This window comes from Stegodyphus dumicola, chromosome 5 (genome assembly GCF_044657685.1).
Source record: "Stegodyphus dumicola isolate Sdum_Otavi_A_Nest chromosome 5, ASM4465768v1".
In the NCBI taxonomy this organism is placed as follows: Eukaryota; Metazoa; Arthropoda; class Arachnida; order Araneae; family Eresidae; genus Stegodyphus; species Stegodyphus dumicola.
In genome coordinates, this window is record NC_140772.1 from 205734391 (window position 1) to 205866508 (window position 132118).

General features: G+C 36.1%; 1 protein-coding gene across 1 annotated transcript; it reads right to left on the reverse strand.

Moving 5' to 3' along the window:
- Window positions 1-61165: 61165 nt before the first annotated feature.
- LOC118201391 (polycomb group RING finger protein 1-like) lies at window positions 61166-120279 on the reverse strand. The gene is made up of 8 exons (XM_035373496.2): window positions 120121-120279; window positions 119844-119946; window positions 99728-99880; window positions 94778-94840; window positions 83104-83206; window positions 82871-82997; window positions 69780-69860; window positions 61166-67945 (listed from the first exon to the last, which is right to left on the reverse strand). Exons 1-8 carry the CDS (start codon window positions 120127-120129, stop codon window positions 67907-67909), a joined length of 678 nt encoding a protein of 225 aa, XP_035229387.1. The 5' UTR covers window positions 120130-120279; the 3' UTR covers window positions 61166-67906.
- Between the last annotated feature and the right edge of the window lie 11839 nt (window positions 120280-132118).

A 132118-nucleotide genomic window follows, 5' to 3' on the forward strand; every position in this document is an offset into this window, starting at 1 on the left:
TCTTCAGCATGCACTGGGATCTGATGATATGCTCTGGCAAGATCGAGGGTAGAAAATATGTTTGTTCCATGAAAAAGATGGGTACAGTCTTGGATATGTGGGACTGGATATCTGTCAGCGACTGTGACGGCATTAAGTCGACGATAATCTCCACAAGGCCGCCAGTCACCATTAGACTTTTTAACCATGTGAAGTGGACTGGCCCATGGACTTTTAGATGGGCGAATAGTTCCTTGTGCTAGCATGAATTCAAATTCTTTGCGAGCAGCTTTTAGCATCTCTGGAGAAAGACGACGAGGCTTGGAAAATACAGGTGGGCCATGTGTTTCAATGTGATGATACACTTCTGGCTGATGAGTATACTGACCTGATTTGGATGGGTTTAAAATGTCATTGAATTCTGCTAATAACCGATGACACCGTGTGCTGCCCGATACAACACTTATGTTGGTAGGTACGTTCGATATGTGAGAAGCTTGGCCCTGTGATGTCAGCTGAGTTGTAGCATCAATTAAGCAATTATTCTTGACATCCACTAGAAGGTGGAAATGTGTCAAGAAGTCGACACCAATAATTTCTTGAGTTACATCCGCAATAATAAAAGGCCAGTTGAAAGTCCGGCGCAAGTTTAAATCAAGTGTCAATAGTTTGGTTCCGTAGGTTGCAATTTGGGTACCATTGGCTGCATACAGTACAAGTTTATTAAGTTGGTGAGCATTTGTTTTAGTTCTTGGGAGCACTGATATGTCAGCTCCAGCTACTAGAAAACATAACTGAGTTGAACGATCAGCCAGTACTATTCTGTCGATGTGGCGGACATTCTGTTGGCCAGCAGAAGACCGCCCATTTAGTTTCCCGCTTGTACAAAAGTGCACGGAGGGGCACACTTGCGAGCTTGAGAGCCAAAATTCGTATTATAAAAACATATGCCACTTGTGGGTTCTTTGTACTGCGTTCGAGTATTGCGACGAGATTGACTCCTGCTTCGGGCACGAAATTTATTACGTGGGCCCTGATTTGATCGATTGTATCTCCGTGAAGCATGAAGACTTGTAGAGAGTTCAGATACTTTTTTGGTCAATTCAGCCACTTGTTGTTCGAGGGATGAACTGGAAGGTGCGGCATTAGCAGCACTGACATAAGCTGGAGTAACAAGTTCATTAATTTTGTCAGCCATTGCTGCTAAACGGGTTAGATCTTCATTGGAAGCAGCAAGAATTATTTGTATGTTATTAGGGAGACGCGAAAGCCACAGTGACTTCAACAAGTCGTCACTAAAATGGCTTCCTGCCAGATCACGCATTCGTGACAGCACGTATGAAGGTCGCTGATCTCCAAGTTCAAGTCCTTGTAGTAAAGTACGTATTTTTGAAGATTCACTTTCTGAATAGATTTCAATGAGCCGCTGTTTCAGTTTGGAGTATTTATCACAATCAGGTGGTTTGAGAATTAAGTCATGCACTGAATTCAGAATATCAGACTCAGTTGCTGCAACTACATGGTTGAATTTTGTAGAATCCTCACTAATGCGAGCGATAGAAAATTGTGCTTCGATCTGAGCGAACCACAATGAAGGATTATTTTTCCAGAAAGGCGGTGGCTTCACCGCAATGCGTGTGATTTGTGGCTCTGGTGGAATATCGTCGGGCATACTGATACATAATTTTTACTTTAATTAATAAACGCTTAACAGCACAAATATTGTAGCATGAGGATACACTATTGATATTTTGCCATGATAACAATAAATATTTTAACCATGCAGAAAAATTTACGTAACGATACACACACAAATAAGACAGGGTCAGCAATTACACACACAAATAATATTTTACCGAAATGCATTTGAAAAGAAACCCCTATTTTAGAAAAAAAGGATGCGTTCGTTTTGTATTGCGCACACACAAAATCACCACTTCACACTGCTAAGGCACTTTCGAAGGAAAAAAGGAAATCACTCCTGTAGCACATGGGAAAAAAATTCACTACTTTCGAACACTGAGGAAAAATTTTGCCGTAGCACGTTGCAGAAAAATTACTGATGTAGCACATTTAGCGAAAATCACTATTGTATCACACTTGTCACAAAAGTTGAATGATCGAAGAATTATTGCACGACTGGCGAAGTCAGCGGAACGGAACAGATCACATTGATGATTTGCTGAAGCTCCTTGCGATGATATGCACGGCTTTGAAAAAACACAAGCAATATATATCAATACTTCTAGAAATAATTGAAGGGGTACGTCGTAGCATACGTTTAATGTCCATATTCGTTGTTATTTTTAGTCAGTTCTTCAGAATGCCTTGGATGCACGTGGCTTAGGGTCGTTGAAAATCCATTGTCAGTAGCGTGCTCAGTCAAAAGGTCACCACTTTTGGTGGTCGTGTGTGCTTAATGCATGATATAATTAAAGAAAATAAGAGTAGACAATCTCCTATAACAAAAGAATATATTAAGTACTAAATTACAATTTAAATTACATTGCAGAGATCAACGCAGAGCTCGGAACACAGTTCATGCTACCGTCGCGTACAGTGTTTTTGCGAGAAGTCTGAGTGAGTAAAGATGTCGCTTTGCTGCTCCGATTAAGAACTGGATTTTACACGTGGCGCCATCTCATGAGTAGAAGTTGAAGTATCTGTCGGAACGCCACAGTACTCCCCCCCAAGTACCATCGGTACGTTATAAGTACTTTGGGTTAAATTTAACCTTTCTTCCAGATCTGGTAGTTTTAGGTTGCTCTTTAATGGGATGTAAGCTTTCTTCCGGGAGTGATGTTGATGAGGAAGTTGTTGGATCTTGCATTAGAAATGCTGGTTTGAGACGATCGATTCCAATCACTGATTGTTTGCCAATGCAGATTATGGTGAAATGTTTCGATGTTCGTTTGACAACTTTGAATGGACCATCATATGAAGGTGTTAAAGTTGGCTTAATTGCATCGTTGCGCACGAATACGTGCGAAGATGTCTCAAGCGCAGGATGTACAAAATAGCTTGGCTGGTTAAGCGAAGATGCTGGGGTTGGCGAGATATTGCTCATGGTCTCACGTAAACGTTGAAGGAATGTTGGAGGGTTGATAACTGGAGTAGATTCTGGGTGAAAGAATTCACCTGGCAGACGGAGGGTTGCACCATATAACAGTTCAGCACAAGTGCTACCAATGTCTTCTTTGAATGCTGTGCGAAGACCAAGCAAGACTAGGGCTAAGGCTTCTGTCCAGTGTGTGCTACTGTGGCACTTCAGACGTTGTTTGAGAGATCGGTGAAAGCGTTCCACCATCCCATTTCCAGATGGATGGTATGGTGTTGTGCGAATATGGCGAATGCCAAGAAGAGAGGTGAGGGATGCGAACAAGTGACATTGAAATTGTCGGCCTTGGTCAGTAGTGATGGTGGTAGGCATGCCAAATCTTGAAAGCCACTGGGAGATGAATGCTCGAGCTACAGTTTCAGCGGATATATTTTCAATAGGAATGGCTTCAGGCCATCTTGTGTACCGATCAATACAAGTGAGGAGGTAAGTGTAACCATTTGAAGGAGGCAATGAGCCAACCAAGTCTAAGTGCACATGATCAAAGCGTCTTGCTGGAAGGTTAAATTGTTGAATGGGACTGTGAGTGTGACGGGATACTTTACACCGTTGACATCTAATACATGAACGAGTCCATTCTGTGGAGTCTTGATTCATCGCTGGCCAGACAAATCTGTCTTCGATGAGCTTTTTGGTGGCACGGATTCCAGGATGTGCCAAGTTGTGCAAGGCATTAAACACTTCACGTCTAAAATTGACAGGAATATAGGGACGTATTCTATTGTTCTCTATGTCACAGTAAATTTTAAGCGTTGGATCAATGTGCAGCGGTTGTAACTGAAGGGAGGTTTGTGGATTTGAGATTAAGTTCTTGAGTTCCTCATCATCCAATTGAGCTTTTGCAATTTCAGAGAAATCTGGGGTAGTGAGGTTGATATTGTTTACCCGAGACAAGGCATCAGCGACACAATTATCAGTACCAGAGACATATGTGATATCTGTACTAAACTGGGCGATGAAATCCAGATGTCGAAGCTGACGAGGAGAACATGAGTCAGAGTTTTTTCTAAAAGCGAAGGTTAATGGTCGATGATCGGTGAAAATGATGAAGTCGTGTCCTTCCAAGTTGTGCCGGAAGTATTTAACAGCACAGTACACAGCAAGTAGCTCCCTGTCATATGTGCTGTATTTCCTTTCTGCAGTAGCAAGTTTTCTGGAGAAGAATGCCATTGGGGAAAGTCCTTTAGTGGTATGGGCTTGAAGCACTGCTCCTATGGCCGTGTAAGATGCATCTACCATTATAGAGAGCTGATCACTAGGTGAGTGATAAGAAAGTGTCGCTGCATTTGCCAGATCGTATTTGCATTGCACGAATGCTGCAGATGCAGATTCAGTCCAAGGGACAGCTCGTTGATCGTTTTTTTTTTGCTATTCTTCAGAAACTCATGTAGGCAGGCTTGTGTTTTTGCGGCATGTGGCAGAAAGCGTCGGTAGAAATTTAACATTGCTAGAAAACGCTTCAGTTCAGAGATGGTTTTGGGCTGAGGTAGGTCGTTAATTGCTTTGACTCTTTCCGGTAAAGGTTTGACTCCATTCTGAGTGATAAGACATCCAAGAAAGGAAACTGAGGGTTGACCAAGTACACATTTGGATGGATTTAGTTTTAATCCATGATCTTTAAGGCGAGTGAAAATCTGACGCAGATGTTGAAAATGTTCTTCCGTATCTGTAGATGCAACCAGGATATCATCAAAATATGGGATGCAGAAATCGAGGCCATACAGTACTTGGTGTATGAAACGCTGAAATGTTTGGCCAGCATTGCGAAGGCCAAATGGCATATATAAGTACTCAAAGAGACCAAACGGTGTAGTCACTGAGGTCTTGGGCACATCTTCAGCATGCACTGGGATCTGATGATATGCTCTGGCAAGATCGAGGGTAGAAAATATGTTTGTTCCATGAAAAAGATGGGTACAGTCTTGGATATGTGGGACTGGATATCTGTCAGCGACTGTGACGGCATTAAGTCGACGATAATCTCCACAAGGCCGCCAGTCACCATTAGACTTTTTAACCATGTGAAGTGGACTGGCCCATGGACTTTTAGATGGGCGAATAGTTCCTTGTGCTAGCATGAATTCAAATTCTTTGCGAGCAGCTTTTAGCATCTCTGGAGAAAGACGACGAGGCTTGGAAAATACAGGTGGGCCATGTGTTTCAATGTGATGATACACTTCTGGCTGATGAGTATACTGACCTGATTTGGATGGGTTTAAAATGTCATTGAATTCTGCTAATAACCGATGACACCGTGTGCTGCCCGATACAACACTTATGTTGGTAGGTACGTTCGATATGTGAGAAGCTTGGCCCTGTGATGTCAGCTGAGTTGTAGCATCAATTAAGCAATTATTCTTGACATCCACTAGAAGGTGGAAATGTGTCAAGAAGTCGACACCAATAATTTCTTGAGTTACATCCGCAATAATAAAAGGCCAGTTGAAAGTCCGGCGCAAGTTTAAATCAAGTGTCAATAGTTTGGTTCCGTAGGTTGCAATTTGGGTACCATTGGCTGCATACAGTACAAGTTTATTAAGTTGGTGAGCATTTGTTTTAGTTCTTGGGAGCACTGATATGTCAGCTCCAGCTACTAGAAAACATAACTGAGTTGAACGATCAGCCAGTACTATTCTGTCGATGTGGCGGACATTCTGTTGGCCAGCAGAAGACCGCCCATTTAGTTTCCCGCTTGTACAAAAGTGCACGGAGGGGCACACTTGCGAGCTTGAGAGCCAAAATTCGTATTATAAAAACATATGCCACTTGTGGGTTCTTTGTACTGCGTTCGAGTAATGCGACGAGATTGACTCCTGCTTCGGGCACGAAATTTATTAGGTGGGCCCTGATTTGATCGATTGTATCTCCGTGAAGCATGAAGACTTGTAGAGAGTTCAGATACTTTTTTGGTCAATTCAGCCACTTGTTGTTCGAGGGATGAACTGGAAGGTGCGGCATTAGCAGCACTGACATAAGCTAGAGTAACAAGTTCATTAATTTTGTCAGCCATTGCTGCTAAACGGGTTAGATCTTCATTGGAAGCAGCAAGAATTATTTGTATGTTATTAGGGAGACGCGAAAGCCACAGTGACTTCAACAAGTCGTCACTAAAATGGCTTCCTGCCAGATCACGCATTCGTGACAGCACGTATGAAGGTCGCTGATCTCCAAGTTCAAGTCCTTGTAGTAAAGTACGTATTTTTGAAGATTCACTTTCTGAATAGATTTCAATGAGCCGCTGTTTCAGTTTGGAGTATTTATCACAATCAGGTGGTTTGAGAATTAAGTCATGCACTGAATTCAGAATATCAGACTCAGTTGCTGCAACTACATGGTTGAATTTTGTAGAATCCTCACTAATGCGAGCGATAGAAAATTGTGCTTCGATCTGAGCGAACCACAATGAAGGATTATTTTTCCAGAAAGGCGGTGGCTTCACCGCAATGCGTGTGATTTGTGGCTCTGGTGGAATATCGTCGGGCATACTGATACATAATTTTTACTTTAATTAATAAACGCTTAACAGCACAAATATTGTAGCATGAGGATACACTATTGATATTTTGCCATGATAACAATAAATATTTTAACCATGCAGAAAAATTTACGTAACGATACACACACAAATAAGACAGGGTCAGCAATTACACACACAAATAATATTTTACCGAAATGCATTTGAAAAGAAACCCCTATTTTAGAAAAAAAGGATGCGTTCGTTTTGTATTGCGCACACACAAAATCACCACTTCACACTGCTAAGGCACTTTCGAAGGAAAAAAGGAAATCACTCCTGTAGCACATGGGAAAAAAATTCACTACTTTCGAACACTGAGGAAAAATTTTGCCGTAGCACGTTGCAGAAAAATTACTGATGTAGCACATTTAGCGAAAATCACTATTGTATCACACTTGTCACAAAAGTTGAATGATCGAAGAATTATTGCACGACTGGCGAAGTCAGCGGAACGGAACAGATCACATTGATGATTTGCTGAAGCTCCTTGCGATGATATGCACGGCTTTGAAAAAACACAAGCAATATATATCAATACTTCTAGAAATAATTGAAGGGGTACGTCGTAGCATACGTTTAATGTCCATATTCGTTGTTATTTTTAGTCAGTTCTTCAGAATGCCTTGGATGCACGTGGCTTAGGGTCGTTGAAAATCCATTGTCAGTAGCGTGCTCAGTCAAAAGGTCACCACTTTTGGTGGTCGTGTGTGCTTAATGCATGATATAATTAAAGAAAATAAGAGTAGACAATCTCCTATAACAAAAGAATATATTAAGTACTAAATTACAATTTAAATTACATTGCAGAGATCAACGCAGAGCTCGGAACACAGTTCATGCTACCGTCGCGTACAGTTGTTTTGCGAGAAGTCTGAGTGTGTAAAGATGTCGCTTTGCTGCTCCGATTAAGAACTGGATTTTACACGTGGCGCCATCTCATGAGTAGAAGTTGAAGTATCTGTCGGAACGCCACAGTACTCCCCCCCCCCAAGTACCATCGGTACGTTATAAGTACTTTGGGTTAAATTTAACCTTTCTTCCAGATCTGGTAGTTTTAGGTTGCTCTTTAATGGGATGTAAGCTTTCTTCCGGGAGTGATGTTGATGAGGAAGTTGTTGGATCTTGCATTAGAAATGCTGGTTTGAGACGATCGATTCCAATCACTGATTGTTTGCCAATGCAGATTATGGTGAAATGTTTCGATGTTCGTTTGACAACTTTGAATGGACCATCATATGAAGGTGTTAAAGTTGGCTTAATTGCATCGTTGCGCACGAATACGTGCGAAGATGTCTCAAGCGCAGGATGTACAAAATAGCTTGGCTGGTTAAGCGAAGATGCTGGGGTTGGCGAGATATTGCTCATGGTCTCACGTAAACGTTGAAGGAATGTTGGAGGGTCGATAACTGGAGTAGATTCTGGGTGAAAGAATTCACCTGGCAGACGGAGGGTTGCACCATATAACAGTTCAGCACAAGTGCTACCAATGTCTTCTTTGAATGCTGTGCGAAGACCAAGCAAGACTAGGGCTAAGGCTTCTGTCCAGTGTGTGCTACTCTGGCACTTCAGACGTTGTTTGAGAGATCGGTGAAAGCGTTCCACCATCCCATTTCCAGATGGATGGTATGGTGTTGTGCGAATATGGCGAATGCCAAGAAGAGAGGTGAGGGATGCGAACAAGTGACATTGAAATTGTCGGCCTTGGTCAGTAGTGATGGTGGTAGGCATGCCAAATCTTGAAAGCCACTGGGAGATGAATGCTCGAGCTACAGTTTCAGCGGATATATTTTCAATAGGAATGGCTTCAGGCCATCTTGTGTACCGATCAATACAAGTGAGGAGGTAAGTGTAACCATTTGAAGGAGGCAATGAGCCAACCAAGTCTAAGTGCACATGATCAAAGCGTCTTGCTGGAAGGTTAAATTGTTGAATGGGACTGTGAGTGTGACGGGATACTTTACACCGTTGACATCTAATACATGAACGAGTCCATTCTGTGATGTCTTGATTCATCGCTGGCCAGACAAATCTGTCTTCGATGAGCTTTTTGGTGGCACGGATTCCAGGATGTGCCAAGTTGTGCAAGGCATTAAACACTTCACGTCTAAAATTGACAGGAATATAGGGACGTATTCTATTGTTCTCTATGTCACAGTAAATTTTAAGCGTTGGATCAATGTGCAGCGGTTGTAACTGAAGGGAGGTTTGTGGATTTGAGATTAAGTTCTTGAGTTCCTCATCATCCAATTGAGCTTTTGCAATTTCAGAGAAATCTGGGGTAGTGAGGTTGATATTGTTTACCCGAGACAAGGCATCAGCGACACAATTATCAGTACCAGAGACATATGTGATATCTGTACTAAACTGGGCGATGAAATCCAGATGTCGAAGCTGACGAGGAGAACATGAGTCAGAGTTTTTTCTAAAAGCGAAGGTTAATGGTCGATGATCGGTGAAAATGATGAAGTCGTGTCCTTCCAAGTTGTGCCGGAAGTATTTAACAGCACAGTACACAGCAAGTAGCTCCCTGTCATATGTGCTGTATTTCCTTTCTGCAGTAGCAAGTTTTCTGGAGAAGAATGCCATTGGGGAAAGTCCTTTAGTGGTATGGGCTTGAAGCACTGCTCCTATGGCCGTGTAAGATGCATCTACCATTATAGAGAGCTGATCACTAGGTGAGTGATAAGAAAGTGTGGCTGCATTTGCCAGATCGTATTTGCATTGCACGAATGCTGCAGATGCAGATTCAGTCCAAGGGACAGCTCGTTGATCGTTTTTTTTTTGCTATTCTTCAGAAACTCATGTAGGCAGGCTTGTGTTTTTGCGGCATTTGGCAGAAAGCGTCGGTAGAAATTTAACATTGCTAGAAAACGCTTCAGTTCAGAGATGGTTTTGGGCTGAGGTAGGTCGTTAATTGCTTTGACTCTTTCCGGTAAAGGTTTGACTCCATTCTGGGTGATAAGACATCCAAGAAAGGAAACTGAGGGTTGACCAAGTACACATTTGGATGGATTTAGTTTTAATCCATGATCTTTAAGGCGAGTGAAAATCTGACGCAGATGTTGAAAATGTTCTTCCGTATCTGTAGATGCAACCAGGATATCATCAAAATATGGGATGCAGAAATCGAGGCCATACAGTACTTGGTGTATGAAACGCTGAAATGTTTGGCCAGCATTGCGAAGGCCAAATGGCATATATAAGTACTCAAAGAGACCAAACGTTGTAGTCACTGAGGTCTTGGGCACATCTTCAGCATGCACTGGGATCTGATGATATGCTCTGGCAAGATCGAGGGTAGAAAATATGTTTGTTCCATGAAAAAGATGGGTACAGTCTTGGATATGTGGGACTGGATATCTGTCAGCGACTGTGACGGCATTAAGTCGACGATAATCTCCACAAGGCCGCCAGTCACCATTAGACGTTTTAACCATGTGAAGTGGACTGGCCCATGGACTTTTAGATGGGCGAATAGTTCCTTGTGCTAGCATGAATTCAAATTCTTTGCGAGCAGCTTTTAGCATCTCTGGAGAAAGACGACGAGGCTTGGAAAATACAGGTGGGCCATGTGTTTCAATGTGATGATACACTTCTGGCTGATGAGTATGCTGACCTGATTTGGATGGGTTTAAAATGTCAGGGAATTCTGCTAATAACCGATGACACCGTGTGCTGCCCGATACAACACTTATGTTGGTAGGTACGTTCGATATGTGAGAAGCTTGGCCCTGTGATGTCAGCTGAGTTGTAGGATCAATTAAGCAATTATTCTTGACATCCACTAGAAGGTGGAAATGTGTCAAGAAGTCGACACCAATAATTTCTTGAGTTACATCCGCAATAATAAAAGGCCAGTTGAAAGTCCGGCGCAAGTTTAAATCAAGTGTCAATAGTTTGGTTCCGTAGGTTGCAATTTGGGTACCATTGGCTGCATACAGTACAAGTTTATTAAGTTGGTGAGCATTTGTTTTAGTTCTTGGGAGCACTGATATGTCAGCTCCAGCTACTAGAAAACATAACTGAGTTGAACGATCAGCCAGTACTATTCTGTCGATGTGGCGGACATTCTGTTGGCCAGCAGAAGACCGCCCATTTAGTTTCCCGCTTGTACAAAAGTGCACGGAGGGGCACACTTGCGAGCTTGAGAGCCAAAATTCGTATTATAAAAACATATGCCACTTGTGGGTTCTTTGTACTGCGTTCGAGTATTGCGACGAGATTGACTCCTGCTTCGGGCACGAAATTTATTAGGTGGGCCCTGATTTGATCGATTGTATCTCCGTGAAGCATGAAGACTTGTAGAGAGTTCAGATACTTTTTTGGTCAATTCAGCCACTTGTTGTTCGAGGGATGAACTGGAAGGTGCAGCATTAGCAGCACTGACATAAGCTGGAGTAACAAGTTCATTAATTTTGTCAGCCATTGCTGCTAAACGGGTTAGATCTTCATTGGAAGCAGCAAGAATTATTTGTATGTTATTAGGGAGACGCGAAAGCCACAGTGACTTCAACAAGTCGTCACTAAAATGGCTTCCTGCCAGATCACGCATTCGTGACAGCACGTATGAAGGTCGCTGATCTCCAAGTTCATGTCCTTGTAGTAAAGTACGTATTTTTGAAGATTCACTTTCTGAATAGATTTCAATGAGCCGCTGTTTCAGTTTGGAGTATTTATCACAATCAGGTGGTTTGAGAATTAAGTCATGCACTGAATTCAGAATATCAGACTCAGTTGCTGCAACTACATGGTTGAATTTTGTAGAATCCTCACTAATGCGAGCGATAGAAAATTGTGCTTCGATCTGAGCGAACCACAATGAAGGATTATTTTTCCAGAAAGGCGGTGGCTTCACCGCAATGCGTGTGATTTGTGGCTCTGGTGGAATATCGTCGGGCATACTGATACATAATTTTTACTTTAATTAATAAACGCTTAACAGCACAAATATTGTAGCATGAGGATACACTATTGATATTTTGCCATGATAACAATAAATATTTTAACCATGCAGAAAAATTTACGTAACGATACACACACAAATAAGACAGGGTCAGCAATTACACACACAAATAATATTTTACCGAAATGCATTTGAAAAGAAACCCCTATTTTAGAAAAAAATGATGCGTTCATTTTGTATTGCGCACACACAAAATCACCACTTCACACTGCTAAGGCACTTTCGAAGGAAAAAAGGAAATCACTCCTGTAGCACATGGGAAAAAAATTCACTACTTTCGAACACTGAGGGAAGAATTTTGCCGTAGCACGTTGCAGAAAAATTACTGATGTAGCACATTTAGCGAAAATCACTATTGTATCACACTTGTCACAAAAGTTGAATGATCGAAGAATTATTGCACGACTGGCGAAGTCAGCGGAACGGAACAGATCACATTGATGATTTGCTGAAGCTCCTTGCGATGATATGCACGGCTTTGAAAAAACACAAGCAATATATATCAATACTTCTAGAAATAATTGAAGGGGTACGTCGTAGCATACGTTTAATGTCCATATTCGTTGTTATTTTTAGTCAGTTCTTCAGAATGCCTTGGATGCACGTGGCTTAGGGTCGTTGAAAATCCATTGTCAGTAGCGTGCTCAGTCAAAAGGTCACCACTTTTGGTGGTCGTGTGTGCTTAATGCATGATATAATTAAAGAAAATAAGAGTAGACAATCTCCTATAACAAAAGAATATATTAAGTACTAAATTACAATTTAAATTACATTGCAGAGATCAACGCAGAGCTCGGAACACAGTTCATGCTACCGTCGCGTACAGTTGTTTTGCGAGAAGTCTGAGTGAGTAAAGATGTCGCTTTGCTGCTCCGATTAAGAACTGGATTTTACACGTGGCGCCATCTCATGAGTAGAAGTTGAAGTATCTGTCGGAACGCCACAGTACTCCCCCCCCAAGTACCATCGGTACGTTATAAGTACTTTGGGTTAAATTTAACCTTTCTTCCAGATCTGGCAGTTTTAAGTTGCTCTTTAATGGGATGTAAGCTTTCTTCCGGGAGTGATGTTGATGAGGAAGTTGTTGGATCTTGCATTAGAAATGCTGGTTTGAGACGATCGGTTCCAATCACTGATTGTTTGCCAATGCAGATTATGGTGAAATGTTTCGGTGTTCGTTTGACAACTTTGAATGGACCATCATATGAAGGTGTTAAAGTTGGCTTAATTGCATCGTTGCGCACGAATACGTGCGAAGATGTCTCAAGCGCAGGATGTACAAAATAGCTTGGCTGGTTAAGCGAAGATGCTGGGGTTGGCGAGATATTGCTCATGGTCTCACGTAAACGTTGAAGGAATGTTGGAGGGTCGATAACTGGAGTAGATTCTGGGTGAAAGAATTCACCTGGCAGACGGAGGGTTGCACCATATAACAGTTCAGCACAAGTGCTACCAATGTCTTCTTTGAATGCTGTGCGAAGACCAAGCAAGACTAGGGCTAAGGCTTCTGTCCAGTGTGTGCTACTCTGGCACTTCAGACGTTGTTTGAGAGATCGGTGAAAGCGTTCCACCATCCCATTTCCAGATGGATGGTATGGTGTTGTGCGAATATGGCGAATGCCAAGAAGAGAGGTGAGGGATGCGAACAAGTGACATTGAAATTGTCGGCCTTGGTCAGTAGTGATGGTGGTAGGCATGCCAAATCTTGAAAGCCACTGGGAGATGAATGCTCGAGCTACAGTTTCAGCGGATATATTTTCAATAGGAATGGCTTCAGGCCATCTTGTGTACCGATCAATACAAGTGAGGAGGTAAGTGTAACCATTTGAAGGAGGCAATGAGCCAACCAAGTCTAAGTGCACATGATCAAAGCGTCTTGCTGGAAGGTTAAATTGTTGAATGGGACTGTGAGTGTGACGGGATACTTTACACCGTTGACATCTAATACATGAACGAGTCCATTCTGTGATGTCTTGATTCATCGCTGGCCAGACAAATCTGTCTTCGATGAGCTTTTTGGTGGCACGGATTCCAGGATGTGCCAAGTTGTGCAAGGCATTAAACACTTCACGTCTAAAATTGACAGGAATATAGGGACGTATTCTATTGTTCTCTATGTCACAGTAAATTTTAAGCGTTGGATCAATGTGCAGCGGTTGTAACTGAAGGGAGGTTTGTGGATTTGAGATTAAGTTCTTGAGTTCCTCATCATCCAATTGAGCTTTTGCAATTTCAGAGAAATCTGGGGTAGTGAGGTTGATATTGTTTACCCGAGACAAGGCATCAGCGACACAATTATCAGTACCAGAGACATATGTGATATCTGTACTAAACTGGGCGATGAAATCCAGATGTCGAAGCTGACGAGGAGAACAGGAGTCAGAGTTTTTTCTAAAAGCGAAGGTTAATGGTCGATGATCGGTGAAAATGATGAAGTCGTGTCCTTCCAAGTTGTGCCGGAAGTATTTAACAGCACAGTACACAGCAAGTAGCTCCCTGTCATATGTGCTGTATTTCCTTTCTGCAGTAGCAAGTTTTCTGGAGAAGAATGCCATTGGGGAAAGTCCTTTAGTGGTATGGGCTTGAAGCACTGCTCCTATGGCCGTGTAAGATGCATCTACCATTATAGAGAGCTGATCACTAGGTGAGTGATAAGAAAGTGTGGCTGCATTTGCCAGATCGTATTTGCATTGCACGAATGCTGCAGATGCAGATTCACTCCAAGGGACAGCTCGTTGATCGTTTTTTTTTTTTTTTTTGCTATTCTTCAGAAACTCATGTAGGCAGGCTTGTGTTTTTGCGGCATTTGGCAGAAAGCGTCGGTAGAAATTTAACATTGCTAGAAAACGCTTCAGTTCAGAGATGGTTTTGGGCTGAGGTAGGTCGTTAATTGCTTTGACTCTTTCCGGTAAAGGTTTGACTCCATTCTGAGTGATAAGACATCCAAGAAAGGAAACTGAGGGTTGACCAAGTACACATTTGGATGGATTTAGTTTTAATCCATGATCTTTAAGGCGAGTGAAAATCTGACGCAGATGTTGAAAATGTTCTTCCGTATCTGTAGATGCAACCAGGATATCATCAAAATATGGGATGCAGAAATCGAGGCCATACAGTACTTGGTGTATGAAACGCTGAAATGTTTGGCCAGCATTGCGAAGGCCAAATTGCATATATAAGTACTCAAAGAGACCAAACGGTGTAGTCACTGAGGTCTTGGGCACATCTTCAGCATGCACTGGGATCTGATGATATGCTCTGGCAAGATCGAGGGTAGAAAACATGTTTGTTCCATGAAAAAGATGGGTACAGTCTTGGATATGTGGGACTGGATATCTGTCAGCGACTGTGACGGCATTAAGTCGACGATAATCTCCACAAGGCCGCCAGTCACCATTAGACTTTTTAACCATGTGAAGTGGACTGGCCCATGGACTTTTAGATGGGCGAATAGTTCCTTGTGCTAGCATGAATTCAAATTCTTTGCGAGCAGCTTTTAGCATCTCTGGAGAAAGACGACGAGGCTTGGAAAATACAGGTGGGCCATGTGTTTCAATGTGATGATACACTTCTGGCTGATGAGTATACTGACCTGATTTGGATGGGTTTAAAATGTCAGGGAATTCTGCTAATAACCGATGACACCGTGTGCTGCCCGATACAACACTTATGTTGGTAGGTACGTTCGATATGTGAGAAGCTTGGCCCTGTGATGTCAGCTGAGTTGTAGCATCAATTAAGCAATTATTCTTGACATCCACTAGAAGGTGGAAATGTGTCAAGAAGTCGACACCAATAATTTCTTGAGTTACATCCGCAATAATAAAAGGCCAGTTGAAAGTCCGGCGCAAGTTTAAATCAAGTGTCAATAGTTTGGTTCCGTAGGTTGCAATTTGGGTACCATTGGCTGCATACAGTACAAGTTTATTAAGTTGGTGAGCATTTGTTTTAGTTCTTGGGAGCACTGATATGTCAGCTCCAGCTACTAGAAAACATAACTGAGTTGAACGATCAGCCAGTACTATTCTGTCGATGTGGCGGACATTCTGTTGGCCAGCAGAAGACCGCCCATTTAGTTTCCCGCTTGTACAAAAGTGCACGGAGGGGCACACTTGCGAGCTTGAGAGCCAAAATTCGTATTATAAAAACATATGCCACTTGTGGGTTCTTTGTACTGCGTTCGAGTATTGCGACGAGATTGACTCCTGCTTCGGGCACGAAATTTATTACGTGGGCCCTGATTTGATCGATTGTATCTCCGTGAAGCATGAAGACTTGTAGAGAGTTCAGATACTTTTTTGGTCAATTCAGCCACTTGTTGTTCGAGGGATGAACTGGAAGGTGCAGCATTAGCAGCACTGACATAAGCTGGAGTAACAAGTTCATTAATTTTGTCAGCCATTGCTGCTAAACGGGTTAGATCTTCATTGGAAGCAGCAAGAATTATTTGTATGTTATTAGGGAGACGCGAAAGCCACAGTGACTTCAACAAGTCGTCACTAAAATGGCTTCCTGCCAGATCACGCATTCGTGACAGCACGTATGAAGGTCGCTGATCTCCAAGTTCAAGTCCTTGTAGTAAAGTACGTATTTTTGAAGATTCACTTTCTGAATAGATTTCAATGAGCCGCTGTTTCAGTTTGGAGTATTTATCACAATCAGGTGGTTTGAGAATTAAGTCATGCACTGAATTCAGAATATCAGACTCAGTTGCTGCAACTACATGGTTGAATTTTGTAGAATCCTCACTAATGCGAGCGATAGAAAATTGTGCTTCGATCTGAGCGAACCACAATGAAGGATTATTTTTCCAGAAAGGCGGTGGCTTCACCGCAATGCGTGTGATTTGTGGCTCTGGTGGAATATCGTCGGGCATACTGATACATAATTTTCACTTTAATTAATAAACGCTAACAGCACAAATATTGTAGCATGAGGATACACTATTGATATTTTGCCATGATAACAATAAATATTTTAACCATGCAGAAAAATTTACGTAACGATACACACACAAATAAGACAGGGTCAGCAATTACACACACAAATAATATTTTACCGAAATGCATTTGAAAAGAAACCCCTATTTTAGAAAAAAATGATGCGTTCATTTTGTATTGCGCACACACAAAATCACCACTTCACACTGCTAAGGCACTTTCGAAGGAAAAAAGGAAATCACTCCTGTAGCACATGGGAAAAAAATTCACTACTTTCGAACACTGAGGGAAGAATTTTGCCGTAGCACGTTGCAGAAAAATTACTGATGTAGCACATTTAGCGAAAATCACTATTGTATCACACTTGTCACAAAAGTTGAATGATCGAAGAATTATTGCACGACTGGCGAAGTCAGCGGAACGGAACAGATCACATTGATGATTTCCAGAAGCTCCTTGCGATGATATGCACGGCTTTGAAAAAACACAAGCAATATATATCAATACTTCTGGAAATAATTGAAGGGGTACGTCGTAGCATACGTTTAATGTCCATATTCGTTGTTATTTTTAGTCAGTTCTTCAGAATGCCTTGGATGCACGTGGCTTAGGGTCGTTGAAAATCCATTGTCAGTAGCGTGCTCAGTCAAAAGGTCACCACTTTTGGTGGTCGTGTGTGCTTAATGCATGATATAATTAAAGAAAATAAGAGTAGACAATCTCCTATAACAAAAGAATATATTAAGTACTAAATTACAATTTAAATTACATTGCAGAGATCAACGCAGAGCTCGGAACACAGTTCACGCTACCGTCGCGTACAGTTGTTTTGCGAGAAGTCTGAGTGAGTAAAGATGTCGCTTTGCTGCTCCGATTAAGAACTGGATTTTACACGTGGCGCCATCTCATGAGTAGAAGTTGAAGTATCTGTCGGAACGCCACAGTACTCCCCCCCCAAGTACCATCGGTACGTTATAAGTACTTTGGGTTAAATTTAACCTTTCTTCCAGATCTGGCAGTTTTAAGTTGCTCTTTAATGGGATGTAAGCTTTCTTCCGGGAGTGATGTTGATGAGGAAGTTGTTGGATCTTGCATTAGAAATGCTGGTTTGAGACGATCGATTCCAATCACTGATTGTTTGCCAATGCAGATTATGGTGAAATGTTTCGATGTTCGTTTGACAACTTTGAATGGACCGTCATATGAAGGTGTTAAAGTTGGCTTAATTGCATCGTTGCGCACGAATACGTGCGAAGATGTCTCAAGCGCAGGATGTACAAAATAGCTTGGCTGGTTAAGCGAAGATGCTGGGGTTGGCGAGATATTGCTCATGGTCTCACGTAAACGTTGAAGGAATGTTGGAGGGTCGATAACTGGAGTAGATTCTGGGTGAAAGAATTCACCTGGCAGACGGAGGGTTGCACCATATAACAGTTCAGCACAAGTGCTACCAATGTCTTCTTTGAATGCTGTGCGAAGACCAAGCAAGACTAGGGGTAAGGCTTCTGTCCAGTGTGTGCTACTGTGGCACTTCAGACGTTGTTTGAGAGATCGGTGAAAGCGTTCCACCATCCCATTTCCAGATGGATGGTATGGTGTTGTGCGAATATGGCGAATGCCAAGAAGAGAGGTGAGGGATGCGAACAAGTGACATTGAAATTGTCGGCCTTGGTCAGTAGTGATGGTGGTAGGCATGCCAAATCTTGAAAGCCACTGGGAGATGAATGCTCGAGCTACAGTTTCAGCGGATATATTTTCAATAGGAATGGCTTCAGGCCATCTTGTGTACCGATCAATACAAGTGAGGAGGTAAGTGTAACCATTTGAAGGAGGCAATGAGCCAACCAAGTCTAAGTGCACATGATCAAAGCGTCTTGCTGGAAGGTTAAATTGTTGAATGGGACTGTGAGTGTGACGGGATACTTTACACCGTTGACATCTAATACATGAACGAGTCCATTCTGTGATGTCTTGATTCATCGCTGGCCAGACAAATCTGTCTTCGATGAGCTTTTTGGTGGCACGGATTCCAGGATGTGCCAAGTTGTGCAAGGCATTAAACACTTCACGTCTAAAATTGACAGGAATATAGGGACGTATTCTATTGTTCTCTATGTCACAGTAAATTTTAAGCGTTGGATCAATGTGCAGCGGTTGTAACTGAAGGGAGGTTTGTGGATTTGAGATTAAGTTCTTGAGTTCCTCATCATCCAATTGAGCTTTTGCAATTTCAGAGAAATCTGGGGTAGTGAGGTTGATATTGTTTACCCGAGACAAGGCATCAGCGACACAATTATCAGTACCAGAGACATATGTGATATCTGTACTAAACTGGGCGATGAAATCCAGATGTCGAAGCTGACGAGGAGAACAGGAGTCAGAGTTTTTTCTAAAAGCGAAGGTTAATGGTCGATGATCGGTGAAAATGATGAAGTCGTGTCCTTCCAAGTTGTGACGGAAGTATTCAACAGCACAGTACACAGCAAGTAGCTCCCTGTCATATGTGCTGTATTTCCTTTCTGCAGTAGCAAGTTTTCTGGAGAAGAATGCCATTGGGGAAAGTCCTTTAGTGGTATGGGCTTGAAGCACTGCTCCTATGGCCGTGTAAGATGCATCTACCATTATAGAGAGCTGATCACTAGGTGAGTGATAAGAAAGTGTGGCTGCATTTGCCAGATCGTATTTGCATTGCACGAATGCTGCAGATGCAGATTCAGTCCAAGGGACAGCTCGTTGATCGTTTTTTTTTGCTATTCTTCAGAAACTCATGTAGGCAGGCTTGTGTTTTTGCGGCATTTGGCAGAAAGCGTCGGTAGAAATTTAACATTGCTAGAAAACGCTTCAGTTCAGAGATGGTTTTGGGCTGAGGTAGGTCGTTAATTGCTTTGACTCTTTCCGGTAAAGGTTTGACTCCATTCTGAGTGATAAGACATCCAAGAAAGGAAACTGAGGGTTGACCAAGTACACATTTGGATGGATTTAGTTTTAATCCATGATCTTTAAGGCGAGTGAAAATCTGACGCAGATGTTGAAAATGTTCTTCCGTATCTGTAGATGCAACCAGGATATCATCAAAATATGGGATGCAGAAATCGAGGCCATACAGTACTTGGTGTATGAAACGCTGAAATGTTTGGCCAGCATTGCGAAGGCCAAATGGCATATATAAGTACTCAAAGAGACCAAACGGTGTAGTCACTGAGGTCTTGGGCACATCTTCAGCATGCACTGGGATCTGATGATATGCTCTGGCAAGATCGAGGGTAGAAAATATGTTTGTTCCATGAAAAAGATGGGTACAGTCTTGGATATGTGGGACTGGATATCTGTCAGCGACTGTGACGGCATTAAGTCGACGATAATCTCCACAAGGCCGCCAGTCACCATTAGACTTTTTAACCATGTGAAGTGGACTGGCCCATGGACTTTTAGATGGGCGAATAGTTCCTTGTGCTAGCATGAATTCAAATTCTTTGCGAGCAGCTTTTAGCATCTCTGGAGAAAGACGACGAGGCTTGGAAAATACAGGTGGGCCATGTGTTTCAATGTGATGATACACTTCTGGCTGATGAGTATACTGACCTGATTTGGATGGGTTTAAAATGTCAGGGAATTCTGCTAATAACCGATGACACCGTGTGCTGCCCGATACAACACTTATGTTGGTAGGTACGTTCGATATGTGAGAAGCTTGGCCCTGTGATGTCAGCTGAGTTGTAGCATCAATTAAGCAATTATTCTTGACATCCACTAGAAGGTGGAAATGTGTCAAGAAGTCGACACCAATAATTTCTTGAGTTACATCCGCAATAATAAAAGGCCAGTTGAAAGTCCGGCGCAAGTTTAAATCAAGTGTCAATAGTTTGGTTCCGTAGGTTGCAATTTGGGTACCATTGGCTGCATACAGTACAAGTTTATTAAGTTGGTGAGCATTTGTTTTAGTTCTTGGGAGCACTGATATGTCAGCTCCAGCTACTAGAAAACATAACTGAGTTGAACGATCAGCCAGTACTATTCTGTCGATGTGGCGGACATTCTGTTGGCCAGCAGAAGACCGCCCATTTAGTTTCCCGCTTGTACAAAAGTGCACGGAGGGGCACACTTGCGAGCTTGAGAGCCAAAATTCGTATTATAAAAACATATGCCACTTGTGGGTTCTTTGTACTGCGTTCGAGTATTGCGACGAGATTGACTCCTGCTTCGGGCACGAAATTTATTACGTGGGCCCTGATTTGATCGATTGTATCTCCGTGAAGCATGAAGACTTGTAGAGAGTTCAGATACTTTTTTGGTCAATTCAGCCACTTGTTGTTCGAGGGATGAACTGGAAGGTGCAGCATTAGCAGCACTGACATAAGCTGGAGTAACAAGTTCATTAATTTTGTCAGCCATTGCTGCTAAACGGGTTAGATCTTCATTGGAAGCAGCAAGAATTATTTGTATGTTATTAGGGAGACGCGAAAGCCACAGTGACTTCAACAAGTCGTCACTAAAATGGCTTCCTGCCAGATCACGCATTCGTGACAGCACGTATGAAGGTCGCTGATCTCCAAGTTCAAGTCCTTGTAGTAAAGTACGTATTTTTGAAGATTCACTTTCTGAATAGATTTCAATGAGCCGCTGTTTCAGTTTGGAGTATTTATCACAATCAGGTGGTTTGAGAATTAAGTCATGCACTGAATTCAGAATATCAGACTCAGTTGCTGCAACTACATGGTTGAATTTTGTAGAATCCTCACTAATGCGAGCGATAGAAAATTGTGCTTCGATCTGAGCGAACCACAATGAAGGATTATTTTTCCAGAAAGGCGGTGGCTTCACCGCAATGCGTGTGATTTGTGGCTCTGGTGGAATATCGTCGGGCATACTGATACATAATTTTCACTTTAATTAATAAACGCTTAACAGCACAAATATTGTAGCATGAGGATACACTATTGATATTTTGCCATGATAACAATAAATATTTTAACCATGCAGAAAAATTTACGTAACGATACACACACAAATAAGACAGGGTCAGCAATTACACACACAAATAATATTTTACCGAAATGCATTTGAAAAGAAACCCCTATTTTAGAAAAAAATGATGCGTTCATTTTGTATTGCGCACACACAAAATCACCACTTCACACTGCTAAGGCACTTTCGAAGGAAAAAAGGAAATCACTCCTGTAGCACATGGGAAAAAAATTCACTACTTTCGAACACTGAGGGAAGAATTTTGCCGTAGCACGTTGCAGAAAAATTACTGATGTAGCACATTTAGCGAAAATCACTATTGTATCACACTTGTCACAAAAGTTGAATGATCGAAGAATTATTGCACGACTGGCGAAGTCAGCGGAACGGAACAGATCACATTGATGATTTGCAGAAGCTCCTTGCGATGATATGCACGGCTTTGAAAAAACACAAGCAATATATATCAATACTTCTAGAAATAATTGAAGGGGTACGTCGTAGCATACGTTTAATGTCCATATTCGTTGTTATTTTTAGTCAGTTCTTCAGAATGCCTTGGATGCACGTGGCTTAGGGTCGTTGAAAATCCATTGTCAGTAGCGTGCTCAGTCAAAAGGTCACCACTTTTGGTGGTCGTGTGTGCTTAATGCATGATATAATTAAAGAAAATAAGAGTAGACAATCTCCTATAACAAAAGAATATATTAAGTACTAAATTACAATTTAAATTACATTGCAGAGATCAACGCAGAGCTCGGAACACAGTTCATGCTACCGTCGCGTACAGTTGTTTTGCGAGAAGTCTGAGTGAGTAAAGATGTCGCTTTGCTGCTCCGATTAAGAACTGGATTTTACACGTGGCGCCATCTCATGAGTAGAAGTTGAAGTATCTGTCGGAACGCCACAGTACTCCCCCCCCAAGTACCATCGGTACGTTATAAGTACTTTGGGTTAAATTTAACCTTTCTTCCAGATCTGGCAGTTTTAAGTTGCTCTTTAATGGGATGTAAGCTTTCTTCCGGGAGTGATGTTGATGAGGAAGTTGTTGGATCTTGCATTAGAAATGCTGGTTTGAGACGATCGATTCCAATCACTGATTCTTTGCCAATGCAGATTATGGTGAAATGTTTCGGTGTTCGTTTGACAACTTTGAATGGACCATCATATGAAGGTGTTAAAGTTGGCTTAATTGCATCGTTGCGCACGAATACGTGCGAAGATGTCTCAAGCGCAGGATGTACAAAATAGCTTGGCTGGTTAAGCGAAGATGCTGGGGTTGGCGAGATATTGCTCATGGTCTCACGTAAACGTTGAAGGAATGTTGGAGGGTCGATAACTGGAGTAGATTCTGGGTGAAAGAATTCACCTGGCAGACGGAGGGTTGCACCATATAACAGTTCAGCACAAGTGCTACCAATGTCTTCTTTGAATGCTGTGCGAAGACCAAGCAAGACTAGGGGTAAGGCTTCTGTCCAGTGTGTGCTACTGTGGCACTTCAGACGTTGTTTGAGAGATCGGTGAAAGCGTTCCACCATCCCATTTCCAGATGGATTGTATGGTGTTGTGCGAATATGGCGAATGCCAAGAAGAGAGGTGAGGGATGCGAACAAGTGACATTGAAATTGTCGGCCTTGGTCAGTAGTGATGGTGGTAGGCATGCCAAATCTTGAAAGCCACTGGGAGATGAATGCTCGAGCTACAGTTTCAGCGGATATATTTTCAATAGGAATGGCTTCAGGCCATCTTGTGTACCGATCAATACAAGTGAGGAGGTAAGTGTAACCATTTGAAGGAGGCAATGAGCCAACCAAGTCTAAGTGCACATGATCAAAGCGTCTTGCTGGAAGGTTAAATTGTTGAATGGGACTGTGAGTGTGACGGGATACTTTACACCGTTGACATCTAATACATGAACGAGTCCATTCTGTGATGTCTTGATTCATCGCTGGCCAGACAAATCTGTCTTCGATGAGCTTTTTGGTGGCACGGATTCCAGGATGTGCCAAGTTGTGCAAGGCATTAAACACTTCACGTCTAAAATTGACAGGAATATAGGGACGTATTCTATTGTTCTCTATGTCACAGTAAATTTTAAGCGTTGGATCAATGTGCAGCGGTTGTAACTGAAGGGAGGTTTGTGGATTTGAGATTAAGTTCTTGAGTTCCTCATCATCCAATTGAGCTTTTGCAATTTCAGAGAAATCTGGGGTAGTGAGGTTGATATTGTTTACCCGAGACAAGGCATCAGCGACGCAATTATCAGTACCAGAGACATATGTGATATCTGTACTAAACTGGGCGATGAAATCCAGATGTCGAAGCTGACGAGGAGAACATGAGTCAGAGTTTTTTCTAAAAGCGAAGGTTAATGGTCGATGATCGGTGAAAATGATGAAGTCGTGTCCTTCCAAGTTGTGACGGAAGTATTCAACAGCACAGTACACAGCAAGTAGCTCCCTGTCATATGTGCTGTATTTCCTTTCTGCAGTAGCAAGTTTTCTGGAGAAGAATGCCATTGGGGAAAGTCCTTTAGTGGTATGGGCTTGAAGCACTGCTCCTATGGCCGTGTAAGATGCATCTACCATTATAGAGAGCTGATCACTAGGTGAGTGATAAGAAAGTGTGGCTGCATTTACCAGATCGTATTTGCATTGCACGAATGCTGCAGATGCAGATTCAGTCCAAGGGACAGCTCGTTGATCGTTTTTTTTTTGCTATTCTTCAGAAACTCATGTAGGCAGGCTTGTGTTTTTGCGGCATTTGGCAGAAAGCGTCGGTAGAAATTTAACATTGCTAGAAAACGCTTCAGTTCAGAGATGGTTTTGGGCTGAGGTAGGTCGTTAATTGCTTTGACTCTTTCCGGTAAAGGTTTGACTCCATTCTGAGTGATAAGACATCCAAGAAAGGAAACTGAGGGTTGACCAAGTACACATTTGGATGGATTTAGTTTTAATCCATGATCTTTAAGGCGAGTGAAAATCTGACGCAGATGTTGAAAATGTTCTTCCGTATCTGTAGATGCAACCAGGATATCATCAAAATATGGGATGCAGAAATCGAGGCCATACAGTACTTGGTGTATGAAACGCTGAAATGTTTGGCCAGCATTGCGAAGGCCAAATGGCATATATAAGTACTCAAAGAGACCAAACGGTGTAGTCACTGAGGTCTTGGGCACATCTTCAGCATGCACTGGGATCTGATGATATGCTCTGGCAAGATCGAGGGTAGAAAATATGTTTGTTCCATGAAAAAGATGGGTACAGTCTTGGATATGTGGGACTGGATATCTGTCAGCGACTGTGACGGTATTAAGTCGACGATAATCTCCACAAGGCCGCCAGTCACCATTAGACGTTTTAACCATGTGAAGTGGACTGGCCCATGGACTTTTAGATGGGCGAATAGTTCCTTGTGCTAGCATGAATTCAAATTCTTTGCGAGCAGCTTTTAGCATCTCTGGAGAAAGACGACCAGGCTTGGAAAATACAGGTGGGCCATGTGTTTCAATGTGATGATACACTTCTGGCTGATGAGTATACTGACCTGATTTGGATGGGTTTAAAATGTCATTGAATTCTGCTAATAACCGATGACACCGTGTGCTGCCCGATACAACACTTATGTTGGTAGGTACGTTCGATATGTGAGAAGCTTGGCCCTGTGATGTCAGCTGAGTTGTAGCATCAATTAAGCAATTATTCTTGACATCCACTAGAAGGTGGAAATGTGTCAAGAAGTCGACACCAATAATTTCTTGAGTTACATCCGCAATAATAAAAGGCCAGTTGAAAGTCCGGCGCAAGTTTAAATCAAGTGTCAATAGTTTGGTTCCGTAGGTTGCAATTTGGGTACCATTGGCTGCATACAGTACAAGTTTATTAAGTTGGTGAGCATTTGTTTTAGTTCTTGGGAGCACTGATATGTCAGCTCCAGCTACTAGAAAACATAACTGAGTTGAACGATCAGCCAGTACTATTCTGTCGATGTGGCGGACATTCTGTTGGCCAGCAGAAGACCGCCCATTTAGTTTCCCGCTTGTACAAAAGTGCACGGAGGGGCACACTTGCGAGCTTGAGAGCCAAAATTCGTATTATAAAAACATATGCCACTTGTGGGTTCTTTGTACTGCGTTCGAGTATTGCGACGAGATTGACTCCTGCTTCGGGCACGAAATTTATTAGGTGGGCCCTGATTTGATCGATTGTATCTCCGTGAAGCATGAAGACTTGTAGAGAGTTCAGATACTTTTTTGGTCAATTCAGCCACTTGTTGTTAGAGGGATGAACTGGAAGGTGCAGCATTAGCAGCACTGACATAAGCTGGAGTAACAAGTTCATTAATTTTGTCAGCCATTGCTGCTAAACGGGTTAGATCTTCATTGGAAGCAGCAAGAATTATTTGTATGTTATTAGGGAGACGCGAAAGCCACAGTGACTTCAACAAGTCGTCACTAAAATGGCTTCCTGCCAGATCACGCATTCGTGACAGCACGTATGAAGGTCGCTGATCTCCAAGTTCAAGTCCTTGTAGTAAAGTACGTATTTTTGAAGATTCACTTTCTGAATAGATTTCAATGAGCCGCTGTTTCAGTTTGGAGTATTTATCACAATCAGGTGGTTTGAGAATTAAGTCATGCACTGAATTCAGAATATCAGACTCAGTTGCTGCAACTACATGGTTGAATTTTGTAGAATCCTCACTAATGCGAGCGATAGAAAATTGTGCTTCGATCTGAGCGAACCACAATGAAGGATTATTTTTCCAGAAAGGCGGTGGCTTCACCGCAATGCGTGTGATTTGTGGCTCTGGTGGAATATCGTCGGGCATACTGATACATAATTTTCACTTTAATTAATAAACGCTTAACAGCACAAATATTGTAGCATGAGGATACACTATTGATATTTTGCCATGATAACAATAAATATTTTAACCATGCAGAAAAATTTACGTAACGATACACACACAAATAAGACAGGGTCAGCAATTACACACACATATAATATTTTACCGAAATGCATTTGAAAAGAAACCCCTATTTTAGAAAAAAATGATGCGTTCTTTTGTATTGCGCACACACAAAATCACCACTTCACACTGCTAAGGCACTTTCGAAGGAAAAAAGGAAATCACTCCTGTAGCACATGGGAAAAAAATTCACTACTTTCGAACACTGAGCGAAGAATTTTGCCGTAGCACGTTGCAGAAAAATTACTGATGTAGCACATTTAGCGAAAATCACTATTGTATCACACTTGTCACAAAAGTTGAATGATCGAAGAATTATTGCACGACTGGCGAAGTCAGCGGAACGGAACAGATCACATTGATGATTTGCTGAAGCTCCTTGCGATGATATGCACGGCTTTGAAAAAACACAAGCAATATATATCAATACTTCTAGAAATAATTGAAGGGGTACGTCGTAGCATACGTTTAATGTCCATATTCGTTGTTATTTTTAGTCAGTTCTTCAGAATGCCTTGGATGCACGTGGCTTAGGGTCGTTGAAAATCCATTGTCAGTAGCGTGCTCAGTCAAAAGGTCACCACTTTTGGTGGTCGTGTGTGCTTAATGCATGATATAATTAAAGAAAATAAGAGTAGACAATCTCCTATAACAAAAGAATATATTAAGTACTAAATTACAATTTAAATTACATTGCAGAGATCAACGCAGAGCTCGGAACACAGTTCATGCTACCGTCGCGTACAGTTGTTTTGCGAGAAGTCTGAGTGAGTAAAGATGTCGCTTTGCTGCTCCGATTAAGAACTGGATTTTACACGTGGCGCCATCTCATGAGTAGAAGTTGAAGTATCTGTCGGAACGCCACAGTACTCCCCCCCCAAGTACCATCGGTACGTTATAAGTACTTTGGGTTAAATTTAACCTTTCTTCCAGATCTGGCAGTTTTAAGTTGCTCTTTAATGGGATGTAAGCTTTCTTCCGGGAGTGATGTTGATGAGGAAGTTGTTGGATCTTGCATTAGAAATGCTGGTTTGAGACGATCGATTCCAATCACTGATTCTTTGCCAATGCAGATTATGGTGAAATGTTTCGGTGTTCGTTTGACAACTTTGAATGGACCATCATATGAAGGTGTTAAAGTTGGCTTAATTGCATCGTTGCGCACGAATACGTGCGAAGATGTCTCAAGCGCAGGATGTACAAAATAGCTTGGCTGGTTAAGCGAAGATGCTGGGGTTGGCGAGATATTGCTCATGGTCTCACGTAAACGTTGAAGGAATGTTGGAGGGTCGATAACTGGAGTAGATTCTGGGTGAAAGAATTCACCTGGCAGACGGAGGGTTGCACCATATAACAGTTCAGCACAAGTGCTACCAATGTCTTCTTTGAATGCTGTGCGAAGACCAAGCAAGACTAGGGGTAAGGCTTCTGTCCAGTGTGTGCTACTGTGGCACTTCAGACGTTGTTTGAGAGATCGGTGAAAGCGTTCCACCATCCCATTTCCAGATGGATTGTATGGTGTTGTGCGAATATGGCGAATGCCAAGAAGAGAGGTGAGGGATGCGAACAAGTGACATTGAAATTGTCGGCCTTGGTCAGTAGTGATGGTGGTAGGCATGCCAAATCTTGAAAGCCACTGGGAGATGAATGCTCGAGCTACAGTTTCAGCGGATATATTTTCAATAGGAATGGCTTCAGGCCATCTTGTGTACCGATCAATACAAGTGAGGAGGTAAGTGTAACCATTTGAAGGAGGCAATGAGCCAACCAAGTCTAAGTGCACATGATCAAAGCGTCTTGCTGGAAGGTTAAATTGTTGAATGGGACTGTGAGTGTGACGGGATACTTTACACCGTTGACATCTAATACATGAACGAGTCCATTCTGTGATGTCTTGATTCATCGCTGGCCAGACAAATCTGTCTTCGATGAGCTTTTTGGTGGCACGGATTCCAGGATGTGCCAAGTTGTGCAAGGCATTAAACACTTCACGTCTAAAATTGACAGGAATATAGGGACGTATTCTATTGTTCTCTATGTCACAGTAAATTTTAAGCGTTGGATCAATGTGCAGCGGTTGTAACTGAAGGGAGGTTTGTGGATTTGAGATTAAGTTCTTGAGTTCCTCATCATCCAATTGAGCTTTTGCAATTTCAGAGAAATCTGGGGTAGTGAGGTTGATATTGTTTACCCGAGACAAGGCATCAGCGACACAATTATCAGTACCAGAGACATATGTGATATCTGTACTAAACTGGGCGATGAAATCCAGATGTCGAAGCTGACGAGGAGAACATGAGTCAGAGTTTTTTCTAAAAGCGAAGGTTAATGGTCGATGATCGGTGAAAATGATGAAGTCGTGTCCTTCCAAGTTGTGACGGAAGTATTCAACAGCACAGTACACAGCAAGTAGCTCCCTGTCATATGTGCTGTATTTCCTTTCTGCAGTAGCAAGTTTTCTGGAGAAGAATGCCATTGGGGAAAGTCCTTTAGTGGTATGGGCTTGAAGCACTGCTCCTATGGCCGTGTAAGATGCATCTACCATTATAGAGAGCTGATCACTAGGTGAGTGATAAGAAAGTGTGGCTGCATTTACCAGATCGTATTTGCATTGCACGAATGCTGCAGATGCAGATTCAGTCCAAGGGACAGCTCGTTGATCGTTTTTTTTTTGCTATTCTTCAGAAACTCATGTAGGCAGGCTTGTGTTTTTGCGGCATTTGGCAGAAAGCGTCGGTAGAAATTTAACATTGCTAGAAAACGCTTCAGTTCAGAGATGGTTTTGGGCTGAGGTAGGTCGTTAATTGCTTTGACTCTTTCCGGTAAAGGTTTGACTCCATTCTGAGTGATAAGACATCCAAGAAAGGAAACTGAGGGTTGACCAAGTACACATTTGGATGGATTTAGTTTTAATCCATGATCTTTAAGGCGAGTGAAAATCTGACGCAGATGTTGAAAATGTTCTTCCGTATCTGTAGATGCAACCAGGATATCATCAAAATATGGGATGCAGAAATCGAGGCCATACAGTACTTGGTGTATGAAACGCTGAAATGTTTGGCCAGCATTGCGAAGGCCAAATGGCATATATAAGTACTCAAAGAGACCAAACGGTGTAGTCACTGAGGTCTTGGGCACATCTTCAGCATGCACTGGGATCTGATGATATGCTCTGGCAAGATCGAGGGTAGAAAATATGTTTGTTCCATGAAAAAGATGGGTACAGTCTTGGATATGTGGGACTGGATATCTGTCAGCGACTGTGACGGTATTAAGTCGACGATAATCTCCACAAGGCCGCCAGTCACCATTAGACGTTTTAACCATGTGAAGTGGACTGGCCCATGGACTTTTAGATGGGCGAATAGTTCCTTGTGCTAGCATGAATTCAAATTCTTTGCGAGCAGCTTTTAGCATCTCTGGAGAAAGACGACCAGGCTTGGAAAATACAGGTGGGCCATGTGTTTCAATGTGATGATACACTTCTGGCTGATGAGTATACTGACCTGATTTGGATGGGTTTAAAATGTCATTGAATTCTGCTAATAACCGATGACACCGTGTGCTGCCCGATACAACACTTATGTTGGTAGGTACGTTCGATATGTGAGAAGCTTGGCCCTGTGATGTCAGCTGAGTTGTAGCATCAATTAAGCAATTATTCTTGACATCCACTAGAAGGTGGAAATGTGTCAAGAAGTCGACACCAATAATTTCTTGAGTTACATCCGCAATAATAAAAGGCCAGTTGAAAGTCCGGCGCAAGTTTAAATCAAGTGTCAATAGTTTGGTTCCGTAGGTTGCAATTTGGGTACCATTGGCTGCATACAGTACAAGTTTATTAAGTTGGTGAGCATTTGTTTTAGTTCTTGGGAGCACTGATATGTCAGCTCCAGCTACTAGAAAACATAACTGAGTTGAACGATCAGCCAGTACTATTCTGTCGATGTGGCGGACATTCTGTTGGCCAGCAGAAGACCGCCCATTTAGTTTCCCGCTTGTACAAAAGTGCACGGAGGGGCACACTTGCGAGCTTGAGAGCCAAAATTCGTATTATAAAAACATATGCCACTTGTGGGTTCTTTGTACTGCGTTCGAGTATTGCGACGAGATTGACTCCTGCTTCGGGCACGAAATTTATTAGGTGGGCCCTGATTTGATCGATTGTATCTCCGTGAAGCATGAAGACTTGTAGAGAGTTCAGATACTTTTTTGGTCAATTCAGCCACTTGTTGTTAGAGGGATGAACTGGAAGGTGCAGCATTAGCAGCACTGACATAAGCTGGAGTAACAAGTTCATTAATTTTGTCAGCCATTGCTGCTAAACGGGTTAGATCTTCATTGGAAGCAGCAAGAATTATTTGTATGTTATTAGGGAGACGCGAAAGCCACAGTGACTTCAACAAGTCGTCACTAAAATGGCTTCCTGCCAGATCACGCATTCGTGACAGCACGTATGAAGGTCGCTGATCTCCAAGTTCAAGTCCTTGTAGTAAAGTACGTATTTTTGAAGATTCACTTTCTGAATAGATTTCAATGAGCCGCTGTTTCAGTTTGGAGTATTTATCACAATCAGGTGGTTTGAGAATTAAGTCATGCACTGAATTCAGAATATCAGACTCAGTTGCTGCAACTACATGGTTGAATTTTGTAGAATCCTCACTAATGCGAGCGATAGAAAATTGTGCTTCGATCTGAGCGAACCACAATGAAGGATTATTTTTCCAGAAAGGCGGTGGCTTCACCGCAATGCGTGTGATTTGTGGCTCTGGTGGAATATCGTCGGGCATACTGATACATAATTTTCACTTTAATTAATAAACGCTTAACAGCACAAATATTGTAGCATGAGGATACACTATTGATATTTTGCCATGATAACAATAAATATTTTAACCATGCAGAAAAATTTACGTAACGATACACACACAAATAAGACAGGGTCAGCAATTACACACACATATAATATTTTACCGAAATGCATTTGAAAAGAAACCCCTATTTTAGAAAAAAATGATGCGTTCTTTTGTATTGCGCACACACAAAATCACCACTTCACACTGCTAAGGCACTTTCGAAGGAAAAAAGGAAATCACTCCTGTAGCACATGGGAAAAAAATTCACTACTTTCGAACACTGAGCGAAGAATTTTGCCGTAGCACGTTGCAGAAAAATTACTGATGTAGCACATTTAGCGAAAATCACTATTGTATCACACTTGTCACAAAAGTTGAATGATCGAAGAATTATTGCACGACTGGCGAAGTCAGCGGAACGGAACAGATCACATTGATGATTTGCTGAAGCTCCTTGCGATGATATGCACGGCTTTGAAAAAACACAAGCAATATATATCAATACTTCTAGAAATAATTGAAGGGGTACGTCGTAGCATACGTTTAATGTCCATATTCGTTGTTATTTTTAGTCAGTTCTTCAGAATGCCTTGGATGCACGTGGCTTAGGGTCGTTGAAAATCCATTGTCAGTAGCGTGCTCAGTCAAAAGGTCACCACTTTTGGTGGTCGTGTGTGCTTAATGCATGATATAATTAAAGAAAATAAGAGTAGACAATCTCCTATAACAAAAGAATATATTAAGTACTAAATTACAATTTAAATTACATTGCAGAGATCAACGCAGAGCTCGGAACACAGTTCATGCTACCGTCGCGTACAGTTGTTTTGCGAGAAGTCTGAGTGAGTAAAGATGTCGCTTTGCTGCTCCGATTAAGAACTGGATTTTACACGTGGCGCCATCTCATGAGTAGAAGTTGAAGTATCTGTCGGAACGCCACAGTACTCCCCCCCCAAGTACCATCGGTACGTTATAAGTACTTTGGGTTAAATTTAACCTTTCTTCCAGATCTGGCAGTTTTAAGTTGCTCTTTAATGGGATGTAAGCTTTCTTCCGGGAGTGATGTTGATGAGGAAGTTGTTGGATCTTGCATTAGAAATGCTGGTTTGAGACGATCGATTCCAATCACTGATTCTTTGCCAATGCAGATTATGGTGAAATGTTTCGGTGTTCGTTTGACAACTTTGAATGGACCATCATATGAAGGTGTTAAAGTTGGCTTAATTGCATCGTTGCGCACGAATACGTGCGAAGATGTCTCAAGCGCAGGATGTACAAAATAGCTTGGCTGGTTAAGCGAAGATGCTGGGGTTGGCGAGATATTGCTCATGGTCTCACGTAAACGTTGAAGGAATGTTGGAGGGTCGATAACTGGAGTAGATTCTGGGTGAAAGAATTCACCTGGCAGACGGAGGGTTGCACCATATAACAGTTCAGCACAAGTGCTACCAATGTCTTCTTTGAATGCTGTGCGAAGACCAAGCAAGACTAGGGGTAAGGCTTCTGTCCAGTGTGTGCTACTGTGGCACTTCAGACGTTGTTTGAGAGATCGGTGAAAGCGTTCCACCATCCCATTTCCAGATGGATGGTATGGTGTTGTGCGAATATGGCGAATGCCAAGAAGAGAGGTGAGGGATGCGAACAAGTGACATTGAAATTGTCGGCCTTGGTCAGTAGTGATGGTGGTAGGCATGCCAAATCTTGAAAGCCACTGGGAGATGAATGCTCGAGCTACAGTTTCAGCGGATATATTTTCAATAGGAATGGCTTCAGGCCATCTTGTGTACCGATCAATACAAGTGAGGAGGTAAGTGTAACCATTTGAAGGAGGCAATGAGCCAACCAAGTCTAAGTGCACATGATCAAAGCGTCTTGCTGGAAGGTTAAATTGTTGAATGGGACTGTGAGTGTGACGGGATACTTTACACCGTTGACATCTAATACATGAACGAGTCCATTCTGTGATGTCTTGATTCATCGCTGGCCAGACAAATCTGTCTTCGATGAGCTTTTTGGTGGCACGGATTCCAGGATGTGCCAAGTTGTGCAAGGCATTAAACACTTCACGTCTAAAATTGACAGGAATATAGGGACGTATTCTATTGTTCTCTATGTCACAGTAAATTTTAAGCGTTGGATCAATGTGCAGCGGTTGTAACTGAAGGGAGGTTTGTGGATTTGAGATTAAGTTCTTGAGTTCCTCATCATCCAATTGAGCTTTTGCAATTTCAGAGAAATCTGGGGTAGTGAGGTTGATATTGTTTACCCGAGACAAGGCATCAGCGACACAATTATCAGTACCAGAGACATATGTGATATCTGTACTAAACTGGGCGATGAAATCCAGATGTCGAAGCTGACGAGGAGAACATGAGTCAGAGTTTTTTCTAAAAGCGAAGGTTAATGGTCGATGATCGGTGAAAATGATGAAGTCGTGTCCTTCCAAGTTGTGCCAGAAGTATTTAACAGAACAGTACACAGCAAGTAGCTCCCTGTCATATGTGCTGTATTTCCTTTCTGCAGTAGCAAGTTTTCTGGAGAAGAATGCCATTGGGGAAAGTCCTTTAGTGGTATGGGCTTGAAGCACTGCTCCTATGGCCGTGTAAGATGCATCTACCATTATAGAGAGCTGATCACTAGGTGAGTGATAAGAAAGTGTGGCTGCATTTGCCAGATCGTATTTGCATTGCACGAATGCTGCAGATGCAGATTCAGTCCAAGGGACAGCTCGTTGATCGTTTTTTTTTTGCTATTCTTCAGAAACTCATGTAGGCAGGCTTGTGTTTCTGCGGCATTTGGCAGAAAGCGTCGGTAGAAATTTAACATTGCTAGAAAACGCTTCAGTTCAGAGATGGTTTTGGGCTGAGGTAGGTCGTTAATTGCTTTGACTCTTTCCGGTAAAGGTTTGACTCCATTCTGGGTGATAAGACATCCAAGAAAGGAAACTGAGGGTTGACCAAGTACACATTTGGATGGATTTAGTTTTAATCCATGATCTTTAAGGCGAGTGAAAATCTGACGCAGATGTTGAAAATGTTCTTCCGTATCTGTAGATGCAACCAGGATATCATCAAAATATGGGATGCAGAAATCGAGGCCATACAGTACTTGGTGTATGAAACGCTGAAATGTTTGGCCAGCATTGCGAAGGCCAAATGGCATATATAAGTACTCAAAGAGACCAAACGGTGTAGTCACTGAGGTCTTGGGCACATCTTCAGCATGCACTGGGATCTGATGATTAGCTCTGGCAAGATCGAGGGTAGAAAATATGTTTTTTCCATGAAAAAGATGGGTACAGTCTTGGATATGTGGGACTGGATATCTGTCAGCGACTGTGACGGCATTAAGTCGACGATAATCTCCACAAGGCCGCCAGTCACCATTAGACGTTTTAACCATGTGAAGTGGACTGGCCCATGGACTTTTAGATGGGCGAATAGTTCCTTGTGCTAGCATGAATTCAAATTCTTTGCGAGCACCTTTTAGCATCTCTGGAGAAAGACGACCAGGCTTGGAAAATACAGGTGGGCCATGTGTTTCAATGTGATGATACACTTCTGGCTGATGAGTATGCTGACCTGATTTGGATGGGTTTAAAATGTCAGGGAATTCTGCTAATAACCGATGAAACCGTGTGCTGCCCGATACAACACTTATGTTGGTAGGTACGTTCGATATGTGAGAAGCTTGGCCCTGTGATGTCAGCTGAGTTGTAGCATCAATTAAGCAATTATTCTTGACATCCACTAGAAGGTGGAAATGTGTCAAGAAGTCGACACCAATAATTTCTTGAGTTACATCCGCAATAATAAAAGGCCAGTTGAAAGTCCGGCGCAAGTTTAAATCAAGTGTCAATAGTTTGGTTCCGTAGGTTGCAATTTGGGTACCATTGGCTGCATACAGTACAAGTTTATTAAGTTGGTGAGCATTTGTTTTAGTTCTTGGGAGCACTGATATGTCAGCTCCAGCTACTAGAAAACATAACTGAGTTGAACGATCAGCCAGTACTATTCTGTCGATGTGGCGGACATTCTGTTGGCCAGCAGAAGACCGCCCATTTAGTTTCCCGCTTGTACAAAAGTGCACGGAGGGGCACACTTGCGAGCTTGAGAGCCAAAATTCGTATTATAAAAACATATGCCACTTGTGGGTTCTTTGTACTGCGTTCGAGTATTGCGACGAGATTGACTCCTGCTTCGGGCACGAAATTTATTAGGTGGGCCCTGATTTGATCGATTGTATCTCCGTGAAGCATGAAGACTTGTAGAGAGTTCAGATACTTTTTTGGTCAATTCAGCCACTTGTTGTTCGAGGGATGAACTGGAAGGTGCAGCATTAGCAGCACTGACATAAGCTGGAGTAACAAGTTCATTAATTTTGTCAGCCATTGCTGCTAAACGGGTTAGATCTTCATTGGAAGCAGCAAGAATTATTTGTATGTTATTAGGGAGACGCGAAAGCCACAGTGACTTCAACAAGTCGTCACTAAAATGGCTTCCTGCCAGATCACGCATTCGTGACAGCACGTATGAAGGTCGCTGATCTCCAAGTTCAAGTCCTTGTAGTAAAGTACGTATTTTTGAAGATTCACTTTCTGAATAGATTTCAATGAGCCGCTGTTTCAGTTTGGAGTATTTATCACAATCAGGTGGTTTGAGAATTAAGTCATGCACTGAATTCAGAATATCAGACTCAGTTGCTGCAACTACATGGTTGAATTTTGTAGAATCCTCACTAATGCGAGCGATAGAAAATTGTGCTTCGATCTGAGCGAACCACAATGAAGGATTATTTTTCCAGAAAGGCGGTGGCTTCACCGCAATGCGTGTGATTTGTGGCTCTGGTGGAATATCGTCGGGCATACTGATACATAATTTTCACTTTAATTAATAAACGCTTAACAGCACAAATATTGTAGCATGAGGATACACTATTGATATTTTGCCATGATAACAATAAATATTTTAACCATGCAGAAAAATTTACGTAACGATACACACACAAATAAGACAGGGTCAGCAATTACACACACAAATAATATTTTACCGAAATGCATTTGAAAAGAAACCCCTATTTTAGAAAAAAAGGATGCGTTCGTTTTGTATTGCGCACACACAAAATCACCACTTCACACTGCTAAGGCACTTTCGAAGGAAAAAAGGAAATCACTCCTGTAGCACATGGGAAAAAAATTCACTACTTTCGAACACTGAGGGAAAAATTTTGCCGTAGCACGTTGCAGAAAAATTACTGATGTAGCACATTTAGCGAAAATCACTATTGTATCACACTTGTCACAAAACTTGAATGATCGAAGAATTATTGCACGACTGGCGAAGTCAGCGGAACGGAACAGATCACATTCATGATTTGCTGAAGCTCCTTGCGATGATATGCACGGCTTTGAAAAAACACAAGCAATATATATCAATACTTCTAGAAATAATTGGAGGGGTACGTCGTAGCATACATTTAATGTCCATATTCGTTGTTATTTTTAGTCAGTTCTTCAGAATGCCTTGGATGCACGTGGCTTAGGGTCGTTGAAAATCCATTGTCAGTAGCGTGCTCAGTCAAAAGGTCACCACTTTTGGTGGTCCTGTGTGCTTAATGCATGATATAATTAAAGAAAATAAGAGTAGACAATCTCCTATAACAAAAGAATATATTAAGTACTAAATTACAATTTAAATTACATTGCAGAGATCAACGCAGAGCTCGGAACACAGTTCATGCTACCGTCGCGTACAGTTGTTTTGCGAGAAGTCTGAGTGAGTAAAGATGTCGCTTTGCTGCTCCGATTAAGAACTGGATTTTACACGTGGCGCCATCTCATGAGTAGAAGTTGAAGTATCTGTCGGAACGCCACAGTACTCCCCCCCACGTACCATCGGTACGTTATAAGTACTTTGGGTTAAATTTAACCTTTCTTCCAGATCTGGTAGTTTTAGGTTGCTCTTTAATGGGATGTAAGCTTTCTTCCGGGAGTGATGGTATGAGGAAGTTGTTGGATCTTGCATTAGAAATGCTGGTTTGAGACGATCGATTCCAATCACTGATTGTTTGCCAATGCAGATTATGGTGAAATGTTTCGATGTTCGTTTGACAACTTTGAATGGACCATCATATGAAGGTGTTAAAGTTGGCTTAATTGCATCGTTGCGCACGAATACGTGCGAAGATGTCTCAAGCGCAGGATGTACAAAATAGCTTGGCTGGTTAAGCGAAGATGCTGGGGTTGGCGAGATATTGCTCATGGTCTCACGTAAACGTTGAAGGAATGTTGGAGGGTCGATAACTGGAGTAGATTCTGGGTGAAAGAATTCACCTGGCAGACGGAGGGTTGCACCATATAACAGTTCAGCACAAGTGCTACCAATGTCTTCTTTGAATGCTGTGCGAAGACCAAGCAAGACTAGGGGTAAGGCTTCTGTCCAGTGTGTGCTACTGTGGCACTTCAGACGTTGTTTGAGAGATCGGTGAAAGCGTTCCACCATCCCATTTCCAGATGGATGGTATGGTGTTGTGCGAATATGGCGAATGCCAAGAAGAGAGGTGAGGGATGCGAACAAGTGACATTGAAATTGTCGGCCTTGGTCAGTAGTGATGGTGGTAGGCATGCCAAATCTTGAAAGCCACTGGGAGATGAATGCTCGAGCTACAGTTTCAGCGGATATATTTTCAATAGGAATGGCTTCAGGCCATCTTGTGTACCGATCAATACAAGTGAGGAGGTAAGTGTAACCATTTGAAGGAGGCAATGAGCCAACCAAGTCTAAGTGCACATGATCAAAGCGTCTTGCTGGAAGGTTAAATTGTTGAATGGGACTGTGAGTGTGACGGGATACTTTACACCGTTGACATCTAATACATGAACGAGTCCATTCTGTGATGTCTTGATTCATCGCTGGCCAGACAAATCTGTCTTCGATGAGCTTTTTGGTGGCACGGATTCCAGGATGTGCCAAGTTGTGCAAGGCATTAAACACTTCACGTCTAAAATTGACAGGAATATAGGGACGTATTCTATTGTTCTCTATGTCACAGTAAATTTTAAGCGTTGGATCAATGTGCAGCGGTTGTAACTGAAGGGAGGTTTGTGGATTTGAGATTAAGTTCTTGAGTTCCTCATCATCCAATTGAGCTTTTGCAATTTCAGAGAAATCTGGGGTAGTGAGGTTGATATTGTTTACCCGAGACAAGGCATCAGCGACACAATTATCAGTACCAGAGACATATGTGATATCTGTACTAAACTGGGCGATGAAATCCAGATGTCGAAGCTGACGAGGAGAACAGGAGTCAGAGTTTTTTCTAAAAGCGAAGGTTAATGGTCGATGATCGGTGAAAATGATGAAGTCGTGTCCTTCCAAGTTGTGCCGGAAGTATTTAACAGCACAGTACACAGCAAGTAGCTCCCTGTCATATGTGCTGTATTTCCTTTCTGCAGTAGCAAGTTTTCTGGAGAAGAATGCCATTGGGGAAAGTCCTTTAGTGGTATGGGCTTGAAGCACTGCTCCTATGGCCGTGTAAGATGCATCTACCATTATAGAGAGCTGATCACTAGGTGAGTGATAAGAAAGTGTGGCTGCATTTGCCAGATCGTATTTGCATTGCACGAATGCTGCAGATGCAGATTCAGTCCAAGGGACAGCTCGTTGATCGTTTTTTTTTTGCTATTCTTCAGAAACTCATGTAGGCAGGCTTGTGTTTTTGCGGCATTTGGCAGAAAGCGTCGGTAGAAATTTAACATTGCTAGAAAACGCTTCAGTTCAGAGATGGTTTTGGGCTGAGGTAGGTCGTTAATTGCTTTGACTCTTTCCGGTAAAGGTTTGACTCCATTCTGGGTGATAAGACATCCAAGAAAGGAAACTGAGGGTTGACCAAGTACACATTTGGATGGATTTAGTTTTAATCCATGATCTTTAAGGCGAGTGAAAATCTGACGCAGATGTTGAAAATGTTCTTCCGTATCTGTAGATGCAACCAGGATATCATCAAAATATGGGATGCAGAAATCGAGGCCATACAGTACTTGGTGTATGAAACGCTGAAATGTTTGGCCAGCATTGCGAAGGCCAAATGGCATATATAAGTACTCAAAGAGACCAAACGGTGTAGTCACTGAGGTCTTGGGCACATCTTCAGCATGCACTGGGATCTGATGATATGCTCTGGCAAGATCGAGGGTAGAAAATATGTTTGTTCCATGAAAAAGATGGGTACAGTCTTGGATATGTGGGACTGGATATCTGTCAGCGACTGTGACGGCATTAAGTCGACGATAATCTCCACAAGGCCGCCAGTCACCATTAGACGTTTTAACCATGTGAAGTGGACTGGCCCATGGACTTTTAGATGGGCGAATAGTTCCTTGTGCTAGCATGAATTCAAATTCTTTGCGAGCAGCTTTTAGCATCTCTGGAGAAAGACGACCAGGCTTGGAAAATACAGGTGGGCCATGTGTTTCAATGTGATGATACACTTCTGGCTGATGAGTATGCTGACCTGATTTGGATGGGTTTAAAATGTCAGGGAATTCTGCTAATAACCGATGAAACCGTGTGCTGCCCGATACAACACTTATGTTGGTAGGTACGTTCGATATGTGAGAAGCTTGGCCCTGTGATGTCAGCTGAGTTGTAGCATCAATTAAGCAATTATTCTTGACATCCACTAGAAGGTGGAAATGTGTCAAGAAGTCGACACCAATAATTTCTTGAGTTACATCCGCAATAATAAAAGGCCAGTTGAAAGTCCGGCGCAAGTTTAAATCAAGTGTCAATAGTTTGGTTCCGTAGGTTGCAATTTGGGTACCATTGGCTGCATACAGTACAAGTTTATTAAGTTGGTGAGCATTTGTTTTAGTTCTTGGGAGCACTGATATGTCAGCTCCAGCTACTAGAAAACATAACTGAGTTGAACGATCAGCCAGTACTATTCTGTCGATGTGGCGGACATTCTGTTGGCCAGCAGAAGACCGCCCATTTAGTTTCCCGCTTGTACAAAAGTGCACGGAGGGGCACACTTGCGAGCTTGAGAGCCAAAATTCGTATTATAAAAACATATGCCACTTGTGGGTTCTTTGTACTGCGTTCGAGTATTGCGACGAGATTGACTCCTGCTTCGGGCACGAAATTTATTAGGTGGGCCCTGATTTGATCGATTGTATCTCCGTGAAGCATGAAGACTTGTAGAGAGTTCAGATTCTTTTTTGGTCAATTCAGCCACTTGTTGTTCGAGGGATGAACTGGAAGGTGCAGCATTAGCAGCACTGACATAAGCTGGAGTAACAAGTTCATTAATTTTGTCAGCCATTGCTGCTAAACGGGTTAGATCTTCATTGGAAGCAGCAAGAATTATTTGTATGTTATTAGGGAGACGCGAAAGCCACAGTGACTTCAACAAGTCGTCACTAAAATGGCTTCCTGCCAGATCACGCATTCGTGACAGCACGTATGAAGGTCGCTGATCTCCAAGTTCAAGTCCTTGTAGTAAAGTACGTATTTTTGAAGATTCACTTTCTGAATAGATTTCAATGAGCCGCTGTTTCAGTTTGGAGTATTTATCACAATCAGGTGGTTTGAGAATTAAGTCATGCACTGAATTCAGAATATCAGACTCAGTTGCTGCAACTACATGGTTGAATTTTGTAGAATCCTCACTAATGCGAGCGATAGAAAATTGTGCTTCGATCTGAGCGAACCACAATGAAGGATTATTTTTCCAGAAAGGCGGTGGCTTCACCGCAATGCGTGTGATTTGTGGCTCTGGTGGAATATCGTCGGGCATACTGATACATAATTTTCACTTTAATTAATAAACGCTTAACAGCACAAATATTGTAGCATGAGGATACACTATTGATATTTTGCCATGATAACAATAAATATTTTAACCATGCAGAAAAATTTACGTAACGATACACACACAAATAAGACAGGGTCAGCAATTACACACACAAATAATATTTTACCGAAATGCATTTGAAAAGAAACCCCTATTTTAGAAAAAAAGGATGCGTTCGTTTTGTATTGCGCACACACAAAATCACCACTTCACACTGCTAAGGCACTTTCGAAGGAAAAAAGGAAATCACTCCTGTAGCACATGGGAAAAAAATTCACTACTTTCGAACACTGAGGGAAAAATTTTGCCGTAGCACGTTGCAGAAAAATTACTGATGTAGCACATTTAGCGAAAATCACTATTGTATCACACTTGTCACAAAACTTGAATGATCGAAGAATTATTGCACGACTGGCGAAGTCAGCGGAACGGAACAGATCACATTGATGATTTGCTGAAGCTCCTTGCGATGATATGCACGGCTTTGAAAAAACACAAGCAATATATATCAATACTTCTAGAAATAATTGAAGGGGTACGTCGTAGCATACATTTAATGTCCATATTCGTTGTTATTTTTAGTCAGTTCTTCAGAATGCCTTGGATGCACGTGGCTTAGGGTCGTTGAAAATCCATTGTCAGTAGCGTGCTCAGTCAAAAGGTCACCACTTTTGGTGGTCCTGTGTGCTTAATGCATGATATAATTAAAGAAAATAAGAGTAGACAATCTCCTATAACAAAAGAATATATTAAGTACTAAATTACAATTTAAATTACATTGCAGAGATCAACGCAGAGCTCGGAACACAGTTCATGCTACCGTCGCGTACAGTTGTTTTGCGAGAAGTCTGAGTGAGTAAAGATGTCGCTTTGCTGCTCCGATTAAGAACTGGATTTTACACGTGGCGCCATCTCATGAGTAGAAGTTGAAGTATCTGTCGGAACGCCACAGTACTCCCCCCCAAGTACCATCGGTACGTTATAAGTACTTTGGGTTAAATTTAACCTTTCTTCCAGATCTGGTAGTTTTAGGTTGCTCTTTAATGGGATGTAAGCTTTCTTCCGGGAGTGATGTTGATGAGGAAGTTGTTGGATCTTGCATTAGAAATGCTGGTTTGAGACGATCGATTCCAATCACTGATTGTTTGCCAATGCAGATTATGGTGAAATGTTTCGGTGTTCGTTTGACAACTTTGAATGGACCATCATATGAAGGTGTTAAAGTTGGCTTAATTGCATCGTTGCGCACGAATACGTGCGAAGATGTCTCAAGCGCAGGATGTACAAAATAGCTTGGCTGGTTAAGCGAAGATGCTGGGGTTGGCGAGATATTGCTCATGGTCTCACGTAAACGTTGAAGGAATGTTGGAGGGTCGATAACTGGAGTAGATTCTGGGTGAAAGAATTCACCTGGCAGACGGAGGGTTGCACCATATAACAGTTCAGCACAAGTGCTACCAATGTCTTCTTTGAATGCTGTGCGAAGACCAAGCAAGACTAGGGGTAAGGCTTCTGTCCAGTGTGTGCTACTGTGGCACTTCAGACGTTGTTTGAGAGATCGGTGAAAGCGTTCCACCATCCCATTTCCAGATGGATGGTATGGTGTTGTGCGAATATGGCGAATGCCAAGAAGAGAGGTGAGGGATGCGAACAAGTGACATTGAAATTGTCGGCCTTGGTCAGTAGTGATGGTGGTAGGCATGCCAAATCTTGAAAGCCACTGGGAGATGAATGCTCGAGCTACAGTTTCAGCGGATATATTTTCAATAGGAATGGCTTCAGGCCATCTTGTGTACCGATCAATACAAGTGAGGAGGTAAGTGTAACCATTTGAAGGAGGCAATGAGCCAACCAAGTCTAAGTGCACATGATCAAAGCGTCTTGCTGGAAGGTTAAATTGTTGAATGGGACTGTGAGTGTGACGGGATACTTTACACCGTTGACATCTAATACATGAACGAGTCCATTCTGTGATGTCTTGATTCATCGCTGGCCAGACAAATCTGTCTTCGATGAGCTTTTTGGTGGCACGGATTCCAGGATGTGCCAAGTTGTGCAAGGCATTAAACACTTCACGTCTAAAATTGACAGGAATATAGGGACGTATTCTATTGTTCTCTATGTCACAGTAAATTTTAAGCGTTGGATCAATGTGCAGCGGTTGTAACTGAAGGGAGGTTTGTGGATTTGAGATTAAGTTCTTGAGTTCCTCATCATCCAATTGAGCTTTTGCAATTTCAGAGAAATCTGGGGTAGTGAGGTTGATATTGTTTACCCGAGACAAGGCATCAGCGACACAATTATCAGTACCAGAGACATATGTGATATCTGTACTAAACTGGGCGATGAAATCCAGATGTCGAAGCTGACGAGGAGAACAGGAGTCAGAGTTTTTTCTAAAAGCGAAGGTTAATGGTCGATGATCGGTGAAAATGATGAAGTCGTGTCCTTCCAAGTTGTGCCGGAAGTATTTAACAGCACAGTACACAGCAAGTAGCTCCCTGTCATATGTGCTGTATTTCCTTTCTGCAGTAGCAAGTTTTCTGGAGAAGAATGCCATTGGGGAAAGTCCTTTAGTGGTATGGGCTTGAAGCACTGCTCCTATGGCCGTGTAAGATGCATCTACCATTATAGAGAGCTGATCACTAGGTGAGTGATAAGAAAGTGTGGCTGCATTTGCCAGATCGTATTTGCATTGCACGAATGCTGCAGATGCAGATTCAGTCCAAGGGACAGCTCGTTGATCGTTTTTTTTTTTGCTATTCTTCAGAAACTCATGTAGGCAGGCTTGTGTTTTTGCGGCATTTGGCAGAAAGCGTCGGTAGAAATTTAACATTGCTAGAAAACGCTTCAGTTCAGAGATGGTTTTGGGCTGAGGTAGGTCGTTAATTGCTTTGACTCTTTCCGGTAAAGGTTTGACTCCATTCTGGGTGATAAGACATCCAAGAAAGGAAACTGAGGGTTGACCAAGTACACATTTGGATGGATTTAGTTTTAATCCATGATCTTTAAGGCGAGTGAAAATCTGACGCAGATGTTGAAAATGTTCTTCCGTATCTGTAGATGCAACCAGGATATCATCAAAATATGGGATGCAGAAATCGAGGCCATACAGTACTTGGTGTATGAAACGCTGAAATGTTTGGCCAGCATTGCGAAGGCCAAATGGCATATATAAGTACTCAAAGAGACCAAACGGTGTAGTCACTGAGGTCTTGGGCACATCTTCAGCATGCACTGGGATCTGATGATATGCTCTGGCAAGATCGAGGGTAGAAAATATGTTTGTTCCATGAAAAAGATGGGTACAGTCTTGGATATGTGGGACTGGATATCTGTCAGCGACTGTGACGGCATTAAGTCGACGATAATCTCCACAAGGCCGCCAGTCACCATTAGACGTTTTAACCATGTGAAGTGGACTGGCCCATGGACTTTTAGATGGGCGAATAGTTCCTTGTGCTAGCATGAATTCAAATTCTTTGCGAGCAGCTTTTAGCATCTCTGGAGAAAGACGACCAGGCTTGGAAAATACAGGTGGGCCATGTGTTTCAATGTGATGATACACTTCTGGCTGATGAGTATGCTGACCTGATTTGGATGGGTTTAAAATGTCAGGGAATTCTGCTAATAACCGATGAAACCGTGTGCTGCCCGATACAACACTTATGTTGGTAGGTACGTTCGATATGTGAGAAGCTTGGCCCTGTGATGTCAGCTGAGTTGTAGCATCAATTAAGCAATTATTCTTGACATCCACTAGAAGGTGGAAATGTGTCAAGAAGTCGACACCAATAATTTCTTGAGTTACATCCGCAATAATAAAAGGCCAGTTGAAAGTCCGGCGCAAGTTTAAATCAAGTGTCAATAGTTTGGTTCCGTAGGTTGCAATTTGGGTACCATTGGCTGCATACAGTACAAGTTTATTAAGTTGGTGAGCATTTGTTTTAGTTCTTGGGAGCACTGATATGTCAGCTCCAGCTACTAGAAAACATAACTGAGTTGAACGATCAGCCAGTACTATTCTGTCGATGTGGCGGACATTCTGTTGGCCAGCAGAAGACCGCCCATTTAGTTTCCCGCTTGTACAAAAGTGCACGGAGGGGCACACTTGCGAGCTTGAGAGCCAAAATTCGTATTATAAAAACATATGCCACTTGTGGGTTCTTTGTACTGCGTTCGAGTATTGCGACGAGATTGACTCCTGCTTCGGGCACGAAATTTATTAGGTGGGCCCTGATTTGATCGATTGTATCTCCGTGAAGCATGAAGACTTGTAGAGAGTTCAGATTCTTTTTTGGTCAATTCAGCCACTTGTTGTTCGAGGGATGAACTGGAAGGTGCAGCATTAGCAGCACTGACATAAGCTGGAGTAACAAGTTCATTAATTTTGTCAGCCATTGCTGCTAAACGGGTTAGATCTTCATTGGAAGCAGCAAGAATTATTTGTATGTTATTAGGGAGACGCGAAAGCCACAGTGACTTCAACAAGTCGTCACTAAAATGGCTTCCTGCCAGATCACGCATTCGTGACAGCACGTATGAAGGTCGCTGATCTCCAAGTTCAAGTCCTTGTAGTAAAGTACGTATTTTTGAAGATTCACTTTCTGAATAGATTTCAATGAGCCGCTGTTTCAGTTTGGAGTATTTATCACAATCAGGTGGTTTGAGAATTAAGTCATGCACTGAATTCAGAATATCAGACTCAGTTGCTGCAACTACATGGTTGAATTTTGTAGAATCCTCACTAATGCGAGCGATAGAAAATTGTGCTTCGATCTGAGCGAACCACAATGAAGGATTATTTTTCCAGAAAGGCGGTGGCTTCACCGCAATGCGTGTGATTTGTGGCTCTGGTGGAATATCGTCGGGCATACTGATACATAATTTTCACTTTAATTAATAAACGCTTAACAGCACAAATATTGTAGCATGAGGATACACTATTGATATTTTGCCATGATAACAATAAATATTTTAACCATGCAGAAAAATTTACGTAACGATACACACACAAATAAGACAGGGTCAGCAATTACACACACAAATAATATTTTACCGAAATGCATTTGAAAAGAAACCCCTATTTTAGAAAAAAAGGATGCGTTCGTTTTGTATTGCGCACACACAAAATCACCACTTCACACTGCTAAGGCACTTTCGAAGGAAAAAAGGAAATCACTCCTGTAGCACATGGGAAAAAAATTCACTACTTTCGAACACTGAGGGAAAAATTTTGCCGTAGCACGTTGCAGAAAAATTACTGATGTAGCACATTTAGCGAATATCACTATTGTATCACACTTGTCACAAAAGTTGAATGATCGAAGAATTATTGCACGACTGGCGAAGTCAGCGGAACGGAACAGATCACATTGATGATTTGCTGAAGCTCCTTGCGATGATATGCACGGCTTTGAAAAAACACAAGCAATATATATCAATACTTCTAGAAATAATTGAAGGGGTACGTCGTAGCATACATTTAATGTCCATATTCGTTGTTATTTTTAGTCAGTTCTTCAGAATGCCTTGGATGCACGTGGCTTAGGGTCGTTGAAAATCCATTGTCAGTAGCGTGCTCAGTCAAAAGGTCACCACTTTTGGTGGTCGTGTGTGCTTAATGCATGATATAATTAAAGAAAATAAGAGTAGACAATCTCCTATAACAAAAGAATATATTAAGTACTAAATTACAATTTAAATTACATTGCAGAGATCAACGCAGAGCTCGGAACACAGTTCATGCTACCGTCGCGTACAGTTGTTTTGCGAGAAGTCTGAGTGAGTAAAGATGTCGCTTTGCTGCTCCGATTAAGAACTGGATTTTACACGTGGCGCCATCTCATGAGTAGAAGTTGAAGTATCTGTCGGAACGCCACAGTACTCCCCCCCAAGTACCATCGGTACGTTATAAGTACTTTGGGTTAAATTTAACCTTTCTTCCAGATCTGGTAGTTTTAGGTTGCTCTTTAATGGGATGTAAGCTTTCTTCCGGGAGTGATGTTGATGAGGAAGTTGTTGGATCTTGCATTAGAAATGCTGGTTTGAGACGATCGATTCCAATCACTGATTGTTTGCCAATGCAGATTATGGTGAAATGTTTCGGTGTTCGTTTGACAACTTTGAATGGACCATCATATGAAGGTGTTAAAGTTGGCTTAATTGCATCGTTGCGCACGAATACGTGCGAAGATGTCTCAAGCGCAGGATGTACAAAACAGCTTGGCTGGTTAAGCGAAGATGCTGGGGTTGGCGAGATATTGCTCATGGTCTCACGTAAACGTTGAAGGAATGTTGGAGGGTTGATAACTGGAGTAGATTCTGGGTGAAAGAATTCACCTGGCAGACGGAGGGTTGCACCATATAACAGTTCAGCACAAGTGCTACCAATGTCTTCTTTGAATGCTGTGCGAAGACCAAGCAAGACTAGGGGTAAGGCTTCTGTCCAGTGTGTGCTACTGTGGCACTTCAGACGTTGTTTGAGAGATCGGTGAAAGCGTTCCACCATCCCATTTCCAGATGGATGGTATGGTGTTGTGCGAATATGGCGAATGCCAAGAAGAGAGGTGAGGGATGCGAACAAGTGACATTGAAATTGTCGGCCTTGGTCAGTAGTGATGGTGGTAGGCATGCCAAATCTTGAAAGCCACTGGGAGATGAATGCTCGAGCTACAGTTTCAGCGGATATATTTTCAATAGGAATGGCTTCAGGCCATCTTGTGTACCGATCAATACAAGTGAGGAGGTAAGTGTAACCATTTGAAGGAGGCAATGAGCCAACCAAGTCTAAGTGCACATGATCAAAGCGTCTTGCTGGAAGGTTAAATTGTTGAATGGGACTGTGAGTGTGACGGGATACTTTACACCGTTGACATCTAATACATGAACGAGTCCATTCTGTGATGTCTTGATTCATCGCTGGCCAGACAAATCTGTCTTCGATGAGCTTTTTGGTGGCACGGATTCCAGGATGTGCCAAGTTGTGCAAGGCATTAAACACTTCACGTCTAAAATTGACAGGAATATAGGGACGTATTCTATTGTTCTCTATGTCACAGTAAATTTTAAGCGTTGGATCAATGTGCAGCGGTTGTAACTGAAGGGAGGTTTGTGGATTTGAGATTAAGTTCTTGAGTTCCTCATCATCCAATTGAGCTTTTGCAATTTCAGAGAAATCTGGGGTAGTGAGGTTGATATTGTTTACCCGAGACAAGGCATCAGCGACACAATTATCAGTACCAGAGACATATGTGATATCTGTACTAAACTGGGCGATGAAATCCAGATGTCGAAGCTGACGAGGAGAACAGGAGTCAGAGTTTTTTCTAAAAGCGAAGGTTAATGGTCGATGATCGGTGAAAATGATGAAGTCGTGTCCTTCCAAGTTGTGCCGGAAGTATTTAACAGCACAGTACACAGCAAGTAGCTCCCTGTCATATGTGCTGTATTTCCTTTCTGCAGTAGCAAGTTTTCTGGAGAAGAATGCCATTGGGGAAAGTCCTTTAGTGGTATGGGCTTGAAGCACTGCTCCTATGGCCGTGTAAGATGCATCTACCATTATAGAGAGCTGATCACTAGGTGAGTGATAAGAAAGTGTGGCTGCATTTGCCAGATCGTATTTGCATTGCACGAATGCTGCAGATGCAGATTCAGTCCAAGGGACAGCTCGTTGGTCGTTTTTTTTTTGCTATTCTTCAGAAACTCATGTAGGCAGGCTTGTGTTTTTGCGGCATTTGGCAGAAAGCGTCGGTAGAAATTTAACATTGCTAGAAAATGCTTCAGTTCAGAGATGGTTTTGGGCTGAGGTAGGTCGTTAATTGCTTTGACTCTTTCCGGTAAAGGTTTGACTCCATTCTGGGTGATAAGACATCCAAGAAAGGAAACTGAGGGTTGACCAAGTACACATTTGGATGGATTTAGTTTTAATCCATGATCTTTAAGGCGAGTGAAAATCTGACGCAGATGTTGAAAATGTTCTTCCGTATCTGTAGATGCAACCAGGATATCATCAAAATATGGGATGCAGAAATCGAGGCCATACAGTACTTGGTGTATGAAACGCTGAAATGTTTGGCCAGCATTGCGAAGGCCAAATGGCATATATAAGTACTCAAAGAGACCAAACGGTGTAGTCACTGAGGTCTTGGGCACATCTTCAGCATGCACTGGGATCTGATGATATGCTCTGGCAAGATCGAGGGTAGAAAATATGTTTGTTCCATGAAAAAGATGGGTACAGTCTTGGATATGTGGGACTGGATATCTGTCAGCGACTGTGACGGCATTAAGTCGACGATAATCTCCACAAGGCCGCCAGTCACCATTAGACGTTTTAACCATGTGAAGTGGACTGGCCCATGGACTTTTAGATGGGCGAATAGTTCCTTGTGCTAGCATGAATTCAAATTCTTTGCGAGCAGCTTTTAGCATCTCTGGAGAAAGACGACCAGGCTTGGAAAATACAGGTGGGCCATGTGTTTCAATGTGATGATACACTTCTGGCTGATGAGTATGCTGACCTGATTTGGATGGGTTTAAAATGTCAGGGAATTCTGCTAATAACCGATGAAACCGTGTGCTGCCCGATACAACACTTATGTTGGTAGGTACGTTCGATATGTGAGAAGCTTGGCCCTGTGATGTCAGCTGAGTTGTAGCATCAATTAAGCAATTATTCTTGACATCCACTAGAAGGTGGAAATGTGTCAAGAAGTCGACACCAATAATTTCTTGAGTTACATCCGCAATAATAAAAGGCCAGTTGAAAGTCCGGCGCAAGTTTAAATCAAGTGTCAATAGTTTGGTTCCGTAGGTTGCAATTTGGGTACCATTGGCTGCATACAGTACAAGTTTATTAAGTTGGTGAGCATTTGTTTTAGTTCTTGGGAGCACTGATATGTCAGCTCCAGCTACTAGAAAACATAACTGAGTTGAACGATCAGCCAGTACTATTCTGTCGATGTGGCGGACATTCTGTTGGCCAGCAGAAGACCGCCCATTTAGTTTCCCGCTTGTACAAAAGTGCACGGAGGGGCACACTTGCGAGCCAAAATTCGTATTATAAAAACATATGCCACTTGTGGGTTCTTTGTACTGCGTTCGAGTATTGCGACGAGATTGACTCCTGCTTCGGGCACGAAATTTATTACGTGGGCCCTGATTTGATCGATTGTATCTCCGTGAAGCATGAAGACTTGTAGAGAGTTCAGATACTTTTTTGGTCAATTCAGCCACTTGTTGTTCAAGGGATGAACTGGAAGGTGCAGCATTAGCAGCACTGACATAAGCTGGAGTAACAAGTTCATTAATTTTGTCAGCCATTGCTGCTAAACGGGTTAGATCTTCATTGGAAGCAGCAAGAATTATTTGTATGTTATTAGGGAGACGCGAAAGCCACAGTGACTTCAACAAGTCGTCACTAAAATGGCTTCCTGCCAGATCACGCATTCGTGACAGCACGTATGAAGGTCGCTGATCTCCAAGTTCAAGTCCTTGTAGTAAAGTACGTATTTTTGAAGATTCACTTTCTGAATAGATTTCAATGAGCCGCTGTTTCAGTTTGGAGTATTTATCACAATCAGGTGGTTTGAGAATTAAGTCATGCACTGAATTCAGAATATCAGACTCAGTTGCTGCAACTACATGGTTGAATTTTGTAGAATCCTCACTAATGCGAGCGATAGAAAATTGTGCTTCGATCTGAGCGAACCACAATGAAGGATTATTTTTCCAGAAAGGCGGTGGCTTCACCGCAATGCGTGTGATTTGTGGCTCTGGTGGAATATCGTCGGGCATACTGATACATAATTTTCACTTTAATTAATAAACGCTTAACAGCACAAATATTGTAGCATGAGGATACACTATTGATATTTTGCCATGATAACAATAAATATTTTAACCATGCAGAAAAATTTACGTAACGATACACACACAAATAAGACAGGGTCAGCAATTACACACACAAATAATATTTTACCGAAATGCATTTGAAAAGAAACCCCTATTTTAGAAAAAAATGATGCGTTCATTTTGTATTGCGCACACACAAAATCACCACTTCACACTGCTAAGGCACTTTCGAAGGAAAAAAGGAAATCACTCCTGTAGCACATGGGAAAAAAATTCACTACTTTCGAACACTGAGGGAAGAATTTTGCCGTAGCACGTTGCAGAAAAATTACTGATGTAGCACATTTAGCGAAAATCACTATTGTATCACACTTGTCACAAAACTTGAATGATCGAAGAATTATTGCACGACTGGCGAAGTCAGCGGAACGGAACAGATCACATTGATGATTTGCTGAAGCTCCTTGCGATGATATGCACGGCTTTGAAAAAACACAAGCAATATATATCAATACTTCTAGAAATAATTGAAGGGGTACGTCGTAGCATACGTTTAATGTCCATATTCGTTGTTATTTTTAGTCAGTTCTTCAGAATGCCTTGGATGCACGTGGCTTAGGGTCGTTGAAAATCCATTGTCAGTAGCATGCTCAGTCAAAAGGTCACCACTTTTGGTGGTCGTGTGTGCTTAATGCATGATATAATTAAAGAAAATAAGAGTAGACAATCTCCTATAACAAAAGAATATATTAAGTACTAAATTACAATTTAAATTACATTGCAGAGATCAACGCAGAGCTCGGAACACAGTTCATGCTACCGTCGCGTACAGTTGTTTTGCGAGAAGTCTGAGTGAGTAAAGATGTCGCTTTGCTGCTCCGATTAAGAACTGGATTTTACACGTGGCGCCATCTCATGAGTAGAAGTTGAAGTATCTGTCGGAACGCCACAGTACTCCCCCCCCCAAGTACCATCGGTACGTTATAAGTACTTTGGGTTAAATTTAACCTTTCTTCCAGATCTGGTAGTTTTAGGTTGCTCTTTAATGGGATGTAAGCTTTCTTCCGGGAGTGATGTTGATGAGGAAGTTGTTGGATCTTGCATTAGAAATGCTGGTTTGAGACGATCGATTCCAATCACTGATTGTTTGCCAATGCAGATTATGGTGAAATGTTTCGGTGTTCGTTTGACAACTTTGAATGGACCATCATATGAAGGTGTTAAAGTTGGCTTAATTGCATCGTTGCGCACGAATACGTGCGAAGATGTCTCAAGCGCAGGATGTACAAAATAGCTTGGCTGGTTAAGCGAAGATGCTGGGGTTGGCGAGATATTGCTCATGGTCTCACGTAAACGTTGAAGGAATGTTGGAGGGTCGATAACTGGAGTAGATTCTGGGTGAAAGAATTCACCTGGCAGACGGAGGGTTGCACCATATAACAGTTCAGCACAAGTGCTACCAATGTCTTCTTTGAATGCTGTGCGAAGACCAAGCAAGACTAGGGGTAAGGCTTCTGTCCAGTGTGTGCTACTGTGGCACTTCAGACGTTGTTTGAGAGATCGGTGAAAGCGTTCCACCATCCCATTTCCAGATGGATGGTATGGTGTTGTGCGAATATGGCGAATGCCAAGAAGAGAGGTGAGGGATGCGAACAAGTGACATTGAAATTGTCGGCCTTGGTCAGTAGTGATGGTGGTAGGCATGCCAAATCTTGAAAGCCACTGGGAGATGAATGCTCGAGCTACAGTTTCAGCGGATATATTTTCAATAGGAATGGCTTCAGGCCATCTTGTGTACCGATCAATACAAGTGAGGAGTATGCATGTTGAGTATCAAACTATTGATCTGATCTTGGGGGATATTACACCACTCAAAAAGCGATGCTCTCCAAAGTTCCGGTAGACATGTAGGAGGAGGTTGACGGGCTGCAACTCGTCGGCCAAGCATATCCCACACGTGCTCTACTGGATTCAAGTCCGGTGAGAATGCTGGCCAGTCCATACGGGTGATATCCTCCGATTGAAGGCATTCGCTTACGATGTTCGCACGGTGAGGACGGGCGTTGTCATACATAAACACAAATTGTGCGCTCATGGCGCCCCGAAACAAACGTACATGTTGTTCCAGAATGACGTCCCGATAGATTTGGCTTGTCATGGTTCCAATTTGAACACGCAGGTCAGGTCTATAACCCAGAATAATTCCACCCCAAACGAGCACTCCTGCACCACCGTAACGGTGTCGTTCAATGATGTTTTCTTGGTGGTAACGGGTACCTGGAGCTCTCCATATGAAAGTCCGGCGAGAATCAGACTGCAAGCTAAACCTGGACTCATCGGAAAACATTACACAGGCCCATTGTTAGGTGTCCACAATGCACGCTCTTTACTCCAGGCTAACCGCAGGCGACAGTGAGTTGCAGTAAGTGAAACGCATCTGACCGGTCTACGAGCATATAGACCAATCTGCCCTAAGCGTCTGTACACGGTCTGCCTTGAAATTGTCGTACCAGTGGCTGAAGAGAGCTGACGAGACAGGTCTGAGGCTGCGCTCCGCCTGTTTCTTTTGGCAGTAACTGCCAAATACCGGTCCTCCTTCGGCGTTGTAACTCTGAGGCGACCTGTGCTGTAACGTTTACTCACATTACCATCATCATGGAATCGTTGCCAAAGCCTGGAGATGACACTCTGGGAAATTCCAAGTTCGTCTGATACTTCCAGTTGGATACGCCCACATTCCAGACATAGAGCTGTAATGTACTAGAGAGAGAAACGGCAACCCTGAAGGGGAACAGGAATGCGAACCACGTGACATTTGGAACATTTCCCAGATGGTATTTCCCGCGAATCTTCCTTACCATTACAGTTCTATGGAGAATTTGTGAGAAGCAAGTGTTTTGAGTGTAAGCGCATTGTTTCGGACTTCAAAAATGATACTTTCGTGCTCCGCATATGGATGTAACAAACGTACATTTCACAACTGAGCTTTTTCTAATGTTTTAACACCTAATTTTATAAAATGTAGAGGTTTTTTTTATCCACTCTACTTGCCGTTTTCTAATAAAAAATAGATTTTCTAATTTTATATAATATATGCATACTTGAAATAACATTTAAATAAAAGTATCTTAATATATATGTAACTGCATAAAATTATGTTTTTTTTGGGGGGGAACATGAATGACTTTATTTTATCCCCTTTTCTTGCATCCAAATATAACAAATTTGTTTACTTTCAATCACGTATTTTCTTTCTTATATCATGTTTCTGGCATTTATTCAAATATTAAGAATTTGTTAAGTATTAAGAAAATAGCAATTATATAGCAGCTAAATTTCAAAACTTTAATACTTTTAAGTTTCTTTTTAAAAATAATGAACATTATTTAAATTTTACCTTCTAAAATTATTTAAAATAAGTGCGACTACATTGCGCAACGTACATAATATATTTATTTATTTATTTATTTAATATCTTTCTCACTTTGATTTGCCTACTCTGTAGTTCTCTGTAATACACCGTATTAACATTAAATTTCCTTTTCGTATTAATATTAAATTTCCTTTTTGTACTATTTTCTGTTTTCACTCATTCTTCTTATGTTATCTATTTTTTTATTTTTTATTCTGTCCTAAGTACTAATAAGCCTTCTTTTTTATTTATTAATTTTACTTATTTATTTTTTAGTTTGCTATTAGTTTATTATTTAGTTTATTATTTAGTTATTAGTTTATTATTTAGTTTGTTCTCTCAGGTTTTTTTTTATTTTATCTTAAATTTTGTAAACGCCGATGGACATATTGCAAAATATTATTCTACAGCATGAAAATTATTTAAATTTTAAAAATTTAAATTTAAAATAAAGTTAAATTTTAAAATAAAGTGTCCAATTTTAGGGGAATTATTAATTTTGGCTGGTGTTTATCGATCTAACCTCTTCTGCAAATTCAACGGCAGCTTCTGCGAAATGACATCTTTCCAAGTTCGCATTTCGAACTGAGAGAAAAGAGAGGAAAAAATCGCCAGCCATGGCGATAGTACGCCAAAGTCTGGATTCAGTTCCATTTCATGCCCAAACTCCTGCAGCTCATTCCTGTGCCACTTTTTCACCCGGTTTTGAATGGCGATGCTCCGTCTAGTATATAACAGGTCTATGATTCCAGACGGCCGATATTTCTACCACGTAAAAAATCATCCAAATGCGTCCTTTGTGTCATAACTATTCGGTTATTGCACTGAAATGCTTATAAAGCGCCTGCAAACAATTTTACTTCTTTGCCTGTATTCTTTATACATCACTCTCTTACACTCTCGTCATTGTGACGTACCATCGGTGTCATCTGGTTACTTCCTGAAATTTGCATATGATTCTTGAAGATGTGTGTAGTGATTTTACAGGTGATATATTTATTTTAGAGTTCGATTTCCGCGTGACTCCGAATTATCCTTAATTTATGGACATGAGTGTATTTCGTCGTGTATAGCAGAATTTCTAGTAAACCATCCGCTGTTAGTAATTTGTCTTAAAGTGACAATCTGAAGAGTCTGTAATCTATTAAATTGTACAAGAGTAACTTGTTATCAAGAGAGGGAACGAAGTTCCCAGAAATTAAGGGGGGGGGGTAATTTTAGAAGGCCGAAACTTTTTAATAATATATGCAATGTGGGGGATCAATGACAATCTTTTTGTCTAAAATGACACCCAGGTATTTTATTTGCTTGGTTCACGGAATGACGGTATTGTCTACGTTGATGACTACATTGATATTTCTTTCTCTCTTTTAGTGAAGAGAATTGCTTCAGACTTTTCAACATTAAAATTTTTATTTTCCATTTGATGAGCCAGGACTCCAGTGCATGTATATGTTCCTGTAATAGCTGCACGACTGAACTCGGCGACGTGTTTTGTACCAGGATCGCAATATCAACTGCATACATGTGTAGTGTTAAGTAATTGGAATATCGTTCGCATAAAGTGAAAAAATTACTGAGCTAAAGAGCTAACCTTGTGAGACGCCCGTAAGGATTTTTATGCGTGTAGAATATGTGCTATTATAAGCGAATGATAAAGTATCTGTCGTAAAGATAGGAGCTAATGATGTAATCTGAGAACCCTAGAATGATTAATTTGTGTGAATTTGAAAATCATCTTCGTACCCATTTCCTTGATCCTCTTGACCCAGTCTCGGCCTTTTTCGATTTTTTTCTTTTTTCGATATATCTAATCACTTCTGAGGGCATGTTAACAGGAATGTTGTTTGTATGTGTTCTTGAAAGGAATCGTGTATCGAGTACGTTTAATTATATCTGTTTGAGAGTGGAATATGTTGAGTGCAAAATTGAGATGTGTAGTGATCTGCTAGAGACAGCTTTCTCAATTTTGGTGCAGGCGATTCTGTTTAAGAGAGACAATATTTGTGTTGCGTGTTTTACACTTAGAAGCAGTGTTCCAGAAAGAACTATCATTCGCTAAAAGGGATTCTAAACTTCTGGTCCAGCTCAGTTATGATTGTTTTTTGATAAGAGTCCCGACCTCGTGATTAAGTCTATTCACGATTCTATTGTCCTGCGAAGAAAGTGATTTTTTGCCAAATTTTCCTAGCATGGTTTCCTTTTTTATATACATTCTGCTAAGGTACGATTTTTGTATCTTTTTCTGCTGCAACTTCTTTGCTGAGTTCAGAATGCATTCATTCGTAATTTCATCTAACTTATTTCTCGTATGTGTGTTCGGTGTACAAGGCTATAGAGCTTTGACATATCCTGCTCAGTTAGTTTTTTGTCCAATGGCAGGCACTTGTCTATAATGGCATTGGCCACTCCTAAAACCAGCAGTGGTGGCCATTTTATTGTGGAGGCTCCAAATACGCGGCCACCGTTACCTCCTATGAAGGGACAGACAATTTTACATCCATGCCTTCTGCGGGATTTGAACCAGTGCCCTTCGGTATCGCAATCAGGCTCCTCTAACCACTATACCATCTGGGCGGCTCTACCCAATTAGTAATAAGGGCTCTTCTGTATCGTGTACTGTAGCTGTTAATGCTGATTACTGCCATAACCGGATTATGATTCGAAGAAAGTTCACTCTCAATAAAGTCGGAGCATTAATATTTTGAAAAAGAAAGAAATCAATAATGGCGGGCTTGCGGACATTACAGTGTGTTGGTTTATCTGGAACTGCAATTAAAATATTGGCGGATGGGCAAGTTTGTATATTGTTCTACCACAGTTATTAATAGAACTGCAGTTTCAAACGCGGTGGTGTGCATTAAAATTTCCACCTAGAATAACTCGATGCTAGTATGGAGTAGTGGGTGTAAATAAATATTCTTAACACGATACTGTGTTTACTTCTCAATCTTTTTGCAACTTCATGAACCTGCATAGTAATATGCCAACATTTTGGCTTACTTATCATATACCTTGCAAGAGCTGTACCCCAACTGAGTTGAATACAAAAGTTGAGCACTTACATATAAACGTATCGTGAGTTAATAACAACACCGCTAAGACAAAATAAGAGATCTAATTTCTGCTTCTCTTTTGAATTGCTTATTGCTACGCTAGTGAACAATTACATTGTTGGTTCAAGCCTCCGACGATTTTATTCCCCCCTCCCGGTACAACGCTAATTCATTCTTAGGGGTTAGGATTGAATGTCAAAATATTTACGTCCTGGAGTAACTGGAAACTAAGTTATCTACTCATGCCAGTCTTAAGCACAGCATAATGGAATAAACTACTCCAGAATTTTTGTTTAAACATATAATATAAACTGAAATGATATATACCATTACAGTTCAAAACAGTGCTCCTAACTGAATATAAAATTAACCATTACGATGGTATTAGAATGTGACTGGAGATAGTCAGTCTTAATTTCCGTAGCTCAGCACATGTAAGATCAACATCGATATGACGAAATGCTTAATAACAGATAATTCTTTTCATTATTGAAAAATATGAATGCTTAAATTAAATTTTTACTATAGTTGAAAAGTGAAGTACGATGGCAGTGTATCTTTTAGAATTTTAAACCCACAGGACTTGCGGACATGAACCATATCGAAGAGAACATAACTTTATTGCATACACATTTCTAAAATCTATTATTACTTCTAATAGCATACAGCAAACTTAAAAAAATAAATGTGCTTATCACATTATATTAGATCTAAGAACGAAGCTTCAGATATCCCAGAACAAATATACTAATAAATATGTTTAGTTTGGTACTAAAGACTTTAAGCCAGATATCCTTACGAACTGTAAATTACTACTGTCGCTCTACACTGAAGAAACAAACTATTATGACCACCTACTCAAAAACGCGTTGCGCGACCTCTGGCCTGCAAAACAGTTGCAGCTCGCCTTGGCATGGATGCCAGAAGTTCTTGGTAGATGACTGGAGACAGTGTCTACAAGCAGCGCTTAAGCAAAGTCGAGATATTCCGACATGGTGGTGGTTGAGCTCTCAGCCTGCCGCTCCATAACATCTCTGTCGGATTAAGAACCGACGAGTTAGGCAGTTAGGACATTAATTGGAATTCATCCTTATGCTCCTTGAACCACTCCAACACCTGCCTTGTGACATGGGGCGTTGTCTTGCTGAAAGATTCCATTCCCAGTTGGGAAGACAGACGCTATGTAAGGTTGCAAATGATCCGCAATTATATTCAGATAGGCCGCAGATTTCATGGTCTGTTCTACTACAACTAAGGGTCCCAGAGCCGCCCACGAGAACGTCCTCAAAGCATAATAATACCGCCACCATCACCCGGTGTATGACCTGCTGTACAGAGAAGGAGGAAGCAACTGTTAGCCTAGAAGACGGCGTGCCCTGACACGATCATCGACGTGATGAATGAGAAATCGTAATTCATCCAACCAGGCAACAGTCTTCCACTTATCCATGGTCCAGTCTCGATGTTCCCAGGTTCACTGTAAGCGTAGCTAACAATGACGCTTGGCCAACAAGAGGCACACGAAAGGGACGTCTGCTGCGCAGTCTCATATTCAACAGCGTCCGCGGAACTGTGTGTTCTGAAACGCTTGCTCTTGGATCTGCACCGCAATGGGCTGTCAACTGAGTCACTGTTTGTACCAAGCGGGACAGTCTCTAAGGTCCTTTTCATATGACACATGGACGTCCAACACCTTGGTGTTTACTGCTGGTTTCACCGTCATTTACCCACTTTGCATAAATACTAACAACGGCAGATCATGAACGACGTACCGGTCATGCAGTTTCGGAGATACTCGTTCCCAATCTTCGGGCCATTACAGTCTGCCATCTATCAAATTCGCTTAGATCAGCAACCTTTCCCATCACTTACAAAAGGGCAAGAATGAATCGTTACCTTCTCCAACAGCAGTTAAATACCATTCCCACCTAATCACTGGTGTATGGTGTATTTAATTATGGCAAAGCACACTAGGGCTATCTGCCTAAGGGGAGGGATGCCTTCGTGGAGGACTTTCTAAGGGAAACTGGCTCGTATACACGTAACGCATGGGGAAAACCTCGAAAACGCCCATGCAGCCAGCCCGTTCGCGGGATTCGAACCTCGGACCGAACTACCAGTGTTCAGCGACTTTACCGCTCGGCCGCTGGTGGGCCCACTTAATCACTGAAAAATATGAGGTGGTTATAATGTTTTGGCTCGTCAACAAGTTGTAAAGGTTGGTTCCGAAAAGTAAATTGGTTTGCATTATCCTTTTAATTCAGATTACTTTAGCATAATTATGTTACGAAAGCATTTATCAGAGATTGAGAAAATAGGACACCATGTTACTGGAGAAGTGAATAGGAAGCTAAGAAATGTTTCACAAAAGTTTAACAGCCCTATTCATATCACATGTTTTACATTTCATAGTGCCTCAAATCTCATGGTTCACTTCATCTAACTCCTCTCACAATCGACTGAATAACTTTTGATTTTTGGCAACAGATACTAGATCTTTTGGCTATGATTGTATGATTGTAAAAAAACATTACTCAAAGGCATACGATTGTGTATGAGCTTTCTTATTCATTACTTCCATAAATGTTTGTAACGAGCAATATGTTCTGCATAGCACAGAATATCCTCAAGATGTCTGATTCTGGAGTTTAAAAATGTATTTGAAACTGCAAATTGATAAAGCATGCATATACCTTATTGGTATTATGATGATTAAATTATCATTTAATATACTGAAGAGCAAAAGGCAATAAATAAAAAGAAATATTAGACTTAATAGAAAGTTTACTAAGTACAGCATCGAAAATTTGCTTTGTACATAAAATGCCATATAAGCAAAACACTTCTTAAAAATTTACATAAAAGTCATAAAAACATAGAAAACAACACCAATATGAAAATGGATCACAACACAAATTTACATCTCTCATATATATGACATTTTAGGAAGACAAAACTTCCCAGCACATAATTATTATGTATTAAACACAAAATTTTTAAAATATTGAAAGTACTTTTATTTTCAAAGATGGAGAATGGACATGCAGTGCAGTAATATACAATAAAAAGATGCCTACAGTACTTTTTGACTTTGTGGTAACAAAAGAATAAATGTATAGAAATTAAAATTTTACATAATTGTGTTAGTTTGGGAAAATACAACATGTAATAAAAATATAACGTAGCATTAAAAATTTCTGGCAGCAAAATAAAAGAAACTTGAAAGCCATAAAGCATAAAGATTAACATAATTAAACTTTAGCAATTATAATAAACATTTTCCCTTTCAATTGATATTCTTGGTCTAAGCTTCAAAGCAGTGATTTAAATTTTTCTCTCTTATATTACGAGTTGTTCATTTTTCTTTAATTTGTATTAATGATAACATTCTTATAAGAAAGACTAAAGAAAGTGTTTTCCTTATTTTTGAATTAGATAACAAATACATGATGACAATTCGCTCCATCAATTATAATAACAAATCCCCTCATCTAAAGCTGCCGATTTCATTCACCATTCGACTTCCTTTCAGCATAATGGATTTAAAAGAAATTTTATGGTGTTAAGCTCTTAAACCTGAATATAAAAGTGCTTAAAAAGTATTAATTTTATAAACTATATAAATAGCAATTTTGTCTATCCGACATAATATATTTCACTAAAAGAGCTTTACCCATGTTTTTTTTTTTTTTTTTTTTTTTTTTTTTTAATTATTTCTTACTGCTTGATTGTCTTTCTGATGTTTTGTATTTCTTTAAGAGACCTGTACTATTTAATAAACCTCAGTTAGTTGTCACAATATAATTTCTTCAGACATATTTTTTCATCAAATGTAAGTTATTTACATTACAAAAGCTATAGAATTTCAAATAAGAGTCAATTATTATTTCATTAGCAACTATCAGCTTGTGACAGACAAGAAAAGATTTATGTATGCCAAATGCAATTCTTGAGATGCATGCCACTATCCAATTTTGTCATTTGAAACAGACTGTTACTACAGTTTTAAATTACAAATGGCAAAACATCAGCCATCTTGTCTTTATTCCATACACAGTTTTTTATTTCTTTTTAACAAAATTTACTTACCCTGACGGATTATTTCCACTATTTTGATTTTTAGAGATAATTTAATACATTTTCTAAGTAGACAGGCAGTTTAAAGAGTTTTTAAATAATATGAAGCAACAAATTACAAAACAGTACATAACCTACATTATCATTAAATAAGGTGCAAGTCATATGATAGACTTAAAATACTGAAATTTGTTCTAACGATATTTCATGAAATCGTATATAAATAAGCATGGATCACAATACTTTCTTTTATTATTATTATTATTAGATGCTTCAGAAAAATCTGATCACTAATATAATGTTCTAAAAAAAAATGTTTTACTCTTTCTCCTTCAAAAGGAAAATCAACAATTAAACAAGTAATAAAAATAACACACTACCTTGCATATATACATTCAATAATTAAATTTTATAATTGTATAAAAAAGAAAAGATACAAACACTAAATGTAAGGGAATTATAATTTAAAATTGAAATAATTCCTGTAAAGAAAATTAGCATATGGAAACTAAAGTAATTTTTAAGCTTTTAGTTAAAAAAAAAAAAAAAAAACAGCAAACTCTATTTTTGTAATAAATGTGACAATTAACTATTAAATGATTTATTATGGAATGCTAATTGCTCAAAATGCGAAGCAAAATTATGTCACATTCTGCATCCTTGGAATTGGCTTTAGGAAGTCAATTTGGAATTTATATGCCTACTGGTAAAGTTATTAAAATGTTTTACTTCTGCTGTGATTTTTGAGAGACTAAATTATCAAGGCTAGGATTATATAACAATGGAGAAATTCAAAGCAGAATTCTAGTAGAAAGAGTATTTGCTACGATTGATACAGTAAACAGAGTTTCAAAATTTAGAAAAATGTTCCAACTTTGAAATACAGGTATTAAAATTAGGTTATTTTAAAAAGATTTAAATTCAACACTCAGATATTTTTATACTCAGATATCTAATGCTGAAAATTTTCTGAAACAGAAGAGGCATTAACGCATTGGGAAAATCGATTAAACTCTTGATTACTAAAGCGCTTTATTCTATTTCCTTATACGGCCGGATAAAAACTATACTGTCATATACAGTTTCATAAAAACAAAAAAGATTACATAAATTATGAAAATATTAAATTAAATAACATTTTTATGATTTCATAAATGCAAATTATTACACACATTGGTATTAATTTAAATAAAAATGAAGACTAGACAAATTAATAGAATGGTCTGTTGAGTAACAAAAACTGTTTTGTCAAAAATAACTTTTCCTATTAAAGTGGGCATATACCTTTTGCATAGTACATTCTAAAAGTAATCAGTTATGTGTAGGAACGGAAAACATTTAGTTTCTATTTAAAGATTATAGTTACTCATTTAAGGACATACTAATAATTTAGAACAATTGATAATGAAGCAGTATAAAATAAAAGTTTATAATAAAATTACAGAATTACAAAAATTAATTAAATCTTAGCTATCCTCATACAAGTTCCTCCATTATATCAATAAATATGGATATTTTCTGAATAGCAGATAAAATTTTTAAGGCTAATTAATACAGTAACATTGCTTAAATTTAAATTCTGTTGCAACTAAGTACAATTAATAGATGCACATATAAAATTCACGCAGTAACTAGTGTTTAAAATACTACAAAATATAAAAAACTAAATAAAAGTCTATTTTCAAAATAAAACTTTTAAAACAATTCAGTGCATTTAATATGATTATTAAAATTATAAGAAGTAGCATTTTTTATGCATGTTAATGGAAAAAATATGCACATTTTTTTACTTCAGTTCATTTGTAACTAACTGATATGAAGAAAGATGAGTCTGTTAACATAAAGAATATTATTTTTCACCTTCTCTTATAAAGTATTTCTCCCGCCTTCTTAGCATGCCTTCGTGGTGTAGTGGTCAGCATGCTCGGTCCATATTCTGGAGGTCCGAGGTTCGAGTCCCAGTGAGGGCATTGCTTATTTTTCATGTCTCTCGCTTCGAAATAACCTAATGTCTCTACAGTAACGTCCAAACTAAAAGGGTAATGGGTGATGATTCTCCACCACCAGGATTTAGCAATTGGATCTCCTAATTCCCCTTTAAAAAGCACAGTATATAAGGTATTTCTTTCGCCTTCTTCAGCACGTACTCGAGAGGTCCATGATTCAAGTTCCAGCGAGGGTATTGCTAATTTTTCACGCCTCTAAGGATAAAAAATCCTAATGTCTCTACACTCTAATGCTACATTCATATAAAGGCTCATTCAATCCCCCCCCCCAAAAAAAAACTGTGACATTGGCTCTACACTTTCAGTTAATATTCAAAATTTACCTTGAAGGTAAATAATTACTTAATTAATAATAATTTAAGGTAATATTCTTTGTTGTTATCAAACTATGATCACCAAACTGGATAATCTTATCGAAATATTATAGTTGTTATCAAACTATGATCACCAAACTGGATAATATTATCGAAATATTATAGAATAGATTTTTTTAACCCAATGTAAAATTGCCAAATAAGGCTAAAATAGAGTATAGAAACTGTCAAATGACAGTTATGTCACTAAGTAAGGAATTAAATCATTAAGCAGTTTTTGATTTATGGCAACAATGTACAAAGAAAGCTGTCTCTTAAGTTTTGGAAAGATTGACTAAACTAACTAGAATTATCATATAATGAAGCAAAATCATAGATGACCTGATTTTTGTATATCAAAATATCTCTTCACTTGTTTTGAGCTTATATATATATGAATATTCTGTTCTAAGAAATGCTCATTATTTTCCTTCTGTTTAGATATTTTTATCACAGAGTTTAGCAAAAGGTATAAAGATCAAAGTTTAAAGGATAAAGTTGACATGTTAAATGGCTACGAAAAACTCTCAGAACTGAGTCAGTGGAATGCTGCTTTTATGTTAAATATTTCTCAAGCCCTCTAAAGAGATATTTTGAAAATTCACAAAGCTATTATTTGAAAATCAAAGCAAAATATAAATGAAAATGCTTTGGATGAGTAGTGGAAAAAAACACAGTTCACTGAAGTAAAAAGCACTGAAGATTTGCTTTAAAATTGTTCATGAAAAACGATATTGGCAGTCAGCAATCCACTGATGTTGCAGAAAGCTGCGGAATTAGCAGTAAATACTGCGATAGATGATTTCATAGCAACAGATTGCTGGTCTAGCCAATGGAAGAAAAAAGAAAGCATTACTTAAAAATGCAATCATGGTGAATGAAAAAATGCTGATTTACTTGTAGAATCATGGTTGTTAAATGAATGGCTTAAATTTTCTATGAAGTGCTGTCCTGAAACCAGGAAATATACATTACTATCACACATTGTGTCAACATAAATACTTATTTAAGCTGCCCAGATGGTATAGTGGTTAAGGAAGTCAGTCTACTGCGATACCGAAGGGCCTGGGTTTGAATTTTGGAGAAGGTATGGGTGTAATTTGTCTGTCCCTTCATAGGAGGTAACAGTGACTGCCTTTTAGGGGCCTCCATAATAAAATGATCATCATTTCTGGCCTTAGTAGTGGAAAAAGCCTAAAAATGGCTAGTGCCCAGAATTTAAAGAAAAAAAAAAATTATTTAAAGCTGAAAATTCAAAAGAATGTAGAATGGTGAAAGACCATGTGACCATTTCATGTTGTGTTAATATTTAAAAAAAAGAGAGAGAGAGAACTACTGCTAATCAGAAATAAATAAATAAATAAAATAATCTGATGCTTTAAAGGAGTAAAGAGTTGTCATTAGACTATATAATTCAAAGGCATGGGTAAAGTCAGTAATTTTTAATGAATGACTTTTTAAATGAGATTAAAAAATTAAGAACGATATTCTTCTCCTTACTGAGAAGTGTACAGCATTTAACATAAATGTTCCTCTTACACATACTGAAGTTGTATACTCACCAGCAAGTAGCACAGCCATACTTTAGCCCTATGATCAAAGGATTATTACAACAGTGAAAAAACATTATTGCCATGAAATGAGTGTTACTGACCTTTATAATATAGATGATATGTAAAGTGCACATAAATTAGCAAGGAAAACTAACGTTTATTAGAAGAACATGTATTAGAATAATGCCTCACTCAATAAACTGTTTTAAGCATGTTAGTCTTTTAATAAATGATGAAATAGTGGAAGCTAAAGAACAAAAACTAAAAAAAAAAGAGATGATAAAATCGGTGAATTTTCTTAGAGGTAACTAGAAGATGAACTTGAACAATTCATAAATGAAATTTCATGTAACATTTGCAGAAAATAATTTATTATTAATAACTTTTTTATAATTAAATGCTGTAAAAGCAAGTATTTATATGTCTCTAGTTATATTTATATTAAATCAGTAAAATTCTGTTGATATTTTGAAGGCTATTTTTATCATCATTTAATGCTACCCAAAATAGGCTTGGACAACTGTTATCAAATCAAGTGGTACCTACTGTATTAATACAGGAAAAAGAGATTTTTCAAGATGTAGTTCTGTATTTGTCTCTCTAAATGGTTTGGATAATAAGTTTGTAAAAAAGAACTAAATGGCAATGATTTCTATTTTGCCTGGAAATAAAATTTTACTCAGCAAAAACAATAGCATCTGGTATCAAGTATTAAAAAATTAGTCTAACATTTCTTACATGATATATTTTCTAAATGTTAATGTACATCATTAAGAATGAATTCAGAATATTTCAACTGAAATAAAACAAGATTAAAATGAAGTCAGGAAAAAATATTTGTAGATTGTATTCTGTATTTCTGTACACTGTACATAAATTTATAAATAGGCCCATTAAAAGGTTAAATATCAGTGAGCCATAGTTCACAATTTAAAATAAATTATACATTAAAAATACATACAATTTATAAAAAAGGCCCATTGAAAAGTTAAATATCAGTGAGCCATAATTCACAATTTAAAATAAATTATACATTAAAAATACATAAGAAACATGAAACAATACAATCTGAATATATATACTATATGACTCAAATGGTTTGGCTACCATGAGCAATAAAAAACATTTTAAACAAAGGTTTATTGTATTAATTCGATTTAAACATGAAAATCCTTTTCTAAGCACAATTTTATTGCACAATAAAAATAAAAGTTAATTTTTTCTTAAAAATTATACAAACAATAGTCACTGTTTTCATGACATTTCCAAAATATGTTACATAATGGTATACATAAATTTATGTTCTTAATATTCTACATAACACTAAAAATATATAAAATACACATCATACCCATTATTTGTACAAGAGCTATACATTTTTCATTCTAAATTGCACAACATTAAATTATTTTCGAAGATGTTTAACATTCAATATACTTTAGAATTCAACTTTCAAATGAATATGAATCAAAACAGATTTTGATTCTTAACTTTTGCAACACAAAGTTTTGCTCTGAAGTATAATTTACAGCATACTCTTACACATGCACATATATATACATATATATATACTCAAATTTTTCACTTATGGAATAAAAAATTTAGTAAATACCAGATCTCTTTTTTTAAACTGCAAAGTGTTTGAATATGCAAAGATTATATTTAAGTGATTCTAATGAAAATATTTTGCAGGAGAAAATTGTAACGTTTTAACACAGAAGAAAATAAGATAGAGATCTTGAAACAAATAATAAAATGAAACAGATATAAATAAATACTGTAAAAGGGAATTTTTTTTTAACCAGGAATAATCAAAGTGTGCTGTAATGCAATTTTCTTTTAGCTAAACAATAAATCAAATAGCTAAATATCACACTTTCAAAAATCAATTTTGATAAAATATATTCTATTAAAATTAGATATCTGAAACCTCAATAAGAATATTTTGATTTCATTATTATATACTAAAAACTACGTTAATATGAAACAAAAAGGTTAAATATAAATACTAGCAAACTACAAGACAAAACAAAACAAAAACATGACTGCATTACTTAAAAGCATAACCACACATACAGCTAAACATCTTTCCGTAACAATATAATTTTTAAATCCAACATCAGAAATATGTCATTTATCACACTATTTGCTCTTTTAAGCTGAATAATACATACATTATATACAAATTTGTTGTTCCTGTGAACAATTACGTATTCTCAAACATATAAGAGGACTAGTCTTTGAAAATAACTACAAGCACATTTAATTGCAGAAACAGATCTTTATACATATCTATCAGATAAACATAAATAACTTTCAAAATTTTCCTCTAGAAAAAATATGCTTTAATCTTTAGATGTGCTCTTTCTTAGTTTATGGTTTCTTCTCTCACATTAATAATAGCAATAAAGGCACCAATATTGACTTTATTTAAGTCCTAACAAAGAACTGTAGTTTAAGAGGAGGGTTCTGAAATAATAAACAATCATAAATATTATGCAGAAACTCTGCTATTACATCATTATTATCACAATTTAACACATACACACACACTAACTACAACATTCCTCAAAATTCGAGGATTCAAGTTTTAAGAGTAAAATAATCAATATTAATGATTTTTCACATTTTTGTGACACTTTTAATTTAAAGTTAAAATGGGAAGGGAAAAAAAATCCAGGGTTGATATGCTAAAAACCACATTTAAATATTAGTAAATTATGAGCTTTAGCAGAAAACCTATCAGCTTCGTCAGCTGGAAGTTAAATCTGATGAAGCAGATGTGTTGCCTATCAGAAGGAATTGCTTCAAATTTGTACCAAGCATCCTATTCATGTTACAAATGGAGAAAAATCACAAAAATTAACCATGCAGCCATCCTGTTTGCATGAGTTCAAATCTGGGTGAAACTACCAACATCAGTGATCTTAAACACCTGGCCACCGATGGGGGCAGAATTTTTTCTTCATCCTTTTACAACAACCAACACATGCATCAAAGATCTAAGGTATTTCAAACAGTCTAAATATTGATTATATGCTATAAAATATTGATGGAGACAGAAATTTAAAACTATCTTATTTGATTAATCTACTTAGTCTTAAAAGTTTTAGAAGTTTCCTTAAATTCTTATTAGCAAAATCTATTACTGACAAATTTCAGCCTTTTAAAGCTTAGCACTTTTCTCAATAAAAAGAGATGAATTTTATCAGCATATTTTAATAGTATACCATTGTTATATGATACACAACTTTTTCATGTTATTCTTTATTTACTACAGAAATCTATTTTTAGGGTAGTAAAAAGAACTTCTCAATGTTAACAGTGTTACAGATAGTACCTATATAAATATCTAAAGCTATTCTCATACTTTCTTTTAAGATCATTTTCCCAGACCTAAAATATCAGGTTTTTACAATACAGCCATACAATGTAGTTAGAATGCTCTGCTATAGAGTTTTTAAATCAAAAGAATATTACTGGATAATAGTAAGATAAATCATGTCACAGTTCAAAAGACTTTATAGCTGGAGAACAATCTTATTTACTGCATGACAAGTATTCAAAACATAATGACTGTTCTTCTTCCAGATGCTCATTTTAATATTGCTTAGATAAAAAAATTTCTTTGTCCCCCATTTTTTTTAAAGATTTAACACAAAACTATCTTTTAATCTGTATGTAGACAAACAACAAAGACATTATTAATGACAGCTTTCCCTTTCCACTTTTATATATTTTTAAGAACTGAAGACAACTCCAAACACCTGATGTGACACACCTTTCTGTCCTGAAGCTTCACAGTAAAACAGTCTAATGTCCCCAAAAAGCAAAGAATTTTTTTTTTAATAATTGGGATTTTTTTGTTTTAGGCATGAAAGAAATGCTTACTCTAATAAACTAGAACCCACTGCAAATGAGTATCAAGCAAAAGAAAATGTTTAGATTAAGTTGCATGTTAACTGATTTATGAACATAATTTACAAATTCTAAAATTTTGTCTTTAAAAGTTTTCCAGTTTTGAACTTTGGGAAAAAGATACATAATTCAATTAAAAGAGAAAGTACAATTAAATTGCTGAGGTTTTAGCTATAGAATGCTAAAGATAAAAAAAATTATGTTTTTTAATTGTCATAGGTTTCTAATAAAACAAAATATGATTAAAGTCTGAAAAAAGAGTCAACATTTTTTCTCTTTTAACTAAAGCACTTGATTACATAGAGTGGCAGAAGTTACCTAATATTATAAAGAGAACCCATAAACATGAAGTTTTAGTGATTTATGGTTAAAAAAATATACTGACCACTTCTTTACCATGAGACAACCAAATCCTTTTTAAACAATGGTTGTCAGGTAATACCTCATTGTTGCACATGACAAGCACCTAGAAAGAAACAAAAAAGAAAATGGAGAGGCTGATTTTAAGTGTTTAAAATAAAATGTTGCAAAACATTTTTGTATTATAGGTTTTGCTTCATTTGTTCAGAAAATTGAAAATAATTAAATGGCATTTCTAATATTTCACTACATTTCTGCTACAAGCATCTCTTAATATAAACTCAGTAAGAATTAAAATATATTTACAGTGATTCACTTATTTAATTAAGCCAAGTCCCTAGTGAAACCGTCGGGTGACTTACTGTCCATCTATTCATTTAAGCTCAACTCAGATTAAGGTTTAAACAACTGTTTTATTTAAGTTTTAAACTTAACTGATGCATGGTTCATGCTTATATAGAACAATCTCTGCTGCTTGCAGGACTTAACATAAAATTAAGATGATCAGATTTCAAGGTTTGAAATTCGGAACAATATATATATATATAATTTTTTAAATAATTTTTTTTCAAATAAATTATTTTATTATTAATGTTATTGTGGTGGAGATGTTATTTAGGTGAACAATTGGTTTTAAATTTTTTTCTTTATGTGTGTATGTATATAATATATATATAAAATTAAATTTTTATTATAATTTTTAATTCAAATTATTAGCCTATTTATAATTTCTTTATATATATATATATATATATCAAAATATATATTTTTGTTTTATTTTTTAATAGTGATATATATTATTTTTAATAAACAAAGAATAAATCAAAAAAGCAGTATTCAATTTTAAAACAAAATAATAAATTTGTAACTATTCTAGATTATTTTGATGAAGTAGCCTTAAATTTCTCTGAAGCATGGATATTTCTTAAAACATCTTTTCCTTTTTTCATCTTCATATAAAAGTCGATGCAATTTTCATAAAAAAAACCTGATGAAACCTATTTGGTGATCAACATACCTTTCAAAGTGTCCACTTTAAGCTGTGTCTTATCACTAGTCCTTTCATGGTTTTCCCCATGTGTAACGTGTATACGAGCCAATTTCCCTTAGAAAATCCTCCACAAAGGCATTCCTCCCCTTAGGCAGATAGCCATTGAGGCTTTGCCGTAATGTCATAAAAAAACAAACTTATCACTAGTTCAAAAACTGTTCATAATGCACTGGCTCAATTGCAATATTAGGGCAATGAAGACAATTTTAAAATATTTGAACAAGGAATCTGGTTTTTATTAAAATATGCAGTTATTTCCACCCACCTCTGAACTGGTAACATCTTGTTTTTTTACCATTCCAATATTTTTCTTCTGTAATACATTGTTTAAGGTATATTCCTCACATATATCGAATTTCCAATAATTTATGATTTCGTATTATTATTTTATTAATAAACAAGAAGGCTGTTTCAACTTTACTCCAAGGAGGAATTTCATTTAATATGATCCAGCTGTACATTTTCATCTCCTGAAATACTTTTTTTTTGTCCATTTCTCCAAATAAGTAAGAGCAGTCTGATAAAATAAACAATAGCTTCTCAAAATTCACTAACTTTGCATTGTGACACATCTCAGTTCTTTTCAAGTTTCTCAAGAGCTTTTTTTTAAAAATATATTTATTGGAATAAAGTTATCCTCTGTCTTAATATATATTGATGCTTTCAGATCATCTCTTGAACCTATTACATCAAATACAGATGCAGTTCAATTTTTGGTCATTGCAATAAATTTATGAAATATTGAAACCTGAGTGTTAATAAAAATAGCCAAGATTCTGCCACTGTATTTTGAACGAATTTTAAACAATTTTAAAATAAGCATGGAATGCTTTTCTCAAGATTTAAAATAAGACTTCAGTGACAAAAACATTTGGAGTACCTTTTCAATGGCAGGAAGTAATGCTAACTAACTTGTTTGTGAATCTAATATCATGGAACATTCAGTTTCTATGAAGTTTCAGATATTTTTCAATATTTCTACTGTAGAGTTAAAGTACATCTTAGAAATAATCATTTCTATATCAACTGGCAAAACATCTGCTTATGTTCTTAGAGTATTATGAATAATATGCGTTGTACATTCAACTTCAATTAAACCGTGGTTTAATTTAAATTCATTAACAAAATTAACCATGGTTTAATTTAAATTCATTAACAAAAACATTATTTTCTCCACGTCTATCAGCTCCTCCAAAGTTAAAATTTGTATTATTGGCACAAAGGCCAATAACTTTTTCTTTAAAATTATTTTTTCAAGAACAAGTAGTTAAATGTTGCTAATAATACTGGATGTTTCACCAGATAAAGATTTAAACTTTTTACTCTAACTCCATAACTCCAATGTATAAATCTAATAAGTATTGGATAAAGTTTTATTTCCTCATGACTAGATGCATCGGTTAAGATTGAAACAAATGAACATATTTCCAGTGAAAGTTCTTCAAGCGTAAGGCATGAAAACATTTAGCATTATTGATTCAGCCTTGGTTCATGCATATGTAAATTTAAGCTCAAATACCACTTGAAGCAGCTTGGATGGACAAACCATAGACCTAAAGCTATGATTGTGGCAAACAGTATGGTATGCCAGAAGTACCAAAGTACCATCTAGCCAAACCTTCTTCTTTATCACCCATTTTCTCCTGTTTGAAGAAATTCTTTAATGACGAGCTAGATGAAGGAGCAGAGTTAAAATTTTATGTTTATTACTACATACATGAAGTTTAATATCTGTACATCTACCATGACTTATAGAAAGTTTTGAAGACCGTGTATTGCACTGTACATCAAAATCACTTATAGTTCTTTCAATAAACAAGTATTCCCTCTATAGGACTTTGTTAAGTGTACACTTACTTTTTCTTGAACCCAATACTAAAATGGTAAAAATATATAATAAATTAAACTGCAATAAAACATACCACTAGCACGTTTGTAATGCACTGTTGATAAATAAAAAATATATGTCATTGCCAAACGGAAAACATCATTACATGTCATCCTTTTGGAAAATTTTTAAAAATTTTGTTTAACCCTTATGCAAAATCAAAATGATGATGAAGTAAAAATTTTACATTTTAAACATGACAAAAGAAAGATAACTTTTGATGGATATACCTACAGTGAAATTTCTGCAGATGACAAAAGATTTATTTTTAGATGCCATGTAATAATGTGTGATACATAGTAATGCATGTAATCCACCATTGATAGTTAAAAGATAGATGTATCTCTACACATAATAAAAGGAAGAGTCTGTCTGTGTGTGTTTCTTTTGTACGTGCTGCGCGTAAGCTAGCAGACCTAGGGCTACGACATTTGATACATAGGTGCATCTAGACAAGAGCCAGTGCACCTCGAAGTGATTTTTTCAAAATTCGAATAAGACTTTTTTATTTTATATTTTTTGATGAAATCACATCAAATCCATAATTCTTTCTCATTATATCAGCAAAAATGCCATGCAGCTATTGTTGCTGACATCAACATTGACAACAATGGCATGCAGCCATTGTTGCTGACATCAGCGCTGTTGCCACTTGGAAAAATGAGGGTGATAATTCTGTGCAGGTTTTAAATTTAATGTTTCTCTTGGATACTGGATGTTTATTGAGAGAAGGCAATGGAAAGCCTGTTAATTTATTTATTAGGATAATTAATATTTGTATTTAGGGACATTGCTTATTTCATTGTTATTGTTTTTATATCGAATACATTTTTATTGAATTTATATATATATATAAAGTTATTTGGCAGAGTAAAATTCTGTGCAGTTTTTAAATTTAATGTTTGGTGTTCCCTTTAGGCATTTTTTCAGTACATTTAAAAGTCAGATGAAGGCTGGCTGTGCAGCGACTAGTACAGTCAAAAGTCGTTAATTCTGACACCCATAATAATAATGTGTGTGATACATAGTATGTAATCCACCATTGATAGTTAAAAGATATATGTACCTCTACATATAATAAAAGGAAGAGTCTGTCTGTGTGTGTTTCTTTTGTACGTTTGTTGGACCTCAAAAGCTACAAACTTTCTGTGAACGGCTGCACATATGCGTGTGCGCATGTGCATAATACGTTTATGCATGCGCGTTTAATGTATAACGGACGATATAAGCTAAAATTATCTAATTATCTATTTCAGTTAATGTTGCAGATTGCGTTGTTCTTTAATCTTCGAATTGGATCCGGCTTATTTTTTGCAGACTGTTAGAGCAATTTTATAAAAGTAAGCTTGAACTTTCGATTATGTCAAATAGAATTTCCGATGCTGGAGAGCTCCCAAAGGATCTACAAAGCGAAAGTATGTTTCGATGTCCATCAAACAAAAAGTGGAATTGCTGCAAAAAATGGATAAAGGCATATCCTTTGTTTCTCTAACCATTCTGAAATCTGTTTATCAATTTCATGCTGCTTTGCTTGGGGGGGGGGGGAACGCTGTCGCGCACAATGAATTGGAAGTTGATCTGTTGGCACTATCCTTATCTTCAGGGCAGATGTTTTTATTTTATTTGGCTTATAATTCCTTACTAAATGTAGTATTTCATTTCGATGTACTCCGTCCTTGATATAATTTAAATCAAATTCCTCATCATTATAATTCGCTTCCAATAGTGAAGAAAGTGACACAGAGGTTATTGAAAACGAAAAAATTTCGTTTGACAAATTAGTCAGTATTCTCGACACAGCAATTATAGGACTTGAACAGCGGAACTTTGTAACCGAACCTGAAATTATGTCTGTTTATAGAATTAAAGAGAAAGTATTATCACATAAAATGAAGCAACTTAAAAAACTTACATTGAAAGAAATGTTTAATAAAGTAAACAAATAAATTTTAAGCTTTTTTTTTTTTTTTTTTTGTAAATTTTGATACCCTTTAGATCATAATTGTTCTTTATTTCATAGATTACAGTTTGATATTTTTAATTTTATAATTTCTGCATGTCATCTTACCAGATTTAAACTGATGATCTATAATGCGGAAAAATCGATAATCCGGAATTGCCGAAGTCCCGATAGTCCGGATTAACGACTTTTGACTGTATATTATAAATTCAAATCACAAATACCGTTAGTACGTCTATTAAAAATTGCAATGCAGTGTGTAAGTGAAAGTCTGAACTGCAACTAGGAGTTGCGAGCAAAAATTTCGTGTATGTTGGGGTGTCGGGGAGAAAAATATAGGAATGAGAAACATATCATCCATGCTACAGACAGTTTTTCTGAGGTAAATGCTAGATGGGGAACCCCCTGTTTATGAGGCCGGTATGGCAAGCATCTCTTAATTTATGCTTGTAATTCTCAGTTTGCAATCTACTCTACTTAACTAAATATATGCATTTAAACTTTTCGTTCTCACACTACTGTTTTTTTGTGAAAAATGGTATAAATTTGAGACCCCTCTGAAAAAATTATTTATAAAAAATCGGGACAGGGACTGAAAATTCCGGACATATGGTCTCTAATAAAATGTATACTGGAATTTAAAGTAATTTAACACTGGAAATTTACAATGCAAAAGTCTATGAAGCTTTGGCTCAAACTAATATAACTGCATGAGCAAACTCAGCTAGCAAAAGGTTAATGAGAGTCTAAAGTATGAGGGTAATTTAGAAAGTGCCGCTGTGTTATAGGACTAGTAGCAGTGGTTAGAGCAATACCTTTGGTTACTGCATGTAATCTGATTCAATAAGCTTCCAACTGTGATACTGAGAGCATCATACTACCATGCATGTGCTGGTTATAACGTCACAAAATGCCCACTGCCATAAAAAATCCTGCATAAGCGAGATACACAGAATGATAAGATTTCCTTAGCTAAATATATCTGCCAGCAGTAGACATTCACCCTGAATTGTGTGCTGCATGTATAGTGTTTCCATAATTGACAAGCTCTGATACGGAATTTTTACATGCTAAATAAATAAAACATGGAAAAAATGGGTAGACAATGGCTTATTTTACTCTGATAAAGCAATCTCATAAAATGAACACTCAGAATAATGAAGAAGATACAAGGTTAAGCCCAATCATATTTTAAAGTTGATTTTACTTTCTGAATTATATCATTTTCTTCCTTCACATAATTATACAACTAAGCACAAATTATCTAAAAATTATAATGACAAATCAAAATTACTTTCAGTTGCCTACATTGACAATCTGTTTCTTTCATCTGACAATAAAGTTGATATCATAGAAAATATTTTCTCCACATTTGCTGTAAAGGCAAACACGTATTCAAAACTTCAACCACTTCTCTTCAATGCAATCTTTTTAACATACACACCAGGTGAATAGAATCACTGTGTTGCCAATATAGATGTTACATACTTCTAAAAGGCAATGGTATGTTTGATTTCTTCCTATTCAGGAATTTAGTTAAGAGTCATCCAGCCAAATGCATTGAATGCATTTCGATTGATTGTTAACATTTCTCAATATATTCCACAGAAGCATTAAAGAAATCAGTAGCCTATTCTTCAAAAGTTTACACTTTGTTGCTGCTTCTGGAATCAAGCTTTAAGAAACTGAAGACTTTTTTGTCACAATTCCAACAAAATTAGATTTTTTTCTTTCACCCATTCCCCCCCCCCCTCTTATAATATACACTTTACTTTCAGGACTATGATGTTTGATTTTTTTATTTTTTAAATTTGAGTTTCAAACATAATAAACTGTGAATGCAAGAAACAAAAATAAACTTCAGCTATTGGATCATCAAACAAATCTTTAAAAGCTTTTTGTGATCTCTCTTTAACAATGAAGAAAGAATATTTTAATAGCTGCAATAGTTTCAGTATTCTTTAATTTACTTATGTTGTTTGATTTTAATTAAAGTGTACAATTAATTGGGCTGTTTTTACTAAATACATTTTGAATACTTTCATATAATTTGTAATAAAACTAAATTAAATATTTTTCTTTTAACTTGAATTTCAATTTCTGTAAATTTTTACTGTCATTGTACTGAATATTAATAAGTGCAATAAATAATGTTTTTAAAATAAGGGAATGGGAATTTTATGGTTCTAAAACTATATTTTATTTTATAAATTTTATGGTAGAAAATATAGTTCATTAGCTTGTCCTTGTATTTCTGTTCATCATGGTTTATATTACGTTGACAGAAAAATTTTTTATAGTACTCTTTTATTGCATAATTGTATATTGCCTATTTTTAGTGAAATGCAAAACAGTGATTAATAAATTAAGAAGATTAATTAAGAATATTTTTATTTTAAAAAGTATCTATGGTTTATGTATAAAGCTATGAAGGCATTACTTTTTTCCAAAACTGAATGTCTTAAGAATGGTTTCTGTAAGCAAAATAAAGGAAACACGTCTGCTGTGGAATTTGAAAGTGAGAACTTTGATAAACACTAAAACATAATTTACGAACACTGCCCTTTCATTCTTAATGTATTTTGTAGAGTGCTTGCTGAATGTTTTACAGTGCAGATAATTTTTCATGTATGTATTTCTCTATATATGCAGAGTATTCTTGATCTAGCATTCCTTATATTTATCATTTTTTCTGCTTTCAGAAGTGATTCTTTTTCTAAAATGTGTTTTTGATTGTTAACATTTCTCAATATATTCCACAGAAGCATTAAAGAAATCAGTAGCCTATTTTTCAAAAGTTTACACTTTGTTGCTGCTTCTGGAATCAAGCTTTAAGAAACTGAAGACTTTTTTGTCACAATTCCAACAAAATTAGATTTTTTTCTTTCACCCATTTCCCCCCTCCTTATAATATACACTTTACTTTCAGGACTATGATGTTTGATTTTTTTTTTTTTTTTTTTTTTTTTAAATTTGAGTTTCAAACATATTAAACTGTGAATGCAAGAAACAAAAATAAACTTCAGCTATTGGATCATCAAACAAATCTTTAAAAGCTTTTGGTGATCTCTCTTTAACAATGAAGAAAGAATATTTTAATAGCTGCAATAGTTTCAGTATTCTTTCACTTGCAGATAAAAGTGACAATCACCTGATCCAATATAGAATAATAAGTTTTTGGAAGCAATGCCAACATATTCACAAAATTCTTTGAGTACTTACAGTACAAATGTTAACAATGCTTGTTGTAACTGATACACATACAAGCTAACAAGTGACAAGTACAAGTTAACAAGTGACATTTGAACAGTTTAAATCCCTTTCCTAACAGTGTAAATTCTTCGGTAACAAACAAACACTTTTCTAGACCAAGGCAAATAATCACATTTCACTAATTATCAGGATCCATATCCATTATTAGCTGCTTAAGCAATATCACACTATAAAATATTCCACCCATTTCCAAGATTACTATCTCCCCTGAAATCTCATTTTCATATTTTATTTTTCTGTTGTTAAATTTCAAGAAAACCATTAAATCTCAATTCATTGTTACAAAGTTTTTCATAATTGTAAAATACATATTTCCCAGCAGTATTATCAATACACATAAAATGTATAAGATTAATTTTTACACATATCATTGTCTTGATACAACAAGCTGATAATTGTCTGTAGTTTCCATTTTACATGTTTCAAGAAGCTAAAATAATATAAAAAGCTCCCAATACCACAAACTTACTGTTTTACAGGATACTTCCTCTCAACCAGGATACTCTTTTATAACAATAATGGCATTCAGAGGTTAAACAAACACCACTTAAGGTTGCAGGTTCATCAAATTTAGAAACTATATTGAATATTATGACTGAAAGAACTATATTACAGAAGAGTACAAAAAGTGAAGAAATAATAATAATATCCCAAATTGGTAAATAGTGCTTTTTGGATGCACTTGAAAACTCAATTCTATTTTTATTATATTATTGTATTACTTTTATTTTGCTGCCGCATGTTTTAGACTTTGAATTACTTTTAATGAAAACATTTTTCTATTTAATCAAACAAGAACATACCAAGAAAAAGAATATGCATCCCCCCCCCATTTTAACTACTCATTACTAATTTAAATAGGAAGCATCTAATGAATTGATTTGATGTACAGTGGGAAGTGGGGAGACTGCTTTTGATTACAGCATGAGGAAACGTAGCATGAATGCATATATGTGAACAATATCATGTTTTAAATAAACAGATATCAGCTAATAGCTAATATAACACACACTGATTACCAGTTTTAAGTATTAAGAGTTAGTTAGAAGTAAAGTTACATTCAAATTTTTAGCTATAATTTATTAATACAGTACAAAGTCGGAAATATGGTCTCATTTTGACTTATTGATTATCAATTTGGAATTTATCTATATATTAGATCATCAGTTTAAATCTAGTCAAATGACATGTAGAAATTATAAAGTTAAGAATATGAAATAATTATTTATAAAATAGTGAAGCCTTTATAACTTTAAGGGCATCAAAATTTACACACACATTAAAAAAAAGGGGGGGCAGCAGCTTAGTATTTATTTGGTACATTAAACATTTCTTTGAATGCAAGTTGCTTAACTTGTATCTTTTTTATGCTAACACTTTCTCTTTAATTCTATAGATAACCCTAATTTCTTGTTTATTTACAAAGTTCCACTCTTCAAGTCCTGTAATTACCAAGTCAAGAATTCGCACTAAATTGTCAATTAAAATTTTCTCATTCTCAGCAACCTATCATTTTCTTCACTATCAATAGTGATATTTTCTGGATTTAGAAAACCATACTACAGATTTTGCAGTCCATTAGTTGATTTATGATTGGGGAATTGTCATCAAAATAAAAATCTTTTGTTGTATCATCTTCATTTAGTACTACTTCCCCATAGTTTTTTTACATCCATTAATTGGAAAATTTTGCTTTTTGTTTGCAATATCTGAGAAACCAACCTTCAAATTCATCATAAAACTTAACTAGCATCTACTACACACTATTGCCGATGTATTACAAGACTGGTGACTAAAGATGCTGCTCCACTGAATTTTATCTTGCTTTATTGCGTACTGATGAAGTTAAGCCTGAATTATATTAGTTATTTATTATACTTACGCTTATTTTTGCACATTGCACAGGCTTATCTGAATGCTAAATAAAGAAAATTGCACATATACTTAGACTTATTCAGAGCAGACAATTTGTGCTAGACAATCCGCTAAACATTTTGTGGCCCGGTGCAGTATCCACGGATCCAAAATTCTGCTGCCAAGCACCTTGGTAAAGTATAAAAATTTTGTGTTCCAGTGCCTTTCCTAAATTCTGTTGCTAGAAACGGCCACACCAGTCTTGGGTTTATTTGAATAACAAAAAAATTATTCTCCATTCAAATAGCACTAAATGCAATCTTTTGGCCTATAAAGATAATTTACAGAATCTGTTTTTTTTTTGGATAAATAAAGAAATTTCTATTAAATTTCTTGTCAACATACTCAACACTTTACAGCTGAATGATGGCTGTACTCACTGCCAAGCGTAATGTCAACATAAAAGGTTGTAACATTCTTTAGTATTCAGTTACTTATATAATTGTTTAGACATTGCTGAATGAGTCACTTCTCAAGTTGCTGCGTATTGTGCTGAAGTGAAATTAAAAATTGGGACTCTCCATGTTTTACTATGAAAAAATATCAACCATTTGCATGAAATATTAAAAAAGTTGTTGGTGATCTGGACGTCCAGATTTTAGATCATTCTAGATATTGGATGTCCACATTTGCGACTTTGTAATGTAAAGAAAAACTGGTTTTATAGTCTAATATTGCATTTGAGAAGATGCTGAATATTTTTTCAAATGAATAAAATTTCAGTGTGACTTAGAGATGTAAAATTAGAAAATATGTTTCATTGTAGATGGATATTTCCTAAAATCGTTTATAACACATTTTACAAATTAAATTATTCTCTAATTCCCAAGTTTAGTTATTTTATTTTAAGGAGAAGGTACTAAATGTTCTCAAATGAATAAAGTTACAATGTACTTTTATAGTTTAAAAATAAGTGAATATTTTTCACTTGCAGATGGATATTTTCTAAAAGGGTCCAGTACATCCTTACTATCATTCAAACAGTTATTAATTCAGTTGAAAATAGTGTCTCCATAGTTAGAAAGATCAGCTGAAAGTAAAACCTTCACACCATCATAAGGTTCCTTCTGAAAGTATTATTCCCTTATAATCAAGTAAAAGTGGTAGTAAGGGTGCAAATAAAATAAAATTATTCATACTATTCTTTTTAAAAAGTAGGAATATTAAAAATATCAACATGTAATTCACATTACACATTCATATAATGCATAGGCATTATATAATCCATAGGCATATAATTAAAAAATGATTGCATAATGACAATTTAGCATTTCACCCTAATATTATTTCATTATTTTTAACATGTAGTTCAAGAAAAATGTTTAATTAAATCTCTAACCATTAAGTGCTTTAAATGAAGCTTCTATATATGAGGGCCATCCAGGAAGTAGATTACGTTTCCGTCTGTGTCCGCTAGGGGCGGGGCTAGCGTGGCCATCTTGGGGTCAGAGCGTTGCGCAGCTCAGTCTGCATCTAGCCGTGCTAGTGAGAGGTTCGTGCTGTGCTCCGTTCAGATACTGTGACGGTTTGAAATGTCTGCGTTAATTGAAAATCCCGCGAGCTGCGAGGTGCGCTCAGTAATAAGGTTTCTGACTGCAAAAAACTGTAAACCGATAGAAATCTATCGGCAGCTTCGTGAAGTGTATGGGGACAACATTATCACTGAATCACTGAAGGTGGAGTGCGTCAGTGGGTCATAAGATTTCAAAATGGCCGAACCAATGTTCACGACGAAGATCGAAGTGGGAGACCCAGCATAGTGACCGCCGAACTTCTCGAAAAAGTCGATGCTAAAGTCCGTGAAAATCGAAATTTCACAATAACGGAACTTTCTTTGAGTTTTCCACAAATTTCGCGAAGTTTGTTGCACGAAATCATCAGCGAAAAGCTTGGTTACCACAAGTTTTGTGCAAGATGGAAGGCAAGAAGAGGTAACGAAGTGGTTGAAGGCGCAGGCGGCCGAATTTTTCGACGAAGGAATTTCCAAGCTCGTACATCGCTACGATAAATGCCTTAATTTGTATGGTGACTATGTAGAAAAGTAGTATTTGAGTGTGGCTTTCATCTGTATATAATAAAATTTGTTTCCTATACTTTGTTTATTTTTTTATTCCAAAACGTAATCTACTTTCTGGATAGCCCTCGTATATATTCTCATGAACTTTCCAACAAATTAAAAAGCATAAACTTTTCTTTGATAAGTTTGTGATTAATTAAAGTAATAGCATACAATAGCATGTTGTGACTATAGAAGTATGTTTCCATGGAAGAAAGCAATTTTTGAAACTGTCTTATTTATGACATATCAGGTAAATTTTAAAAAAAAAAAAAAAAGCGAAAACCTGTTTGGCAATCAGAAACCAATCTGGAAAAAAAAAGAACTGGTTTTCTCAAACTCTCAGCCACTGGTCTGCAAGTTTGTCATAAAACTTTAAATTCAAAATTATCCAATATTTAAAAAATTCAATGAAGGTAAATTTAACTCTCAAAATTTTAATATGTAAGAAGACTGAGGACTTTTTCTTAATATATTACTTCATATTCTGATATTAATAAAATTTCAACTTCATATTCTGATATTTACAAAATTTCAGTTCAATGCATACAGTTTGTCCTCTTTATGTTTCTATACTTAAGATATAAGCACTTCTCTATGGTGATCAAATGTTATTTATGAAAGTAAAAAGATCAGAAATCTAACATAATAATAAGTAATAAATGAGATAATATATATTAATCTGAAAATAACAAGTGTCATATATATTACAAAATAGGAAACATTAGGAGAGTCATACATTAAAGGCCTTACAATCTAAAAATACATTTGATAATAAACAGATTAAAATTCCTTAAAAGAATATATTTAGTTAAAACAATTATGAATTACTACATAATACTACTTACTTTTTTGTGTAATACAAATGTAATATTTTTTGTGTAATAATCATACATTTTATTAAATACAAGTGCATGCTGAGTAAAATAATTTATAACAAATTCTATAACTGAAAAAGGAACTACATGGCTTACTTCTCTATTTGAAACATGAGGCCAGATTTTCTTGATAAGTTTTTTCAAGTGAAAGACTTGTGCTCTGACTGAGCATCTTACAAATTTCTGAAGAGGTTGTTTTGGTCCTTTACAATTAGAGCCATTTCTAAAGAACAGGTGGGGAAAAATAAGATTACAAGAGTAAGCTCAAAACTCTCTTTTAAACGTACTATTGTTGTACTTATTTTAAAATAAAGGATAATTTGTCTTACTCAGATGGCTGCAGGCAAATATGTATAAGTTCATCATGCAAAAAGTAATGCTGGTTAGAAACAGAAGAATCATCAATTTCTTCCAAAATACTATCAACAGAACCTTTAAAATACACAAAATTATGCATGAAATAGAATATATAAAAAAATTATTAGGTAATTAATACAGAATTATGTAAGAAATGCAATATATCACTAAACTGTTAGAAAACAAGAAATTAGCACACTACTAATCAAATTTTACAGTAAAATCAATAAAAATTTCATCAAAACAAAGTGATTTAGCTATATTCTCTTTCTCTCGCTCTATATATATATATATACACACACACACACACACCATATTTGCTGACATATAAAGCTGAGTTCAGATGATGGTATAAAGGGCATAAGTGGTTTAAGCTCAGCTGCGTCGCCAGGCAACCAGTCTGTGCTACATCACAAAATCTGGTTTAGGGCTCTGCATAAAGTTTGAAGTTTTCAACTTTATCCCAACTTGGGATAAGCGCTGACCAATCAGAGTGAATATGTGAAACATATACGACATTTTGTTCATATTAGTGTAGTTAAGAAATGAAACTTTGTTGGCAAATAAACCCTGTCTGTTTATTCTTTCGGAATAAAATGAGCAGCACCTAAGACATAAAAACTTGTTGAATTTTATACTTTGGACATGAAGCAAAAGAACAAAATAAAAATTAGCTGCCTCATCACAGACACCATTACAGCTGCGCAAATGACTGTGCTGTTAAAACAAACACTGAAAATGATGAATGACTGTAGATTGCGAATCACTTGTTTAGTTAACAGAAGTGTTCAAATTTTGATAGGTGTTGATTATTACTGGAAAACTGTAAGGGAGGCAAAGAGTCAGAAGGGAAGGAAACTTATGTAATTTCCACTATTTGGTGGGTCCCAGTTGTCTTTAAAGATTAAGATAATTGAATGTTTTCTTAAAACACTACAACAGTGAACTTTTCTTCTTGCATAACAGATTCATTGAGAGTACTAAGGCCTTAAGATCTGATGGACATTACCAATGATTCAGTGATTTTTAATGAAGAAAGAGAAAAAATTGAGAACTTTGGAAGAGGATACGGGTTGAAGGTAATAGATAATATGTTGGCTTATTATGGAAATCGGAAGCAGAACGGTTAGAAAATAATTCTGAAGTAGCAAAGGTTAAAGTGTAAAATCCTTAAATGATTTTCTAGAATTCTAGTTTGTCCCCAATGGTTTTGGACATAATTTTAAAAGTTTGCAAATATGAAATTGGTTTCAGCAGAGATATAGCTAAGGCCTTTTTAATGATATGGATCTTAGAGAAGGATAGGGATTATTTAAAATTTGTTTGGTTCACAGATAGTGAAGAAGAATATAAAGTTTTAAGATTCATATTTCTTCCATCCGCACTTTGTTGTAGTCCAGCGATTTTAATAGTCCAATTGTAATTTATAGTAGCCCAGCAATGATGATAAAATTACACACTAAAGATATAAAAGCACAAATCCGGAAGGTTATGAAACGTTAGATTCCTCTTTGTACATAAACGATTTGTGTTACGGTGAAGACACTGTTAAAGATGCATGCTGATTACCATTAGATGGGATTAAGATTTTTACAGACGCTGAGAAGAATCAGAAAATTAAGGTCAATTCCAAGGAATTTAATTCCTGATGGATTTATAGGGGTTATAAAGTAGAAATACTAAATGAGACAAAATTTTGGGGCATGATCTGGAACCCCAATACAGACAAGATCAAACTGAATTGAGAGTGTTTAGGAAAACTATCATATACCTCAGCTGAGGACACAAAAAGAACTATTCTCCAAACAGTGGCCAATGTTTATTCTTTGTTTTAACTTTTTCTGACGAAAATCTTCACAAAAAATAAAGACATTGGGTGTGAACTAGGATGATACTCTTCCATTAAAAATAAATAAGGACTGAATTTGCTGACAAGCTGAGGTGCTCATGGGTTTTCCTTTTTCAAGAAAATATTTTGGTAGTTGGTGAAAAATCTAATGTTAGTCTCCATGTATTCACTGATGCTAGCCCTAAAGTGTATTGCACAATAGGATATCTTGCTTCAAAAAATCTCATTTGCACAAATTTCATTGCTGCAAAGGGTTACGTGACTCCACTTAAAACTATAGCTCTTCCTTGTTTGGAATTGATGGCTGCTTTAGTGGCTGCCAAATTGTCTAAGTATTTGGCAGATTAATTTCTTGAACTGTGCTATCAAACATTTTTTTAGAGTGATAGCCAATTTACTGGATAAAGGGATGTGCCAGAAACTGGAAGTCCTCTGTGTTAAACAGGGTTCCTGAGATTCAGTCAAGGATCCTGAATGGCGGTTTTTACTGGTGTGGGAAAGAAAACCCTTCTAATTTATTAATCTTGAGGAGAGTGCCATTAACCTACTGAGAAGTTTCCTTTCGTTGCAGGGTTCTCTCAACCTGAAAGTGTTTGGCCAGAACACTTTCAAGTTGTTTGAACAGATAAAAATCGACGAGGAGTGTTCAGAACAAAACAAAGGAGAAAACATTTCCTTCAAGTTTCTCTTCAAGTCGTAGAAACTTATGCATTACTACATTCAACCAATTGAGTAATGTATTGGATTACAGCATGCGTAATGGGAGCTGAGCTCTACTGGATTAAAGGTACACAACAAAACACTTTAAAAAAGAGATTCTAGGGGAACCTTTGAAGTATGTAGCACCTTTCAAGTGGAAAATTCCCAGATAAGAAGACATCTACAATTTATTCACTTAACCCAGAACTAGATATATATGGTCTTCTGCATTTAAAGGGCAGACTTCAACTCTCAAATCTTAATTTCAGAGAAAAACATTCTATATTTCATAGTTCATTCTATATTCCGAAACATATTTCGGAGAAAACATAGCTGTTATCTTATAAAGATAAATATAGTGAGTTCGGGATTGTATAGTCTCATACCACACTGCCTCGTGTTCGAATTGTAGCTATTTTAGGTTAAATTACAGCAAAGTTTTATATCATAAAGGGATGCCAATTCTTCAGATCCATGTTGAATAAGTGTCTTTTGTGTAAATGGTGTAAGGTACCTGTGGTCCGTCGAGCCGGAGGCTGAGAGGGAGTGTACTGAGCAGCTTTCAGAAAAATGTATGGTCTCTCTCTTCATGAGTCATAATTCTAATGCTCTCCCAACCTTGACTCCTAAAACGAAACGATCTTTGAATTTATGACTCATGAAGAGAGAGACCATACATTTTTCTGAAAGCTGCTCAGTACACTCCCTCTCAGCTTCCGGCTCGACGGACCATAGTGCTAAATTTAATGTTGTTATTGAATTTAAATTTGTCATTATGCATTTTTATTTTATATGATATACTGTTGAACTTTTGGAAAACTTGTTTAAATCTAAAATTGAAGATCTTTATAATAATGTTGTAATGAACCAATGTTCATCGGGGCGGAGTATGTTCCGTCTTTTTGGTAGATAGGTGGCGCTCTTGATGCGCGCCGATGAAAAATATATCACTTGACGCTTGAACATGAAGAATGACGCATGTCATATTTATTTGATGCTTGATTATGTTTCATGGCCGCTATAGGCGGAAGTAATATAAGTATTATAAGTTTATCGTTAAAAAATGTTATTTCTATGTTCTGTGAACTCTTGAAATTTTGATTTGAAATTCTAATGCTCTCCCAACCTTGACTCCTGAAGAGAGAGACCATACATTTTTCTGAAAGCTGCTGAGTACACTCCCTCTCAGCTTCCGTATCGAATGACGCGCGCCATTCTTTTGGTTTATAGAATTAAACTCTTGCTTGATCTGTGTACATATTTATCCCCTTAGAATTACCGCCAGAGTGGACCACACACTACGGCCTATGAGGAACATTACTGAACAGCCTTCAGAAAAATGTTCCTCATAGGCCGTAGTGTGTGGTCCGCTCTGGCGGTAATTCTAAGGGGATAAATATGTACACAGATCAAGCAAGAGTTTAATTCTATAAACCAAAAGAATGGCGCGCGTCATTCGATACGGAGGCTGACAGGGAGTGTACTGAGCAGCTTTCAGAAAAATGTATGGTCTCTCTCTTCATGAGTCATAAATTCAAAGATCATTTCGTTTCAGGAGTCAAGGTTGGGAGAGCATTAGAATTTCAAATCAAAATTTCAAGAGTTCACAGTACATAGAAATAACATTTATTAACGATAAACTTATATTACTTATATTACTTCCGCCTATAGCGGCCATGAAACATAATCAAGCATCAAATAAATATGACATGCGTCATTCTTCATGTTCAAGCGTCAAGTGATATATTTTTCCTCGGCGTGCATCAAGAGCGCCACCTATCTACCAAAAAGACGGAACATACTCCGCCCCGATGAACATTGGTTTATTACAACATTATTATAAAGATCTTCAATTTTAGATTTAAACAAGTTTTCCAAAAGTTCAACAGTATATCATATAAAATAAAAATGCATAATGACAAATTTAAATTCAATAACAACATTAAATTTAGCACAAAATTTTGCAAATAAAACATACTTACAATCTCTAGAAGGAAAACAAAATAATGAAACTGCTAAATTACCATAATCCACAATTGTGGTCCATTCTCTGAATCTGAAACATAATTGAATTAATAATAATAATAAAGACACAAATTATGAATATACAATTAATGTTTTTTTTTTTTAGAGTCTTATTCACTCAATGGTAAGTGGGAAAGTTTATGTATAGGACGCTTCATTTCACCCAATAAAGTTTTTAGTTTCACAACACGAACTTTTCCATCAGCACCAGGATATAGTTCAATTACTCGTCCAAGTCGCCACTTTAATGGAGGCAAATTTTCGTCCTTTATCAAGACTAAGTCATTGAGGGCTAAATTTGGTTTATCCCTCAACCATTTGGTACGCCTTTGTAATTGTGAAAGATAATCTCTAGACCAACGTTTCCAAAAGCTCTGGAAAATTTGCTGTGTCAGTTTCCATCTTTCAGCAGGGGTTAGCTTATTATTTGTAAGATCAGGTTCAGGAATTGCTGTTAATGTAGTCCCAATTAGGAAATGTCCAGGTGTTAAAGGATTAAAATCTTCAGGGTCAGATGAGATGGAAACTATTGGCCTTGAATTCAAACATGCCTCGATCTGAGTAATTAAGGTGTGAAATTCTTCGTATGTCAGAACCTGGGTACCAATAGTCCGCTTTAAGTGAATCTTCATTTGTTTCACTCCAGCCTCCCAAAGGCCTCCAAAGTGAGTGGCAGCAGGAGGATTGAAGATCCACTGAATATTTTCACCGCTCAGGTAGTTTTGAAATGCTTCGTCAGAGGAAAGTGTAGCTATGTATCTTCTTAATTCTCGATCAGCCCCAACAAAGTTGGTTCCTCTATCGGAAAAGATTTTCTTGGGTTTTCCTCTGCGTGACACAAATCTTTTCAGAGATGCTAGGAATGCTTCAGTTGTTAGATCACTGACCACTTCTAGGTGAATGGCCTTTGTGGTGAAACATATGTAAAGGCAAACGTAACATTTATATCTCGTTCCTCCTCTTCCTTTCCTAGCTTTAATTAAAAAGGGGCCTGCAAAATCTAGTCCTGTATTCGAGAATGTTCTATCCGGCAATACGCGAGAAGCAGGTAGGTCGCCCATTATCTGACTGGATGTGCTTGTTCGATTTTTAAAACATTTTATACATTTCCAAATTATTTTTCTTACAATTTCTCGGCCATTAACGATCCAATATTTCTGTCGCAGAACAGATAATGTTAATGTGGCTCCTCCGTGAAGGTTCACTTCGTGAAAGTGTTTGGCTATCAATTCAGTAACTTGGTGACTTTTGGGAAGAATGATTGGATACTTTGTGTTTTCTGAAAGATTCGAGTTACAGAGTCTACCACCGACTCTAAGGATTTCTTCTCTATCAAGAAAAGGATTTAATTTCAGGATTTTACTGCTGAGATTCAATTTCTTCCCTGCTTTCAAAAGTCTAATTTCTTCTCTAAATTCGGAATTTTGCATGATTTTAAAAATCAAATTGCTTGCCTTATCCAATTCTTGAACTGTTAAAAAACCCTTGAGTTTTAAAGATGTAGGTTTAATATTGTGGCAGAATCTTAAACACCATGCAGTTACGCGTTTCAATTTTTTCCAGGATGAAAACCTGGATGTCAATTCAAATTCAGCCTCTTGGCTAATAACAGAACATACAGTAGTTTGACGCTGTTCTACCTGTACCTCTTCCACCATAGGCTCGATCAAAGGATCAAAAGATGATGAAGGTAAAATTTTCTCTTTTAACCACACTGGTCCACTGAACCAAAGTTTATTTCCCACTAGATCAGAAGCTCTTAATCCACGTGAAACTATGTCAGCCGGATTGTCATTTCCCTTACAGTATTTCCATTGCGAAGGTGATACAACATCTTGTATTTCACGTACATGATTAGCAACAAAGGGTTTCCACTTATCAGCGGTACCCCTGATCCAGTGAAGAACAATTTTAGAGTCACTAAAACAAAATACATTATCTTCTTGGATATTAAATAATTCCCTTAAATATTTAACTATTCTTGCGGCAATAATGGCTCCCATAAGTTCTAAACAAGGCAAGGTTAATTTTTTAAGTGGGGATACACGGCTCTTTGAAAGAACAAAAGACGCACAGCAAGAATCAGGATAACGAAAATATGCAACAGCTCCATATCCCTTGAGGCTGGCGTCACAAAAAACAAAAAGCTCTATTTTATCGAAATTTACACATTCATAATTTAATATGTATTTTCTAGGAATACACAAGTTGAGAATAACTTCAATTTCAAAGTACCAGGTTTTAAATTTTTCACTCAAATAGCTGGGCAAAATTGTGTCCCAATCAATACCCAATTCCCATAACTCTTGTAATAAGAATTTTATTCTGATAACAAAGGGTGCAATGAATCCAACTGGGTCATAAATTTTTGCCACAATCTGTAATACCTTTCGCTTCGTAACGTGTTTCCAGTCAACTGGTTGTAAAAGTTCTTGTACATCTAATTTCAATGTGTCCTCATCCAAATCCCAAATTATTCCCAGCACCTTTAACGTTTTCTTATCCAAATTATCTTCCTTATTAATTAAACCAATATCTTGCCAATGATTTTTTAAAGATACGGAATTTGATTCAAATTTTGTTAAGTTCATACCAGCGTCTTGAAGAATTTTAACTGCATCAGTTGATAATGAGAAAACTTCTTCAACAGAGTCTGCTCCATGGATAAGGTCATCAACATATAAGAACTTATTTAACATATCAACAGCTTTGCTATATTTCTTTTCATAACCCTTAATATGATGTTTGATAGTGGCGGACAAAATAAACGGACTTGTTGTCATTCCAAACGGCACTCGGCACATTCGGAAAACCTTAAAGCCTAAACTATTGTCACTATCGTCGTAAGAATGATCAAACCACAAGAACCTTAAAAATTTTCTATCTTCACTATCAATTTGAATTTGGTGAAAAGCCTTCTCTATGTCTGCACAAAATGCAACTTTATGTACGCGAAATTTTAAAATTATATCCAACAAGTTAGGATTTAAATTAGGGCCTGATATCAAACATTCATTTAACGATTTAGCTCCTTCAGACTTAGAAGAGGCATCATAAACTATTCTTATTCTTGTTGTTACTTTTCCTTCACGTATAACGGGCCTATGAGGCATATAATAACAGTTAGGTTCATTTTCAACAAACTTACATTGTTCAACAATCCCCCTTTCAACTTGTTCTCTAATTATATTATCATATTCATTATATAGGAAATCATTTCCCTTTAATTTATGCTTTAGTCCTAGAAATCGTTGTTTAGCAACGAAAAAATTATCAGCGAGTTGTGATTTATTGTCCTTCCAAAAGAGTTTTGTTTCGTACCTGCCGTTATTAAATTTTAAACTGTCGTTAAAATGCTTAATAGTATCCAAATAAGTTTCCGAAAATGTTTTGTTTTCATTTTCAATTCCTATCGAATCCAATTTCCAAAATGACTGCAAATCAAATGTGTTTCCTTCAACGGCAGATAAAAACAACGCATTAATTCGAGTATTATTATTTTTTACTTTACCCATCACTGTGTATCCAAATATGGTCAGTACTATAAACAAACCATCATTTGTCATTGAATTACTTCCTGTTTGTATATACCAGAAATGCTCCGCGCCAAGCAGAATATTTATGTTCTCATTAACAGGACTTGTATCCGAAAGTTCCAAACCTTTTTTAGTCATAAATTCTTTAATGTTTTGACATGTTGATGGCGGCTGGAATTCTATTGATGATATTAATTCTATCCCTATAGCTTCTACAATAAGGCAGCGATCATCGTTTTTATTTTTTATTTTTAGACTATATACATCAAATTCTTGCAAGTTACCGCGCTGATTTCCAAACGAATAAATTGTTAGAAATTCTTTTCTAATGACTTGCAATTCCAAATCGCGCGCTAACTTGTGGGTGATGAAGTTTCGTTCACTACCTGAATCAATTAATAATCTTACGATTCTCGATTTATTTTTGCTTTGAGCAATAACAGAACATGTCTGTAAAAGAACACTATTTTCAGGTTTTAGAGTGTTACAGTGGGAAGTAGATACTAAAGTTTTATTTTGCATATCTGCGGAGTTAACATCTTCCATTTCTTTCGATTTCAAACGGCAGAAAAGTTTATTATGATTTTTCTCGTTACAATTTTCGCATGGTTGTATTTTTGACTGACAAAACGCCGACAAATGTTTTAGAAAGCATCTGTAACAGCGACCTTCATGTTTCAATTTCTTTCGTTTTTGTTCGTTGGAAAATTTCAAACATCCGGCAGATGTATGTTCGTTTGATTTGCAGAATACGCAAAACATTTTTACCGATGTGTTAAAAGCAGAAGCTTGTGATTTGACTTTATAATTTTTGAACCCTTGTTTAGGATTAACCCCTGTGTATTTATTACCTTTTGAGCTATTAATCAAAATACTTGCTTCTCGGCATTCAGTTTCGATTTTAATGAACTCTATTAATTCACTTACTTCTATATTTTGGTTAGATGTTCTTCTATGGAATTCAAGAGCTAAATCTTCAGGTAACAATTTAAGAATTATTGGGTTCAATAACTGTCCGTATGAACCGCTAGTAACATCTAAACTACTTAAATTTCTAACGCAGATTTGTAACTGATCATAGAGCTTTCTTAACTCAAAAACATTTGAAGAACTTTTAACTTATTCTAACTGTAACAACATCTGCATGAATTTTGATATAATAACATCTTTACGACCAAACCTCTCTTCTAAACTTTTAATGCATAGATCATAATTTTCTTCAGATAAAGCATAACCAGAAACACAATTATATGCTGAACCAGATAATAAACTTTTCAAATATGTAAACTTATCTATTTTAGATAAACTTGGATTAGAATGAATAGCATTATCATACGAAATAAAGAATTCGAGCCATTTACTGGGATCACCAGCAAATTTTTCAATATTTAATTTAGGTAACTTTACTGAAGCACTACTTGTAACAACATTATTACCATTCAGAGTACTACTAATACCATTACTAGTTGCAATTATACTTCTTTCAACAACTTCATTACTGTTAATTTTCTTTACTTTACTAACAATCTTAGCTTTAAACGTTATAATTTTTTCATCATACTCTTCACATACAAGTAGTTCGTTATATTCTTTTTCATCAATTATGAGAGCATCGATCTTTGAGTCAAGAGTTTTAAGTTTCTCATGGTTTTCAATTAACAATTCATATGATGAATTTAGATCTTCTACATGTTCTTTACTTAATGCTTCCGATAATAATTTCTCAAGTTTATTTAGAAGTGTAGTAACTTTACTACGTACAATAGCACGTTTCTTTTTCTCTTTTGCTAAATCATCCATTATGTTTCGTTTTCAAAGATCGATACCAAGAACAAATGAATCAAAAGTCTTACCTTTCAAAAGGTAATTCCCCTTTTCGCGGGTTTCAGACCCCCCAAAAAAATGTGTGGTGTCTCTCTTCATGAGTCATAAATTCAAAGATCGTTTCGTTTCAGGAGTCAAGGTTGGGAGAGCATTAGAATTTCAAATCAAAATTTCAAGAGTTCACAGAACATAGAAATAACATTTATTAACGATAAACTTATATTACTTATATTACTTCCACCTATAGCGGCCATGAAACATAATCAAGCATCAAATAAATATGACATGCGTCATTCTTCATGTTCAAGCGTCAAGTGATATATTTTTCATCGGCGCGCATCAAGAGCGCCACCTATCTACCAAAAAGACGGAACAACCTGTACACAAGAAATTGCATGATCGTGTTACCTTTACCATCTGATCATGTTCCATAATCACTTTCTATTGTCTGCAAATTTTTGGTTTTATCATGGTGCTAATGAGGTACAGATTTATTATCAAGTTATCTACTTATTAGCAGCTCTATTTATTAGAAATCTCTTTTGATCCCTATTTTGTTCATATGTCAGAAATAAAGTTTATGCATACACATTCAAACATGAAATAATTCACAATACCACTTATATTTCCACACAATATAAACACAAAGAAGTATATAGATCACTAAAGAGATTTAATTAGATTAAACTTTTGCAGGGGCAAAAACTGATATCTCAGCAGATTTTGAACAAAAAATGTATATAAACTATGAATTTATCAAATACCATATTTTAATTAGCACAAAAGGAAAAAAAGGCAATAAACTAGTAATATTTTTCTTCATGCTGCCAAAAACAAGAAATAGAGAGACCAATTTTATTGTGATGCAGAATGTAAAATCTACAGTTTGAGTTATAATGTTACTTAATACATAACCAGTCAATATTAATTAAATATTATTTTAACACAACTTCCAAAAAAGTTTTTTTTAACAGTTCAGCATTTTAGAAATGTGAGTGCTTCCCAATTAAATTAAGCCATGACAATGTAATGGATCACTTGCATCCTCACAAACAAAAAGATTACAGCAAAAACTCACAAACAAAAAGATTACAGATAACTGAAGCGAAAATGGGTTTAATGCATTCACATCTACTGGGAGCTTTTTGCACTTGCTGTAGTGAAAAGTCACTAATTAGCAGTCACTATAGCAAGTACTGATTCCAGTAAATTACGGAGGGGAAAAAAATGAATGAAAACAGTCATAAAAATATTCAGTTCTCTTACATTAAAGCTCTGTTATGCTTTTTTGGTGCCACACTAGCACATTTTTGTTATTTCTTTCCTGACAACTTACTACACTGCTCAATACTAAATTAAACTCCAACTAGGAACACTACCAGGAACTACCATTCTCCCCAAAATTCATTTTTGGAAAATTTTTGGGAAATGATAATATGAGCTACAATAAACTAAATTAAAAGAAAATCTTTGTAATCTACTATATAATACAGAATAAGGAAAAATAAACAGCAATTTTTCTAAAAGTATTTTCTCTGATAATTTTTAAAACATATGCTCCTAAATCATGCAATACTACAAGAACTTAAAAAAAAAAAAAAAAAAAAAAAATCTATAGTAACTCATGTCAATTTTCAGTGTTTGTATGCATACATATATAAATTATTGTGATCATAAAAATTATATATCATATAAATGTTAATATTTATTTACCTTCATCATCACATCTCTTCAAACCTCTCATTTTTTCAAAATCTTGACGCCTCTTCATCTCATCTGAAGGTATGAAGAAATTTCTAATGAACATTTTATAACAGTAATTTATAAATTGAAAATTAAATAATAAAAACGTAATTCTGAATGAATTACATATACATGGCAAGAGTGCATATGAAATAAAACTGAACAGAAGGATCATGAAAAATGATTATCAAAATCCTTGAACAAGTATTACACAGAGCATTCCACAAATTTCATTTCCTTAAAAAATGAATATTGAAAATCAAAATTTCTTGAACTAAGGTAGATAATTCTATGAAAGATTGCACTGTGAGAGTTCCATAAAAACAAAATCTAACTTATTATAGTGCGGTCCTCATAGTGCAGGAAGTTCAATTTAAAAGCACCCATTAGACTTCTAATAAGTTTAAATAAAAATTCTACATCTTTGTATGCAAAATTAATGGTGATATTAATAATTAATGGTTTATGATGACTGCTGCTTTATTTAACATGGAATTATTAATTTTCAAAATTAGCCACTTATTTTTTATTGCCATTCAGTCACTTTGGTTCAATAATGCTAGATTTTTATCAGTATTAGGCACCAAACACTGCTCCAAATCAGTAACTTCTTTTATAAATATCTGTGCTAAATCTTACACATAATAGTACAAAGTATAATAAACACCTTGTAGCTGAGTTTTTTGTTTTATGGGGTATTTACTGAACATTTCATATAAAGAGTGCTGAAACTGTTTTTATCACAAAATCTTTTTTTAATATTTGGAGAAGCTTAAATTAGAAGTGCATGTTTAAGATCAATTAGAAAATAAAAGCTCTAGCCACTATTTCTAAACATCCCATAAAATAATTTTAACTTGAAAACTCTTCATATAATACAAACAAATACAGTCATGAAAAGTACTTTGGACATTTTTTTTTTTTTTCAAGAGTTCCAAAGAACCAGATGAATTTCAATGATAACAGCTTCATAAGATCAGAAATGCAATATTTAGGGAATTCCCTGACAAAAGCCCACTCGATAAAACACTATGTTGCAAATACCCACATGGACGAAAGCTCACAGGATAAAAGAGAACCTGAATAAACAGGCACATGACTGTTGAAAATACAGATCATAAACTGTTATCAATATAGTATATATTTATGATTTTAATTATACTAAATAAAGTATTTAAGTTATTTAAAATTGATTTTTGATGTCCCAAAACTTGTTTGGTATATGGGTGAGAGAGAAACTCTTTCAGGGAGACATTTAAGATAAACTCACAAAGATAACAACTTAATTAAAAAATGTGCTTAGTAGTATTTTATATGTTCTGCTTCCTAATTATGCGACTGGCTATAGCTAACTGCTTAATTAATCTTAAGAAGTCTTCCTGGAAGAGTTTATCTTTGACCCATATACTAAACACTATAACGTTTCAGTGATAAGCCAGAAAATTTCAATTTTATTTATGCATTTTTCTTTGATGAGTGAAAATGAAAATTGTTATTGCAATAAAAGGCATTTCAGACATAGAAGCTGATTTATTTTCATGTACCTTAAACATATGAAAGTAAAACACTGTATCCAAATACAAAATCCTGCCAACCATGAAAGCTAGCACAGATGTCACTGCAGCAGCGTCAATCATTCTGGCGAATGTTCAAAGAAACAAATCGTTTTTTATTTAGAAAATGCAAGAGACACAGATTTCAAATACAGCATATAAAAAACTTAAATCAATCACTTATATTAATATTTCAGATTGCCTTGCCAATATTTATCTATTTTTAAATAACATCTTACTCATTAACAAGCTGTCCTTAATGCCAAGATCTACAAGTTTCAAAATGCTGCACTGCATGATGTTCTAAGTAGATTCAAGAGTTTATCCCTTTTTTCCAAAAAATACGAGGAAAAAATACATAAATAACAGCAAATTTATATCATTCTTTACAAAACTAAACCGATTTATCATGAAACAATTGAGCTTACATAAAAACAAAGCTTGTCCAATTCTGAACATAACCTTTATTATGTTTGATATTAACAAATGGGAAAGATGTATTTTGCATATAATTTAATAAAAGACCAGGATATATTACTTTTTACTCATATAATGGAATATTTTTCAAACCTCTTCATTTTACAGCAGTGATGTTACAAGTGTTCAGACAGTTTGCAATGGATTTAGGATGCTCTAAGTACACAATTTTATAATAGAAAAGAAGATGGCAGTATTTATCCACTAAATCTCTGTTTATTTCAGTCAATCAAAGGATATTTTGAATAGAATTATCTTAGATTTTAGTTTCTTCTTTTAGATAATATCTCAGCAATCTTAAATTGAAAAACAAATGCATGATCCTGTAAGAAATGTAATTTTGCATTTTCATGAGACCAGTTTCAGAACTTGATATAAAGGTTTTCGTGATTTTTAAGGCCAATTATTCAACAATTACTATTTTTAAGAAAGCTATATGTGAGGTACTGAGAAGTAAACTAATATTGTGGAACTTATAGAAGACATTTAACATTAAAAAAGGGGGGTGAAAAATTCAAGAATCACGGAAATAAGTAAAAACAAAGAACATGAAAACAACATGAAAGTGAAACACAGTATTTTAAAATAATTAAAATCAGGCAAAATTTAGCCTTTGACTGAAATGTTCGTAGATAATTATTAATAATTTAGATAATTCAATTAATAATATAGATACATTTCATAGATATCAATAATTTTATAGATAATTATTGATATTTATTTATCTTTTCTTGAAGAGTGAAATTGGCACCAATTTGAGTTTCATCTAATCCAATATGACAATTATATGGAAAGAAATTTCACCTTACTGTACAATTGAGTTTATTGAATTTGATCAGTACAATTAGTCACAGTGAGTGAAATTTCCATCCCTGTGTATAAATCTAGTTTTAGTGAAAGAGAGCCACTACACAAATATATTACCAAAGTCACATTCTGAAGAATTTAATAATAGGAATCTTATTAACATCGATACACAGCAAGCATATGAATATGGTAATAAGTAGCTAAAATTAACAAATTAATCTAAGATATAAAAATGAACACCTGCAGAGATCTGATAATATAAAACATCTAGACATTACTCTTAATGAAGCTGAAATGGAATAAACAGGTTTCTAAAATAACTATATTTCAAATTGTCTAATTCTACTTATAAGACCTGTGACAATGAAAAAGATAGCAGCACAAAAAAGCTTAAATTACAACCTCTTACTCCTTTATATTTCAGGTCTGATTATGGTGCTAAAATTCTTATCATTGGCTCTGAAAGCACATTATAAAAATTCATGATGCTCAAAACAAAGCTCAGCATTTTATTACTAGTACTGCAATGTTGAAACACATCCTTGCAATGGTAATGTAAATCTGGTGTTGTATCATCAATCATTGACTTTGTCTCTTGGAAAAAATTGCTATATAAGGCAAATTTTTGGTTTGCTTACTGTACAGGCAATTTAAGATTGAAGACTCAATACATTTTGTTATCTGAGTTCTATAAGCATAGGGAATCATCGAATATTCCAAGACTTAAGCATAAACATTTCAGGCCAAATATAAACTTGACCTTGTTTTCCTGGTTCCTGAAAATACATCTTCACAAAATGAACTTAAATTTATTGCTTTTACTACCATCCAGGAAAGTTATCATATTAATGATTGGATGCATATCTATAAAAATAGCCGTGCAGAATAAACTAAGAATAAAACTGGTGCAAGAATTTTCTCTAAATTTTTCAATTTAAAGACCTCAAAGTTTGGGTACCGGTCATTTTAACAGAGAAATCTCCATAGTTTACCTGGCAACTCAAAGAGGCTTAAAAGATCAGAACAAAAATTTATCCTCTTGATAGATTCTCAAACTGCAGTCCAAATCTTGACAAAATTACCACTTGCATCCTTCAGCCACTGAGTATGATTGTTAAGTAATTACTCACATTCTCGTATATTCTGGCAGAGGAAAAATTCTTCAGTGTATTTCTAACCATTGTGGTTTGCCTAGAAGTAAAAATGCAGATAACATTTGCAACTTTGCAATTCCTTTGCACTCTCCTATGCACCCTCTTCACTAAAGCACTCAGTTAAGAAATGTAAAAAATCCTATTAACAAAACATCTGTAAAAAGCAAAGAGTTATGTACAAGAAGACAGCTATTGGCAAGTTTTCGAATGGTTTATTAAGTACTTGCATTTAATGAAACCTCTCTGGATACTCAGATGCATTTAATGTAGTGAAAAGTTGGTATAACTAGACAGTATTTTTATGCCTACTCAGCCTTACTCAATATAGGTAATTCTTATTACACAACTCTTTCTACTTCTAGAGGTACTTTATTTCTTTACTGGATTGTAAGGCATTTCATGCTTGAAATAACTATGATAATTGTACTAGATATGCATGTAAAAGGAAGGTAAACAGTCTATTGACTTTTAATGGAGAAAACATTCACAAATGTGAAATGAATTTTTAAAAATTGCATGTTTAAATTTATGTGGAACAAATGAAGAAACAGTTTAAGGACTTCTCTTAAATCCAGATTTTATATGTAAATGTAAATTCACTAAATAATTCATTGAGCTTCAACAATTTAAAGCATGTGCAGAAAAAAAAATATAGAAAAGTGTCCAAACTACTACAGGTAACTTAACACAAAAAGTCTTCTTAACGCATTAAAAATATTCATTATTTTTAGTATTTTATTTGTTGTCTTTCTAATTTTGTGGACATTGCTCAAAATAAAAAGATTTTTTACAGTTGGATAAATTACACTATTTTATATTTAATTAACACAGCATTTTATGACAATTTATTAACCATTTTTACTTAGCATATACTGTAATTGAAAATTCATATAAATTTAGTACTGTAATAAATATTTAACAATACTTACTATCCCACAGGCCTGGTACAACTTTATATACAATGTCTTGAAGAGTTCTATCTATCTTTAAATTCAACAATGGCTGAGTTTCATGTACTTTGACATTGCACATTGGACAGTATTTGGTAGTTTGTAGGTATTTCACAATGCAACTTTTACAAACTATTAAAAACAAAATAATAATTATTCACAAATAATTTTTCATCTCTGAAGATGAATAATACAAAAGATTATGCTCTTTAAAACAGGGATTCCAAACCTTTTTTCTTGCATTAAACCCTTTTAACGAAATTTTTTTTCCATTGATCCTCTTTTATTTTTCTTTATACAGTCAAAAGTCGTTAATCCGGACTCGTCGGGACTTCGGCGATTCCGGATTATCGATTTTTCTGGATTATAGATCATCAGTTTAAATCTCGTAAGATGGCATGCAGAAATTCTAAAATTAAAAATATGAAACCGTAATTTATGAAATAAAGAACAATTATGATCTAAAGGGTATCAAAATTTACAACAAAAAAAAAAAGCTTAATATTTATTTGCTTACTTTATTAAACATTTCTTTCAATGTAAGTTGTTTAAGTTGCTTCATTTTCGTTTTGTAGATCCTTTGGGAGTCCAGCATCGGAAATTCTATTTGACATAATCGAAAGTTCAAGTTTACTTTTATAAAATTGCTTTTATAAAATTTACAGTCTGCAAAAAATAATAAGCCGCATCCAATTCGAAGATTAAGGAACAACGCAATCATAAACATTAACTGAAACAGATAAATTAGATAATTTTAGCTTATACTGTCCGTTATACATTAAACGCACATGTGAAAACGTATTCTGAGCTTGCACACACGCATATGCATAGTCGTAAAGGTCTTATGCGCACGCTTAAACGCCTATGTGCATGTGTCAATGCGGCGCATGTGCAGAAAGTTTTTAGCTTTGAGGTCCGGATTATGAGTGTCCGAATTAACGACTTTTGACTGTAATATACAATGTAATCATAATACAAATAGTAGCAGATAAATAATTTCAAAACAAAAATTATATTAAGTATTAGAAGTTTGGGAAAAATGGTTTATTAGATTTATACAATTAATTTTATATTAACATTTTTTTATTTTCCAAATACAGTCAAAAGTCGTTAATTCGGACACCCATAATTCGGAATGATCTATAATCCGGACCTCAAAGCTAAAATCTTTCTGCGCATGCGCTGTGTTCACGCATGCACATAGGCGTTTATGCGTGCGTGCAAGACCTTTACGACTGCGCATATGGGTGTGCGCAAGCGCAGAATACGTTTTCGCGTGCGCGTTTAATGTATAACGGACGGTATAAGCTAAAATTATCTAATCATCTGTTTCAGTTAATGTTGATGATTGCGTTGTTCCTTAATCTTCGAATTGGATCCGGCTTATTATTTTTTGCAGACTGTAAATTTTATAAAAGCAATTTTATAAAAGTAAGCTTGAACTTTCGATTATATCAAATAGAATTTCCAATGCTGGAGCTCCCAAAGGATCTACAAAACAAAAGTATGCTTTGATGTCCATCAAACAAAAAGTGGAATTGCTGCAAAAAATGGATAAAGGCATATTCTTTGTTTATCTAATCGTTCCGAAATCTGTTTATTAATTTCACGCTGCTCTGCGCGGGGGGTGGGGACGTCGCAATGCGCAATGAACTGGAAGTTGATCTGTCAGCACTTTTGTTATCCTCAGGGCAGATGTTTTTATTTTATTCAGCTTATAATTCCTTACTAAATGTAGTACTTCATCTCGATGTACTCCGTCTTTGATATGATTTAAATCAAATTCCTCGTCATTATAAATATCACGAATACAAATCAAATAGTTTTCTGGTTGCAATTTTCTAATTTCGGCTATGTGTAATGTATGCTTAACGCATGCGCGCGTTGAAAGAAATGTTTAAAAAAGTAAACAAATAAATATTAAGCTTTTTTTTTTTTTTGTAAATTTTGATACCCTTTAGATCATAATTACTCATTATTTTATAAATTACAGTTTCATATTTTTAATTTTAGAATTTCTGCATGCCATCTAACCAGATTTAAACTGATGATCTATAATCCGGAAAAATCGATAATCCAGAATCGCCGAAGTCCCGACGAGTCCGGATTAAAGACTTTTGACTGTATACACAAATTCTGAGATTCGAATTGAACAAAAGTTTGATTTCAATTAATAAGACAGCTGCACTTAGCGTACTGAGGCAATTTTCTTTATATATGCATATATTGTTTAGATTTCAAAACATTTTGTTCAAAAGGATTTAGTCTGCTTCTCATTTTCCAATCTCCATTCTATTTTTTCTTTTTAAATACTATGTTGTTATGTGGTTTTGCATTTTACTTTTTATATTGCCCTTATTGTGTAAAAAAAATTATATTTAAAAAAATAGCAACTTTTAAAATATATTAAATAATTTATTGTGTTTCATCCCCAATATTTATTTTACATGGTTTCTTTATTACTCCATGATACAGATTTATATCAACAAGTAATTAATTATCAGTTTTGGAATCTTTATTATGCCGATCAACTGCCAATGTTTATTCGGCTAATAATCCCTTGATCATTATTGCCCCCCTTTAAGATTTTATCGATCCCCAGCAGGTCAATACTGATCCAACTATGAACTCTTAATTTAAAATGAAAAGCAAGACTGATATGAATTTTCATGATGCAAACCAATAAATTTTTCACTGGCTTCTGTGAAGATGTAGGATTCTCCACTGTGTATTTCTAGGTTACGGTTGAAAGTGAAGAATAAAGTGACTAGTAAGCGAATAACCGCTTGAATTCGTGTGACAAGAAACAACAGGATAGAAGGGTGAAATAACACTTTATTATTCCAATCAAGTGTAACAGAACTTCATCTTGAAGTTGTACAATAAAGCCGACACTTGGGCTTGAACTTAAGAGACTAAGAATTAAACTAATCTTAACTAAAGAGATATAGCCGAAACTATCAAAATTCTAACAAAATTGGCCCCTTAACGCTAATTGACTGCAAAGCTATCAAGGGCCTAAGGTACGGCTGAGCTAATAATAGCTTACGAGAGAGTAGCCTAAAAAGGCGGATGCGTGCAGCCAAAATATCTGGTATCTCTCTCGCTAAGACTGTAGAGCTTTGCGGTTAAATACCGCTCTTCCTCATTAGCATTAAGACATGATTCTAAAACTACGTTCTGGCCGTTGAAATTAAGAATCGATAGGAAAGGAAGTTTAACTCAAAATTTAAATGTTAATAAAATTAACATAATTCTTACAAAGAATAAAAATTTTAAATATTGCGTATTCACATTTTTAAAAACCTTCAACTCATAAGCTACAGTGTTTGCCATTCAAAAAGCGACACAAAGAAGGACAAGAGATATCAAAACCATATTTACTTCAGAGATTACACATAGTATCAGTGTTAATTGACTTGAAATACATGTGAGGAAGACAAGAAAATCAGCACTGAGTGTTGCCTTCATGTTTGTCAATAACTGCTGCTATCGTCCGCAGTATCGAGTGAAAGAGGTTTTGGGATGTTTTGTAGAATGGCAGCCTATGCTTCCTAGCCAGGCTAGGATTCTTCAGTCACTAACCAGACATGTTCAATGAACAACAGATCTGGGTAAAAGTATAGTTTGGGGTACCCCTTCGCGAAACTTGGTGATTTTTGGCGGTACATGGATACCGATTTTGTGCAATTCTTTGAATCATTATTTTGGCTTGCGAAGCGGCGATTTTTCCACCAAAAATTGCCGCTACACAAAGCCAAAATAACAAGACAAACAATTGCACAAACATGGTATCCATGTATACATCGACTTATTTTCACTTAAAAAAAAAATCCCCGGATGGCACAAAAATGGCATTGCGCACTCCTTTGACTTAATCCATGAACACATCGACCTATTTTCACTTAAAAAAAAAATCCCAGAATTGCACAAACTTGCATTGCGCACTCCCTTTACTTTGTCCATGTACACATCAATACATTTTCACTTAAAAAGTCAAAGGAGCACCCAATTCTACAATATAGGTAAAAAAAAAAAAAAAAAAAAAAAAAAACCATAATCTCAATAAAATACATTTTAAACCAAACAATAAAATAACATAAAAAAGGAAAAACATGTTATACATTTAAGCACTACCAAAAGCAAATATTCACTTACCATGATTTTCGAGTTCGCTTCGTACACCCAGAGCCATGTAGAAATCAAAATATCAATCATACTTAAATTACTTTTTTCAAACGAGGTACTCTTTCTGATCGAACGTTTTTATGTTCAACTAGACGCATATCCTTCTTACATACAGGGCACTAATAATGGCTACTAAGTAAACCTTCATTTACACACCAGTCAATTAAAGCTCTTTTCCCCTTTCGCTCCAAATCGCACAGAAACTTAAAATTAATCTTACTACATCCGGCCGTTCTACCGTCTAAAGAATCAAACCAACACACACCACAAAAACGCTTACAAAACATCCCATGATTCAAAATTTCCCAGAATCATGCACCCGATTACGTCACGATAGGGTTTCTATAACATTCAACTACTCAGGCTACCATAAATGAAAGAACAACTTGGCGATAAATCAAACAACTTCGCCATAATACAAGGGGTACCTTAAAGTCTACTCTACCCCAGATCTGGAGAACAGGCATGCCAATATAATAATGCAATATGGTATGCTAAGAAGAAAGCTTAAATGTTGCACACAACATATGGCCATGCACTTTCCTGTTGAAGTATGACCATAAGCAAGCCTTGAACATAAGGGAGGAGAACAGGCTGTAAAATTTCTGAGGTATAGTGTTGGCTGGTATGGTAAGTGTACCAATAATGCATATCAGGGGTGCCGAAATGGAATACAGTACAATACTACCCCATAAACACTGAGTGCAGGACTAGTTTAATGATGCATAACACAACAGTTGAGCAGCCTCTCTTCACAGAGTCTCTAAACTCTAACCCATCCATCATGGTACTGCAGGCAGAAGTGTAATTCATCCAAAAAACACAATGTCATGCCATTCAGGTGTGCCTCTCTGCGGCCCAGTGCACCATTGGGAATGTATTAAAAGTATGCAAAGCATTGGGTGCCTAACAGGCAGTCCATTTTACTGTAAACAACGGCAAATAGTTCGTGAGACATTGATCATTCTGTTACAGACTGCATTTGTTGAAATATGGTTGTGGATGTGGCAGTATGCTCCATCAGTGTTATGCGCATGATAGGTCTGTCTTCCCATGGAGTGATGAGATGAGGTGGTTACAATTATTCCTTGCCCATCAGTCATTGCCTCCTAAACCTACTGATTCCATATTCACATTACTATTTCTTGGCTACATCTGACATGATAACTGATATAACAGAAGGATAATCTGCAATTTCTGTATGCAACAATTCTGCCTCGGTCGAACTCAAAAACATAATCAAATGATGCCTGTGTTGTTTTATGATGCATATTGAAGCTGCACACACAAAAGCTTCACATAACAACAATTCATGTTATTCAAAAAGATCCTTTTTTTCTCTCACTTTATATAAAGACTGTAAGAAGTGCTGCACTCACTCATGATGTACGAGCACTCTGAAATCATAATTATTAGAATATTCCATCACAGTGTACACGCGATATAAGTTTCATGCTGTTTCGATGCTTCCTCCAAGGTGACGCATTCTGGATGATCATCAGTTTATTAAAATGGTATCAAAAAGTATACTCTTTAATGTTATATTTCATTTTTAATATTATATAACAAAAATCCATATGATCTGTACAAGTTCATCAAATCAACAGTCCATAGTAATAAATCTTATTCAAAATTTATTGGAAGATTAATTATGACAATGTATGCAAAGACAACTAAAGCTAAAGAAAAATAACCTAAATAATATATATATATATATATATATATATATTCATTACGGAAAAAAAGCAGGGAAAAACTACAGTGTTCGTTGATTTTATGCACTCGGCTGCTGACAGATCTGGTCAACAAAATTAAACATCTCACAGAGTCATGTCAAATAATTTACTGGATAACAGCAAACATCTTAACCAAGTCTTGCCATTTTAGAAGTGAATGGAAAATTCTAATATAAAAAAGTCATTATGAATGATCATGCAATGATAGAATGTGCTCTACAATGATGAAAATTTTCACTTAACAAGTGGATATCATTCATAGTTTGCAGAGAAAGTTTATAAAATTATTGTCAATGCAGGGAAGTTCAAAGAATTATCTGGTTGTAATGAAAGTTTTCTGCCAAAAAAACCATTCTTAATAAAGTTAGGGAAAAAGCATGAAACAGTATCTTTAATGCAGTAGTAATCACCCCCCCCCCCAAATCATTGATTTCCTGCCAATGTTTTAGTAGTTTCTCAAAGCCTTTGGCCCAGAAACTTGATGGCCACAAGTACAAAAACAGATCAACCTTATTTCGGAAGCCTTGTACAGAATAGAGCATGGTACCAGCAAGATCTAGCTGCACGTGTGAAAAAGATAGAAGTCCAAAGGAGCGAAGCCAAGGTTTATATGGTGGGTGTGGCAAAAAATCCCACTTGATTCTGTACACAGTCTGTAAATGCAGACATGCGTGGTCTTGCATTATCTTGATGGAACATTACTTTTTTTATGCCTGAACTCAGTTCAAAGTTTTTCCTTGATAGCAGTATCAACACCGACTAGCATCTCACTGTACACCCTACTGTCGAGGGTTTTACTTTTTTTCAGATGCACTTCGTGGATGCCCAGCAATTCCACCAGATACACAGCATTTTCTTTTTGTTAGTCAAACTGCACTTTGCAACGCTGCCAAACATGCCGGGCACAGATTAAACCCCTTTTCGGCCTGTGTTATTGAAGTAAATCCACTTTTCATCACAAGTGAAGATCCAGTTCAGAATTTTGTCCTTGCATTGATAGAGCAAATTAGAGCAGACCCAAACATGTCTGTCCTTATCAAATTCGTACGTCAAGTTTAGGCTATGCATAGCACAACTAATAGACATGGCACTAATGTCTAACTCCTTAGTTAGCTCTTGAGTGGTTGCATACTGAACTTCATCTGCAAGTTCTTGCAGGCTGGCCTCATCAATATCAGTAGGCTGGCCAGAGTGCTCTGCTTTTTGAGTGTCATAGTCCTTGTTTTTGAACTTTTGGTATCAAACCTTCACAGTGTCATATGATACATTAGTACCTAAAGCTGTATATATGATCTGGTGACATTATGTAGCTGACTTCTTGCAACAAAAACGGCAATAAATGGTGGCTCTAATCTGGTAGCGCGATAGTTCATTTCAGACACCTAATCATAACGATATTTTTTTTACAAATTTTGACTTTGTTCTCAAAATCATTTGATGAAGTAAACTTTTAACTCAAACAAAGCTCCTATATGGTGTTGTTATGCTCATTCTTGCTGTGATAAAAGAAAAATCAAGAACCAAAACATGGTTTGAAAACTCGTATCTTTCTTTCCTCAATGCCATTTCTTTTATCTGTCTGTGATATCAGGAACTGACGCCAATTGAATTTTGCCAAATGCAGTTAGAAATCAGTCTTAATATGACACTTAACTACTTGAAGTATGTGCAAATAATTTGATGTCTTTTAAAAGAAATAAAATTGGTGGAACCAACTAAATTGTAGAAACAGACAAAAGTCTTTTCAGAAAAAGAAAATACAATTTTGGATGTTTTCTTCTGGAACAATGAGTATTTGGAGATATATGCCAGAAAAGCAAAGAATGTTTTCTGGTCGCCATTCCCCATCATTGCACTACAATATTTACAACTACCATTCAGGAAAACATCATGGATGGCAGCATTATATTTTCAGACTGCTGGGAAGGATATAAAAAAGAGAAATTCAGAAATGGACATTTCACTGTTATAATTTTGTAGACCCTGAAACTGGATGCCATACCCAAAACTGTGGAACGATTATGGGGCAGCACTAAATGGAGAAATAAACATTAGTGAACACTGCTCGCCACCATTTAGAGCCATATTTCAATTAATTTTTGCAGCATTGGTTACATTAAAAACTGAAATTTTTTCTATAATACTGAATGATATTTTGCAATTTGATGCCACCTGTTTAGATCGAATTTCCTTTTGTTTAGGTATTTTTTTTATTTACATGGAGAATATTCTTTACGCCAATAGTTTAGATTAAATTTCGTTTTGTTTGTTACTTTTTATTTATGCATAGGATATTCTAGATTAAAAATTTAAAAAGAAAAATTATTCTAAGAATTATAAAATTTACTTTTTACAGAAGTAATTTACTTGTTAGTCTATATTTTGGGGTGCCCCTTGGATTATCACCAAGTTGTTTATCACCATATTGTTTCATTTATGGTAACCTGAATAGCTGAATGTTATGGAAACCCTATTGTGATGTGATTGCGGTGAATTCGACTGATGGGAAAATGTTTGTACAGGTTTATTTCTGCGTTGGATGTCAATTAGGAAGTACGTTGTTTATTTTGTACTGCACACCGTACAATGGCTATATGTGATGAGATCAATCTGAAGTTTCTATATAATTTGGAACAAAAGGGCAATAAAAGCATTACTGGTGTGTAAATGAAGGTTTACTTAGTAGTCATTATAAGTGTCCTGTTTGTATGAAGGAAATGCATATGGTCGAACGTAAAAATTGTTCAGATGGCTTTGAATGGGTTTGTCACAAGAAAGGTTCATGCAAGAAATGCCACTGACAGTCTGGCACTATGGAAGATATGTTTTACTCTTTGTGAATTTATGTGGTGAAGGCAGTATGCATATTCCAGTTCAGATAATTTTAGAAAGATTTTGGATTCTGTTGAGGAATTTTGTGTGCTGCAGACTGAAGACACAGAAATTTCTAAATATGGTAAGTCGATATTTCCTTTTTTGGGGAAAGTGCAGAATCGCCCATTGCTTGGCAAGTTTTTCAAAATCGCCAAATTGGTGTGCTTTTGCATCTTGTCTCCTGGATTTGCAACCCCTCCAGAAGACAATATGCAAGGCGCAACATTTACAATGGCGAACAGGTAAAATAAATACAAAATAAAAGTTGAAGCAAAATTTTGAAAACGGAAAATTCTTTAAAAACAGCATAATATTTTTAAAATACAAACATGGTTAAGAAAACGCAGTAAGCTTCAAAAACTTAAAATTGTTATAAAACCTTGAATTAAAATTCATTCACCTATAAAAAAATTGGGGAACGTGAAGAACCACACACTTGACACTTTTCAAGAATTTTACAAACTCAGTATCCATGTACACATAAACCTATTTTCACATAAAAAAAAATCCCAGAACTGCACAAAAATGGCATTGCGCACTCCTTTGACTTTATCAATGTATACATCCACCTATTTTCACTTAAAAAAACATCCTAGAATTGCACAAAAATGACATTGCTCACTCTCGACTTTATCTATGTACACATCGACCTATTTTCACTTAAAAAGTCAAAGAAAATTAAAAATCCAATTCTTCTTAATCTTGTAAAAAACGCCAAACAAATAAGTGGGAAATTTTTAAAACTGGAAAACCTTTCAAAAAAATCTGATACAGTAAAAAGTCTTTAATCCGGACTCGTGGGAACTTCAGCGATTCTGGATTATCGGTTTTTCCGGATTATAGATCATCAGTTTAAATCTGGTAAGATGGCATGCAGAAATTATAAAATCAAAAATATGAAACCGTAATTTATGAAATAAAGAGCAATTTTAATCTAAAGGGTATCAAAATTTTACAAAAAAAAAAAAAGCTTAATATTTATTTGTTTACTTTATTAAACATTTCTTTCAACACGCGCATGCGTAAAGCATACATTACGCATAGTCGAAATTTGAAAATTGCAACCAGAAAACTATTTGATGAGTTTTGTGATATTTATAATGACAAGGAATTTGATTTAAATCATATCAAAGACAGAGTACATTGAGATGAAATACTACATTTAGTAAGGAATTATAAGCCGAATAAAATAAAAACATCTGCCCTGAAGATAAGGATAGTGCTGAAGGATCAACATCCAGTTCATTGCGCCGTGCCGCGCCGTCCCCACCCTCCCCCGCAGAGCAGCGTGAAATTTATAAACATATTTCGGAATTATTAGAGAATCAAAGGATATGCCTTTACCCATTTTTTTTCAGCAATTTCTCTTTTTGTTTGATGGACATGGAAACATGCTTTCGCTTTGTAGATCCTTTGGTAGCTCCAGAGTCGGAAATTCTTTTTGACATAATCGAAAGTTCAAGCTTACTTTTATAAAATTGCTCTAACAGTCTGCAAAAAATAATAAGCCGGATCCAATTAGAAGATTAAGGAAAAATGCAATCTGTAACATTAACTGAATTAGATAATTTTAGCTTAGCTTATACCGTCCGTTATACATTAAACGCGCATGCGTAAACGTATTATTTGCATGCGTACAGGTATTATGCGCATGCGCAGAAAGTTTGTAGCTTTGAGGTCTGGATTAAAGACTTTTGACTGTAACTTCAAAAAGTAAAACTGTTTCAAAAACACAGTAAGTTTAAAGAACATAAAATTCTTAACAAACCCTGAAAAATTAAGACTTTCACTTCCAAAAAATTTTTAAATATGAAAATCCAGTCCTTACAAAAACATAATTTTAAAAATTACGAATCGTTTCAAAAACATAGTAAGTTTCAAACACTTAAAATCGTTACAAAAAATTGAAAATTAAAAATACTTTCACTTACCTGAAAATTGTAATCCACTCCGCTCAGCCGATGAACGAAAAGTAACGAATTCTCAAAATGCTCTCGAATTATTGTTTAAAATAACTGCACCTCTACCATCTTTTATCATCTACACCAATCGAAAATTCTAAATTTTAAAATACATACTGAGCATGCACGAAAATGCTTCGAATTTTGCGCTCAAAAGAAACTCTCAATTTAAAATACATACTATGCATGCGTATGAATTTCGCCTTCCAGAACGGCAAAATCGACTTGGATATCACATTTGGCGCACTTATCAATCTCGTAAAAAGCGCCAAACACAACGCGCCAGCTCAGAGGGCAATTCTGCACTTTAGCCCCTTTTTGTAGTGTGTATATGTGATAACATGTATTTCCCTTTTACGTTATTTTATTGTGTGATTTAAAATGAAGTTTACTGAGCTTCAATTGGCTACAAATTTTGGTAATGAGTAACTTTGTTTTAACATTATATGACATCATCATTTTCTTGACTTTTTTTGAGTGAAAACAAATCGATGTGTACATGGACAAAGTGAAGGGAGTGGTGCAATGCCAGGTTTGTGCAATCCTTCGATTTTTTTTTTTTTTAAGTGAAAATAAAACAATGTGTACACGAACATCAAGTTTATGCAATTTTTTTTATTTGTTATTTTGTATCTGTGTAACGGCCCTCTTGAAATTGTGCCTTGCTGGCCAATCACCAAAAAATCGCCAAATGGCACCCTGAATTATATTTTTACCATATATTTTTTTAGTCTTTTAAAATCTATTATTATTTCATAATTTTAAACTTGGCAAGAATTGGTGGCCCCAAAATAGTGGCACATTGGCTAACCTTTGGAATATGGTAACAGGTAGTTTGCGACATTTTGGTAAGGCGATAAAGGTTACTAGCTAGGACTTAAGCAGTGTACATGGATAAAGTCAAGAGTGTGCACAATGCCATTTTTGTGCAATTCTGGGATTTTTTTTAAAGTGAAAATAGGTCGACGTGTACATGGATGATACCGTGTATGTGCAATTCTTAAAAACGCGGCATGCAGTTTGCGATTCTGCACTTTCTCACAATTTCGCACCTAATCTTCGTCATGATTAAGCATTTTTGTTCCATAAAAGTTATAGTATAAGCATAATTCGGCTAGCAGATTGTTGGAAAAAATGTTGAGAGAAAAAAAAAAAAAAAAAAAAACATGCCTTTACTTCATGAAAACAAAATGACATCCAAAACAAAACTAGCAAATTGCTATAGCAGGGTTGGTTGCCAAATTTTCGCCAAACATTGCAAAGTTACCATAATCCAAAGATGGTACTTTTCCGTTTTGCCGGCGCAAGCGATAAAGTCGCCAATAATGGTACAACCGATGCCAAACAGAATATTCTCGCTGGTAACCTTATACGCCTCATTTTTAAAACAAGTCGCAGCTTTTTCTTATCAGATTGATTGTTTCTTTCAGTACTGGCATATAATTACATAGAATTTTTATCAGATAGTACAGTTTTATGTCTAAGGCCATTTTCGGTAATTAAGTCAATTAGGATGCAATCACAGCACTTACCCGAAGCCAAAAATATAGAAAAGGTAAAGTCAAGGGTTAAATTCATCCATTCTAATGAGAATGCATTAGTGAAGTAAAGCACTGCGGTTTTACATAATTTCTGAGTAAGTTATTCGTACGAATTGAAATATTTCTTGCATTTAACCTTGTGTTCCAAATGAAGATTGAACTTGAAATTAATGTAGATAATTACTGAGAGCATTAGATTTCTGTAGAGTAGTTTGCCTGAGATGAGATCGCTTGGGGTCACGTGATATGAACTGGCGGATCAGGATGTTGAACCATGAAAGCATAGTAAATTCTTAAATTAATGTCTTTTTACAAATTTATTTTCTTTATTTATTGGCTTTTTATAAAATTTCAAGCGATATTAAAATGTTGGTTGATCTTTACAATATGGTAACTGGTAGTTTGGCGACATTTTGGAGGCGATAAAGGTTACTACCTGGGACTTTGGTAATAATGTGAGCAGTACTCAGTTCCGATTACGCATTATTTTGCGTGAGGGAAATGAGAGATCATGGGATATGTCATGTGATATTAATGGACGAATTACGGTTCTTTAATCAGAAAAGGGGGGAAATCGGGAAAAAATGTGGAAATTTTGTATTTAGCTTTATTCTGTGTTGTGTGAAACAGTGTTGTTTAATTTTTGGATCCCATGGCCCTAACTAAAGTGAATTCGAAATGGGTATTTAGGCATTGTGATAAAGAGAAGTTTGCTTTTTATTTAGCGGAGGAAGTATGGAGGAAAAATTCGCAGAAAAACTCTTTCAATAACATTATTGAATGAATTAGAAAAGTGTATCCGCCACGTAATCAAGATTCTGAAGAAGATTAGGTAAGTTAGTATTTTTAATTATTTGAGGATATTATTTTTATGCATTGTTCTAAATGTAAGGTGGAAAGGAATTTGGTATTATTGGGAAAATTGTTATTAGCAATGATTTAGTTTAAAGTAATTAGGATTGTAATGTAATTTTTATTAATTTAATGTATGTGCTCATTTATATTTTAAGTAGTGTTTTTGAATTTAATTATATTTTAATGAAATGATAGTTATTTCGTGAATTTTATGTTTGTAGGAATTTGGTATACGTTTTAGTTGAAGTAAACGTGCATGGAAATAATTTAAATATTTGATACTAAGTATTTGTAATGCTTGCGGTATGAATTCATTGGTGACGTGTATAATGTAATAGATGATTTAGAGGTAAAAGTTTTTGGATATTTTATTTATTTTATATGTGGAAATGTTCATATTTGTAAAGGGTAAATACTTTTTCGCGATCAGGTAATTTCATATATGTTCTTTTTACCGGGTTTAAAGATTGAGAAAATTGTCATGTATTTTCGTGAAATTTTTCTAATTTATGAGAAAAAAGCAGTGTACATGGATATAGTGAAGAGTGTGCGTAATGCCATTTTTGTGCAATTCTGGGATGTTTTTTTAAGTAAAAATAAGTCGACGTGTACATGGTTTAGTGATATTTTAATTAAATGATAGTTATTTTGTGAATTTTATGTTTGTAGGAATTTGGTATACGTTTAAGTTGAAATAAACGTGCATGGAAATAATTTAAATATTTGATACTAAGTATTTGTAATGCTTGCGGTATGAATTCCTTGGTGACGTGTATAATGTAATAGATGATTTAGAGATAAAAGTTTTTGGATATTTTATTTATTTTATATGTGGAAATGTTCATATTTGTAAAGGGTAAATACTTTTTCGCGATTAGGTAATTTCATATATATTCTTTTTACCGGGTTTAAAGATTGAGAAAATTGTCATGTATTTTCATGAAATTTTTCTAATTTATGAGAAAAAAGCAGTGTACATGGATATAGTGAAGAGTGTGCGCAATGCCATTTTTGTGCAATTCTGGGATGTTTTTTTAAGTAAAAATAAGTCGGCGTGTACATGGTTTATGTGTATGTGTTATTTTGAAAAACGCGTAAGGAGTATGGTATTGTGCACTTTTTCCCAATTTTGCAGTGAATATTTGTCATGATTAAGCAGTTTTGTTTGATAAAATTTCTAGCATAAGTGTAATTCGGCTAGTAGATTGTTGGAAGAAGTGTTCAGTAGATAAAAAGAAAAGAAACATGTCTTTACTTTGTGAAGACAAAATGGCGGCGGGGGGAAAAAAATAGAGGGTTGCTGTAGGAGAGTTGGTTGCCAAATTTTCGCAAAAAAATCGCCAAGTTACCATAATGTAAAGATCAACCAAAATGTTTATGCCTTCAAAATAAAAAATAGAACTAAAATTTTTTAAATATTTTTTATGTGTATACTATATGTTGTCGCCAATAAAGTCTGCTTGGCGAGATTTGCGCTGGCGAAACGGAAAAGTACCCCAAAGATTAACCGGTACATTTTTAATTGACACTAATGTAACGGAATAGTACTGAATTGTTTAGTTTACATGCAAGAGCCAACCCACAAAGCACATATGTATCATGCATGTGGAGCGCAATGACTATTATTCATCTGGAGTAAAAATATAACATTAAGGCTGATCTTTGGAATATGGTAACAGGTAGTTTGACGACGATAAAGGTTACTACCTAGGACTTTACTACCTAGTTTGACGACGATAAAGGTTACTACCTATTAATATGCTATTATGGTAAGAATGTGAGAAGTACTCAGTTCCGATTACGCATTATTTTGTGTGAGGAAAATGAGAGATCATGAGATATGGCATGTGACATTAATGGACGAATTACAGTTCTTTAATCGGAAAAGGGGGTAAAAATTTGGAAAAATATCAGTAGTAATATATTATTTTGTATTAAGCTTCATTGTGTGTTGTGTGAAATAGTGTTGATTAATTTTCGGATTGCATGGCGCTATGTAAGGTGAAAGAAATTAGCAGTAGTACTGCAGCTGATCAGAACCCTTTCTGTAGGGAAGTGTGCGTGCCACGTAATGAAGATTCTGAAGAAGATTAGGTAAGTTAGTATTTTTAATCATTTTTAATCATTTAAGGATATTATTTTTATGCATTGTTCTAAATGTAAGGAATAAATAAATTAATATGCTATTATGGAAAATTGTTATTAGCAATGATTTAGTTTAAAGTAATTAGGATTGTAATCTAATTTTTATTAATTTAATGTATGTGCTTATTTATATTTTAAGTAGTGTTTTTTAATTTAATTATATTTTAATTTAATGATCGTGATTTTGTGAGTTATATCTTTGTAGTATTTTGGAATACGTTTGAGTAGAATACATTGAGTGTTTTCCTGCATTTTCGTGAAATTTTTCTAATTTATGAGAAAAAAGCAGTGTACATAGATATAGTGAAGAGTGTGCGCAATGCCATTTTTGTGCAATTCTGGGATGTTTTTTTAAGTAAAAATAAGTCGACGTGTACATGGTTTAATTATATTTTAATTAAATGATAGTTTTGTGAATTATATGTTTGTAGCAATTTGATATACGTTTGAGTGGATGTAAATAATTTAAATATTTGACAGCAAGTATTTGTAACCATTTTTAATGTTTTGTTATGAATTTGTTGGTGACGTTTATAATAGATAATTTAGAGGTAAAAGTTTTTTAATATTTTATTTATTTTATACGTGGAAATGTTCATATTTGGAAAGGGTATATACTTTTTTGCGATCAGGTAATTTCATATATGTTCTTTTTAACCAGGTTTAAAAGATTCACAAACTTTTCCTGCGTTTTCGTGCAAATTTTTGTAATTTATGAGAAAATAGCAAGCATATTTTTTATGATAGCATATTTTTGTAATTTATGAGAAAAAGTCAAGAGTGTGCGCAATGCCATTTTTGTGCAATTCAGGGATGTTTTTTTAAGTAAAAATAAGTCGACGTGTACATGGTTACTGTGTATGTGCGATTTTGAAAAACGCGGCAAGGAGTTTGCAATTCTGCACTTTTTCCCAATTTTGCAGTTAATATTTGTCATGATTAAGCAGTTTTGTTCCATAAAATTTCTAGCATAAGTGTAATTTGGCTAGGAGATTGTTGGAAAAAGTGTTGAGTAAATAAAAAGAAAAGAAATATGTCTTTACTTCGTGAAGACAAAATGGCGGCGAAAAAAAAATAGAGGATTGCTGTAGCAGAGTTGGTCGCCAAATTTTTGCCAAAAAATCTCCAAGTTACCATAATCCAAAGATCAACCAACATTAACAATAATTTTTTTCTCTTAAATGTTCTTTTTTCTCATAAAATGAATCTTTTAATTATTTTTTTGAACAGTGCAATACCTTTTAGCCATAAATTTAGCTAAACAAACAAATTTCACCAATTCAGTCACCTGTTAGTTGACAACTGTTTTAGAGATACAGACAATCAGAAAATTAAAATATATATATATATATATATAATGTTGTATGAACTTAAATCCATTTAGTGCGAATACAAGTTATTATTACTTGCGCAATTGCTGCAAAGTTAGTTAATAATAATTTATTTCCTAAACCGTATTGATTAATTGATTATATTATCTCCTAAGTTTAATTAAAGTAGAATTATTTTAAAAGTGTGCATCCATACTGGTAAGTTATATTTTGAAAGATGTTTTGAAGTAATTTGAAAGCAAAATGTTAATAATGTTTTAACGGGGACTGGAGTTAAATCATCACGAAGAATAATATTACAATTGTAAAAGTAAAAATTAAAACATGTAATTATTGTCATTGATCGGAAATTAGTTGACTTTTCAAGGGGAACAAACCAACTCCCGTTCAATGATCAATAATTGATAGAAATACGTAAATATGAAAGTGTTTCATCTTTACTCGAGTTATAAATTAAAGCCAAACCGGCAATTCTAGTCAGGCCAAATATTTCCGCGAATAGTTGTTACTCAAAGAACTGATTCTCATGAAGCATTTTAGTCAATTCAATTTGGAGTAAAAATCAATTACTGTAGAGAAATCTTGTAAAACTCGAGTAATCGTCCCCGACACTATCATCTTTATGTATTTGAGTACTATATTATTTGTAGAAATTAAACATTGGAAATTGTCATTATGAAATCGAAATCAAAGTAAAGTTGAAATAAACATAGAAGATTATAAAAAAGATAAACAATGCAAACTTTGCAAAAACAAATCAAAGAGAACATAAAAATAATATAAAAATAATATAAAAATAAAATAGAAAATAATATAAATAAGATCAGTGAATGTACATGAAGATATAAAGGCCAGAAAGGTATTAAGTAACTTACATTCTTTCTAGTGGGGGAGTTGGCAGTGTGTTCTCTTCGTGTCTGACTCAGAAGTGTAGGGTGTCCGAAAATTCTTAGCGGCAGTAGGGGCTTTGAATTATATCAGTCGGCAAGACTTGGGTGAAGAAATTTATGGTAGTGGGTGGGACTTGGAATTCTTGAGGGATGTATTTTGTGGAGTTCTTATCTGAGAGAGACCGTCTGTTAAGATTTTTTTAAAAATACTAGTGAATGGAAATTAATTAATTTCTGGCTAATTGTTGTGTCGCAATGATTAAGAATTTAAGAAAGGAAAAAGGCATTTTCGCTATCCAAGAGCTAGTAGACAGTCTAAAGGCAGGAAATAGGCCTGCCTTTAGACTTTTTTTATCTTTTTTATAATCTTCTATATTTATTTCAACTTTACTTTGATTTCGATTTCATAATGACAATTTCCAATGTTTAATTTCTACAAATAATATAGTACTCAAATACATAAAGATGATAGTGTCGGGGACGATTACTCGAGTTTTACAAGATTTCTCTACAGTAATTGATTTTTACTCCAAATTGAATTGACTAAAATGCTTCATGAGAATCAGTTCTTTGAGTAACAACTATTCGCGGAAATATTTGGCCTGACTAGAATTGCCGGTTTGGCTTTAATTTATAACTCGAGTAAAGACGAAACACTTTCATATTTACGTATTTCTATCAATTATTGATCATTGAACGGGAGTTGGTTTGTTCCCCTTGAAAAGTCAACTAATTTCCGATCAATGACAATAATTACATGTTTTAATATTTACTTTTACAATTGTAATATTATTCTTCGTGATGATTTAACTCCAGTCCCCGTTAAAACATTATTAACATTTTGCTTTCAAATTACTTCAAAACATCTTTCAAAATATAACTTACCAGTATGGATGCACACTTTTAAAATAATTCTACTTTAATTAAACTTAGGAGATAATATAATCAATTAATCAATACGGTTTAGGAAATAAATTATATATATATATATATATAAGGTTTTGCATTTTTTGGTGCAAGAGTGGACTGAACTGCAGGGCTGATTTTACATATGACTAAAGCTGAAGTTTAGACTGTTCGAGAAAATTAATTACTCAGACTTTTGAGAGTATAGCAGTAATGACTAGACATGCTATCTGATGATTTTGAGTTTGACAGTTTAAAAATATATGACATATATTTGACCACAGCAACCAAGACCATGAGTGAGCTAAACAAAAGCTTATAGAAAGGTGTGCTGAATTGAAATACCCAGTTGTTGAATGCCTGATATGCCATTAATATATGTAAGCTCATTTAAGCAGTTAAAAAGATTCAAATAGTAATGAATCTAAAAGAATTCATAAAATTAAGTAAGCAATTTAAAACATACGTTTCACATGCCATAAAAATGACAGCACCCTTTAGTCAAATTATTGTAATATACCATTGAAAATTGACTATTTGGATTAGGCTGAATCATTTAAGGTTAAGCAAGGAGCATCTGTACGTTGCAGATGACTTTTTAAAAAGAACAAGATCTGCACTTACACTCATAAAAAGAAAATCAGTATTGTTTTTTATTAAAATGTCCACTGTAATTACCAGCCAAAACTAAAAAATTCATCAAAAATTACAGAACTCTTTATTCTAAAATTCATTTAAAAAAAAAAAAAAAAAAAAAACTATGTGATGGTTGCTGTAATAGAAAAAGTACCAAAAACAACGTAAAGCTCATGCAGTCAGCCCATTTAACTGCCGAATATTAAACCTACCAGCATTCTGAAGTTTCAGCCATGGTTCAAATATTTATACATTTCCTTACTCAAAGCACTGCAAATAGCAACCCTTATTTTTGATCCAACTCAATTTAACTTTTTGCACATGTTACAAACTTAAGAATATGGGAAAAACAAGTTCCAATTAAAAAGTCTCTATATAAACTATGATGCATAATTTAATCAAGCTTATCTTTATAGCAGTTTGCACAGGAATTCATTTAATTAATATCTCAAAACTATATCATTCATATAATTAAACTATGCTTATACAGGCTTTTGGAATGAATGCATGACACTATAACGTATATTTTTTCTCTTAATAACACAATGATCCATATCATTCTTAAAAACCAGCTAAGATAACATAATCAAAATTTATAGTTAAAAATGCTACAATCGAATTAAATAATCGCATATATTTTTATAACAAAATGTAGAATTTGTATTTTATTCCGTCTTAAGCATGCATTCCACCAGAATTCTATGAGCTTCAATGAATGAGAGGCTTCGTACACGTTATTTTGTACCAATATTGCAACACTGCACCTTTAGCATCACTATACTATACAGCTGCAGTTTCATACAGCGGCAGCTTTTATTACCCATTCTAAAAAGGGGTCCGGTGCTTGCTGGGTGTTCAAACTGACCCATTCTAAAAACAGCTTGGAACTTTTACCGAAAATACACGAATACAAGAGATTAAATTAAAATTTCAAAACAATTCTAACATACAATAAAATTGTACCGTAAGAAATACTACTACTAATAAAGGAATTATTTGTTTATCCAAATAAAAAGAAGAAAACAGACTTACATGTATGCAAACACTCTGTGATCGTAGTGGCATCAATGAAGTAACCAGCACAGAGAATGCATACAATTTGTGGATTTAGATCTCGTATGCATACTCTGTGCCCCTAAAACAAGAGAATATACTTCATGATTTCATTCAGTTATTGACGTTCATTAAATCATTAACACATATTTCCACTTAACTAGAATATGACATTTAAATGTCACAACATTAGAAAGGGACAAATGCATAAACAATGCATATAGGGAAATAAGCTAAACACATATTAATAACTCACCAACTCCATATCCTAAACCAAAATACATTTAAAGAACGATAAGACAGCATATGCTGCTTTCAACACAGATCGGTTCCATTCCATCGCCCTATCAGTATCGTCCTAATTTTATGATCGGTATCGTCTGGATAGAAACCGCTGTTGCCAAAAGGAAATTTAAGAACTTAACCATTATCCTGTGGCTTTGTTTCCCTTTTTTTTATTCTTGCACACACACACACACAGATCGTATTTTATTCTCGAGTATCAAGATGTAGAAACATCTTTTTACTCGACTTCTGATAAGAATCGAGTAGGAGGAGAAAGAGTAGGGTGGAAGGAAGTGTGGGAGGCAGAAAAAAGAGAGTGAGGTCCGCACTAGCGGCAGCGAAAAAAAGGGGGGGGGGCAAGTTCAATGTCGTTATAAGATGTAGCCGCGGGTGGTAAACCGCAGAGTCAGTTTAGCGTAAATGAGTCAATTAAAGTTGTGATTCTTATGTGGGTAGGATGTCACAAGGTAACGATGTTTTTCTCTGGGATGCGGGGAGTGTCTGAGAGTGCTAATAAGGCTATTACTGTGGGTTTGTACTGAATAAAAGAAGTTGACCGCTAATCGTTTAATATACTCTTGAATAAGTTCGATTCGAAGGTCTCTGTGAATATAGATGTTTGGAATATACCAAAGAGCATTGATAATTTCTAGTAGAATTTTATTTTGTAGAATTTGTAATTGTTTAATATTGGTTTTAGCCAGAGTCGTAGCTAGGGTTTTCAGCGCAGTCGTAGCTAGGATTTTCAGTCGTAGCTAGGTTTCAGGGACAAATGAAGATTTCGCGCCCCCTACTGCTTGTCAAGGATGGAAAACATTTAATTCTAAAATGTCGAAACATCAGTTTGGCGCCCTTTGGATTCTGCGCCCGGGGACAGATGCCCCCTCTTGCCCCCTCTATCTACGCCCCTGGTTTTAGCTGCATGTCCCCAGATCGGTGCTGCATAAAGGAGGGCTGGGCGAAGTATGGAGCGATATAGAATTAATTTGTTTGTAGTATATAAGTTGCTTTTTCTACCAAGAAGAGGTCGCATAGTAGCTGTGGTGATTTTAAATTTGTGTACTACGGACCGGAAGTGGGTTCTGAAGGTAAATTATTCTTACAATCCGCTCTTTACGCAAATCTTCATCCTTAGGAAACAGGTGAAAGGAAATCTTGTTCTTTTTACATTTGTCCTTGAAACTTATTTGGACAACTGTACGCACAACATGCAGTAAACATTGCAGAGTCGTAGCTAGGGTTTTCAGCGCCCAGGGACAACTGAAGATTTCGCGCCCCCTACTGCTTGCCAAGGATGGAAAACATTTAATTCTAAAATGTGGTAACATCAGTTTGGTGCCCCTTGGATCCTGCGCCCAGGGACAGATGCCCCCCTTGCCCCCCTCTAGCTACGCCCCTGAAACATTGTCTTAGAAACTGGAAATGTAAATAGCAATTTAGTGTAGTAATGTAATTGGCAATTTATTAATTTTATTATTTTTAGCAATACTAAAAATAATAAAACTGTAATAGAAAATCATAAAGTAATTAACTATCAAATCAAGGAGAGAATTCATACATAAATATTAACAATCAAAACATGGAAGAGCATCATGAAAATAACAATAAAATATAACAATTACGAAAATTATAATAACCAAATGAACGAACAGTTAATTAAAGGGTGAAACAATGATTGAAGAAAAACGAGAATTTTATAAACAATTTTAAGTAAACAACATTTTCGACAATTTTGACGCAACAGAACAACCTTGTTTGTGTACATTAAGGCTCTCTAGGGATCTCTAGGAGCTCTATCAACAACACTCAGTTGGAAAATTTAATCAAGAATCAAGGAAGGATTCAATTCAGGGGCGTAGCTAGAGGGGGCAAGGGGGGCATATGTGCCCGGGCGCAGAATCCAAGGGGCGCCAAACTGATGTTACGACATTTTAGAATTAAATGTTTTCCATCCTTGGTAAGCAGTAAGGGGCACGAAATCTTCAATTGTCCCTGGGCGCTGAAAACCCTAGCTACGACTCTGGTTCAATTACATGACTCATAGGCTTAATGCCTTTATCCCTACATCATCAAAGATTAAATAATTACCATCAAAAAGAGGGTTCGGTAAAGAGGTAAAATTTAATGTCGAATTGTCAAAATAACAAAAGGTAAACTGCCATAAACAGCAAAGAAATAAAAAAATTGAAGGACGTAATTTAATAATTTTGAGATCGAATCAGAGTCGTAGCTAGGGTTTTCAGCGCCCAGGGACAACTGAAGATTTCGCGCCCCCTACTGCTTGCCAAGGATGAAAAACATTTAATTCTAAAATGTCGGAACATCAGTTTGGCACCCCTTGGATTCTGCACCCGGGGACAGAGGCCCCCCTTGCCCCCTCTAGCTACGCCCCTGGTTCGAATAAAGAGCCAGAAACAATTTTCAAGGGTTACATCATGAATTTTGAAAAGATTTGATATTTTCGTGACCAATGATCTTGTGGTGCTAACAACACGAGAAAGGAACCACTCGCGAAAGGTCATTCATGTCGCGCGGGCAAATGGTTCGGGTCTGGGTAGGGAAGGGAGCGGGGAACTCGTTAGGCGAGTTTAGATTTAAAGTGACAGGACCAGAACTACCTCTGATGAGAAACATGAGATAAATAAATTAATAGCTTTAAGTGTTATGACATAATAGTAATAACTTAAAGAATTCTCTTAAACAGATTGACAAGAAACCTTTTAGCAGGAAACAAAGAGGAGCGAAAAGCTATCTTGATTGGGTAACAGCTTTTTCATGTCGTAGTTGGCTTCGACAAAGTTGGTAGTGCTATCCGAATATGTAGGCCGATGCTATTCGCACCAGCGGTAGGATTAGCCGCTTCAGCTATTTGCACCAACATTAGCCACGCATGCGCTTTGAGTTGTCGGATCCATCATTTGAAACGAATCGAAAAGATGGAAAGTACGCGAACTGCCAAAGTCTGTTGTAGTGAGTCTTTTTTTTTTTAGTTTACCTAAGACTCAATCAAAAGCTATCTTGATTGGGTCTTAGGTAAACTACCGCTCTATATGCAAATGTTGAAGTACCAGCGAAACCTACAACAGCCTTTTTGTCGGTAGTAGCATGTAAAGCATTCTTTCTATCTTAAGGTTTTCTAAGTCTTTTAAGTTTGAAACAAAACGGTTCCATTCACTGGCAAACGGTTCAAGTAATTCATCGTCCCAGTTCAATTTTATAGACCATAGTTTCAGAAGGAATATTTTTGCTTTACAAGTGACTGGCCCGATAAACCCAATAGGATCATACAGCCGGACTATGGGCGAAAGGACATCTTTCTTCGTAAAAGATGATTTGTCTTGGAAAGCAACTTTAAAAGTAACGATGTCAGATTCCGGCTGCCAGATTATGCAGAGAGTTTTTGTAAATTCAGTGGCATTAAAGTGAACTCTCCTTTAGATTCTAAAAGGTCTAATATGGTCTTAACGTTAGAGTTCCATTTATGTTAAGACATTCCACAACTTCTGAACATCTTTAAGATTTTATTCTTTAACACTTTAACTGCTTAAGACGTGTTTAAACGTTTTTGGAATTTCTTTAAAAATGCTTAAGACGTCTTTACACGAATTTCAAATCGCACGAAAAATGCTTAAGACGTGTATACACGAAGCCCGAATTTCGCGAAGATTGCTTAAGACGTGTTTAGACGACGCGATCTGGTCTTCCTTCCCCTACCTTTCTGCAGGCGGCTGTCAGTTGACACAAAGGTCTTAATAGGGTGTGAAGTCTCTTTGAAAAGAGCACTTTAGGAAAAAGTCCTTAGAGTGAAATATCTTTGTCAGACAGCAGGTATGTATTATCTGTGTGCCGACTAAAAGTTTGCGAAAGAAGATAAATCGTTTTACAACTGTTTGCATTGTGGTACTTTATACAAATGAAAGTCAAACAGGATCCGACGTTGTTACAGTATATTGCCGAATTTTAGTAGAAACAAGAAAAAATAAGAATTGTAACGGAGGACGCCTTTATGCCTATATGTTATAGAATAAAATATTTTATTTTTGTATTGAAAAATGATTACAATTTCTGATTCGTCAGGAAAAAATATAAAATGTTGCAACCAGCTTTCTTGTTTGCCTTCGTATTTCAAATGCGCGTTATTATAATGGTATATTCTTCTTTTTACAGTCTTAAATGTTAAAACTGGGCTTTCAGCATGCCTGAGTTTTGTACTCGTATGTGTGGCTCTATGCTCCGTAGAAATGGCGAACTGACATATAAAAATTATATGAATGTTGAAAGGAAGATATTCTACTCGAAACTTCAACTAAATGGAATAAATGAATACGCCGAAGGAATTTCAAGAAATATTAGTTTTAGAAATTTTATTATTAAGATTTTAAATCCAAAATGTTTTGAAATATAAAGAAAAAAATATGTAATCCTTGAAACACTTTTGGAAAGAAATCTATTGATATAAAATCTCTTAAAATTAATGGAGTGTAAATGAATTAAAACAGTTAGTGTACGAAAGGGTTAGATACACTCCGCACAAAAAATTACAGTCAGAAGATCAATTACTTAAAGATATAAATTAATTACATTAAAAGAATTTAAAATAAATTAACATCTGTCCAAATGTCAATGCTAACAGCAATAGCACGAATGAAAGTTATTCTTTAAATTCCGAACTTAATTCATCCGTCGGTACGCAATGATAGAGTCTTTGCGATTACTTTTCTTATAGATACTACAAAAGGCCGCCAACGAAGTAGCGGTAAAATCGTTGAATACAAAATAGTTTGAAGCGGGTTCAAATCCTGACGAATGGATTACCTGCATACCAGTTTTAGCGAATTTTTGCTGCCCATGTTTAATGTGAATATCAGCCAATTTTAGTTAGCTTTTCATGATGACGTGCCTTGACTACGAGTCCTCGCTCGGGTTGTGTTTGGTTTGGCTTGTTAGATTATTAAGCACGTGAAGGTGATCTGTCTAAGGGGAGGTATGCTTTCGTGACAGATTTTCTAAGGGAAACAATCTCGCACTACAAAAAGTTAAAACCACAAAAACGCCCATGCAATCAGCTTGTTCACGGGGGTTTGAATGCAGGTCAAACTACCAGTATGTTAAGAGAAACGATTTCAAGAATGTGAAATTTTGAACTTTTCCGTTATCGGACAGCCCACCAGCGACTGAGCGGAGTCTAACGGAAGAACTGGTGGTTCTGTCCGGGGTTCGAATCCCGGCAAACGGGCTGGTTGCCAGGATGATATTCTTAGTTTTCTATATGTGTAACATGTATGCAAGCCAATTTCCGTTAGGCAGTCCTCGAACGAAGGCATCCTTCACCTTAGGCAAATAACCATCGAGTACTTTGCCATAATTAAATAAACCTTTATCCATAACATGCTTTAAATATTTTTATGTTGTAAAGTTCATGCGCCAAAGTTAACCCCCGTTGAATGAAATATGTTGTTTATTTTTTCTTTGTTTTTTATAACAACAATGTTCTTGTTTTCAGAATCTGAATTATCAATAAAATTCTTTTAATAATATGCAATTCTATTTTTTTTTTTTTTTTTTTTTTTTTTTTTTAGTCCAAAGGGATTTCAGTTCCGAAGGACTATTGCTTTCGTTTTGGCATTTTGCGTCGGACTCATAAACGTCGGTTCACTTTTCAAACTGTTGCCACAAAATGTTAGAGTCCTGCATTATATTTGAAGAAATTAAATAATGAAAAATCTGCATAAATGATTGTCTATTTCTCGCATTGTGATAAAACAATGGTACATAGAGCCATCGAATTTTGAATGACGAAATCCTACTGCGAATATGGGCATCTGAAATCCCAAATTTGGAATTTGTTTTATTATAGATTTTATATTTTGTAAAACTTTAACGAATTTTTGATTTACAAACTCAATGCTTTAAAAGCGAGAAATGGCAACGTTATATAGAAAAAAAAAAAAAAAAACTTTTATCTCCAGCTCGCGAGACTGTGTATATCGGAAATTCTAAAGATATGCTTAATTTAACATTATTTTGCGATATTGCTCTTGAACTGAATTTTATGGTTTAAGTGCAAAGAACATGATATTTAATAAATAAAGGTAACACTCAAAACGTTAAAAAAACGCCCCTTTAGACGTAATTTAAAATCTGAAAAAATTTCAGATTTTTTTTTTTTTTTTTTTTTTTTGTTTAGTGAAAAATTAATTTAAGCGACAAATTTCTTACATTTAGAAAAATTTTCGATTTTCGAAACGAGTTGCTGTCAAAAGCGCATCTTCTCGTTGCTGCATATATTTATTTAAAGCAAACTGCTTGGCGCGTGTGCTTTTATATATTTGAAAACATTCAGAGAATTTTCAACAGGGAAATAAAGTTATTAATTTTACTGAATTTTGTGGATTCTTTGTGTTTTGAGGTAAAAGTCAAACCATCAGATGTGTGACAACCTTAAAATAAGGGTATATATAATCAGGATTTTGCGGCCAGACATTCCCAGCGAAATACATTACAAAAAATTATCTATGTAGAATTAATGTATATTCCGTTTAGTATTTTAATTTATCAGTGTTATTACACATCAGTTTATCAGTGTAAGTTATATCGAGTTTTAGTTGTGTTCGATATAAGAATTTTATTTGGTTTATATAAATCCGATTCGTTTAATAATATTATATTTATTAAATACTATTTATTAGGTTTCCAAATCTGTCAAACCCAATCAATGGCCTCCTGGCTAAGATATCTGATTATCGCTATTTCGACTCATATTCGAACCCAAACAAACGAACTGGTTGAATTTTGTGATTTCCCCTATGTGTAACATGAACATGAGTACGTTTTACTTAGAAAGTCGTCCATGGAGACATTCATTGCCTTCGGCTGATAGGTCTCGTTTCCTTTGCCATACTCAAAAAATCTAAAAATTTTTCAAAAAGACTAACAGATGCATATAACAAAATAAAATTAAGTAAATGCATATAAGAAAATAAAATTAAGTAAATGCATATAAAAAAAAACTGAAGTAAATGTATATAACGAAAAAAAATGAGGTAAAAACAAATTTTCAATAATTTTTCAATACAGTAGTTTTTAAATTGCTTGTTTTCAAATTTTATTTCATTTTTATGTATGTACTAATATATAGTGTATGTGTGCGAAAGTGTGCTTGTTCGGCATATCCATATATATTAATTAAATGAATCTGATTTGAAAATGCATGCACTAACGCACTATTCTCGTAATTTGAAAAACACTAAAGTATTGTCTGAGAAAAATATTTATAAAGGAAATTAAATTTCGTCTCCTTACTCGGTGCTGTGTAAAAAATTTAAATAAGCTTATTAATTTTTTTCTTCTCTATTAAAAACAAATTAGTTTCTTTTCATCTATATATGAAAAATAACAAAATCTTGCTGTCAGAATGGAAATTCTTAAAAATATAAAACTCGTTTTTTTCGAACAAAAGTTTCTGAGAAATTTTTCTAGGTCAGCAGGTAGTAACAGGACCACTGACTGCTTTGTTTGAAAATCCCGATGAAGTGGATGATCTTACCCCCAAAAGGTTTTCTTTAACAAAGCAGATACGGTCCAAATGACTTTGCTGAGAAGCGTTCGTATTTGAATAGCTTGAAGCTTGAAAGCTTGAGTTGGAAGACGTATTGTTCTCGAAGCAGTCAGTCAGACAGCAATAAAAGTTGTTATAGATATTTCTCTCTCTCTGTGAGTTCTTGAAATCTTGGAATGGGTGAAAGTTTATTTTGTTTTACATATTGTTGTGTGCGTACGGGTTCGTTATGAAATGAATGCACAAGTCCGATGAAAAATGAACAAAAATTTATTATTATCACAACAAAAATGCTTAAATTTTCTCAAATTATCATGCAGTATTACAATATCTCACAGTAGTTATCTTTTAACTACTCAAATGTCCAATAGAACGTAATTCAAAACAGCTAAAGAACGCTAATCCGCGAATTCGCTACAATCAACAAGAGCAGTTTTCTAAACAACAACAAACTAAGCAACTAACTACAAACTGAGATGTTTTCCGCCTTTTATAAGATTTTAAAATCACGCGCTAGAATTTTCCAGTACTTTCTCGAAATCAAAAAGAGATATTTATTTATTTAATGCACGCGCTCTTGTATTTTCAATTTTCCGGCTTAGCTTTCTTTTAATATTCGTCACGCGCTGCACTGCGCGAGAAATAAAACCATTTAATTTATAATTGAACTACCATTAGCTTTTTAAATACCAAATTCTTAACAATATATAAGGAAACTGCATGTAAAGCAAAATAATTCAAGGCACCCATTGTATGTTAATCATTGTACGTCCCCTCAGCTCTTCGGTTGGGTATTAAGAAAAGAAATTCCTATACTGCTTTTGTATTACTTGTATAGTGAAAGATTTGAAAAAAATAGCTTCATATGAAAAGTTTTTCTCCGATGAACGAATACAGCTGAAACATGTTTCTGTCTTCAAGTATATCCACAAAACATGAAATAGTATTGTACTCTTTTGTATTCTATTGCATTTTTATATTACTTCGTGGTAAATTTTTTGATTCTTAAATTTCTCTCTCTCTTTTCTTATAATACACAAGTACTCTTTCAAATATGGCTGACCTATGAACCTAAATTTTTATACTATAAAATTTTATATAAAAATTAGCCGTAATCATTAGACACAGCTTTGTGTATATTATATTCTTGAATACATGCCTGCAATTAAATACTAAGAATACTATTGATAAAATTCGTGATATAATTAATAATGAAAATACTGTTTAAGCTAAAAACCGATTTGAATCTTTTTTTCATTATAGGGTAACATGAGCCAAACGATTTTCGTTAGAAATATACAATTATGCTAACTTGACACATCAGATAGAAAATATTTTATCGTCATCATCGGCTATGATAAAAGATTTTTACGCTTAAGATTTTGGATTATGATAAAGCACACAGGACCTATTTGTCTAAGGGAAAGGAAGTCTTCAAGGTAGATTTTTTTTTTTTTTTTTTTTTTTTTTTTTTTTGTGAAACAAACTGTTAATTCACAATCAATTGTACTTATGAAAAACCTCTAAGAATCCCATGCAGCCGCTAGAATTTACCGGTGCTCAGCTATCTTAACACTTGGAGACTAGTTGGCTTTCTGAACTTATGCAATATCTATCTGAATTTGAATATTTGCACAAAAAACGAGCAAAATAAAATGACACATTGTAAATAGTACATTTTACTGAAATCAAACTTTCTTTGAAAAAGGAAAGTTAATTGTAAGGAATAAGATGGATGCGTTTAATTAAACGGCGAGCAATAACAGCGCTGATCATATGTTTCGTATAGGAAATCATTTTCTTCGTGTTATCGTATAACGGAAAATATCCACAGATTATATTTTACAGTTTTTAAGAAGTCATGGGTTATCTGCTTTAAGAGAACACCTTCGTGGGCAATTTTCTAAATAAAATTGGCTTGAATTCACGTTACGCATCGAGAAAATCATAAAGACCACAAGCAGCTAAACTGTTCGGTTGCCAACAACAAACTACCAACATCCAGCAATCTTATTCACTCAACTATAGTGAACTTAAACTAATGTTTGTATATTATTAGTAGTATTAAAATAACGAAAATATTTATTCTAATAAAAATGTTTGTTTGAATATCCTCCCTAGTAAGGTATTTCCTTTGGTTGGAGATTTGTCAACAATAAATGCTATGTTCAAACAAGACATTTATTTAGAGCATAATGCTTCAAAAATGTATGCTGGGATCCCTAGAAAAAAAATATCGCCGGAAAATATATCTCCGAAAAAATATTTAATTATTCATATTCTTATGATTAATTATTAAATAATTAATAACTTTTATAATTATTAAATGAAATGCTTATTTATACTTTACCAAATGTACAGCAACACTCTTTCTTTACAAAAATACCATATTGAAGAAATTATAGGGCCCACCAGCGGCCGAGCGGTAAAGTCGCTGAACACTGGTAGTTCGGTCCGAGGTTCGAATCCCGCGAACGGGGCTGGCTGTATGGGCGTTTTCGTGGCTTTCCCCATGTGTTACGTTTATACGAGCCAGTTTCCCTTAGAAAGTCCTCCACGAAGGCATCCCTCCTCTTAGGCAGATAGCCCTCGAGGCTTTGCCATACTCACACACACACACACACTGAATAAAATATATTGTAAGCTAATAAGTAAGAATATTGCTTTGTTTAATTAAGATACAATAACAAGAACAAACATTAAACAACTTTGCCGAACAAACATTAAATTGGAAGTCAAACAACAAAAATCAGCGTTATATTTTCAAATTTTTACAATCTAATTTTCATTATATCTTATCTCGTTCATTTGCGCTTTTGCAGCTGAAGATGATGGCTCGGTAAAACCATCGAAACTAGTCCTGTGAAAATTTGAAAATATAACGCTGATTTTTGTTCTTTGACTTCCAAATTAATTGCTTTGTTTGTTATTAATATGTCTCATCTTTCCTATTTCAGATAAAATTTACTAGTGTTTCTTGGACAGGAAAGCAAGAATTTTTAATTTGAATCAATAAATTTATGATACACTGAAAACGGTTTCAAGTTATAATTCCCTTTCTGAATATCTTGAATGTATATGAAAAAGTAAAATGCAAATTTAATATTAATATTATCACCCTTAAAAAACACCCAAATGTTTCGCTTATTACTCTCTTAAAACTACGTAATAATTAAGGAAAAAAGAAATTATTAAAATAATTATTAGTTGCATGCAGTTGAAGAATATAGGAAAATGCTGAAGGTTTTAAAGATTTTTAATTAATGACAAAAATACAGAAAATCGGAAATAATATGAAATGTTTCAGCAATATCTCAAAAGGAAAGTTGCACCAGATATTTGTCAGAATATAATTTTAGTGATAGCAGTTTAATCAGTCTGCATTGAAATTCGGTGATAATCAGTGACATACAGATTTAGGTTACTTAGGTTAAAAATGCGTAATAATTTAAAATTTAACCGGGTAAATTTTAAAACCAATTTATTTGAAAACTATCAGCTTCGCTGAGAGCCTTCGTCTGGCTTTTAAATGTACCGGGAAAATGGCTGAAGGGAACTCCAAACGTTAAATTTAAAAACTGCGTAGGATTTTACTCTGCAGAACAACTTCATAAAAAAAGTTATTACGTATAACAAAATTAAAATGAAATAAGCAATATCCCTTAATGCAAATATTAATTATCCTAATAAATAAATTAACCAAATTCCCTTTGCAAAATCTTAAGAACTCAAATGGTATAAAGGAGGTTAAGAACTTTGTTTCCTAAAAAAATCAGTCAAAACTTTTCAATATCTTAAAAACATTAAAATGAGCAATAAATAAAATAAAGGAATGCAAAAAACAAAAAATTCTGAAAAGCAAAGTATAATTAATGATATTTTATCTTATGTTTTCAAGGGAAAAATTACAATGAAATAAGCTATATCTCTTAATACAAATATTAATTATCCTAATTAAAAAATTAACCAACTTTCCGTAGAAGAACAAAAATCATGAAAAACTTTTCAATATCTTATAAACAGGGAAATAAGCAAAAAATAACATGAGAGCAACTCAAAAAACATAAAATTCCACGCAGAATTTTACTCCCCAAAACAACTTTATAAATATATTATATTTATATAAAAATGACAATGAAATATATCAATCTCTTAAAAACAGTGACATAAGAAATACGATGAAAAATTGTTGCCAAACCCATATTTCTAAAAGAATGAAACTATTCAAAATGATGCGATCTCATCAAAAATCTATCAACAACAATAAGACAGGAAAATTATTGCCAAAATCACATTTTTAAAGATGTGAGATGTGAGAAGTGTACTCGGAAGCTTCATTTAATTTTTTTTTTTTAAATACAAAATATTATCCTTTTTCCAAAATTCTTTTTGTAAAAGCATTGGCAAGGAT

What these genes read in the sequence shown, in the direction of transcription:
- LOC118201391 (XM_035373496.2), bottom strand. An exon ending in CACAGAGTGTTTGCATACAT is followed by an intron (nt 99,881 to 119,843) that starts GTAAGTCTGTTT and finishes TGTTTTTAATAG; the next exon opens with TTTGTAAAAGTTGCATTGTG. An exon ending in ATTTGCCTGCAGCCATCTGA is followed by an intron (nt 82,998 to 83,103) that starts GTAAGACAAATT and finishes CCTGTTCTTTAG; the next exon opens with AAATGGCTCTAATTGTAAAG.